At 43.5% G+C, this 144,179-nt stretch overlaps 1 protein-coding gene and 1 long non-coding RNA gene across 5 annotated transcripts; both read left to right on the top strand.

Moving 5' to 3' along the window:
- Window positions 1-8,435: 8,435 nt before the first annotated feature.
- LOC144673587 (uncharacterized) lies at window positions 8,436-12,942 on the top strand. The gene is made up of 3 exons (XR_013574390.1): window positions 8,436-8,506; window positions 9,385-9,420; window positions 11,348-12,942. It is a non-coding gene; the product is annotated as an uncharacterized LOC144673587 (long non-coding RNA).
- A 1,907-nt stretch (window positions 12,943-14,849) lies between these two features.
- LOC144679037 (E3 ubiquitin-protein ligase RNF144B-like) lies at window positions 14,850-96,437 on the top strand. 4 transcript variants are annotated; one of them, XM_078539292.1, is made up of 10 exons: window positions 14,850-15,202; window positions 41,161-41,280; window positions 41,509-41,622; window positions 44,245-44,449; window positions 45,968-46,072; window positions 73,974-74,034; window positions 79,879-80,089; window positions 83,973-84,117; window positions 85,512-85,601; window positions 86,475-89,250. In XM_078539292.1, the coding sequence occupies exons 4-10, from the start codon at window positions 44,282-44,284 to the stop codon at window positions 86,613-86,615; spliced, it is 921 nt and encodes a 306-aa protein (XP_078395418.1). In that variant the 5' UTR covers window positions 14,850-15,202; window positions 41,161-41,280; window positions 41,509-41,622; window positions 44,245-44,281; the 3' UTR covers window positions 86,616-89,250. The 4 variants fall into 4 exon arrangements, with proteins under 4 accessions (XP_078395418.1, XP_078395419.1, XP_078395417.1 ...); XM_078539293.1 differs by lacking the exons at window positions 41,161-41,280; window positions 41,509-41,622; window positions 86,475-89,250 and adding an exon at window positions 96,299-96,437; XM_078539291.1 differs by lacking the exons at window positions 41,161-41,280; window positions 41,509-41,622.
- Window positions 96,438-144,179: the final 47,742 nt, after the last annotated feature.

Below are 144,179 nucleotides of genomic sequence, written 5' to 3' on the forward strand. Positions count from 1 at the left end.
AAAATATTAAAAAAAACACCCATTTCTCACAACAGGCCCTCCCCCTCCTTGGACTGGACCAGGACAGGCATGCAAGGCACAGCCCTCTAAATTGTGGTGCTGATCCACTGGACTGACTATGCTTTGTGGCCCTGACTACCTGTTCCTCTATTACCCAGGACCGCCTATGCTCTCTGGCCCTGACTACTGGTGGCCTTGCCCGTGGCGGGCATCGTGGTGGGTGGGAGCGGAAAATATTGTGAGATCGGAAAGATCAGTTTACTGCCGTCATATAAGCAGTCCGGGATCGTCCGCTCTAGCCATCAATGGCGGGCCGTGTTTCCCACTGCGGCACGTCAGGAACTTCGTTTTAATACATTTGCATCTCAATATAAGGGCTGCTTGCCGGAATCATACCCGGACGCTGGATCAAGAGGGCACATCGGCGTCCAATTAGACCGACACATATAAGCAACATGCACCTGGCGACCTGCACTTCGCTCGTGACTTTGAGGTTTGTTCGCCTATCATGCATCACACAGCGCTCACAGCAACTCAGACTGAGCACCAGGCTTTTGCAGGCAGCACCAAATCGCTTTCAGTGGGGTATCAGAGGCAAGTCTCTACCAACCAGAGCAGTGGTAAGGCAGGAGAGGCTTTTAATGTGCTGCAGGGCAAGACCTCCACTGGGGATGTGGGGATTCTAGCCTGAAGCATGGGAATGTGCTGCAGGGCAAGGTCTCCACTAGGGGGTGAAAGTGGGGAAGTTTGCATTTAGACACATGACTAGGGGGGCTGGGGGTGTGGTGGGAAAGCGTCCTCAGTGCCAGAGCGGGGAGAGGATCAATTACAGAATGACACAAGTGACTTTGTGCCAGGATGGGAGGATCGCTGAGTAAATAAGTGCTTCAATATTGAGCTTATAAAGACTGTCCTTGTCCCAGTCCAGGCAGGGAGAAGGCATGTCAGTCAGTCTCAGTCAGGCCCAGGCATTGTTGTAACATTGTCACCATCGTTGTCATCAGTGGCAGTCCCTTGGAATCAAGGATGATGTCTGTCAGGCTTGGTGGGACTTCAGATGATTGAGAAGCCCAATTCTGGGTCCACATGTTCTTCCACAGTGGGGCATGTTGTTATGCAGAGGAGTGTAAATCGCAGCCCCGGGTTGGCTTCCTTCTCCTTCATCCCCTGCTGTCGTTCCGCCTCGCTGTCGAGTCGCTGAGTCTCAGAGTGGCTTGTGCCTTGATGGACCAGGTGATGCTCTGCTGAGTGAATCAGCAGCATTCTCTTCCCAATCAGTGGTGTTAATGCCTCTGTGCTTTAGGGTGACCTTGAGTATATCCTTATACCTTTTCCTTTGGCTGCCCTTTGAGTGTTGGCCAATGGAGAGCTGTGAGAACCTGCTGAGTGGGGCGGTTTTCAGGCATCCAGATGCAATGGCCCGTCCATCAGAGTTGGTTCTGCAGGAACAGGGCTTTAAAGCTGGTAGATGCAGCTTCATGGAGGATGCTCACGTTAGTCCAGCGGTCCTCTCATTTGACTCCCAGGATTCAACGCAAGCACAGCTGATGCAAGCTCTCAAGGATCTTAATATGACGTTGGTAGACAGTCTATGTTTTGCTGCAGTAGAGGAGGGTGGTCAACACAATGGCCTTATAAACCAGAATCTTTGTTGACTTCCAAAGGTCGCTGCTGTCAAAGGCATGTTGGCGCAGCTTGAAGAAGGCAGCGCTAGCACAGTTGACACAGTGTTGGACTTCCTCATTGATGGTAGTCCCTTGGGAGAAGTGGCTGCCGAGATAAGGGAAGTGCTGCACATACTCCAGAGCCAACCCATCTATGTGGATGGCGCTGGGGATGATCAACTGGCCCTGGGAAGGTTGGTGAAGGACCTCTGTCTTGGCAATATTTAAAGACATGCCAAGTCTCTTATACAAGGTGTTGAAGAGGTCAAGCATCCTTTGCATGTCCTGTACAGAGTGAGCCATCACACAGCAGTCATCCACAAACTGAAGATCATGGATGTCCACGGTGGTGAGTTATGTTTTTGCCTGAAAGTGACCGAGCTATAACATCACTGCGCATTGTTCCGAGGGGTTTCTGGCATCATACTGGGCTGCAGATGGCACACTTAATCAGGGGAGGCATCTGCAGCCTTTAGATGGGGAAAAGGTATCGTGGGGGCATTCAAAAGAGGGAGGTATGAATCAGGCTGTGCAAGCGTCCTCAAGATGGGGAGGGGTGAGGTCCACATGGGACATTAGCACATTCACCTCACCATGTTCAGGGGGTAACAAAAAGACATCCATCACAATCACGATGGGATCAAGGAATACAGGGGGAGAATTGAGAGGTATTGGAGGGAGGGAAACTTGAACATTAAGACCCTCTGGGACAATGGGAGCTGTTTCCACACTCACACAGGGAGGGTCCAAGCTGGTCTGGCAGTGAGAGCTCAGCATCTCCATCTTCCAACCTGCAGCAATGGCGCAGTACAAAATTAGAGTGGCAAGGGCTCTACAGGTGGATTGGAGGGCAGGTGCCTGCACTGGGTGTGGGGGGATGCGGTTAAAGGACATCCAACTGAACTGTGCATTCCCAAATGAGGAGAGATGCACAGCTGAGACATGTTAGGAACCTTTCAATGACAATACAGGGAATCAAGAAAGTGAAGCTACTATGTGCATTCATGTGAGACTAATCCCGCAAAGTGACACTAATCAATCTCCTTGTATTAACTCGTTGTTCACAGTGTGGAGATTCCTCAGAGTGGTATGAGGTGTCAGCTGTGGCTCAGTTCATAGCACCCTTGCCTTTGAATCAGAGGGTTGTGGGTTCATGTCCCACTCCCGGAAACCAAGAACTGTGATTGTACTCGAAAGAGTTGCAATCTGTGACTGTTGATAACTCGAAAGAGTTCCCCAGAGTGGTAACTCACTCCAAAGCAACTGAGTGATTGGCCCAGCTTCAGATCCATGTTCCAATCTTGGCCTTGGCAGCTTCACAGAAGAGAAACCTCAGGATGCCCTTAAATAATCTCAGTTCCTGACTAAACGTTTTCCCTCATGTGTATTCCGAAGAGTGTGTTATTAGAATGCAGTGAATGAGGATCCAAGCACCTGGGCTGAAAGCAGCACATCCAAATTCCTGGCCAAAGCAATGTCATAACAGTCAGTCATGTAAGGGGGTGACAGGGGGGGAGGGTGGTGGGTGGGGGAAGGCGCACCTTGAAATGAACCCTGCGCTGGCCTGGATTTTTGGGGCCATTAGTTTCCAACACTGGAACAAAACCCTTGAGCCCACATTCACTGACAAGTCATTGACAGAAATTGGACCATTGCAGGCTGATGCTGACTCATGTCAATGTTCCTCATTGAAGCTGCAGAGACGAGACCATAAGGAAGACGGAGCCTTGATTTATTGCTTAATCGCGTACAGGCAGGAGAGAAGAAGGAGATTGCGACAGAGGCACCAGGCTCGCCGAAGGGAGGAGCTAAACTCTCAAGAGCAAGGGGCAAAGGATAAGGCTCACAGGGACATCATGCATAGGTGCCTCGCAAGACCAAAGGTGTACAGAACTCGCATGTCTTACCTGCAGATGAATGAGAGACAATGTCGCCGATGTCCAAGGACCTGGTGACTGATTCTCCTGGAATTGGCACCACAGGGACTGGGAAGACATCCATTGCCACTGGTTGTGAAAGTAACTGTCGCACTGAACTTCTGCGTGAGTGGTTCTTTCCAGAGCTCCACTGGGTGCCTCTGCGGGATCTCTCAAACGTTGCCTCATGTGACCTTTTTGCTCTTTTTGCCAAGGCCCACAATTACATCAACTTTGACAGAAATCAAGCAAGCCAGGATGTCAGAGCAGTGGGCTTTGCAGTGATTTCTGGATTCCCACAGATGCAGGGTGCAATCAACTGCACTCTTGTAAAAGCTCCCTGGTAACAGGCACTGCAATACATTAACAGGAAAGGCTCCCATTTGCTCAATGTACAGCTGGTCTGCGACCACAAGAAGCTTATCATGAAGGTTTGCGCCAGATATCTTGGAAGCATCCGCAACTCATACATCTTGAGTAGATTGCAGATACCGGACATCTTTGTGGAACCACACAGGATCCAGGTTTGGCTCCTCGGTGACACGGGTACCAGAAAAGGACATGGCTGATGATGGCTGTGCGGTGGCCGCAGAATCCTGGAGAGAGAAGGTACAACAATGCTCATGTCTCTACCTGAGCATTGGTGGAGCAGACCATAAGCATCTTAAAGATGCGATTCTGATGCCTGGACAGATCTGGCGGTACATCCCAGTACAGTCCCCAGAGGGTCTCACAGATCATCATGGTTTGCTGCATGCTGCATGTCGACAATCCCCTGAGGAGGATATCGAAGGGGATCAGGGCATTCAGTTCGAGGAAGTGGAGGCTGCAGGGGAAGAGGCCATAGCATAGGCCAGATGAGGCAGGCATGTGCATGAGGCCCTCATAGCCTCCAGATTCCATGAGGAGGATGATGAATTGAAGTGAGTACCCTTTTGGACAACAGCCCTCCATCATGGGCCAACATTAACACAAGCATTGATATTCCTCTTGTTTCATCCATGCACTTCAATATGAGAGTGAATAGTTACACATTAGGCTCACATTGTCGTGATCCTTTGTAGGATGATGAAGCTGCAGGAGCATGTATCCCTGCTGAGATGAGGTGTTAACTGGAGGAGGGATTCCTGGCATCAGACGTCAGAAGGTGTTTCCTCTTCAAGTGTCACTCCAGCATCCCAGTCACAATTGCAGCCTACAAGAGCCAGGAGCTGTTCAATCATCCTCAGTAGGCTCGTAACTGTATGAATTTAATCTGATGAAGCTCATCATGGAGATCCATCTCCAGCAACAGAACAATGCATTCTGTATAACCTCGATGGTGAAACTGATCGGTGACATTTGGGCCAAGGCAGCTGAGGACGTTTCACAGGTGTGCATCTAATTAGAGATGACTCAATCCTCTGTGTCACCTTCTTCGCTATCACGTTAACATCTGGCACTCTCAGTTAGTAATGCTAGCCCGCTTTTATCTTCACCTTACTCTGCATGTGAACCACCTGAACATGACAACATTCAACCACTTGCATGCCAGATATTAAAATGCCTCCTCTTTAAGACACACATTGTGCTCTCATGGTCAGCCCTGGTCCTTGTGAACTCCAAAATGCTCAGACACCTCGAAGCCCTCAAAATGACGAGTCATTGCTAATAAAGAGCAAACTTCAGCTTCAGTACATCCTCACTCCTATCCCATTGCTCCCCTTAACATTGTCTAAAGCTATAATGTGCACTTCTAGAGCATGCTCAAAGGCTCTATTGACCGCCAGAAATCACCATGTGCAATTAGCAGCACACATCTTGGCAAGTGTTTAAGTGATGGGACGTGCAGTGCTGCATCCCGACATTGCACCATGAGCTTTGTGGTTGCAATAAAGACAGTTACAGGTTGAGAAATGCTCAAGGTTGTGGGTTCAAGTGCCAGGGCAATAATGTGGCTGAGAAGGGCAGAGCTTTGGCACCTTGAGGTTAGCTTAACAGATGTACACTTCAAAAGTCCGAAATGCGGTTGGCACATAGGAGTGCACACGAGCTCTGAGTATGGGCTCATAGCATGAAAACCCTGCCAAGAGACAGAGAGCACATGGAGCTGCACGATACATGACCCTTCTCCATGCATAAACACATCTCTCCTTGTATACTACACCTTCACCTTTCAAGAATGCAGACAAGATAGGAGGACACCTCTGCCTCAATCTTACACAGCCAAGAATAAACATGACATGACCCTGCAAAGCATGTGAATGTGGTTCCCTCCACAAGCACACTTAATATTAAGGTTGAGGTATCATTGATGTCAAGAATTATCTGAAAAAGAGGCACACACACTGTGGTGATATGGAAGCACACTACATAGAGGAGAGACCCATGATAGCAATACCTCTGATAAGTTGGGGGAGCCACCAAAGTATCACACCTGATTGACAGCAACATGGCTCATCATAAAAAGGAGGCATACATAAGAGATGTGAAATGGGTACGATTCTATTTACATTTGTAAACATAATATACATGTTATGAACACCCACGCCACCGGTGTGCTCCTAAATTTTTTTAACTTTCCTAATGCTACCACTATGCCTGGGTGCATCCATGACATCTACAATGGAAGTGGAGGCAGCCAGCTGACTGTTACACCCTGTTTTCTGTGTAACTTTGGCGGGCTTCCCTGCTGCCTTCAGTGATTGAAGTTAAGAGAACTCACTTTGAATTCGATTGTTCAGGGTATTGTTTACTTTACCTGGGTCTTTTAAAAATATGTGCCTTAATGAAAATGTAACTGGGAGTCAGATTAATAGGGGATTTAGAAGTTACCATAGTAGTAATTTATAGAGCTATGTATGTATTTAAAATCATTTCTTCTATTAATAAATGTTTAATCTAGTTTTGTAAAAACCTATAAGATTTGGTGGTCTCATTACTACTGAATTCATGGCACGCATCTCGAAATTTATACAAATTTCAAAACAAGTTGTGGCAGTTGATTCAAATTTCCCTTTGGGATTTGAACAACTCAGCATTTACCATCGGCTGTGTCATAACAGTTGAGTGCCTATTTTCTTTTTATCCCACTTGGTGGAATGCGACTATATATTGTAACCATCTGAGCAGTATCAATTGTCTTTAGTGGGTTCCGGTTTTTTAAAAAATCCGCCAGAAAAAGAAAAATTAGTAATTGTATCTATAAAAAAAAAGCACATCCCCATAACAGTACCAACCATGAGATACACTGCTGAAACTCATCAAGATTTATTTGACAGCACCTCCAAAAGCGGCAACCTCTACCACCTAGAAGGACAAAGGCAGCAAGAACATGAGAACACCGCCACCTACAAGTTCCACTCTAAGTCACACATCATCCCGAAGTTGGAAGTATATCATTGTTTCTTCATTGTCACTAGGTCAAAACCCTTCCTACCTAACAGGAATGTGGGAATGGACTACAGCAGTTCAAGAGTTGACTCTCCAGCACCTTTTGAAGGGCAAGTAGAGATAGGTAATACTGGCTTTGCCAGTGATGTCCACATCCCAAGACTGAATGAATTAAAAAAAATGGAGTCAGAAGGTGATAATTGTATGGATGATTTTTTCAGTGGTAGGTAGGTTGAGGCAGATGTGCAGGTGGAAGTGAAATTAATTTTGACGGAGAGGATGGTCAGAATAGCATCACAGGATTGAATAGAACACCTGAGATGCAAACGTTCTAATTCAAAGGGAAAAGGAGTCTGTGACAAGTGTATGGAGTTTGTAGTGGGGCCAAAGGCCATGGCATTGATCTTCCCAAAGTTTAACTGGAGATTGGGTGTTGAACTATCAATCTGATAACATGCAGGCATTGAAAGGTTCAGTGAAGTGGTGCAGAAGTAGTGCTATATCTCATTGGTGTGTGTTTGGCTGCTGGCTCCATGTCCGCAGGTGATATTGTCAAGGAACAGCATGTAGATGAGGAAGAGGAAGGAGACAAATAGATATTCTGAAGAGGTAAGGATGAGGGAGTGGAAATGCAGCCATGCTAGAATTGGCTTGGCTATGATTGGATAGATAATAGTAGAACCAAGCAAAGGCCGTCTTATGGAGCTGGGTAACAAAGGAGAGGCTTTAGAGGATGGCATGGTCAACTATGCTGAAGGCTGTAAGGAGCTTGAAAAGGACAAGGGAGTGATAGCGTAATGGCCACAGGCACAGAAAATGTAATTCACAAGTGGTGGGACAGACGGCCATGGATCTGGGAGGCAACAACATGTTCAAGAACTTTGGAATGGAAAAGGAGGTTGGAGATGGGGCGGTAGTTAATGTGGATAAATGGATAAGTTGTGTGTTATTTAAGTGCAAAGTGATAATTGTGGTTTGGAAAGGGAGGGGGAACAATGCTTGAGGAGAGTAAGCCACTTACAAACATCAGTTAATGTGGGAGCCAGGAAGGGCACTGAGCCATCAGGAGTTTATTGGGAATGGGGTAGAGGGAGAAGGAAGAAGTCTGAACTGTGGTACTGCTGTATTAGTATCTGCAACTCATGGAAGATTGTTTTTGGGAGGAAATCAAAATTACAGCACGTTGTTAAGAGAATGACAGATCTATCACTAGTAGGACTCGTGGTAGTAATAATTGCTTTTGACTGCATACCTGTTTTTAAAAGAAAACTTCCTATATTGTTTACATTAAATGATAATGCTGAGCAATGTGTGCTTGGAGCACTGAAACACTGAACACGTCTCACCTCAGAGTTATCTTTAGTGAAAGTAATTAGCCTCTTGGGGCCTCCCCTTAATTAGTCCCATTAATATGTAGGGTGTCTGTGGATGGTTTTGGATTGTGAAACTTGGCTTCAGCTGCTCTTTGCCTCCTTTGGAAATCTATCAATTTCAGGTTGCCATCTTCTTCTGATCATTTCCTACTTTCTGGAAAACTGCCCTGCTTAAAATAAGGTAAACATTCTGCTTCTGTGGTCCTGATGTGCAGCCTTAACCACCAGAAAATTGATGACAGAAAATCAAGGTCCGTGCCTACATGCTATTCTAGTATGTGCTCCTTGTGGGTGAAGCTTCATGCCAGAAGCAATGATTTTACGCTGGATTGACTGTTGTAACTTTTTAATTGGTGGATTTCAGGAAACATGATATTTTGTGATATATAATGTACAGAGCCATCTGCCTTGGAAAATGGACTAGGTAGAGTTTAAGTATAGTAAGTAGATAAATTTAAATGTATCAAAAAAAAAGCTTCGAAAATTGGTGTTACGGAAACAGCTTGACATAAAAATGTTACCAGGAGTAAGTGTGATACTTATAGGAAGTGTGCACTTTATGCAAAAATTTTTAATATGATAGCTAGACAGACAGATGGGTTGATAGACACATAGGTGAATAAACAGTCATAGACAGGCAGATAAATATAGTCCTTTCAAAGTGCACATTGTGCTCAGAATCTTGTGTGTTTTTCCTGAGAACTGCATCTACAGGGTGACTGGCTGTGATACTTGGAAGTTTTGAAGTTTGCTTCATGTATAAACATTTCTCATTCTTTATCAGAGAAAGGTTTTGCTGTTAGAGATATCATCTAATTTGTTAAACTGCAATCCAGCAGTTTTAGAAGATTTTAGTGTTAGGAAATGTCTCTATTGTATGTTAGAGGTGTTACCACTAAAATGGGCACTGTCTTGTTGGAAAATTGTTTGGACAACTTTTCATTTGTTAACAAAAACTAGATGAAAGGATATTAACCATAATGACATATACTGACCTATTCCTTACATGTGATGTTTTCATGAGAAAAGTAATACAATTCCTTTTTGTCTCTCCCTAAGCAAAATGATGGACACCAGATACTTTTCTCCATTCAGGTAATGCTCCTTTAAAAAAACTTTAAGAAACAATTCTTTTCTAAGTATCAGTTCTAAGATTAATTGACGCCTATAAAAATAAACAATAGATTCCGGACAGGAATCATCTGAGATATAAACAAGAGGACAATTTGCTGCAATGGTGACAGATTCCTGATAGGGTGAGACTTTCAACAACAACAACTTTCATTTATGTGGTATCTGTAGTGAAATGCCTCATGCTCATGGTTCTTCACAAGAGAGTTCTCAAACAAAATTTGACACTGTGCTACATAAGGAGATTTTAATGTGTCTTACAGAAGGAGAGATCGTTGGAGACATTTAGGGAAGGAATTTGAAAGCTTAGGGCCAAAACAGCTGAAGATATGGTCGCCAATGAAGAGGTGAAGGATATCAGGGTTGTGCAAGAGGCCAGAATTGGAGGAACACAGAGTTCTTGGAGGGCTATAGGGCTAAAGGAAATTACTGAGATAGGGAGGAGCAAGGCCATGGAGTGATTTGAGAGCAAAGATGAGAATTTTAAATTTGAGGCTTGCTGGATCTCAGATGGTGGTGGTTGGGCAGGGGCGGGGGGTAATGGAAAGTGTCACAACACCTTGTCAGTGGTGTCAATTGAAACATCAAAAAAATCGTCAAATTATAAAAATTTCCATCTTCACCTTTTGCTGAATTCAATCAATTGCACTGTGATCAACTGGACTAGGCAAACCTATCTTTCAAATAATATAACCTCAGTAATGTTGATTTGTTAGGGTGCAAAAGGCAGCAATGAAGTCCTATGATTTCATCCCCTCATTTGCATAATTATTTAGGCAGACGTATGATATCCCAGTCTCAGGCACAAAATTCTTAAAGTGGCATTTGATGATAGGAAGCCGGTGGAATTGCTCTCCTCCACTTCAACCTCCATAACCCCTCAATTTCTCTCCCTTATCTGCCCAGGCTACCAGTGTAACTGCATAGGAAAATTCTCCCCCTTGGTAATTTAAGACGACTAGGAGCGGAATTCATCATGCAAATAAATGGTTAAACTGTGCTTATGAGGTGCCTGAAAGAGGCAGATAGTCCACTGGAATACAATATAGGAATAGAGGGCTAAATCTTATGCGCTTAGAATCTGATGGAGCATCAGGATCATATGCAGATCGGCAATTCGGCCGTGTAACCGCCCTTCTGGATGAATGATCTGTGGGCCAGCCAATTAAGAGGGCACTCTCCAGGTTTAGTGTTCAATTAGGAGAAGCAGGCAGGAGGAGCAGTTAGAAGCTTAATTGAAGGCACTGTATTTAAAGGGGCAGGGGCAGCACACATAGCTGTACAACTGTGTGTTTGGACAGCGAATCTGCAGAAGCAAAAGGATAAGGAAGATGGATGCCAAAATGGGAAGGGCAACCCAATGATTTACAGAGGGGACACTTGAGTTAATGCTGGAAGATGTGAGTGCAAAGAGACTCTTTCCAGATGATGGCAGGAGGAGGCCAGCCAGCTTCAACAGACAGGCCATGGAGGAGGTGAGCAACAGAGCGTGGTGCAGAGGATCTGGATGCAGTGCAGGAAACCCTTCAATGATCTCAGCATGCTGCAGCTCCTCCTCAGTGGATCACCACACCTCAGAGTTAAGGGACTCCATGTCTCCTTAAAAGGACACAGCTGTCACAAAAACATGCTTTATGCCAAATATGATTTTTAATCCACCGGCTGGAAAACCAAATCGAGCTTGGCCTCAGAGGAATATGAGTGAGCCACATACCCTGTCCCCTTTAGCAATGCATCAAGGCAATCATCTGACATATTCAGCAGAGGATTCCCAGACATGAACATAAGTTACAAGGAAAAATACACTAGCCATGATCATGTTTGAATCACCGAGTGACAGTCATATGATAGGCCCACCTTTTGTGTATTTAAACTTCTGCTTCCTCTACAGTAAGAGGACAAGCAGCTGAGAAGCTGATGAGAGAAGACTCAAGTGGGGTCCTTCTCCCCTCTCTTTCCAACCTACTTTGCAAACTCTGAACCCTGTTTGCTGACTGTGACCATCCAGGGATGTCTCTGCTGCAGACAGAAACTTCTTAAAAGAATTCAACCCAGCACTACCGTCTCCAGGAGAACAGCCAAATCAGCCGTCTCCATCTCTAAGTCAGGAGCATTTGGACCATAGAAGGAAAGTTGCTTGGCCACTGATTTCAGCCTGAAGCCCACCAAGTCACCAGACTATATATTCCTTTTATTTCTCTGGACCCTACAGAGTGAGGAAGGATAGATTTCACAACTTAATCTATTGGTGTGCATGTGAAAGTATTTTATTAATTTACTTATGGGTTTAAGTTTTTTAAATTTATTCCTTCACGGGATGTGGGCTTTGTTGGCTGGGCCAACATTTGTTGCCCTTGAGAAGGTGGTGGTGAGCTACCTTCTTGAACCGCTGCAGTCCATGTGGTGTAAGTACACCCACAGTGCTGTTAGGAAGGGAGTTCCAGGATTTTGACCCAGCTATAATAAAGCTAACCCATTTCTTTGTTAAATTCCAAGAAAACCTGTCTGATTGGTCCTTTTATGATCAGTGTGTAAATAGTTAAACACTCACTGACTTGGCAAGTATGCCTTTTTCAAAAAAACCTGTTACGGTCAAACAAGGAGAGGGAAAAGAGGGGAGCCATTCGACCCCTTGTCACTTGGTCATATCACAGCTTTAAAGGTCAATGTAGTCCTTTATCTCTCCAACTGGCCTCAGTGCATCAAGTCCTTCTTACTGCCAAATACCAAAGGTACTCGCTTCAGGGAGCTGTTTCTGTTAACGCTAGCTTTACACTATAGTTGGACCAATTACTGTTGGTGTCCCACTTTACAGCATCCAATGATAGTAGTTAGATGTGTCAATGCCTTCCAACTATGCACTCAACTTCCTTAACTTGTCAGGTTGCCGACATGGTGTGTAAGCCTTGCAACATTGGGATAGAGCTGTTGCAACTGTAAAATGGCTCTTTATTTGCTCTTTAATTGCCATAATTGACCACGTTCTGCCCATGGGGGTCCTGGCTGCACTGTCAACCTGTCCCTGGGAAAACTAAGGGGAGGCAGAAAGATGCCGGATTACCGGCTCAATGTCCATTTCCGCTGTTTTTCAAGCCCACTGACACCGATCCTGTTAACAATTGCCTGGTAAAAATGCTCAGTCATGCCCAGTGAGGTACTAATCACTCAAAACCAGCTCCCCTGGACAGGACATTTGTGTGCCTGACACCAGACACCCGAAGCAACTGCTCTACTCAGAACTCGGTCACAGTAGGAGACTCCCAGGAGGACAGTGGAAAAGCTTTAGGGATGTCCTCAAAGAATCCCTGAAGAGATCAAACAGCCCCACTGACTGATGACCAAACAAAATGGAGGAAGTTCACTTGGGAAGGCACTGAACATATTGAGAAGCTTCATTGGGAACATGCAGAGGGGAAGTTGAGGCATCGGAGAGAGCGCACAAAGCTCTAAACACCTCATCTACCTGACCCTTTAAGCACCACCTGCAGAATGACCAATTCTGGGGGAAAACAAAATGCCGCACTCTGCTGGAGGAGTGGGGTGGGGAGGATAACAAGATCTGAAGAGGGGCAGGGTCTGGCAGGAACTTAACAGTGGGGGTTGGGGGGGGGAGAGTGAGTGGAGTAGAGGCCCAACTTCAAGGGAAGAATGTTCACAGCATCAATGGGGTTATGGGAAGTTCCACATGAATGGCTCAGATAAAAGACTTTGCCCATCACAACATAGACTGTAAGTAAATAATTTTTTATGTACTGCCTCCTTGAATCCATTGATGCTCTGCATGCTATTCCCTCATAGCTTCACGCAGATCCCCAGCTATGCCAGGCTGCACCCCAACACATAGACATCTCTCCCCAACCCTCCTCTTTCCACCCCCCCCCCCTTCCACACACTCAGAAGTCCGAATCCACAACACCTCAATTAAGATTCCCGGACCTCCCTTCCCCTCACCCCCTCCCCCCTGGGCCTGACCGGACAGCCACTTCCCTAGGCCAGCCCAGACACCTGCCCCCTTGCTCAGAGCTCTCCCACGCCCAACATCAAGCCAGCCTGGGCCCTCTACCTCTCAGACCTGACCCTGGACACCGCCCCCACCCCCCACCTCGCCCCGCCACCCCAAGTTGGGTCTGACCCTGAGTGCTGATGCTGCCACTGGCCCGGAACCCTCTGTACGTTGGACCCCTCCCCAAAGCTTGACCCATCCCCAGACACAAACCCCCCCAAACACAATCCTTGATTCTGAGTCTCCCCGCTGCTGGCCGGGACCCCTCTGCCACTGGACCCCTTCTGGGCACCCCCTGAACCACCTTCCCTGGACTGTCCCCAGATCCCCAACCCCAACCCCAACCACCCACCTGCCGAAGCCTACAAATCTAAATAGAAGAGTGCCAGCCAGTGCTCCTACGCCATTATGGCTGAGTGTGGGCTTGTGTCTGCACGTGAGCACCGTGGTCTACACATGTGCAGCAGCACAGTGTGGATGCTCAGACACCAAAGATGCTGAGTGGCGGCAAGAAGAGGCTCTGAGCAGTCTTCTCAGTTGCTGCCCAGAGGAATCCAGGACAAATGGGAGGCCCACATAACAGGCTGTGGGATGGGAAACTAAATTCCAGGACAATCCTAGAAAATCTGGGAGGGTTGGTCACCCTGGCTACCTGCCACACGTGGCAGAGTCAGCAGATTGCGCATCTCAGAACCCATCGAATTGGAGTGGAAGCAAGTCACCCTTGATCCCGAGGGGAGGTGTCAGCTGTGGCTCAGTTCATAGCACCCTCGCCTTTGAATCAGAGGGTTGTGGGTTCATGTCCCACTCCTGGAAAACCAAGAACTGTGATTGTACTCGAAAGAGTTGCAATCTGTGACTGTTGATAACTTGAAAGAGTTTGATCCCGAGGGACTGCTTAAGAAGGTGAGGGGTAGGAGAAGGAGAAAAAAAACCCAGGCAGAGAGTCTGTAAACACGCTTGAAGTTCCCTGTTCCAGAAGGGAAACTATTTGCCGCAGTAATATAGCTGTAAGAGAATTACTTTTATGTTAATTTGGGGAAATATGCATTCCTTCACTAAAATTTATTAATCACAATGTTTCACTTTGTCTTTGGCCGTTACTATTTTTGTTCTTCTATTTTTAATATGTATCTTTCATCAAGCTTTTTCTTTTTTGACTGGGCCATTAAACTTAATTTAGGATGGTGCTCGTCCCAAAGCAAGAATTATTGACCTATGTCTAGGGGGTTAACTCAATTATCCAGCAGTTGCTTAAAAAGGAAGTGAGCTCTTCTCTATTACTATTTAAATTACCCACAGAGAAAGGAGGAAGTTCTCTGCTCAGTTTCCTGTTTAATCACAAGCCTCCTATGGGTGGAGGCAGCTTATGACGTTGCAGTCTGTTGAGGTAACTTGTTTCAAAAAGAGCAAGCCGTGTTGTTTTTTTCAAATTAGCCTCTCAGAAACTTGGGGACATGCACACTTACTGTGAAGGGGAATCTGCCAGAGGCTGAAGTGTCTCGCTTGCGGTGTTGGGCTGCCTCTCGCTAGAACGTGTACGATTGTTCTGAAGCCTTTGGACCTCAGCAGAGCCACTGAGCAAGCGGCAGCAACTGAAAAGTAGCACTGTGTTGCCTGTGTGTTTGTTTTCCAAGGTCCAGGTCGGCTTTCATGCCAGACTGCACATTAACTTCAACAGGCGCATAGCTTCCACTGAGCTCAGTCTCTTTCCTCCAGGGCTGGACTTTTCCTTCCTCAGAGGTATGAAATGTGAAAATAACATACATGTTTAAAATTGACCAGTTTTCTTGGATACGGAAGGGTTCAAATCTTCTTGCGCCGTATTTACAAATAAATAGCAGGTTGTAAGGTCATAAAACCGTGATGGGGGGTTCTGTACATTTTTATCCATTCTTTGTGTCACACCCGATGCATTGAATTTATGAATGACAACATATTTATTTAGGAATCTCTTTTTCATAGAAGTCCATTACCCAAGCTTGTCTGCTGTAAACAGGAGCTCGATCCTTTGACAACATTCAAATCACACTACCTTATCACGTAACCACATTTGGAACACCAAGTGTTTTGGCAAAACTGAGGTGATTTTTCAAATACCTCTCAATGTTTTACTATCTGGTTGGTATGATTTATACTCTGTCATTACCTAACCACGCTCGTTACAAAACCAAAGATATTTTGCGAAGGCGGGTTAACCCATTGAGGACTATAGTTGAAAGCAAAACTAAAAGCAGAAGAGGACTATAGTTGGTTGTTCCTGCACCTGGGCCAAAATAATGGGTCAGAAACTCCAACTCTTCCTGTCACTTTTACGTCCCACCCGGCACTTGCGCCTTTTACGCTGTGTACTGATGTGTACCTGAGATGAATCATGTGTTCCTTGTGACAGTGGGTTTAAATGCTCTGCACTGAGATTTTAGTAATGATGTAATTTAGCCGTGACACCTGTTGCTGCCAGTGCTTTGAGGGTCTATTGGTGTTAGTGCATGCGTGTGATTTTAATAACTGGTTAGTCCTTAAGATGCCTGGGTCAAATGGATGATGTGGATCGTTATGTAGCTGTTTGGTTCTGTTTCCATTGCTGTGAATTTGGTGTGGAATTATGTCACAGAGAGAAAAATAGTCTCCTGGTTCTTCCACTGACGGATGATGGCACACTTTGCGCTGGTATAATTTGACTCCATCTACAAAATGTTACCCTCATGATAATAAGCATGAAATCTGCCCCATCCCTCAGCTGGCAAAATGGAGATTTGCTGGTGACAGGCTATGACTAATTCTCAGGGAGGGGCAGTACTCTGTATAAAGAGGTAGGATGATGGAGGTACTGACCCCATCATTGTAAACGTGGCCTGATTTCAATTTTAAAATAGTTAACAATTTTGGTGGTGGCCCCACTGTTTTTGAAATCAGAAAGCACAGATAGAGTTTCTGGTGCTTATGAGTTTTGAGCCACATCATAGAAGAGCACTAACTGATCCCTTAAAATGCTGTGCCCAGGAGATAATCATCCTGCATCTGGTCTTGTTGTCACAAGAGGAGGAGGACAGCCTGATGAGGCAGTAGCTTTACTCTTATGCTCCTTTCATCTAGGGCGAACTCCAATAGCTCCACCACCCTGCACCTGTCAGACAGGATGTTCCCTTTCCCCGAGCCCCAGAAAAATCCTGTCACCTGCAACAAAAGAGGAAGGAAAAAGCTTGAATGCTGTTACCATTTTTGATCTCATTGCTGCATAAAATAATCAAGAGAAAGACTTGCATTTATTTAGTGCTTTTCATGACCTTGGAATGTCCCAAAGCGCTTTACACTCAATTAAGTAGCTTTGAAATGTAGACACTGTTATCACAGGATCACAGAGCAGAAGAGGCCCTTCGGCCCATCGAGTCTGCACCAACATGTGAGAAACGCCTGACCTACCTACCTAATCCCATTTACCAGCACTTGTTCTAATGTAGGAGGGGAGAAAAGAGGAGATGAGAAATTTTTAGCGCAGTAATTTATGATCTGGAATGCACTGCCTGAAAAAGAGATGGTGGAAGCAGTTTCAGTAGTAACTTCCAAAAGGGAATTGGATAAATATTTGAAAACGAAAGACATGTGGAAAGAGCAGGGGAGTGCAACTAATAGGTAGTAGCTCTTTCAAAGCGCCACCACAGACATGATGAGCCAAATGGTCGTCTCCTATGATTCTATATTGCTGGATTACCCCCCAAAATGATGCTGTTTATTGACAGCACCAATATTCAGCCAATTTGCTATTAAATCTAAAACAAAAATCAAGGGCAATTGCATAAAAGTACAGTCCTGCTATTCTCAAACTGGTGGCCACCAAAACGCTTCCTTGGATGTTAGGTTCAAGGAAGAGTAATAATTATAATTTCATTGCTTAACCCAATGTATTACACTGTTCTATGTATAGATGGAGAATAACTGATAAAGTAGGAAAGATTTGCCAGGAGTAAAATTCAAGGGCTTCATTTAATGTCAGACCGGCATAGAAAAGTTCAAGTGGGTTACACAGAGTGGATGTAATGTTCCATAAGATAAGCAGAGTTAGGTTTCCATTGGTACAGGCAGTAAGGATATTAAAATGCCCCCCCCCCCCCCCCCCCCCCCCGCCCCTCTCTCTTTTATATATCGGGAAAGTTCAAAATATGAAAGTCTTTTCCCACTGAGAGGTTTACCTACAGGTGGGGCCAATTTAACTTTCAGATTTTTAATGAGGAAGAGAAGGTGGGGAAATGTGATTTGACTTGGATTTTCAACCCAGCTAAAACAGGAATTAAGATTATATTAGTAGAGAAATTTGACAGTTACCAAATTAATCAAAAGCAAAATACTGTGGATGCTGGAAATCTGAAACAAAAATTGCTGGAAAAACTCAGCAGGTCTGACAGCATCTGTGGAGAGAAAGACAGAGTTAACGTTTCAAGTCAGTATCTGATTCTGTCTTTCTCTCCACAGATGCTGTCAGACCTGCTGCGTTTTTCCAGCAATTTTTGTTTTTATCTTTGTACTTAATTAATTAATTAGCCAGAATCTAGCTTTTAACTGACCAAGTGGTTGATTTGGTCATATCTCTGTTAGATAGGGAAAATCAGCTGGCAGACTAGTGATTCTGCAGGATCTGCTCCCCTGACCTCCTTCCCAAGTCCTGACTTTGGCACATAAGAACAATTAGATTTTCAGAACCTTGGTGTTAGTGACGCATAGCCAGGAATATTGCTGGCAATGACACCACACCTAGTTACTGTTAGCCAACAGATGCAGAAACCTCAGAACGCCAAGGTGTGTTTTTTGTTGTCTCTTTTTTTTCACATCCAGTGTCCTCCCGTTAATCCCTTTTCATGTCTTGATTGGGGTTGGGCCACAGATGACCAGCCTTCTGCTATTTTCCACTGTATAGTTATTCTCTATATGTAAGCTTAGTCAGCAAATGTGGGGGGAAGATTTGCCTTTGGGATACTGTATAGCCATGCTCTGTCAAGTCCTCGTCTGAATCAAAACCAATTACTTCTAGTCAGGGTGACTGGATATTGATTAAGCAAGGGAATCCCAGGTGTTTCCATGACACCACTATTGTTGTTCCTTCTACAATTAACCAACTCGCACTCAGTAGGAATTGACATTTTAAATTCTTTCACCGGATGTGAGCGTTGCTGGTTAAGCCAACATTTATTCCCCATCCCTAATTAACCTTGAAGATGGTGGTGAGCTGCCTGCTTGAACCGCTGCAGTCCATCTGGTGTGGGTATAGACATAGTGCTGTTAGGAAGGGCGTTCCAGGATTTTGATCCAGTGACAACGAGAACTGGTAGTTAATGTATATTCTTATTCATGGTGTGTGTTTTCAGTGTTACATGACACGTTAGGTTGACTCAGGTGCTAGTGCTCTTGCTAATGAGTCAGAAGGTTGTGGGTTCAAGTTCCACTGCAGATTCAAGCATGTAAAGTTCATAGCACCCTCGCCTTTGAATCAGAGGGTTGTGGGTTCATGTCCCACTCCCGGAAACCAAGAACTGTGATTGTACTCGAAAAGAGTTGCAATCTGTGACTGTTGATAACTCGAAAGAGTTTCAAGCATGTAACGTAGATTGACAGATCAGTTCAGAACTGAGACAGTGCTGCATTTTTGGGAGTTATCCTTGTGTAATTCCTTAAACTGTAGCTTCATTGCCAGTTCAGCTAGATGTAAAAGATGAAAGATCCAGCAACACTTTTCATAAAAGTGCTAGTTGACATTTATTCTTCAAACAGCACCATCCAAAAAGATCAGTTTGGCTGATCATTCACTTGCTTCTTGTGGGATTGTGCTTTGTGCAAATTAGCTGTTGCATTTGCCTACCGAACAGCAATGACTGTGCTTCAGAAGTAATTAATTTTGGGATGGATGGATATGATAAGTTGCTATGCAAACCAGAATTCATTCTTCTCTGTATGTTATTTCTTTCAAAAAAGTCTAGGTGCCACTGCAGTGAAGCACTGAGGGAGTGCTGCACTGTATTAAGAGGTGCTGTCATTCGGATGGGACATTAAACCAAGGACCCAGCTGTCCCCTCAGTTGAATGCAAAAGATTCCGTGGCACTATTTTGAAGAGCAGGGGAATATCCCTGGTGTCCTGACCAATATTTATCATCCACTCAACATCAGATTACTGTATGTGGAAGCTTGCTGTATGTAAATTGGCTGCTCATTTCTCTCATTGCAACAGTGACTAGGCTTCAAAATTATTTAATTCGCTTAAGGTGCTTTGGGGCATCTTGAGAGGCACTGTGCGTGTGCATTTGTAGGTGCAAGCACATATAGGTGCACAAGTACATATATGTCTGTTCTTTCTTTCATTTCATCTTTTTAGTTTTCCTTGATAAATGTCTTCTGTAACTGGGATTTCCATTAGCTTACTGTGAACGAATTTGATTATATCATGATATATTAATAGCATAAATATGTAAACTACTCCAATTTGCATGTCCTATTAATACTGCACAAGCTGATTAATGCTGTTATGTATTTTAGAAGAGAGGTTAGAAAAAAATATAGCAGGAAGCAACTTCAGTTACTGGTAGAATAAAACCTAAGCAAGGTAATGTGCCTTGATATTGATGGGGAACCTCGGAGGTTGAGGCACCATTTTGTGTTCTTGCTCTGGAGCATGGATATCTGGAAGTAAAATGTGTTGCTTGAGTAAAGTGAAATAGGTGTGGATAAATTGGTTTGCTGTCAAGGGGCGGTTGCTGTCTGCACCACGAGTTGAATGGTGTCAGATCTTTTTAATTGAAGTAATTTTTACAGTGTTGATCTCAATAACAATGAAGATTCATTACGTGATCCGTACAATCCAAGTCCTGTTACTGCATGCTCAATATGTAAATTAGTCAGACACAGTGCTTCTCCACACCCTTGTGGTGGAATGTGTGCTACAGGAGTGCATGTGATAAGAATTTGAGTCATAGAAATTTCAGCATAGAAAGAGGTGTCCAACATCTTTTTGTCTGTTCTTCAGCTAGAACTGTCTATCATAATCCTATTTTATTTTCTATTTCCCCATATCTTTTACATTCCTCCAGTTCACATTTTCATAGCTTATTTTTAAATGATTTCATGGTACCTGCTTTGGTAGCCATTTATAGTAAAACATTGCTGTTCTCATAAACCTTTTGTATGGAAAATAATGCTTCTGACTACTTCTTTTGTCTTATTCCTTGGCCAGAATTTTATGTCTTGCTGGCGGGCACGCACCCGAGCCGAACGGATGCGAAGTAGCGCGAGATGACGTCGGGCGAGCATCCTGATGTCATCACGCACTTGTGCAATATTTCACTCGGCGGGCACATGCGGCAGTTGGAAGCACGCCAGCAACAGTCAAGTGGGTAAATAAGTCCATTACCAATGCAATCAACAACAATTTTTATGCGGCCTGTCCACATTTACAGTTGGTGGATGGGCCGTTCTCCCAGGCAGCATTCACATTTTTGCTCAAACCTCGATCCAGGGTGGGATGAAATCTCCAAGATAAAATGAAATAAAAAGCGATATCTGGGTACTGTTTTTTTTTTTGAGGTGTGCTTGGTTGTGCTGCAAGGACATATTTTGCAGCATTTTTGTCGTGTCCTTTAGTCTGTGGAGCCCTGCAGCTCCGTGGGGCAGCTGTCTGCCTTCAGGGAGCTCTCTAAAAGTGCTCACCAGCACCCTCGGTTACGTTGGCGCCCGCCACCTTCCCGCCCCCACCCCGGCATTTCAGCGTGCGTTTCACGCTGGCTGGCCTTTAATTGGTCAGCCAGCGTGAAATCGCGGTTGGGGGCTGATCACGGCTGGTGGCCCATTTCCTGTCCACTCCCAGGCCCACCGATCGCTCGCGCCCAACGACCGAAAAGTTCAGGCCTTTGAAACTATTACCCCCATGTTACTAATTCACCAGTCTTTTGCAGTTGGCCCTCTCAAATTCTTTCATTATTTTGATAAACTTTTATTGGATCCTTTTGTTAAATGGATCCAAGCCAGATGGTGAAGTATGAAACAAGACACAAATCCTTTACTTGATAGTGCATACAATGCAACATTACAGATCTCTGCCTCCTACTTACCAATCTGACCCAGTGTCTCAGCAGTCCCCCTTTTTTTTTAAAGCATGCAGCATCTGGTATTCATAGGCAGTATCCTAGCCAAGTACTAACCAGGCCAGAGTCTGCTTAGTTTCTGCGAATGGCCATTTTCAGCTGTGTATGGCTGAGGCTTATAAAGCTCAGTGCTTCATTCAAGTGTCAATTGGTACCTATCTTTATTTAGACATAAAAACAAAAAGCTAAAAGCTACTGCGGATGCTGGAAATCCAAAACAAAAACAGAATTACCTGGAAAAACTCAGCAGGTCTGGCAGCATCGGTGGTTTCTTCTCCACCGATGCTGCCAGACCTGCTGAGTTTTTCCAGGTAATTCTGTTTTTGTTTTTATTTAGACAGTTGACTTCAAATCACTGCCAGCCATTGTGGGATTTGAACTGACATCAGCTGAAAATATATGCAGGCCTTTACATTGTGGGCCCAATAGTATTACCACTATGCTATCATGTCCTGTAGAAGACCCCATTTATACTCTTTTTTTGATAACCAGAAAAAATAACTTGTTTGTTTGTTCATTAGTTTAACAGTCCCTTAAAGGGGCACTGTAACTAAAAAACAAAACCTTCAACAGAAACTTAAATTAAAATGCCATTTCCAGGACTGCTGATGCATTCTGGACCCTGTGGTGCCCACCAATAGCGGAAGGGTCCCTTTTATAGTTCTCTTTAGAATAAAACAAATGATCAATAAAATAAACTAATAAAAAAGGGAGGTGACAGCCCCTGGTGGAGTACTGTAACAAAAACCAAACTTTAAAAGGAAACGTAACTAATCAAATTGAGGCGTTGTTACTGGGGCTGATGATGCACTCCAGTCCCCGTGTGCCCACTGATCATGAAGAGTCCATTTTTATAGACGTTTTTTGAGAAACAAAATCAATAAATCAGAGGGGGGTGACAGCCCTTGGTGGGGCACTGTAACTAAAATAAAAACGTGAAAGGAAACTTACAAAATTAAATTGAAATGTAATTTCCAGGGGTGATGATGCACCCCAGCCCCCGTGAGAGTCACTTTTTTTATATGTGCTCAAAGACAATCAATCCAATCAATATCTTCCATCTGTTTATCCTTTAATCTTAACAATACAATTGAGATAACATTAACACCTTCTTTCATTTTGCCAATGAAAGAGATACCTATTTCATCAATTCTTATAAGTAGCCCTAGGGCAATCCACAACCGAGGTAAGAGGAAAATAAAATTTCCTGGCTTATCGTTTCCCCCTTTTAGCTTTGAACATGGTTAAAAAAAATTGCCTCCTTCCACTTGGGAACTATCCCCATTCCCAAAGATTTGGTGAAGACTTTGGGCTTACATCTTTGCTTTCTCCTTCCCACCTTCTTCAGTATTCTATGATGTATACCATCTGGACGTTTCCCAATGATCATTGCATTAATATTTTGTTTAAATGATGTCCTTTTGAATATTTATCTCTCAAAATGTCTCCCACACATCTTTGAGGTATTCCAGCAGCCCTACCTTTAACTCTCCCTGTAAAAACTGAAGCAAAGTCTTTATTTAACATCTCGATTATACCTTTTACTTATGTGCTCAAAAGGTTTTGTTATTTCCTTTTATGTTGACTACTACAACTTAAGTGGTTTAAATAAGTCCCTGGGACTTCCAGTCTTCTTTCATACTCTCCTATAGTCTTCCTAATTTCCCATTTGTTTCCCTTTGATACCTTTTACACTCAACATGCTTTTTTTCTGTATTTTTCTGCCCCCTCCTTCATGAGTGTCTTTTTTGTCAAAAATTTGACCTTCCACGGAGGTCCCTGTCTCTGAAGGATTCCCTTTGATAAAAATTTCTCTCTTTGAAAAAATTATGGCTGGTAATGTTTAGCTCCCAGTCTTGTCCTGACTGATGTCCAGTTTCTGTCAAATCTACAACATCGTCCTCCCGTTTCAATTTGTGTCACTAGTTTTCCACCTTTATTTGTAATGTTTTTCTCAACATTCACATTTAATATTGCCAACCTAACATCATTCTCCTCAGTATCCTATCAGATATTTTCCCTCTGAGTTTTTTTTTTACTGATTCCTCTTGCCTATCTGTTCTAAGATACATCTCCTGATACCTGCCCTCGTGCGTACTATTTTAGATTGCTTTATCCCTTTGCTATAATTAACAACAATTCCTCATATTTATGTAAAGCCTTTAAGGTAATAATATGCCCCAAGGTACTTCACACGAGCATTATAAAACAAAATACGACCTAGAGCCACATAAGGAGATGTTAGGTCAGATGACCAAAGGCTTGGTCAAAGAGGTAGGTTTAAGGAGTGTCTTAAAGGAGAAAAGTGAGGTAGGGAAGCAGAGCTGTGAAGTGAGGAATTTCTAGAATATAGGTTCTAGCAACTGAAGGTGATGTCACCAGTGATTGAGCGATTTTAAAACTGGGGATGTTCAAGAGGCTAGAAATAGATGAATATCTGAAAGTTGTGGGGTTGGGGGAAATTGCAGAGATAGGGAAGGGTGATGCCATAGAAGAATTTGAAATCAAGGATGAGAATTTTAAAAGCAAGATGTTGCTGGACCAGGACCAGGAGCCAATGTAGATCAGTGAGCACAGGGGTAACAAGTGAAGGGGACCTTGTGCGAGTTAAGATATAGACAGCAGAGTTTTGGATGACCTCCAGTTTAGAGGGTAGAATGTGAGATACCAGCAAAGAGTGCATTGGAATAGCCTAGAGGTTACAAAGGCATGAATAAGGGTTTCAGCAGCAAATGAGCTGAGATGGGTGAAGTCGGGTGATGGTAATAGGTGGTCTTAGATGGTGCAAATATGTAGTCAGAAGCTTATCTTGTGGTCAGATATGACATCAAGGTTGTGAACAGACTGCTTTAGTTTCGAACTGTTGCCAGGGAGAGAGATGGAGTCGATAGGTAAGAATGGAGTGTGGAGTGGAAACCGAAAACGATGCCATCATCTTCCCAATATTTAATTGGAAGAAATTTATGCTAATTTGGTACTGGATAATCAGTTTAATAACTTAGCAATGGTGGAGAAGTTGCAAGATGGTGATGAGGTAGAGCTGGGTGCTGTCGGTGTATATGTGAAAACTAACTTCCTTTGACAGCACCTTCCAAACCTGTGATCCTTACCACCTAGAAGGACAACGGCAGCAGACACATGGAGACACCACCTGCAAGTTCCCCTCCAAGCCACAGACCATCCTAACTTGGAACTAGATTGCCGTTCTTTCACTGTCACTGGGTCAAAATCCTGGAATTCCCTTCCTAACAGCACTGTGGGTGTTCCTACACCACATGGACTATAGCGGTTCAAGAAGGTGGCTCACCACCACCTTCTCAAGGGCAATTAGGGATGGGCAATAAATTCTGGTCTAGCCAGCAACACCCACATCCCATGAACAAATAAAAACAGTAACGCTGTGTTTTCGGACGATGTTGCCATTGGGCAGGTGGATGAGAAATACAAGAGGGCTAAGGTTGGATCCTCGGGAGACATCAGAGGTAATGGTGCAGGAGCAGATAAAGAAACCATTGTAAATGATACTCTGGCTATGATTAGATAGCTAAGAATGGAACCTGGTCGGTGCAGTTCTACCCAGCTGGATGTGGATAGAGAAGTGTTGGAGGAGGGTGGTGTAATCAATCGCATTAAATGCTGCAGACAGGTTAAAGAAGAAAGAAAAGGGGTAGTTTCCTTTTGTCACAGTCATGTAGGATGTCATTTTCTGATTTTGATAAGAGCTGTTTGGGTACTGTGGTGGGGACGGAAACCTGATTGGAGGGATTCAAACATGGAGTTTGGGAAGGATGGGCACAGATTTGGGAAGCAACAAAATGTTCATGAACATTGCAAAGAAAAGGGATGTTGAAGATATAGGTAGTTTGCAAGGATGATAGTGTCAAGGGTTGGTTTTTTGAGTGATGACAGCAGAGAGGTGAGAGGGACAACACGTGAAAAGAGAAAACTGTTAGCAATCACAGCTAAATATGGGACCAGGAGAAGTTGAATGGTCAGAAGTTAAGTGGGAATAGGGTTGATGGAGCAGGTAGAAGGTCTCGTGGACAAGCGTTTTGAGGGCATGAGGGGAGATAGGAGAGAAACTAGAGAAAGCTGTGGGGTTAGGGTGGAGGGTGCACTTTAGAGAAAATTAACTCAACACATTAGATTTATGCTGTCCACTTCATTCCTTAAAATCCTCCACTACCACCCGCACCCCCTCTCCCCACTCCTTTTATTTTCCCTCCTTTTTAAAAAATAAATTCTTTCATGGATGTGGGCTTTGCTGGCTAGGCCAGCATTTATTGCCCATCCTTAATTGCCCTTGAGAAAGTGCTGGTGATCCGCCTTGTTGAACTGCTCCAGTCCATGTGGTGTAGGTATACCCACAGTGCTTTTAGGGACGAAATTCCAGGATTTTGACCCAGCGACAGAGAACGAACGATGATATACTTCAAGTCAGGATGGTGTGTGGCTTGGAGGTGAACTTGAAGGTGGTGATGTTCCCATGCATCTGTTGTTCTTGTCCTCCTAGACAGTCAAGGTCTCAGGATTGGTAGGTGCTGTTGAAGGAACCTTAGTGAGTTGCTGCAGTGCATCTTGTAGATGGTATACACTGCTGCCACTATATGTCGGTGATGGAGGGAGTGGATGTTGGAAGGTGGTGGATGGGGTGCCAATCAAGTGGGCTGCTTTGTCCTGGATGTTGTTGAGCTTCTTGATTGTTGTTGGAGTTACACTCAACCAGGCAAGTGGAGAGTATTTCATCACACTCCATTCCTGTATGGAGCATATTGCCTCTGTATTTCAAGTTCAATGACTCTGACTTCCAGCCAGTCCATCTGGAAACCTACTACACATGTCCTGGTCCTGGAGATGTTTGTAGTTCCCAGCAGCTCCCACAACATGTGTTGCAAGCAAGTACAGAGAAATTAATGGGAGAGTGATAGAATAGTTGGTGTTTGGAGCATGATATCAGATTATTTGTTGTCTTGAATGGTATGTGTTAGAAGTCAGAGGCAGGATTTTCCCCACTGGCTTCATCCAGGTCAAATGCGGATCAGAAGTCCATACTGTGGGGAACAGAATCTGGCAGTGATTTTCCTCGAATTCGCCAGTTACTGACCAGAAGGCAGGGTTTTTGTCCAGTAGTCTCTCAAAACTAGAGGGCCAATAGGAGATCCTCCACCGCTGAGAAAACAGCAGACTTCCTTTTCAGTTAAGTGAGAGAGAGAGGGCACCTCCATTTTGAACTGCCTTTTTATTGGTTCTTAACACAAACATGCCAAACACTGACAATGATTGGTAATCTAAATGAAGCGTTCTTTGTTGAAGAATGACATGATTCAAAGAGAGCTCTTCATACACGTATTACCTGCTGACTGAAACTGCCCCAACTACTATATCACGTTAACTTGCATCACTTCCTGTGATGATGCAAATGAAACAATTTACATATTCAGTGGCATGTTAATCAATATGTTAGACTGTATGCCTTCACTATCACAGCACTCGCTTCCATACTTTAAACTTTTAAGATAGAAATGCCCTTAGCAGCTGGGCAGCCATGTTGGTGGGTGGCCAGAGGCGGCCAGAGGGTGGCCAGAGGCGGCATCTGGTCTGCTGCTGGGCGGCTGCTTTCAGGCAGCTGGCCTAGTCCCTGACATATCTGGGGAAAATTCCAGTCGGTCTCTGACATTAGGCCTTTAAAGAGCCTGAATTGGATACCCTCTGCTTGCAGACGGGTATCCCTGTTACCCAGCCATTTCGCCTCCAGGAAAATTGTCCAGGGACAGGATGCTGCTGGGAAAATGGCACGCTGACCTATGGCGCAAAATTCCGTGTGCATCTGCTTCTGTGTTCGTCCCTATCGGGGCCTAAAAATACAGCCCCAGTTGTGTTGTCTGCCTATCAAGGACTGCTGCAAGGCTTGGGTAATCAAGTACACTTGTGTCTGAGTGGATCTAAACCACCAAGTGTTTTGGAAACTAACAATAAAAAAAAATCTAAGTTTAACCTTTTAGCATATGCCAAATTTAGGCACTGCTAAATGCAAGTTAACAAGTGCTTGGTGAACCTGTTCAAATATTCTTATGTGAAGTGATTGTTTCGCAGGTACTATTCCTGGGGGGGATGGAAGGAGGGAGATAACATAATGGTGTGAGCTCAATCAGTGAGAACTTATCTTTTACTAATGTATGTATTTATTCCTGACACTTAGAAAATTATTAATTTACACGTTAAATGATAAAGGTGCATCAGTAGAGATTGAGCCCAGGTTTCACTGAGTGGTGCCAGAAAATTAGTACTTGCGTAAGATTTTTTGAGGGAGGAAGGTTCTGTTTAGTTTCTCTTTCCTCAAGGAGAATGGATCAAAACTGAGATTTTTACACTTAGAAGCCTTGACAACTGCATTGAAATATATAAGCTTTAAACTCATTGCTTAGGTCCCAGCTGGAATATTGTGCCCAATTATGGGCACCACACTTTTGGGGGATATTGAGGCCTTGGGGAGGATGCAGAGGATATTTACTGGAACGATACCAGGGATGAAGGACTTTTTCCTTCAGGGAGACTGGAGAATCTGATATTTGTCACCTTAGAGCAGAGAAAATTAATTAGAGATTTAATAGAGGTGTTCAAGATTATATAGAGTTTGATGGGGCAGAATTCCAAGAATTCCCCTTGGGTGGGGGTGGTTGGGAAGCCGGCTGCTGTCTGCGATCGGCACCGCACCGTGATTAATTCAATTGCAAAACTTTTATTTGATTTTTATTTGCTTTTGGAAACCTTAGCCCACCCGTGGATGAGGTTTCCAAAAAAGTGCAAAGGCACTTGGCCTTTTCGCCTGCCCGCCAACCGTTAGGTTGGAGGGACAGCAAAAAATTTAGTTTAACTGATTACTTAATTGTCTTAACAGGCCTTTTCATTGTTGATGGGCCCGCTGCCGACTCCGGCGCGTGCCCGCTGACTGAACTGTCGAGCGACTGTGCGTTGATGTCGGCACGCTTGGCCGACATCAACGCGCATCATTTCACGTTCGAGCGGGTCGGGCGCGTGCCCACCCGCCAAGCAAAAATTTCTGCCCATGGAATAGATGGGGAGAAAGTGTTTCCACTGGAGGGTTGATGACGACAAATTTAAGATAAGTGGCATATGAAGCAGGGGATTATGATCTGCAATGCACTGCCTGAGGGGGTGTTGGAAGCAGATAGTAACTTTTTACAGTTGGAAAACGGTATTTTTGCAGGGCCCTGGGGAAAGAGCAGGGGAGTGAGTCTAATTGGATAACTCTTTAAAGAGCCAGCATAGGCATGATGGTCAAAAGGCCTCCTGTTGTGCTGTAAGATTCTATAGTTCATAATAGCACATGTAGGATTTGACAAAGCCACTAATTCACCAAAAAAAACCACTAGAATTTCAAAGATAAAAACAAAAAGCTAAAAGCTACTGCGGATGCTGGAAATCCAAAACAAAAACAGAATTACCTGGAAAAACTCAGCAGGTCTGGCAGCATCGGCGGAGAAGAAATCAGTTAACGTTTCGAGCCTTCATGGCCCTTCGGCAGAACTGAAGCATAGTTAGAAGAAGGGGGAGAAATATAAATTGGTTTAAGGTGGGTGGGGTGGGGGGGGGGGTGGTGGGGGGAGAGAGAGACATTGAGGGTGTGGTGATTGTGGAGATGAGCAGATAATCAAAAGATGTCACAGACAAAAGGGTCAAAGAGGTGTTTTGTCTGAGAAAAGTGCTAATTAAGAATGGAAGACAGGATATTCTAAGTACAGCTCTAGTGGGGGTGGGGTGGAAAGGCTAACAAGGTTTTAGTTTTAGATTTAAAAATAATGGAAATAGGTGGGGAAAGAAGAATCTATATAAATATTGAAAAAAAAAAGCGGGGGGTGTGGGGGGGGGGGTGGAAGAAACGGGGTGGGGATGGGGGGAGGGGGAGTTTAAGATCTAAAGTTGTTGAATTCAATATTCAGCCCGGAAGGCTGTAAAGTGCCTAGTCGGAAGATGAGGTGCTGTTCCTCCAGTTTGCGTTGGGCTTCACTGGAACAATGCAGCAAGCCAAGGACAGACATGTGGGCAAGAGAACAGGGTGGAGTGTTAAAATGGCAAGCGACAGGGAGGTTTGGGTCTTTCTTGCGGACAGACCGCAGGTGTTCCGCAAAACGGTCGCCCAGTTTGCGTTTGGTCTCTCCAATGTAGAGGAACCGCATTGGGAGCAACGAATGCAGTAGACTAAGTTAGGGGAAATGCAAGTGAAATGCTGCTTCACTTGAAAGGAGTGTTTGGGCCCTTGGACGGTGAGGAGAGAGGAAGTGAAGGGGCAGGTGTTGCATCTTCTGCGTGGGCATGGGGAGGTGCCATAAGTGGGGGTTGAGGAGTAGGGGGTGATGGAGGAGTGGACCAGGGTGTCCCGGAGGGAACGATCCCTACGGAATGCCGTCAGGGGGGGTGAAGGGAAGATGTGTTTGGTGGTGGCATCATGCTGGAGTTGGCGGAAATGGCGGAGGATGATCCCCCACCCACCTTAAACCAATTTATATTTCTCCCTTCTTCTAACTATGCTTCAGTTCTGCCGAAGGGCCATGAAGGCTCGAAACGTTAACTGATTTCTTCTCCGCCGATGCTGCCAGACCTGCTGAGTTTTTCCAGGTAATTCTGTTTTTGCACTAGAATTTCAAGCCTGTTGTGCATCTGTGAGGTGATCTTGCATTTATGACTAAGTGCTCAATTTAAATCTTTCTCTTTGCCAAGTTCACTAATGCCACGTTTGCCCTTGATCAAAATATTTTTCGAGTTGACTGTTCAGCTGTGGAATGCTGCATGAGTTAATCCTAATAAGTGACTTTAACAGGGAACAATCACTATCTTTTTAAATTAGCATTTTGTTATCTTTTTCATTAACCCATATTTCTATGAAAATGTCAGAGCAGTGCTAACCTTGAATGATTATTAGTCAGCTTTTATAAATAACCTACCAAGTAAGTTTTAAAGCACGAGAAAGTGGCCATTTTGGCCCATTGTGTCTCTGTTGACCTTTACTTGAGTCGTGCAGAATGAATCACCCACCCACCCCCAGCCCTACCTTGCTGTCTCCCCATGGCTCTGTATGTTTCTTTGCTTCAAATGTTCATCCACTTCTTTAAAAATGCAGTCGTTTCAGCACTTCTCATTCATGCCTGCTTTTTTTTTTGTTAACATTGGAAAATAACCAATTTCTGCCCCTCAGTTGCGCGCTTCCACTGTTGACAACATGGAAACACAAATAACCATTTTCTTTTGAGAAGTCTCAATGTCAACAATTTTATGACCTTAAAGACTGAATAGCACAAAACAGCCCTCTGCCAAAAAAACAACATGATCAGTAATTAAGTTACTAAGGAAGTTACCCAACAAGAAATCTGTTGCTGGCCAATGAATTTGTATAAATGAGGTGCCTGTGAGTTGTACTTTGGTTATTGACAAAAGCTCACCTAACGAATGCCTTGGGACCTGACTTGCATAAACCTACTAAAACGGTTCCAGTAAATCTTGATGAAGGGATCACTACAGCCAGGTAAACATTATTTCACTGAGATGATACCAAAAGCAACATCAGTTTGGGTCACCAGTAGTCTAGCCTTAACAGGATTTTTAAAGTAGAGAGCATGTGTTTATATACCAATTTTCACAATCTCGGGATGCCCCAAAGCTCTTTACAGCCAATGAGATGCCTTTTAAATTGTAGTCACTGTTGCAATCTAGGGGACACAGCGGCCAATTTGTGCACAGCAAGGCCCTGCAGACAGCAACATGATAATGACCAGGTAATCTGATTTAATGGATGTTGGTTGAAGGCTAAATATTGGCCTGGGCACTGGGAGGATTTCCCCTGTTCTTAGAAATAGTGCCATGAGATTTTTTTTTATGCCCACCTGAATGGGCAATTGGGACCTTGGTTTAATGCATCATCTTTAAAGATGGCAGCTTCGACAACACACTACTCTCTCATTAATGCACTGGAGAGTTAGCCTAGATTTTGTGCTCTAGTCTTTAGAATGGGATTTGTTTCTATAGGTTTCCGACTCGGCTCCATGGTAGCACTCTTTCTATGGATAACTAAGTTTAAAATGACTGCAAAGGGGATAACAGCAGGATATGAAAGTTCATGCTGCAGCTTATATAATGGCTGCTACATTGAATACTCATCTATATTGCTAACAAGAGAATGAACTTTCAGTTAATTTTCCAATGGAAGCTCCTGTGGTAACTAATCCTTTGAAAATTTGACAATTCACTTATGGTGAACGCTTCTCATCTTAAGATGAGAATTGCGTGACTTATTTTTAAATACTCATAACAAAAAGCTTGGGAAGTATTTTCTCATTAATCAGCAAAGGCATGACATCATGCAGATTGTTTCAGTGTATCACTTATGCAACAACTAACTTAGCAAAATAACCCGGGGTGTTTCACGTTAGGAGTTGAAATGGAGCAGGTGTAGTAGGAAGGGAGGTTGCAGAAAGCACTGCTAGGAGGTGTTTTAAAGTGCTTTTGATGAAGGAAGGAGATGTAGCAAGGTGCAGGGATTTGGACAATGATTTGTATTGTATGGGACAACATGGGTGAAGGCTTGACCACCACTAGTAGGATTGAGGAAGTGAAGAACACGAAGCAGAGCAGAATAGCAAGAGAAGACGATATGAGCAGGATATGGGTCTGGAAGCAGTTGCTGCAATAGAGAGGTGTGAGGTGACTTGAACATACTAAAAGACAGGGAAATTCAAGCTAATGCTTCGAGCCTGCCCATTTCTGGCTTGGTGTAGCTAACACAGCATTATCCTTATTACTTTTCTGGAAAATTCTGGCAAATTTCTCACCTCCCGCAAAGTTGATCAAGCACACCCCAGTATCCCTAGAGAGTGCTCGTGGAGTGATTTGAAGATGTGGGCAAAGATGTTAAAACTAATGCAGTGAAGGATGGGATGCAGGAGTTCCTCAGGGTAGTGTCCCTGGCCCAACCACCTTGAACTGCTTCATTGCAAGGGCAGAAATGGGAATGTTTGCTGATGTTTGCACAGCGTTCAGTACCATATGTGCCTTCTCAAATATTAAAGCAGTTCCTGTTCATATGCAGCAAGACCTAAACAACATTCAGGCTTGGGCTAATAAGTGGCAAGTAACATTTGTACCACACAAGTGCCAGGTAATGACCATCTCTGATAAGAGAGAATCTAATCATTTCCCCTTGATGCTCAAAGCATTACTATTGCTGAATCTGCTTGCATCGACATCCTGGGTGTTACCATTGACCAGAAAGTTAACTGGACCAACCATATAAATACTGTGGTTGCAAGAGCAGGTCAGAGCCTGGGAATTCTGCAGAAAGTAACTCACCTCCTGACTCACCAAAGTTTGTCCACTATCTACAAACTCAAGTCATGACTGTAATGGAATACTCTGCACTTGCCTGGATGAGTGCAGCCCCAGTAACACTCAGAAACTCCATTGGCATTGGCACCCCAACCACCATCTTAGCACTCTCACTCCCTCCACCAGGCAGTGGCAGCAGTGTGTACCATCTATAAGATGCCCTACAGCAACTCTCCAAACTTCCTTTGGCAGCAGCTTCCAGACTTGTGACCTTCTCCACCCAGAACGACAAGGGCAGCAGGCTCATGGGAACACCACCACATGCAAGTTCTCCTCCAAGCCACACGCCATCCTGTCTTGGAACTATATTGCCATTTTTTCACTGTCGCTAGTCAAATTCCTGGAGCTCCTTCACTTAGGGTGTACCTACGTCCCAAGGACTGCAGCAGTTCAAGAAGATGGCTCACCACCACCTTTTCAAGGGCAATTAGGGATGGGCAACAAATGCTGGCAATGCCCGTGATGCCCACATCTTGTGAAAGAATAACAAAAATAATTGGGGTCGCCAAGGATCAGGATGATTTTTGAGCAGGATTGGATGCAGGTGACACATTGCTATACATAATAAAACTCAACTGAGAGTTTGCTAATCTTCCAATTTTAGTTTTGTGAAAGTGTATGCACCTTGGCCACAAGCAATTATTTGTCCAAGATTGGCATAATCGTTCTCTGACACATTTACCATCATGTGACAAACCCAACATCCTGACCAAATTGTTGCCTCAATGAGTTTGACATTACGCAAGTTAAAAGGTAAAGTTCTACTTCCCTGTTTGCAACAATGGTTTTGAATATCCTTTTGTAATTTAATTCAAAGCTTACTCACTATACCTATGTTGCTGGATTTCTCCCAGACATATGTCATCCAACATCTTAAGTTCAGCACTGTACATAAATAAAAAGAGTGCTGGAAAAAACCCAGCACGCCTGCCAGCAGTTGTTGAGAGAGAAACAGAGTTAATCTTACGAGTCCAATTTGATTCTGTACATATTTGTGTACCTAGTTCTTTACACTAATTGTGATTATGGAATTTTATAATACATAAGTATTGCCCATTACTCCTGTGCTGACTGTACAAGAGGTGGTCCCTTAGTCTAATTTCCCTATAGTTCTTTACATGTTGTTTTTTCCCAACATTTACTTTGCTATTAAAAGCTTATACGGATTCTGTCTCCACCACTACAAGGCTTCCATGAACTGATAACCCTCAAATGTGGGAAAAAAAACGCTCCATATCACATTGTTATTTTAATCATGTTAAATTTATAACTTTTGGTTGCCAACCAGAGAAATATGAAGCAAGGGAGTTAATTTTGGAAAAGGGTGCTTAGTGACAAACTGTAACAGTTTTGTGTTCATAACAAATACTTCATAATGTAATCCTCACTATGTCACTGCTAAGTGATTAAGGTGTTCCTGAAGTTTAGTATTCTATCTTTCTCTTCCTTTAACTTGTACGCTCACGCTTAAGTTGTTCTGTTTAAAAACGTAATAAGGATTGTTATAAAGTTTTTTTTATTGCTACTTAACAGGTCGTGCGAACCATGCTACGCCTTTCTTCAGAGTTGAACAGCTGCCACTTTTCAAAATCTGCTCAGTGGGAATAGAGGCTACATTTCAATCCAAAACTGAATCTATTAGAATTAGTATTAGAATCAATGTCAGCTAAAACTGTGCCTATGATGTTAAATGAAAAACAATGAATAAGGGGCATCATCTTTCGGATGAGACATTTAACCCTTAACCCCATCCTCTCAGGTTGATATTAAATCCTACGGTACTATTTTGAAGAATGTTGGGGAGATATTGCTAGTGGTCTGGCTAGTATTTATCCCTCAAATATCACTAAAACTGATTATCTAGCCATTATCCCATTGTTGTGTATGGTACCTTGCTGTGTGCAAATTGGCTCTTTGCATTACAACACTGGCAAATTGGCTCTTTGCATTACAAGTGAGTACACTTCAGAAGTATTTCATTTGCTGCCAAATATTTATGGGACATCTTGTGGCCAAGGAAAGCATTATGCGGCGGTGGTGTAGTGGTATTTTCACTGGGCTGGTAATCCAGTGACCCAGGGTAATGCTCTGGGGACCTGGGTTTGAATCCCACCATGACAGATGGTGGAATTTGAATTCAATAAAAATCTGGAAGTAAAAGGTCTAAAACACCATGAAACTGATTGTCGTAAAAACCCATCTGGATTACTGATGTTCTTTAGGGAAGGAAATCTGCCATCCTGACCTGGTCTGGCCTACATGTGACTCCAGATCTGCAGTACTGTGGTTGAGTCTTAAAATGCCCTCTGAAATGGCCTAGCAAGCCACTCAGCTGTATCGAACCACTAAAAAGGAAGGAAACTGGACGGTCCACCTGGCATCACCCTAGGCACCAGAAACGGCGCTGGCAAACTCAGCCCTGTTGCCCCTGCAAATTCCTCCTTACTAACATCTGGGGGCTAATGCCAAAATTGGGAGAGCTGTCTCACAGACTAGTCAAGCAACAGCCTGACGTAGTCACAGTCACGGAATCATACCTTACAGATCATATTCTAGATGCTACCATCACCATCCCTGGATATGTTGTGTCCCACAGGCAGGACAGACCCAGCAGAGTTGGCAGCACAGTGGTATACAGTTGGGAGGTAGTTGCCCTGGGAGTCCTCAAAATCGACTCCGGCCCCCATGACGTCTCATAGCATCAGGTCAAACATGGGCAATGAAACATCATGCTGATTATCATGTACTGGCCCCCCACCTGCTTGATTGATACCCTATCCACAAAGATTCACTCCTTCCACCACCGAACAGTGGTAGCAGTGTGTACCATCTACAAAATGCACTGCAGAAACTCACCAAGGCTCCTCAGGCAGCACCTTTCAAACCCATAACCACTACCATCTAGAAGGGCAAGGGCAGCAGATAGATGAGGACACCACCACCTGGAAGCTCCCCTCCAAATCACTCACAATCCTGGCTTGGAAATATATCACCGTTCCTTCACTGTCACTGGTCAAAATCCTGGAACTTCCTAACAGCACTGTGGATGTACCTACACCACGGACTGCAGCGGTTCAAGAAGGCGGCTCACCAACACCTTCTCGAGGGCTATTAGAGATGGGCAATAAATGCTGGCCTAGCCAGCGATGCCCACATCCCGTCAACGAATAATAAGAAAAATGTGCAAGTTCTTTTGGTTTTTCTTAAAACCAAGGACAGAATCTCATTAGCTGCGTGGGTGTGGCTTTAGAGGCAGGAGTGTAGAGAAATTTTTGAAATGTGCCACTGGGCCTTTGACCCAATGTGTTTCCACCTCTGAATGATCTTGCCGGAGTGGAGGTCAGACCAGCATCAGTTACCCACCTGGAAATGGCACGTAGTTAATTATCAGTAATTAAGTGCCCACTTAGGGGTAAATTGTTGACGCTGTTGGAATCTCAGCTGGGGCCTGTTCACCGCCGGTGAGGATGGAGCCCGGAAAATGCTAGGAGGCAACCTCCTGGTGGCAGGCAAGGGAGCCAGCAAGGCCTCTTTTCGTCCTCCGTCCTCTAGAGCTACGGTGGCCCGAGGGTTACAGCCCAATCTGTGCTTTATTTTAAGTATGCAAAAGTGTTCAGGGGGCACCTTCATCTTGAGGCATCCTCGTGGTAACCCATCTACAGCAGCAGCACCCACCTCTCGTGCTGCTGCTGGCTGTCCACAACTTCGGGTACTCCCCGTAGCCCTCCCACCTGTGCAGTGCTCGTGCTGTTCTTAGTTGGATGGGACTCTTGGAGGAGGCCAATTAACAGGCCAGAAATGGTTTCTTCCCTCATTTAACTAAGGCGGTAAGATTCTTCCCCAAATGAGCCATTTCTCCTTCAGTGCAGTATCATGTGCAAACTCCAACTCAAACAGTATATTTTAGCACAGCAAAGCTAAAGCTCAAGCCACAATTATGACTCAGCCATGGTAAAACATGATGCACCCAATAAGTCAGGGACATAAATTTAATCCTTTACTTGTTGGAAAAATGTGTCCAAAAATAGGCATGGAATTGGGACCATATGGTGCTGGATGGATTCCAGTAGCCAAATTTTGAAGTTCGAATAGATGTACTACCAGTCCTAATCATCATCACTGTTATTAAGGATATTTTAATACCTTACAACCTGCAGAGGCATGTGAATTGGAATAATGGATTTGTATAATTAGTAGCTAAATTTCTTACACCACTGGATGTGCAGCCAAGAACTAAGGATGGTGGAATGACTGATTTTAAACTATTGGTCGGATTCCACCTCTCATCATTTCAGTGTGGTGATGGTGTAGCTAATCTCCTTTGATATTACTTCAAAAATGGAGTTCCCTATCGAATTTCAAAATACCCAATCAATAAAGATCTTTTGCACTTCAAAATCTCATATTTGGTTAAAAACGTTGAAACTTGATTCCTGCTGTGGCCGTATTCAAGGCTTTGATCATTTGTGACACGCAAAGATCTCAAAGCTAAACTAGTTTGTTGACAACCAGTATAGTTCCAAACTTCAATAATTACTCAAGGTCCATAATCATTGATAGAGGTAGATTTGGTCCACTTCTTGACAATACAGATATCCTTCCCCTTTCCAGTTCCCTTCACAGCTCTGGGAACTGCCCTTTGCTTAACGTAATTTCTAATGTTCATGAACATTAAGGGAAACTCCAAATAACTTCAGGAGAATTATTCTGGCAAAACCTTTTCTGGGGGTAATAGAGAAAAGTCACAAGAGCATTATGTCATTTTTACCAAGTTGATGTCATAAAGGTAAAGCACTTTTTCCAGTCTGATATAAGCTGTGAAACACAACTTGTACAAAAACAGATAATTTTTCACACAAGGTCTGGAACAGCTCCCCCCAAATTATTATGCTGGCTGCTGATCCAACACACAGCTGTCCAACTCAAAAAAAAAGCAAATAAAACAAAAACAAGATATTTTTATGCTGGACTCTGCAATTTCCCAACTTGCTCTGGTGTTAATCATTGCATGATTGCAATGCTTTTCCTGCTTTTATGGTAATTATACCAAACTATGATTAACAGATCAATTCCAGAAATTCAATCCCTGACATGCTGGTTTACCACACTTGGTTTCATCGCAACTAGGACACATAACAGGTTTCTGACTTGTTTCCAAAGTATTTGGCTTCAGTACAGCTACAGTCTAGTTTCTTTGACATTGTCTAACTGAGTTTATGTTGCATTGCTGTTTGATACACATGTATACACTTTTTATTTTTAGTCACATTTATACAGCATCTTTCCACACAAGTTAGTTGAAACCAACGGCAGAATTTGATAGTCACAGTGGTGGGCGCTGTCCATGGAAAACCGGTGGCAGCCCTGCCATAGGGTGTTTTGGAGGCTCGATAGGATTAAGTCCCAGTTGGGCGCTTACCTGCCTGCTGTTGGGCTTCCCAGCTCCTTGGGAATTTCCCCCACCACCACACCCTAGACATCCTGCTGCAATCCTGCCCCCAACAGCTGGCCAATCAGAAGCTGACAGCTCTGCAATACCGTCAGTGCCATCGGCAGCGGTGGCCCCTGCAGTGCTGCCTGCACCAGGGAACAAAGATGGAGCCCCAGGATTCAGGTGAGTGGGGCAGATTCGCCAGCGACAGAAAGGGAGGGCCTGGTGAAGGAGACATGGGGGTCGATTTGAAGTGCAGGGTGGGGCCTTACTCCAGGTTCCTCTGTTCCACGGGTGGGGAGTCTCCTTGTCCTTCCTGCTGGCTGCTGACCTGCTTCCCCCCCCCCCCTTTGCTAATCAGTGTCCAACAATGTCATTTATACCAGAGTTTCCCACCTGGATTGTGTGAGTGTAGTGCTGCCAACCCTCTGGGATTGTCCTGGGCTTTCCAATAGTTAAAGATTAATCTCCAGGACACTGCTGTGAGCAACCTGGGAGAAAATCATTGGGGTATTAAAAATAGTTGTTTTTTCTTTTAATTGTTTTATTGGTTATCAAAGTATTGGAGATGCAGCGAAGTGGAAAAGGTTGTGTGACTGCGCAGGGCAGTTGGAGGCAGGAGGTCACGTGATTAAAATCTTCAGGGATACATCTGGCCATAGTCGGCAGCTTTGAATATGCCACCTCATCGGCAGCTAAAGCCACCGGCCTTTAATTAATTGCGTTTGAGCTGGAAATGGAACTGCTCCATTTTAATTGCTCACCACTCTGTTCCTCGTGTGGGGCTAGAGCTAAAATTCTCTCGAGAAAATGCAACAAAACTATGGGACTTTTCTTACTGATGCATAGCTTCAGATCCTCAGCAAATTGCTCCACAATGTATATGCAGCTTTAATTTTTGGCCTTCCTATACCTTTTTTCCTTACCAAGTGTTGTGAAAGCTGGAAAAATATGTTGTTTTCCAATTATAGAATATGATGTGAAGCCCCACCTACTCAGGTGCAGATTGAGAAATCACGCTTGCACAAATTTTCTGTCCATTATTTGGAAAATCATAGGCTGCACGTTTGTGACTTCCTGACTTGAGCTTCGATGGGTGAGGCTCTGGCAGGGATTCAGCTTAGCAAATGTTTACCTACACAGGTGTGCCTTCCAGTGATTGGATGCAAAGCCAGAACCTTGAGATTCTGACACCCTTTGTAATTTACTCCAACAGAGTTTTAAGAGAGGTTGGGCTGCTTTTTGTATTTGCACTGGTTACAATCTGTAAACCAAACCATGTTTATAGATGTTTGGGACATTATAATAATTACAAAAAAAACATTAAAAGGGGAACTAAGCAAAATGTTCTTCTCATTAGAATATGGCATTTTCTGCCAGAGAGCATTTTTGAAGAAGTTTTATTTTTGAAAGGGTATCAAATAGTGGCTTGATAAAGAGGAATATAAGTGGATGAAGATGCAGGTAACCAGTTGGTAGTTCATGGAACAAATCACCAGTGCAGATTTGATGCACCATTTTAAGATAATGGTAAGAAATTCAGATTGAATGTCTCATAGGTGTCCAATTCACTCTGCCCGATCTTCCTCTCTCTGCTCAGCTCTAGTCCCAGGTGGAAGAAAATGACTTGTCTTTTTGGGCTAATCGGCTCTGTAAGCTTCAGCTCATTTTATGCCGAAAAGAGCACTAAAATAACAGTACCAAAGGTACTTAGACACCAGTGGCATGTAGCTTTCTTTTCCTTAGTATATTAGTGACACTGACAGTCCAGTATTTATTGCCCATCCTTCGCTGCATTGAGGACATTAAGAGGCATCCACCCTATGTGAGACTGAAATCTTATGCAAGTCAAATCAGGTAGAGTGGCAATTTCCATCCCCTTGAAGACATTAGTGGAATCAGTTGGTATTTGATCTGGATGCTTCCATTGTCATTTTTCCTGGTGCCAACCCAGAAATTTGCTGCACTTGGCGATGCCTTGAATTTACCAGAGGAACATTCCAGGTGTCAGCAAGGATTCCCTTAGCGGAACAGAAACAAAATTTGTTGTTAGGGATTTTAAGAAATTGAATGGAAAATTATTTATGGTAATGCAGCTAAATCCATGAGATTTCTTTTTGATTGGAGGTTTCTCGAAGCAGCACATAGGTTTTAAAACTTCATAATTCATTTCCTTTTTTTATCCCCTGCTGAATACATGCTAGGAAATGCTGCCAAAAGCACCATTGACCTCTCTGATACCGCGTTCAAATCAAAATTTTTCAGTCGTGATGCTGGAGAGTGAACAAGCTTTTTAACTATGAGAAAAGGAGAATAGGACTGGGAGTGAAATTACAGCTGATTTTGATTCCTATCCTCTGTGACCCAATCAGGGATCATTAGCTATCGATCAGGAACCCTGGTTGTTTTTCTTCTGTTTTGGAGATGATTGTAGTGTCTAGACTGCCTACTTTCAGCTCTGTAACATTGCTAGTCTCTACCCTGCCTCAGCCCATCTGCTGCTGAAACCCTCATCCATGTATTTGTTATCATTAGACTTGACTATTCCAATGACCTTGTGGCTGGCATCCTATTTTGTACCCTCCTATTTTGTACCCTATGAAACTTGAACCCATAAGCGCCTTTGCCTGTATCCTAACTCGCATCAAGTCCTATTCATCCATCACTCTTGTGCTCACTGACCTACCTTACCTGGTCCAGCTTCGTGTTGCTTTTAAATCCCTCCATGGTTTTATCCTTCCCTATCTAGGTGATCTCCTCCAGATTGACAACCCTCCAAGATCTCTGTGCTCCTCCAATTCTGGGCCCCTGCACAAATCCGATTTTCATCACCGCAACATTGGCGGAAGTGTCTTCAGCTACCTAGGCCGTAAGTTTAGAGAGAGAATTCTAGAACTCTCAAATTCTCTACCCCTCTCTCCTCTAAGACACTCTCTTCAAACCCCAGGTCTTTGACCAAGCTTTTGGTTACCTGTCATAATTTCTCCATATGTAGCTCGGTATCTGCTTTTATTTGATAAAATCCTGTGAAGTGCCAATGGAATGCTTTATTATATTGCTGGCACTATATAAATAAAAGTTGTTTGTTTCTGCCTAGCTGAGATCAGCCAATTCTGATATAAAGGTTTGTGAAACTCCGTGAGGTCTGTGTGGCTCAATAGCACATCCCGTGATACAATTACCAATTGAACCACTGAGGAAGCCGTCTTCAGTAAGTTTGTTTTATAAAACTTTGAACAAAAGATGTCTTTTGGTACATATTTCTATTGTCAAGAAACTTGGCAAGAGACAGGAAATATATTGACAGTTGAAACTGGAGCTTTAAAATATAAACACTCTGGATGGTTGCCGGATGGTTGCCGGGGGGGGGGTGGGGGGGGGGTGGTGGGGTGGGGTGGGGGGGGGGGGGGGGGGGGGATGTGGGTAAGTGGGATTAAGAATTATTAGGATGAATAAGAATTCCGTTGGGGGAGGGGATGTGGGTAAGTGGGTTTGAGAATTATACATTAGAATGAATAAGCATTCCGTTGGGGGAGGGGATGTGGGTAAGTGGGTTTGCGAATTATACATTAGAATGAATAAGCATTCCGTTGTGATATTACCCTGCTGCTTAGAGGGGGAAAGGGCAGCACAAGTTAACACGTCATCTCTTCACCTCTGGGACCCAAGTCTAATATCTGGTTGGAAGGCTTGCATAAATAAATTTGGGCACAGTCTCAGCTGGCTGTCAAGTGAACTTAAGCACAGTAGAAAATTGTATTAATGTACAAATTGATACTAAACTGAAGGGGAAATAAAGCACTTGCAGTTAATTAATGCCTTTTGTGTGCTCAGGCTTTCGTGTCCTCAGGCTATCTCAAAATGCATCGCAGCCTCTGAAGTACTTTTAAAGCATTGTTGTTATAATGTTATAACGCAGCTGCCGATTTGCGCTCAGCAAGATTCTAGAAACAGCAACTGTTTGACAGTCAACCTGTTGGCATGGGAAACTCTTTCGAGTTATCAACAGTCACAGATTGCAACTCTTTCGAGTACAATCACAGTTCTTGGTTTCCGGGAGTGGGACATGAACCCACAACCCTCTGATTCAAAGGCGAGGGTGCTATGCACTGAGCCACAGCTGACACCAAGATTCTAGAAACAGCAATGCAATAAGCAATTCAGTGATTTGCTTTAGTGGTGTTGGTTGAGGGAAGAATGTTACCAAAAGAGCTTCCTGCAGAGTCACCTTTTGGTTGACTCGTTTCCTGGCTGCCAATCAAAATTCTTAAAACGTCATAGGGCACATTTTAGTTGGCTTCATTTGGGCACGGGTTTAATCACCATAGTTACAATCTATACTTAGCTATGCCCATTGCCCCGATTATCACTGTGCTTGAATAAGTGGCAGTACTAGGCTGGTATGCCAACATGTTACACCAGAGTAATTTACTTGGTTTCAGACCTGTGGTTTCCTATGTAGTGAATTTCTGATCTTAATTGGGGCTAGTTTGAAGATGAGGAACCATTAGCCACACAGAGAGGAGGGAAAAGGTGAAGAAATCTCTGCTTATATTTCACCTTTCTCCTAACTATACTCAGTTCTGCCGAAGGGTCATGAAGACTCGAAACGTTAACTGATTTCTTCTCCACCGATGCTGCCAGACCTGCTGAGTTTTTCCAGGTAATTCTGTTTTTGTTAAGAAATCTCTGGGTTCACTGACAAGTTTCCTAGTGATGTTGACTGGAGACTAGGTTGCCTTTCCAACTGCTAAACCTGCCAATGGTGTATGCTCTGGTGAGACCTCAAAGGTTATAGAGACGAGCTATAAAAATAAAGTTAAATCAAAGATAGGTTACTCAGAAGAAAACTTATGCGTTCACTAATAGAAAGAGAACCTTGCATCTGTATAACATATCTCATATTTGAGAAATATTTCAAAACACGTCATACCAATTACTTTTGAAGTGCGTTCACTGTTGGGCAAACACTGCAGAAATGTGTACATAGCAAGGCCCTACGATAACAAATAACACCGTTTGTGTGGCATTGATTGCATGAAGAATGATAGCACAGGATACTGGGACGACTCCCTGCTCTTATTGGAAAAATGTGATGGACCCCTTAACCTGAACAAGCAGATAGCAGACACAGTTTGAAGTTTCTTCAGGGCAGTACCTGTAACATTACTGGGCTGAAGTTGCTGACACCTTTTCAATTTTGTACAGAATGAAGTTACTCCAAGGAGACTAATGTATTGTAATTGTATGGTTTGACATTGGCAATAAACAAGTTAGATTTAAATTATTTTGCCTCTTACTTCCCCAAAGATAACATGAAATAGAGACAGGGCTCTCATACTTATGTGCTACCTCTTTTGTTGTTGCTGCAGCATGCGAGTTCAATTCGTAAATGAAGAGTCTTAACATAATTTTTAGCAATCATGAAGAGAATCATTCATATAGTTGCAGAGAAAGTCTTTTCTTGAGTGAGAGAAGAATTAAGAGATGGTTACAAAAAATCCTGAAGTTAAATGTGATTTTAAGGAGTGTCTATGTTATACCTTTGAGTTGTAAAGTAGGTTGCCAATTAGGAAAATGATGGATGACTGAAAATCCAGAAACCACAGATTTAGTAAAATATAAGTGACCTGGTGCAAAGGCAGAAGGAGCTGAAATGGGTGGGTCACAAACCTAAATGGATGCTCAAGCTTTGGCGTTCTGCCAAAACAGGTGTTCAATGTTCTAGCTTATACCTTGGCTTTCTGATGGTGCATGAGAGAAAAAACAATGGTGATTGAAGGAACTGTCATGTTATGGAAGTATCTTCATCAATTCTTGTGATTACTGACAGGTACAAGGGGGATCCAGTGGCCTAATTCAGCAGAAGGATGGAGTCTTCCAGTAAAACCCACCATCACCCAATGATTGCAACAGGTTTGTCAGTGGGTGGGGAGTTGGCTTTGGACCCACTGGTGATGTGCAAGCTCTGCCTTTGTGAATACTCTCTTGATGGAATGACCACTCTGGAGCAATGCAACTGCTTTTTCTGCACTGTGGTGAGTGTGCCCAGCAATGCATAATAACAGGAGAGTTTATCAAGATTAAAACTGATTGAATGGTGTTAATGAGCTCACTATCATTTTGATTGGGTTGGAAAGACTTGGTTTTCTTTTTAGTAGTGACTCCTTCAAAATATCATTTCATCCGCACCCTGCCTCAACCCATCTGCTGCTGAGACCCTCATCGTACTCTTGTTTCCTCCAGGCTTGAATATTTCAGTGCTCTCTTGGCTGACCTCCCTTTTCCAAACTCCATTAAGCACATCCAAAACTCTGCTCATATTCTAAATCACACCAAGATCTGCTCACCCATCATTGCTTGTTGACCTACGTTGGCTCCTGATACATTAAAGACTTTTTTTTTGAAAGAAATGCTCATTTATGTTCAAATCACTCTATGGCTTCGCACCTCCCTATCTCTAAACTTCCTACAACCATCCAAGGACTCTATCTTCCTCCAACTTGTGCAACCCCCCCTACACTTCCTTTATGTACTTTTGGTGATGATGCCATCTAGTTGCCAAGTTCTGAAATTCCCTTCCCAAACCCCTCCATCTCTCCTCTTAGACGTTGAATAAAACCTGTCTCTCTGAGCCAAAGTAGAGGACATTCGGATAGATGAGCAAACACTTGATCAGTGTTCTTTTTTGTTTTGTTTTATGTTCCTATGAAAAGCCTTGCTAAGTTTTACCTTTATTAAAGGTGTTTCATTGGTGCGGAACTAAAACAGCCCAGGATTTAAATCATGTACAGATATTTAATGGACTGGTGCTACATTGCAGTGTCTACAACTTTTGTGTCCATTTGAAAGAAGCCAGTTTATGCCTGAATGAAGACAGCAGACACTGGAGCATAGTATTAGAGTGATTTTGGATAATCTGAAATTCTGCCCCTTAACCTTTTGGTGTTGGACTTGAGGCTGAATTTGTCTGAAATTTATCAGACATTAGGAAGCCACCAATGTCTTGCTAGAAAAAAAAGCAGCAGGTTGAAAACCAGATTTACCCTGACTTTCACCTATTTAAGTTTGATGTCCTTTCCCTTTGGGCACTGGGACTCATCTTAAATATAGGCAGAAAATGCTAGAAATGCACAGTAATTCATTCAGCATCTGTGGTGAGAAGAGATCAGTGTCTGGACAATTTTTCAGAGCCCATATGGTGGTTATTTTATTCTATCTGGTGTTTGGAGGGGTGGGGGGCGGAGAAAAACGGGTCCTTCTCATACAATCTATTCACCGAGTCATGTGTTTTATTGCATGGCTGAATAAGTCGCAAGATGACATTCCTGATAACGAACTTTTTAAAGTTTTTTTTAAGTAAAGGTACTGTACAAATGTAGAGGAGCATGTACAATATCTTTAAGTATTGCATTCAGCTAATTTATTTCCTTAGAATGTCACACCAAATAATGAGGAGTGAAACCCAGGGTTTCACCGATGCAATAAACATGCTGATATTGTAACACCAAATAACTGACGTATTTTCTATTTTTCGTTATGTTTTGACTGATCAGTGCTTAACACGATATGTAGAACTGATGATCAGAGAAGGTTGTGGATCTCCTATCACATGCCCAGAGCTTGGATGCCCTAAAAATGGGGTCTTGCAGGATGCAGAGGTAAAAATGTTTTGTGTATTATAATGTTTAATGGGGTCCATCTTCTTAACAACCTGATGTTTGATACAAATGCTTGTAGTTTTTGATGATTTGGTTTTTAATGTTGCAAAATTTATAGTTTTATGAACTTTCACATTTAAAATCCACAGCTAGCTGCTAATGTCATTATAACACACACAATTCTGATGTTTGAGCCAATCAATCTGTAACAGTTTATTTTCTTTTAATCTGTCAGTTATTCTCTTTCCCCTCACACCTCTTAACTGGGCCATTCGTCACTCTCTAGATAGGCGGTGTCGCACCCTTCTCATTTCTAAGCTTTTTGGCAATGCTGCTCTGTCACTGCCAGCAAGGAAAATCTTGCAGAAGTGATTCCAGAGGGAAAATAGAACAAAGCACCCATTTGAACTCGTACCCACCTCTTAGAGACCTGGGGCTGGATTTCCCCATTGGAGATGGGAATCGGGTGGCAGGTTCGATCCCAGGTTGTGAACCTGCCCTTGATGTCAGCGTGCTGTGAAGCCTGATTTTCATGGGATCGACATGTTATTGACCCTAGAAATGGGTCTGCTACCCAATTAGCAGGAATGGAGGTGGGACACCAGGGGAGTGGACCACATTCTGGTCCAAATCAGCAGCCATTGCAGTGGTTGACTTTTGTGTGTGTTTTTTTTTGAAAAAGTGAGAATCTTCATGTTCAATGTGGCCAGGGCAAATAGAGTGCTGGGACCTGAGATAGGCTAGGGAAAGGTTAGCTATTAAAACTTTATTGCTTAGCACTTTTTTTGTCCAAACTTTCACTTTTTCTTTTGCATTAAATGAAACTGTTTCTCCGCTGCCACACCTGTTTCTGCCTGGTTGTTGCTGGTCATTTCTCAGATCTCTGATGGCTGCCCATACTCATGAGATGCATGTATTGAATTCAGTAGTAATAAGTCCACCAAGTCTTAGATTTTTTTTACAAAGCTAAATTAAACATTTATTAATATAAGAAAAGATTTTAAGCACATACATAGGTCTACAAATTACTACTATTATAACTCCTATTTCCCCTAATTAATCTGATTCCCAGTTACACATCTGTTAAGACATCAGTAAAATCAAATAGGATTAAATAGACACAGGCAAAGCACACACAACCCTGGGCAGTGAAATTCAAAATCAGTTTTCTTAGCTTTGATGCCTGTGTACAGCAGCTTGATGCATAGAGGCTGGAGGCTTTTCACACTTGTTAGATCTTAGAATGCCCTCCCCCTTACACATAACCTCATCTCCTTTTATACATGTTTCTCCCTTTTTAATGTAAATTCCATTGTTCCAATATGTCTTTTCAACTTTACTTTTCTCATAATATATGAGTACTATGAAAGATTTATATTATCCCCCCTTTGGGGAAAAATAAACATACTGTTTGACTTAGCTCCTTATGGCTAGGTGTAACATCTCATCATCTCTTTGAAATATCTAAAAATGCAAATGTTCCTCACACCTCACATTCTAAAACTTCAGCTATGTTTACCTATTTAGCATTTCAAGCCTAGCTTCCCTTTTGATAACTCAAGATCTCCAGACTCGCTATCTCTAATTCAATTGAATCCCCCCCACACACATCTATACAGAGAAACTAATCCAAACCCCATCATTAACTACCTTTACAGTAAATCACAATAATATTATGAAAATGATTGTATTTTCATCTCGCCCCACCCTCCCCGGTCCTCTGGAAATTCGTCAGTTGGGAATGGAGGTGACAGATTGGCATGCAGATCGCTGGCACCAATCTTTTTGTCGCCTGCCTCCGTTCTATCTTGATTCGGGACGGGAAAATTCCAGCCCTGGACACACCCTGCCTGTTGTAGTGACTTTGCTTTGCAACACACAGCACTTCTTCATCAAAAAAGAATTGGATTGGAAAGAGCAAGCCAAGGATTGAAATACTATGTGATTTCCATAGGGGTTTGACTATCGAAAGGCCTACATGAGTAGTGAGGTGTCATCAGGTGGTAGTGCTTCATCTGTACCATGTTGTTGTGAGATGAACTTTTGTCTACCATTGCCAATTTATGTTGGCAAGTAGAAAACATGATATCAAAGTGAGTGGACGTCAGAGTTTTTTTTTCCCCCCACACACAAGGAAATTTGGGGACAGAATCATCTGGACCCAGTCTTGTGCTTCCTACTGGTGTGCTTATGGCTGATTTTTGCTAGCTGTCTGGAAGTTGGTTACTTGTTTGACTACTCCTAGGGTGATATGAGATCAAAAAAGAGAAAGAATAGGCATAGAATCATAGGGTTACAGTCATAGAGTTATACAGCACAGAAACAGGCCCTTTGGCCCATCGTGTCCGTGCCGGCCATCAAGCACCTATCTATTCTAATCCCATCTTCCAGCATTTGGCCCGTAGCCCTGTATGCTATGGCGTTTCAAATGCGCATCTAAATACCTAAATATTGTGTATGTTCCAGATTCCAACCACCCTCTGGATGAAAAAATTTTTCCTCAAATCCCCTCTAAACCTCCAGTCCCTACCTTAAATCTAGGCCCCCTGGTTATTGACGCCTCCGCTAAGGGGAAAAGTTTCGTCCTATCTATGCCGCTCATAATTTTGTATATCTCTATCAGGTTCCCCCCCCTCAGCCTTCTCTGCTCTAAGGAAAACAGCCCTAGTCTATCCAGTCTATCTTTGTAGCTGAAACGCTCCAGCCCCAGCAACATCCTGGTGAATCTCCTCTGCACCCTCTCCACTGCTCCACCTAACAATGTAACATTTGTTACTAGGGTCTGAAAAGAGGTGCCTGTAAACTACTTGGTTTGTTCCTGGATTGAGACAGGAGTCTTGAGACGAGTGGAATGTCCCATATCAGAAAGCGTCTTCAGTGTATTCAGTTGGGGTTATGAAAGTGCCATATGACTTGCAGACATTTGACAGCTTGATAGTCATTTCCTTTCTGCCCGCTGAAATACCTAATGAAATCAATGCATGCATTTTGAACCAAGGCGGCTGCCATGGATTATTTGTCTGGCTTTTGAGTAGCCACCGACCCTGCCATTTTAATTTTTTTGGCTACTTTGATGGCCAACCTTTTTGCATTATGTCAGATTATTCGTATCAAGCAATGTCTGTATCAAAATCAAATTAAAATTGGTTGGGTGCCCAATCGGTCATGTGCCTACAACAGAATTACACCAAAAACTTGCTTCATATTGAAGTGTAGGGGGCATTTTTGCAACACTGGGCTGACTGTTTGGTAACTTCCATAGGTTACCTCTTGAGTCTTAATTTCCTGTCATAAAAAGAAATGTGTTTTGGTTTTTGTATTCAGCAAAGTAAAGAATATCCAGATAAAAAAAATAAAGAAAATGCAGTTGATTATTCAGCATCTGAAAATTTAAGAGAGTCACATCCGTTTGTCAGCTTATCAGAACTGAGGCATATTGGTGCTGAAACATGGATTTTCCCACACTGTTTCAGCATAAAGTATTTCTAGTTTTATTATAACAGACAGATAGTGTAAAGCTCCTTCCAACTCTGCCCCAACAGTATGGTGTAATTCCAAACTCTGACCAGCATCTCATCCTGCACCAGTGTAATACTTCTGTTAATTGTTACAGCATAGGAGATGGCCATTCGGTTGATGGAAGGGGTCATCAACAGCGCTCTCAAGTGGCACTTGTTTAGCAATAACCTGCTCACTCACGCTCAGTTTGGGTTCCGCCAGGGCCATTCAGCTCCTGGCCTCATTAAAGCTTTGGTTCAAGCATGGACAAAACAGCTGAACTCCAGAGGTGAGGTGAGAGTGACTGCCCTTGAATCAAAGCAGCATTTGACCGAATGTGGCATCAAGGAGCCCTATCAAAACTGAAGTCAGTGGGAATCGGGGGGAAATCTCTCCGCTGGTTGGGTTCATACCTAGCACAAAGGAAGATGGTTGTGGTTGTTGGAGGTCAGTCATCTCAGTTCCAGGACATCACTGCAGGAATTCCTCAGGGTAGGTCCTAGGCCCAACCATTTCAGCTGCTTCACCAATGACACTCCTCCCATCATAATGATGATTGTGCAAATGTTCAGCACCATTCATGACTCCTCAGATGCTGAAGCAGTCCATGTCCAAGTGCAGCAACATCTGGACAACATTCAGGCTTGGGCTGACAAGTGGCAAGTAACATTTGTGCCAGACAGGCGCCAGGAAATGACCATCTTCAGCAAGAGAGAAACTAACCATCGCCTCTCAAGATTCAATGGCATTACCATCGCTGAATCCTATCAACATCCTGAGAGTTACCATTGACCAGAAACTGATCTGAACAAGCCATTTAAACACTGGCTACAAAAGCAGGTTAGAGGCTAGGAATCCTACTGCAAGTCACTCACCTCCTGACTCCCCAGAGCTTGTCCACCATCTACAAGGCACAAGTCAGGAGTGAGTGAATACTCCCCACTTGCCTGGATGAGTGCAGCTCCAAAAGCACTCTAGAAGCTTGACACCATCCGGGACAAAGCAGCTTGCTTGATTGGCTCCACATACATGTACTCTCTCAACCACTGGCAGCAGTGTGTACCAGCTATCAGATGTACTGCATGAGCTCACCAAGGCTCCTTAGACAGCACCTTCCAAACCCAGGACCATTACCATCTTTAAGGACAAGGTGAGCAGATGCATGGGAACACCACCACCTGGAAGTTCCCCTCTAAGCCACTCACCATCCTGACTTGGAAATATATCGCTGTTCCTTCACTGTCGCTGGGCCAAAATCCTGGAACTCCCTCCCTGACCGCACTGTGGGTGTATCTACACCACATGGACTGCAGTGGTTCAAGAAGGTAGCTCACCACCACCTTCTCAAGAGCAACTAGGGATGGGCAATAAATGTTGGCCCAGCCAGCGACACCCATATCCCATGAGTGAATAATAAAAAAAAATTCGGTCCTTCATGCCCTTTTGGAGCAATTTACCTAGTCCGTTTCCCGCCTTCTCCCTTTAACCCTGCACATTTTTTTCTTTTCTGATAACAATCCAATCCCCTCTTGAATGCCTTGATTGAACCTGCCTCCACCACGAGGCAGTGCGTTCCAGATCCTAATCACTCGCTGTGTGAAAAAAGCTTTTCCTCATGTTGGTCATAGCTTCTTTTGCCAATTACCTAAATCTGTGCCCTCATGTTCTTGATCCTTCCACCAAAGGCAACAGTTTTTCCTTATCTACTCTGTCCGGAACCTTCATGAGTTTAAATTCCTCCATCAAATCTCTTTTTCAACCTTTTCTTTTTCTCAGTCTTACAAACTTCCTGAGTGTGAGTGACAGTTTAGCATTATCAGTGCTGAGGTGTAGACTGAATTACTGTGCTGTGGACTCTGGATTGTGTTGAGGCTGTCTAAACTCATTTGATGAGCATGAAGTAGTCCAGTCCTAGCTACCAGAGGCAAAGAAGCTATATTCTCATTTTATACATAATGACATTCTCCAAGTGGTCCTTGTCTTCACAAAAATTGTTGACAAGCTTTTACTCTTTGGGAAGAGTTGTGATGGGTGGGTGGATTAGACGAGAAGCTTTAGTCACAATAAAATCAACTATAAGTGATGAATGGTTGTTATGATCCCCAGCTGAGGTTACCCCTGGTCTGGCCTGATCCCAGGGTGGATCCCAGCTTGATAGGTCATAACCTTTATTTGTTTGTTTAGATACGTGGCAAGTAGCCACTGAACAGCGGCACAGGGGTCAGCTGATGAACTTTTAACAAACGAGTAAAACATTTATTCAACAAAAGAAAAGATGAGCCATGTTACAATACTTCTTCACCCACAACTATACCTTTACAGATGTGTACAGATTTGTACACAATTTACAAAAGCTATCTTATACTCTAATGTACACAGTAAGTACCCAGTCTCGCTGAATTCCACCCTTCACATGAGGGTTTCCAATCTCCATTCTCCAAGAACTCCCTTTGGAATCTTCTCCCAAACCGATGCTTTCTCTCAGACGCTTTCCACAAGGGTTCACTTCCAGGGTTTCAAACTCTCCTCCTGATGTTCCTCTTCCCTGGGTCACCACTTGCATTCAAGCTGTCTTCCACACACTCTGTCTCTCTGACTCAGCTATCAATAGTACACCACTGCTTCACATGCCCAAGGCAAAGAGTTACAGACCTTCAGTTGTCTCTTTGGACCTTCTTGCCTCTTACAAGCAGTTCTCACTTTAAATCTGCTTTCTGCAGCTTTTGTCTCCTTCAATCTGAAGCATCGAGACTTTCTTTCTGCCCCTCACTCTTAACTTCACTTAACAGGGCCTTTTCCAGGTTCCTGTCTGTTCTTTGACTAGAAGGTCATCTTTGGACTCTTCTTCCACTCCCCTGGATTTTTGGGGTTTTTAGAAACATAGAACCTAGGAGCAGGAATAGGCCATTCGGCCATTTGAGCCTGTTCCACCATTCAATAAGATCATGGCTGATCCTCTGTCTCAATGTAATATTCCCGCTTTCTCTCCATACTCCTTGATGCCCCTAATATCTTAAAATTTATCAATTTCTTTCTTGAATGTAGTCAGTAAATAACTGCCTTTCTGTTTTTCACACCGAAGCGTGTAACTTCACATTTATCCACATTATACTGCATCTGCCATGTGTTTGCCCAGACACGCAAATAGCTGGGGCCCAAGCACTGATCCCTGCGGTATACCACTAGTCACTGCCTGCCACCCGGAAAAAGACCCATTTATTCCCACTCTCTTGTTTCCGGTCTATCAGCCAATTCTCAATCCATGCCAGTATATTACCCCCAATCCCATGTGCTTTAATTTTTCCCACTAGCCCCTAATGTTGGACCTTTTCAAAGGCCTTCCTGAAATCCAAATACACCACATCCACTGGCTCTCCCTTATGTATTCTACTAGTTACATCCTTTAAAAAAAACTCCAGTAGATTAGTTAAGCAGAACTTCCCTTTCATAAACCTATGCTGACTTTGTGTAATCCCGTTAATGCTTTCCATGTGTTCTGTTACCTCTTCTTTTATAACAGACTCTAGCATTTTCCCCACTACTGATGTTAGGCTAACTGGTCTGTAATTCTCTGTTTTTTCTCTCCCTCATTTTTTAGACAGTAGGGTTACATTTGCCACCTTCCAATCTAAAGGAACTGCTCCAGAGTCTATAGAATTTTGGAAGATGATCATCAAAGCATCCAATATTTTCAGGCACTTCCATTAGTACTCTGGGATGTAGAATATCAGGCCCTGGGGATTTTTCAGCCTTAAGTCCCATTAATTTCTCTAGCACCATTTTTTTTAACTAATACTGATTTTCTTCAATTCCTCCCTCTCACTAAACCCTTGGTTCCCTAACATTTTTAGGAAATTATTTGTGTCCTCTTTTGTGAAGACAGAGCCAAAATATTGTTCAATTCTTCTGCCATTACTTTATTCTCCATTTATAATTTCTCCGTTTTCTGACTGTAAGGGACCTATGTTTGTCTTTGCTAATCTTTTTCTCTTCACGTATTTATAGAAGCTTTTACAGTCAGGTTTTTATCCTTGCATACTCCATTTTCCCTTCTTGATCAATCTTTTTGTCCGCTTTTGCTGAATTCTAAACTGCTCCCAATCCTCAGGCTTGCTGCTTTTTCAGGCAATTTTATATGTCTCCTCTTTGAATCTGATACTATCCCTAATTTCTTTTGTAATCCATGGTTGAGCCACCTTTCCTGTTTTATTTTTGCACCAGACAGGAATGGATAATAGTTGTAATTCATGCATATGTTCCTTAAATATTAGCCATTGCCTATCCATTGTCAACCTTTTCACTAAGGTTCCCCAATCCATGGTTGCCAACTCATGCTTCATACCCTTGTAGTTCCCTTTATTTAGATTCAGGACCCTAGTTTTGGATTCAACTTCTTCACTCTCCATTCTATCATTTTATGGTCACTCTTCCCCAAGTGATCCTGCACAACAAGATTGTTAATTGATCCTTTCTCATTGCTCAATACCCAGTCTAGGATAGCCTGCTCTTTAGTTGGTTCCTCAACATATTGGTCTAAAAAAACATCATGTACACACTCCAGGAAATCCTCCTCCACAGTGTTATTGCTAGTTTGGTTTGTCCAATCTGTATGTAGATTAAAGCCATCCATGATTCCAGTTGTACCCTTATTGCATGTGTCTCTAATTTCCTGTTTAATGCCTTTCCTTTCTTCTCCATTACTGTTTGGGGGCCTATAGACAACCCCCACCAACATTTTCTGCCCCTTGGTGTTTCTTATCTCCACCCAAACAGATTCCGCATCATGATTTTCCAAGCCAATATCCTTCCTCACTATTGAATTGACTTCCTCCCTTACTAACGATGCTACCCCACCTCCTTTCCTTATTTGTCTGACCTTCCTAAATATTAAATACCCCTGGATGTTCAATTCCCATCCTTGGCCACCTTGCAGCTATGTCTCTGTAAATGCAACTATAGCATAACCGTTTATATCCAACTGCGCTGTTAATTCATCTACCTTACTGCGAATGCTCCAAGAATGAAGATACAATGCCTTTTGACTTGTCTTTTTAGCCTTGTTAGTCATTTTAGCTTTATTTTGCACTGACCCCATTTGTTTTTTGCCCTTGTTTTTCTGCCTTCCACTTTTGCTGTCTTTTGTTTCTATCCTTGTTTCTCCCTCCTCTATCTCCCTGCTCAGGTTCCCACCCCCCTGCCATTCTAGTTTAAACCCTCCCTGACCGCACTAGCAAACAGCAGCCCCCCACCCCCCCGCCCCCCACTCCCGGCCCGGCCCTGCCTAGATGCAACCTGTCCTGTTTGTACTGGTCCCACCTTCCCCAGAACCAGTCCCAGGAATCTGAATCTCTCCCCTCTACACCATTTCTTCAGCCATGTATTCATCCAGTATATCCTGTTGTTTCTACTCTCGCTAGCACATGGCACTGGTAGTAATCCTGAGATTACTACCTTTGAGGCCCTACTTTTTAATTTACGTCCTAACTCCCTATATTCAGCTTGTAGGACCTCATCATTTTTTTTCACCTGTGTCGTTGGTACCAATATGTACCACGACCACTGGCTGTTCACCCTCCCCCTTCAGAATGCCCTGCAGCCTCTCGGAGACATCCTTGACCCTGGCACCAGGGAGGGAACATACCATCCTGTAGTCTCTTTTGCGGCCACAGAAACGCCTGTCTGTTCCCCTTACCATTGAATCCCCTATAACTATAGCCTTGCCACTCTTCTTCCTCCCCTCTTGTGCAGCAGAGCCACCCATGGTGCCATGGACTTGGCTTCTGCTGCTTTCCCCTGAGAAGTCGTCTCCCCCAACAACATCCAATACGGTATATCTGTTAAAGAGGGGACGGCTGCAGGAGACTCCTGTACTACCTGCCTTCCTCTACACTGTCTGGTGGTCACCTAAACCCTTTCAGCCTGTTCAAGACTTTACCTGTGGTATGACCACCTCACTGAACGTGCTGGTCATGGTAATCTCAGCATCACAAATGCTCCACAGTGTATCCACCCGCAGCTCCAGCTCTGAAATGCGCTCTTTTTAAATCTCCGCTCTCTCAGCTCCCGCTCTTTTTAAATCTTACCAAGGCTGCTGCTCCTCTCACACTGCCTCCTGATCTTTAGCTTGTGACTGGCTATATGTCCCCTATCTGTCCCCTTTGCTCCAGTCTCTCCTGGCAGCAACTTTCAGAATGAACTGCACTCAAACAGCTTCCAAAAGAACTGCTGTTTCGCTTCTGTGTGTATGTGTGTGTCTGTGGGAGGGATCTGCCCCTCTAGCCTCCTGTTGCTAGGCAACAGCCAGTTTTCTGTTATTTTCTTTCACACAATGCAACCCTTGATCTGCTATTATCACATTCTGATTTCTTACCTTTACACCATTATCAGCATCTTTTTTAGCCCTTACCACTACCATTAACACTCCCTTTGTCCTTTAGTTCATGACATCTTTGTCATTCTCTTCTTTGCCCCCACCTATCGCTGGCCTTCTGTCCAACTTTACCTGCTCCACCCTCCCTTAAACAGTATAAATGTCACCACATTTCCACTTCTCTTCAGCTCTGAAGAAGGGTCATATGGATTCCACAGATACTATAAGACCTGCTGAGTTTTTCCAGCATTTTCTGTTTTTGTTTCAGATTTCCAGCTTCCGCAGTATTTTGCTTGTATCTTAGTTTTCGACTGTTGTTTGTTTAACTTCTCCTTAGGGATCGTAAAACTCCTCATTAGAAATGCAAGCACCTTTTCTTAAAGCGAAACTAAAACTCCATTTGACCTTTCTTAACATACAGACACAGAAATACAAATCAGACTTAAACTTTAAAGCTGAAACATGTTCCTAACACCTACAAATACCAATATAACTTACTTATACCATTATTAGGAAATAGAGATAGTTTACCTAATTTATAGCAAACTCTGTTTATCCAAACAATTGTTTTAATTAGACACCTCTCCAGGGGTTAGCTCTGGTAACACATGCCTTTGAAGGTTGATGTTTCGCACCAGGGACTGGAACACAACAATCTAGGCTGACATTGCAGTGCAGTACTGTAGGAATGCAACACTGTCTAAAGTGCTGCATCTTTTGAATGAGATGTTAAGGTGGACAGGGCCTCGGATCATCAGGTGGATGTAAAAGATTCCAGAGCATTAGTGAAAAAGAAAGGAGTTCTCCCCAGTGTCCTGGCCAATCTATCCTTCAACCAATATCAGTTAAATAAAACAGATTATCTGGTTATCAACCCATTTGCTGTTCATGGGAGCTTACTGTGTTCAAATTGACTGTAGCATTTCCCATATTACAACAGTGACTGCACTTCATTGGTTGGAATGTGCTATGGGGTATCCTGATGCTGTGTAAGGTGCTTTTTAAATGCAAGTCTTTCTGATTATTGATTTATTTAGGCAAACCCCCAGCCTCTCTTGCATCTGTGTAGTATTAGCTTTTTATACTGTACTGTACTCTGTCCTTTTGGGTTCCATGGCTATCTCTCCCAGCTTTTCTCCAAGGCTGGGAACAATTTCCTGCTTTGCACTTAGTCATCCAGCTCTCCCAAGCTTCTGTCTTTCTGTTTCCTGGGATTCATGTTCAACTTTTCCTGTCTTTCCCTCCTCCCACCAGCAGCCCACACACAATCTCTACTGCTTTGGGCTTCAGCATCCTGCTTGCTCTCTGCAATCTGATCATCCAAGTAAGAGTTCACAAATGGAGAGAGGTACATGCTAGAAGCGTTGGTCAAGAAATCTGCATCTGATATTAAATTAATTTAAATTGCCATGTTAGGGCTGCTCTTTTGCAGCTGAATTGGGAATTATCCCTTTGAATCTTCAGACTGTCCCTCTCTTTCTTCTCTTCCCTGTCTTGAGCCTGATCTCCTGTCCACACTCTGACTCAGATTAAAACCAATTCTACTTCTCATCCTTTTATCTCATCACGTTTACTTTCACTTTGTGGGCCTGAAAATACAATGTGGGGAGAGGGCGGGGGTTGGGGGCTGGGGGAGGGTGGAAATGTGAAAGTACGACCGCCACCACAAACTGTTTTGAGAACTAACTTTTTTATTTTTGTACATGTGCAGCGAATCCTTACTGTGGCCAGATAACCTTTTATTTCTTATATTCCAATAAATCAATGTGTGAAGTTTAGATCAGTACAAAACAACTTCATTAATTGAGAAAATGCAGTTGTTATTGTGAAGATTGAATTTTTTTTGGAGTTTTTTTAATTCATGGGAAAAACCCCCAAACATGAGGACAATTGTTTGTCTCTGTTTAAAATTAACTTTGGCCTTAAACTTCCCCTAGATGTTTTTTGATAAGCAAGTGTCAAGCTGGAAATCCCCTCCCGCTGCCTGTACGGTGACAATGTGAAGAATGTGGCCTGGTAACTTACTCTGACGTAGCAGTTCTCGGCCCACATTAATCTCAAACCTGAAACTGATTACAATGGATGTAATGTTGTCTTGAGGACATTCTTTAAGTGTTATCTGGTCACTGAGCACTAAGTTATTATCCAACCCACTTATCAGTACCATGAACTTTAATAAGTGGGAAGATTAGCGAAGCTGCTATTGTTCTCAGCAGCCACAATGTGCATTTATATAGTGGCTTTCATATTGTAGACCATCCCATGGTACTCCACAGGAGCATTGTCAAACAAAATTTGACACTCTGCCACATAAGGAGATGTTAGGTCAGGTGACAAAAGCCTTAGTCAAAGAGGTAGCTTTTAAGGAAAAGGAGAAAGGTAGAGGGACCGACCAGTTTAGGGAGTGAATTCCAGATCTTGGGGCCCACGCAACTGAAGGCATGGCCATCAATGGTCAAATAGTAAAAATTGGGGATATGCAAGAAGCCATAATTGGAGGAGTGCAGAGATCTTAGGCTTGAAGAGGATACAGAGATAGGGATGGCCGAGGCCAAGGAATGATTTAAAGACGAAGATGAGAATTTCAAAATCAAGATGGTACAGGACCAAGAGCCAATGTAGGTCAGCAAGCTCAAATGATTGTTGAATTGGACTTAGTGAGGGTTAGGATATACACAGCAGAGGTTTGGATAAATTCAACTTTATGAAAAATGGGAGGCTAGCCAGGACAGTATTGGAGTGGTTAAGTCTCAAGATGACAATGCTTCTAGAGCAGAGAAGGTCAAAGGAAAATTTAATAAAGTTTCTCAAAATTAAGAGTGGTTTTGGTGGGTCTGTAAGCAGAGGACACTGGTTTAAGTAATTGTTAAAAGAATCAGAAGGGAGATGAAAGGATTTACTTTTGTTAACTCAGCAAATTGAGGATTGGTTAACGGACAGAAAATAGAGAATTACAAATAAATGGGACGTTTTCTTGTTTGCTAATGAAACATCTCCAGGATTAGTGCTTGTGTGTCAGCTATTTACAGTCTATATCAATGTCTTAGATGAGGGGACCGAATGTACTGTATCCAGGTTTTCTGGCAATACAAAGCTAGGTGGGATAGTAAGTAAGAGGAGGATGCAGAGACTACAAAAGGATTTAGATGATTTAAGTGAGTGGACCAGAATGTGACAGATGGTAGGAAAATAGGAAAGCAGAATTTTTTTTAAATTGAGTGATTGGGAGGTGTTGGTATTCAAAGGGGTTTAGGGTACCCTTGCATGAGATTCACAAAGTTAACATGCAGGTAGAGCAATTAATTGGGAAAGCAAATGGTATGTTAGTCTTTATTGCAAAAAAAAGTCTTACTGCAATCATGTAGAACCTTGATAAGATCACATCTGCAGCAGAATTTAATGGGGGGCAGGATTTGCTGCCCCACCAACCTATGAGTTGGTAGGGAACGCATCCCTGCTGACACTGGCTGTCCTGCAGCTATTTAATGCTGGGAACAGCATTAATTGGCTGGAGGTGAGCCTTCTGCCCCTCAGTCAGGAGGAAGCCCTGCCTCTCAGGACTGCCAGCCAATCTAATTGGCCGGCAGCTCTGTAGTTGCAGTAGGATGGTCGCTGCTGGTTCTAGAAGCAGTACCGAGAATCTAAACCCTGGAGCCAGGATAGAGGTCAGTGTGGGGCTGTCATGACGGGGACAGGAAGGGAGGTCCGGTGGCGGGAGATGGATGATCTTGATGGAGAGGCCAGTGGGAGAGGGAGACCTCGCAGGGACGGGGCAGACCTTGGATGGATACCCAATGTGGAAATGCGGTACATGAGTGAAGCGCCCACCTCCTTCCCAGCAGAGACTTGAACAGGGTGATCTGCTGGGCTTCTCTCCCCACCTGACCACCGCCTGCCTGCCTCAAAATTGAGGCTGGGAAGGAAGCAGCCCTAAAGGGGCCATTCCTGCCAGCCATAAAATTTTATTCAAGTTGGGGGTGAGTGACAGGGTGGTGGGATGGCTGCCCAGGTAACTTAACAGACCCTCCAACTCTTGCAAACCCACCAGCAGGGAGCTGTTAAATTCTGCCCCTGGAGTATTGTGTATGGCTTTGATCTCATTACCTAAGGAAGAATATAATTGTCTTAGAATATAATTGTCTTAGAGGGAGTACAATGAATGTTACACCAGACTAATTCCTGGGATGAGGGTTTTATCCTATATGGAAAGATTGAGTCGACTAGACCTATATTTCCTAGGCTTCAGAAGAATGAGAGGTGATCTCATGAAACATATAAAATTCTTAAGGGGCCTGAGAAGGTAGATACTGAGAAGAAGTTTCCCCTGGCTGACAAATCTAGAACGAGGAGTCATAGTTTCAGAATAAGGGTGAGATGAGGAGAAATTTCTTTACTCAAAGGATTGCGAGCCTTTAGAATTCTGTTTAGTTTTTGAGTATATTCAATATAGAGATTGATATATTTTTGGATACTAAGGGAATCGAGGGATATGGGAATAGTGCAGGAAGGTGTGGCTGAGGGAGATCATTAGCATAATCTTATTGAAAGGTGAAAGAAGCTCAAGGGAGCAAATGGCCTACTCCTGCTCCAATTTCTTATGTAACACACAGACCTAGGCACCGGAAACAACAACGGCAATCTCAGCCCTGTCAACCCTGCAAAGTCCTCCTTACTAACATCTGGGGGCTAGTGCCAAAATTGGGAGAGCTGTCTCACAGACCAGTCAAGCTACAGCCTGACAGAGTCATACTCACGGAATCATACCTATGGAATCATACCTTACAGACGATGTACCAGACACCACCATCACCATCCCTGGGTATGTCCTGTCCTATGGCAGGACAGGCTAGGCAGAGGTGGCAGCACAGCGGTATGCAGTTGGGAGGGAGTTGCCCTAGGAGTCCTCAACATCAACTCCAGACCCAAGAAATTTCATGACATCAGGTCAAACATGGGCAACAAAACCTCCTGCTGATTACCACATGCTGCCCTCCCTCAGCTGATGAATCAGTGCTCCTCCATGTTGAACACCACTTGGAAGAAGCACTAAGGGTGGCAAGGGTGCATTGTGCACTCTGGTTGGGGACTTCAATGTCCATCACCAACAGTGGCTTGGTAGCGCCACTACTGACTGAGCTGATCGAGCCCTAAATGACATAGCTGCTAGACTGGGTCTGCGGCAGATGGTGAGGGAAAAACATACTTGACCTTATGTTCACCAACCTGCCTGCCGCAGATGCATCTGTCCATAATGGCATCAGTAGGAGTGAGTGACCAGCACACAGTCATTGTGGAGGTGAAGTCCCGCCTTCACAATGAGGATACCCTCCATCGTGTTGTGTGGCACTACCACCGTGCTAAATGGGATAGATTTTGAACAGACCTAGCAACTCAAGACTGGGCATCCATGAGGCGCTGTGGGCCATTCGCAATAGCAGAATTGTACTCAAACACAATCTGTAACCTCATGGCCCAGCATATCCCCCACTCTACCATTACTACCAAGCCAGGGGATCAACCCTGGTTCAATGAAGAGTGCAGGAGGGCATGTCAGGAGCAGCACCAGCCATACCTAAAAATGAGGTCTGCAATCCTGCCTCTTCCAGTCATGAATGGTGGTGGACAATTAAACAATTCACTGGAGGAGGATGCTCAATGATGGGGGAGCCCAGCACATTAGTGCAAAAGATAAGGCTGAAGCATTTGCTACAATCTTCAGCCAGAAGTGCAGAGTGGATGATCCATCTTGGCCTCCTCCAGAGTTCCCCAACATGTCAGCCAATTCGATTCACTCCACATGATATCAAGAAATGGCTGAAGGCACTGGATACTGCAAAGGCTATGAGTCCTGACAATATTCCAGCAATAAATGTGCTCCAGAACTTGTCGTGCCTCTAGCCAAGCTGTTCCAGTACAGCTACAGCATAAGCATCTACCCGGCTATGTGGAAAATTGCCCAGGTATGTCCTGTACACACAAAGCAGGACAAATCCAACCCGGCCAATTACCGCCCCATCAGTCTACTCTCGATCATCAGTAGAGTGATGGAAGGGGTCATGAACAGTGCTATCAAGTGGCACTTACTTAGCATTAACCTACTCACTGACAACCAGTTTGGGTTCCACCAGGGCCACTCAGCTCCTGACCTCATTACAGCCTTGGTTCAAACATGGACAAAAGAGCTGAACTTCAGAGGTGAGGTGAGAGTGACTGCCCTTGACATCACAGCAGCATTTGACCGAGTGCAGCATCAAGGAGCCCCAGCAAAACTGGAGTTGATGGGAATCGGGGGAAAACTCTCCGCTGGTTGGAGTCATACCAAGCACAAAGGAAGATGGTTGTGGAGGTCAGTCATCTCAGCTCCAGGACATCATTGCAGGAGTTCCTCAGGGTAGTGTCCTCAACCCAAACATCTTCAGCTGCTTCATCAATGACCTTCCTTCCATCATAATGTCAGAAGTGGGGATGTTCGCTGATGATTGCACAATGTTCAGCACCATTCGCGACTCCTCAGATACTGAAGCAGTCCATGTCCAATGCAGCAAGACTTGGACAATATCTAGGCTTGGGCTGACAAGTGGCAAGTAACATTCGTGCCATACAAGTGTCAGGCAATGACCATCTCCAACAAGAGAGAATCCAATTATCACCCCTTGATGTTCAATGGCATTACCATCACTGAATCCCCCATTACGAACATCCTGGGGGTTACCATTGTCCAGAAACTGAACTGCACTAGCCATATAAATATTGTGGCTACAAGAGCAGGTCAGAGGCTAGGAATCCTGTGACGAGTAACTCACCTCTTGACTCCCCAAAGCCTGTCCAACATCTACAAGTCACAAGTCAGGAGTGTGATAGAATACTCCCCACTTGCCTGGATGAGTGCAGCTCCCACAACACTCTAAGCTTGCCACCGTCCCGGACAAAGCAGCCTGCTTGATTGGCAAAACATCCACAAACATTCACTCCCTCCACCACCAATGCACAGTAGCAGCAGTGTGTACCATCTACAAGATGCACTGCAGGAATTCACCAAGGCTCCTTCGACAGCATCTTCCAAACCCATGACCACTACCGTCTAGACGGTCAAGGGCAGCAGATAGATGGGAACACCACCACCTGGAAGTTCCTCTCCAAGGAACTCACCATCCTTGCTTAAAAATATATCACCGTTCCTTCACTGTTGTCGGGTCAAAATCCTGGAACTCCCTTCCTAATAGCACTGTGGGTGTACCTACACCACATGGACTGCAGCAGTTCAAGAAGGCAGCTCACCACCACCTTCTCAAGGGCAACTAGGGATGGGCAATAAATGCTGGCTCAGTCAGCGAAGCCCACATCCCAGAATGAATTAAGAAAAAAAAGTGGTTAATATTTGGAAGGCTTCTGTCAGGGTCACTGTTGGCAATTGGTTGCTGAGAAATGAACCAGAGTGCCCCTATTGACCTAATACCCTCTAATATTCAACTTAAAATCTCTTCATTGCACCCCAGCCAAGAGAAGGAACTCAACAGCTAAGAAGCACGGAGAGAACCTATGTTGTTATCCGTCTGTGGCTTAGCATGTCACTACACCAATGTATCACAACTCGTGGCACTTTTGCATATTGACATCGTTTGAGTAATATTTTTTCATGTAGGAATGTTTTGTATGGCTGATGCTCTTTTGGACAGTATTTGGACAACACAATTCATCAAGGCCATTTTTTTATCACAGCTGGAAATAGTGCATCCACAACCCATGATTTTTCCATCCAATAATTGCAGCGAGTGAAAAATCTTGGACGATCACAATATGCTTTGGGAATGGTCAATGGAAAGAAAGGAACAGACTAATTGCATATGTTTTAACTCAGAATGACAGAAGGGTGTAAAAGGAATGTGGAACTAAGACGAATGGAGTTAAGATGCAGATCAGCCACAAGCTCAATGAATGGTGGAACAGGTTTCAGAGGCTGAATGGCCTACTTCTGTTCCTTCTTTTCTTTCTATGTTTATAATACCATTACTGAAATAATACCCTGAGTAGTTATTGCCTACATAAAGTTGATCCTGATCTTTTGTTGGATGACTGTCTATCTGAGTTATGACCTTGGCTGAGTCCACTTGGGGCCCTTGGATTGCTGTGGTTTAACACTGTGGTTGTCTCCACAAGATTCTACCCGTAAACTCTTCTATGGCAGGGAATGAAGTCCATTTTTTGCATTGGAACATTAAATATTTCAGCTCTTTTATTTCCAGTATGTTTCTTAAAACTGGCTAATTCTGTTACAGCGTGGCAGGGCATTTGTTGTTTGCCTCAATTTCGTTGGGGTTTACTTTGTGCAATCCAGACTTAGGCTGGAAATGCATTCACAGACAAATAGCTTGTGATACTTTTGGAGTCATTAAAGTCATGAGGCAAGACAACTATTTCCTCTGCAAACTGTGCATTGATAACATGAACACATGGAATAGAGGATTTAGGCTCAAATTTCACATCCCATACTTGGGACAAAGGTGGCTTTGATCAACTCCTGTAAGGTGAAAGTATAAAACAAAAATCCTGGTTGTATGAAAGTTTACACTTTTATGAATCATGCCATAACTGAGCATAATTGGTTATAATTTTTCAAAGTTTTACAAGTGAGAAATGTAATATTGAGGAGTCTCTTTTATGTTGTCATTTGGGTTTATCCCAACACTACTTTTCAGTGCTCACACCAGAGAGACTGTTTCTACAAGTAGGCTGAGTATTCCATGATCTAAAACCTAGATGTGATATGGCTGGGACAGGATAGCACCAGACTAACCAGTTGCTCCTTAGACTTCACAGACCAAATGGTATGGCCACTCCTTTCTATTCTGAAAGCTAGGGTAAATACCACACTGTCAAAACATAACATTCAGGTGTCAAATTTATTTATAAGCAAGATATATAAAAGCAGGAAAACATAGTAAGATGCTGATGGTATAAACATTTAGGAAACAATAAAAATATAATTAACCCAAAAGGAGTTAAAAAAATCTTTAGCATGTTTCTTACACCACCAGTAATTTGCAACATTTTTGGATGCAATGGACTTCAGTAAACTTCTCAATGCAATGTTCGAATGTGATTAGGACCCTTTCTTTCAAATTCACTGAAATACAAATGACCTCAAGTTGAACAGCTTGGACAATAACTTTAGGCAAAAACAAGCCCTTTATATCACACATGTCAAGATGGAGACATTAACTACCTTAATATCCCCTAATAGGCCAGTCATTAAGAAATCTCATCTGAATTCCCCAGTATGTGGACTTACATATTTCATCATTTCAAGGAAAGAGAGCATAACTATCAAGCACACGTTGGCTTAACTAGTTTCTGAATACAGGAAGTACCACCATAAAATTGCTGGCTGCCTCTCATGGATCCAACGGGACTGTGTTGTATAATGGCTAGTCCCATTATATGGAGCCAAAGGAATTCTGAAGTTCTTGGTCTGTACACTGTAATGGTGTAAGACTTACTGCCTCTTCTGTCTGCAGGTGCAGGTGTTTGGACTTTTGCCTGCTCTGCCTTCTCTTCTAGTCACATTAATTGGCTAGTGTGCAAGAGGTTTACCAGAAGCTCTGGTTAAAATTCCACCGTAGACTCAGCCATGTAATATTTCGGAGAGTTTAATGTCTGTTCCAAAAGAATCAAAAGCAGTGCACAAGTGATCACCATGAATAAACTAGTGATAAAACTGAAATGAGTTGATCCCTCTAAAAATCAACTGGAAATGGTATCCTCCTATCCATAATTCCTCTGTCTATTGTAGAACTGATCAGTGGGATAATAGAGAAATTGAAATAAATGCAGAACCTTCATTTGGCAATATTAAATAGTTGCCTGATGATTTTGGACAGGTATATTGGGTACCAAATGACCTGACTTGAAACAGGACTGGGTGTACCTCTGGTGTAGAACAGGAGGGTGAGATGGTGATTTAATTTTCCTGGTCCTAGTGCATATTTTAGAGATTTTAAAGCAGACTTGCACCCATTGAAAACCGTTTGCTATATTTTCAGCTACTATGAGTTGAAGCCCATTTCTAATTCCTATTTATTCCAGAGTATAAAAAACATGTAATACCAGAAGTCTTTTAATTCCTAACAGTCTCCCCTGACTTGCTTCCTTAATACTTGATCAGACATTAGTGGAGTTGGAAACAGAAAATGCTGTAACTACTCAGCAGGTCAGGCAGATTTGCACGAGAGGAATGGGTGTTCCTGACTTGAATATTTCCAGCATTTTATGTTTTTATTTTGGATTTCCAGTCTGCAGTATTTTACTTTTGTATTACTGGAGATAGTATGACTCAGTGCTGCCATAGCTTTTTGCCAAGTTCTGTACTGTATCAGACCCACCCTGCTATTCTGTTCCCAAGCTCATCATGTAAGCAGTCAACTAGGAAACAGACTTAAACAAATATGGGATGAATTCCTTAAACAGTGGAAAACATAATGACTGTTCATATGACCTCAGATCTTTATTCTGATTTTTTAAATTGGTAAGGGGTCATTGTGCTGTTTCTGGATGAACTCCCAATATGTGCAGAACTTCTGGATATGGAATCGCTTGGAAGCAGAGACTGTTGAGGAGCACGTGTGTAAAATGAAAGGTCAATTTATGTTGGGCAGCAGCTGATAAAGAAAGCTGCATTTACTGCAAACATTTTACTTCTCTGAAATCAGCAACTTTCTTTCATCTTCAGTATCTATTGACAATCATACCCAGTCTTTCAACTAGTCAGGAATGTAGGGCAGGATTTTGCATCCCACGGGCGGGCGCCCAACCCATTCGGGAGTAAAATAGCGTGCGATGGCGTTGGCGAGCGTCCTGACATCATCGCACACTCACGCGATATTTCGGTTGGCGGGTGCCCGCTGACAATTAGGAGACCTATTGAGGCCCTAAATCAATTAATTAAATGCAGTTTTTCACAGCTGTTCAACCTTATGGTTGGCAGGTGGGCGAATCAGCCAGGGGACCTTTTAGAGTTTTTATGAAACCTCATCCACAGGCAGCATAAGGTTTCCAATTGTAATTTGAAAAAAAGTAAAAATTTTTAGACACCATTCTTAGTATTTCCCTGTTCATGTGACTGAGTTATATGAGGGGTCATGTTTCTCTCATTTTTAAAATCTTTATTTCAGTTTCTACAAGTTTTCAGCTCCCTGAAGCAGCTCCCGGCGCATGCGCTGCTCTCGCCCCCACCCCGGCAGTGCTGAGGTTCTCAGCACGCGTTTCACTGGCCAGCCAGCGTGAAATCACAGTCAGGAGCTGATGCGGGTGGCGGACTGTTTCCCGGCCGCTCCCGGGTCCGCCTGCAACACCCCCCCCCCCCCCCCCCCCCCGACGACTAGAAAATACTGCCAATAAGATAACAACGCACTGAGGTTAAGATCGTACAATACTGAGCAATTTGGCCTGTTGAGCAGTCCAGTTAGCCCCATTCTCTTGTACTTTCTCCATATTTCGCCAATTATTTTTTTTCCTTCCGGTGTTTATCCAATTCCTTTTTTTCTGAAGGTTACTATTGAATAACATCCACCAGGCATGTATTCCAAATGCTAAACGCTTATTACATAAAAGTTCTTTTTTCTTTGTCACCTCTGGCTCTTTTGCTAATCACCTTTAAATCTATACTATCTGGTTATTGACCCTTTAGCCATTGGAAGCAGAGTAAATAAAGAGAGACTATCTAAACCCTTCATGATTTTGAACATCTTTATCATATCTCCTCTTAGCCATTTCTACTTTAAGGAGACCAACACCAGCTTTTCCTGTCTATCCACATAACTCTAATCTCTGATCCCTGGAACTATTCTAGTAATTTTTTTATGAACCCTCCCTTAAAGCTTCACGCTCTTCCTGAAGTGTGGTGCCCAGGATTGAGCACATTGCTCTAACTGAGGCCATACCGGTGTTTTACATGGGTTCAATAAAACTTCCTGGCTTTTGTGCCCTAAGTCTCAGGATAAATATCAGAATTCCATATATTTTATTAATTGTTTTGTTAACCTGCCCTGTCATCTTCAAAGATTTGTGCAAAAACACCTCCAGGTCCCTGGTATCCCCATTAAAATTAGCATGAATTGCCTTTTTTCCTAACAAAATGCTTTGCATTTCATCTGCCTTTTGTCCACCTATTCCACCAGCCAGTTTCTGTCCTACTGAAGTCTATTACTATCTTGCTCACTGTTTGCCATGGGCAGAATGTTGTGCCCTCCCTCATGGTGAACTTAGTGGTGGGGGCATTTAATCAGGTGGCAGGTGGGCACCCCGCTGCCTTGCTGTCTCTTCCCTAATAGGTCTGTGGTGGATGGCCTTCTCGCCCCACTGCCAACTGAGGCCCTTAAGTGGGCATTAATTGCCACTGCTGGTATTAATCTCTACCACCTAAAAGGACAAGGTCAGCAGATGCATGGAAACACCACCACTGCATGTTTCCCTCCCAGCCACACCCCATCCTGACTTGGAAATATATCGGCTATTCCTTCACTGTTGCTGGGTCAAAATCCTGGAATCCCCTCCCTAACAGCACTGTGGGTGTACCTACCTCACGTGGGCTGCAGCAGTTCAAGAAGGCAGCTCACCATCACCTCAAGGGCAATTGGGGATGGGCAATAAAAATGCTGGCCTGGCCAGCGAAGCCCACATCCCATGAAAGAATTTTAAAAAAAAATTGCCCAGCAGCGGGCTCACCGTGCGGAGAGCATCACAAGCAAACTCTGGCAAGCTAGAAGTGTAATAGGTTGGAGGAGAATGGAAAAAGACTGAAAGCGAAGGTCTGTGATAGGACAGAAGCAAGGAGAGTTTAAGTGACAAGAAGAGTTGGTAGGACAGAGCCATGTGGAGTGGTAATGTGACAAGTAAAGAAACAAAAGATGTGTCCTGGGGAGGCGTGAATGACAATGATGAACAGCTGCCCTGCAAAAGCAGGAGAAAAACAAGATTAAAGCTGAAATCAGCAAAATTAAGGAAACAAAATGGGGGAGTAGAGATTATGGTCTGAAATTCTTGAACTCAACATTGAGCCCAGAAAGCTGTAAAGTGCCCAATCAAAAAATGATGTGCTGGTCTTTGAGCTTGTATTGAGCTTCATTGGACCCCTGCAGTAGGCCAAGGAAAAAGATGGCAGCATGACAGCAAGATGGAGAATTAAAATGGCAGTCCATCAGAAGCTCAGGGTCATGCTTATGGATTGAAGGGAGGTGTTCTGCAAAGCACTTAGCCCAATATAGAGGAGAAAGCATTGTGAGCAGTGAATACAGTACACCTAATTGAAAGAAATACATTTAAATTGATGGTCACCTGTAAGGAGTGTTTGAGCCTTGCACAGTGAAGAGAGAGGAGGTAAAAACACAGGAGGTGCAACACCTGCCCCTTTAATATTTTAATATTTTAAAAGTTTGCAATAAGTAGTAAAGTTCAACACATGTTCTTGTCCTTTGATGCCATGTGCTCCACAGCTGCAGTTAGTTGTTGCCTGTGAGTCATTCCTTAACAACTTGACACCAGAATCTCATGCGTGTTATATGGATGTTAGGTTCCCCATCTGAATGGAAGTTGAACTTTTTTTTCCTCAGCTCCAGCATAACATATACCACAAACCATTTTTAAAAGGGATTGGAAAGCTCATAGAACTATAGAATGACACAATGCAGGAGGCCATTTGGCCCATTGTGCTTGTGCTGGCACTTTGAAAGAACTATTCAGTTAGCCCCAAGCCCTCACTCTTTCCCCATATTCCTTGCTCATTTTTTTTCCTTTTTTACATACTTGTTAGACCTAACAACTACAGACCAATCAGTTTAACCTCAAGTGTGAGAAGACTTTTAGAATGGATTAATTTGGGACAAAATTAACAGTTAATTGGGTAAGGGTGGATTAATTAAGGAAAACAAGCATAGATTTATGAAAGAGAAATTGTGTTTAACTAACCTGCTTGAGTTTGTTGATGAGGGAACAGAGGGTTGATGAGGGTAATGTGGTTAATGTAGTGTACCTGGACTTCCAAATGGTATTTGATACATTACCACATTTAACAGGGGTCTGAACAGAGTTGATAGAGAGAAACTATTCCCATTGGCAGAAGGATTGAGAAACAGAGTCCACGGATTTAAGGCAATTGACAAAAGAAGCAAAACGACATGAGGAAAAACCTTTCTTATGCAGCAGATGGTTAGGATCTTGAATTCACTGCCTGTGAGTGTGGTGGGGGCAGATTCAATCGTCCCCCAAAACAAAATTGGATAATTCTGAAGAGAAAAAGTTTGCAGGGCCACGTGTGGGGGAGGTGGAAAGTTGATGGTCTTGGACTAGGTAAGTTGCTCTTGCAGAGAATCAGCATAAACATGATGGGCTAAATGTCGTCTTCTGTGCAGTAACAATTCTATGATTCTAAGTATATCTCCAATTTCCTTTTGAAAGTTACTTTTGAATCTGCTTCCCACCACTCTCTCAGGTAGTGCATTTAGATCATTTTTTTGTTATAATGAAGTCCTCTCATCTCTTTTTTCCAAGGTTCTTTTCCAATTATCTTAAATCTGTGTCCTCTGGTTACCAACCATTTTGCCAGTTAAGACAGTTTCTCCTTTTGTACTTTATCAAAATGTTTCCTGGTTGTTACTCATAATTATAGCCAATGCAGGAAGTTTTTTCTTTTCAATTAACTTTTTCACCCTGCTTCTCCACTGCCCTCCCCTCCTTGTCTGAAGGAATTGAATGTTGCCGGGATGTGGTTCCAAGGGCGTCCTTCAGTGCTGCACTCGGGAAGCTGATTTAAGCTTAGTTAGCCTACTTAATGGAGCAGAATATACCAAAATACTTCACAAGGAGGGAGTGGACACTGAGCAGAAGTTGGAAGGAAGTTACAGGAATTGATGGACGGTACGGTTGAAGAAGTAAATTTTGGGGAGGCAATGGAAGGTGAAGAGCGATGTATCAAGAGAGAATGTGTTTCAGAAGAGGATGAGCTTGGATGTAGGGTTGGAGGAGGTTGTAGAGGTTTGTTGGAACAAGGCCTTGGAAGACATGTACTTTTTTTTCATTTGTTCATGGGATTTTAGTGTCATTAGCAAAGCCAAAACTATTGCCCATCCCTAACTGCCCTTGAAGGTAACGGTGAGCAAGGTTTTGAAATGAATACATTGAGGGCCAGACAGCCAATAGTTGGCAGTGAAGGCAGTGGTGGTGGATCACTAGAGGAGTTGAAGTTTCTGTAGGGTGGGGTTGAGAGGCTGGAAAGGAGTACATTGGAGATATGGAGGATGAAGGTGTGAAAGGTAGAGAGAAGGCTTTCAGTAGTGGTAGGGATGAGGTAAGTTCAGCAACAGGGAACATCAGAGGTTTCTTATTGCAGCAGGTACGCATGCACACACGCAGTCACTGAGTAAAAGTAGGAATCTGGGCAGTTTGTTTTGTTTCCTCCTCCCTATGTATGCTATAATTAAGAAGTTAATTTGGCAGTTACTTGTGTGATGTTTTATCAGTTTATAACCAACCCATTCAGACCTGATGTCTCACGGCGAAGGAGGGAATTCTATGTCCTATCATGCCCTGTCTCAAAAAAAATCCATAAATTGGAACAATTGGCATAATAATACATTGTGATTTGAAAATACATTAATTTCAACTATTTTAAAGCCTTCTAGTGCATTAATTGGTGCAAGTTTTAGCTTTTACAAGAGAAGCACAGCTTTTGCAGATTGAAAGGTATTGCATTGATATAGTACCTTCCACAACTGCAGGATGTCACAAAGTAGCTCAGTCAATGAAGCACTATTTGAAGTGTCATCACTTGTTGTTTAAGGAGCAGCTAATTTCAGGAAATGGGGCAGCTGATTTACACACAGGAAGATCCCACGAACAGCAGTGTGTGTGCAAAATTTCATGACCTGGACTTTTGGTGATTTGAGGGCTGCAATCGTGGGTTACCACTCCACAAGCTCCATTCAGTTCCACGATACCTTGTGGATGTACCAGTTCTTCATACTGGAGACTGAACAAGTGCAAGCTCCTTGCATTCCTTACTTTCTACCAACAGATCCACACATTTTGGCTGGGAACTTTTAGTTTCTTGTTCTTAGCCCAAGGATACTGAGGCCAATGCTAATGCTACACCTGCTACCCTAGCTGAAATCAGCAAACTCAGTACAAGCCAGCAATTGAACTCAAGGCCTCTTGCCTTGCATAACTTAGCACACCAGCTGTTGTGTTCTTCAGCTATTTCCATATCGAAGAAAAATTATCAGAAGTATTTTTTTTTGATTTGAGGATGTAAATCCATCCTCTTCTTAGCTTTTTTTTTGTTGTTTAAAAACGCTAGACAGCAGGGTTTGTAGTTAATCTGCCATGTGCCTTGGAGTCAATTCTCAGGATAGCTATGCATCTCCACCTGCCTCTCCTTGGTTAATTAATGGCTTAGAATGCAACTCTGGAGCGGGTATAAACATGGTAAACTCTTATCTGGTGGCCAGTGGGGAAAAAAATCAGGTTCATCTTCCATACACTTGATCCTTGCAAGCAAATTAAGCATATATTTTGAAGGAATATGCGAGGGTAAGGCTACTTGTTGACTTTTTAATATTCCTTGTTGGGATGTGACTGTAACTGGCAAAGCCTGTGTTTATTGCCCATCCCTAGTTACCCTCGAAGGTGGCAGTGAGCTGCCGCCTTGCGCTGTTGCAGTAGGTATGGTGAAGGTATTTCCACTAGGTTGGGAGTTCCACTACATGTCCAAGTTGAGCGGTGTGTAACACAGAGGGTAACTTGGACCTTTCCCTGCATCTGCTCTCTTGTCGTTCTGGGTGGTGAAGGTCACAAGTTTATATCTGGGAGTATTCACTTAATGGAAGTGAACAAAATGTGTGTTTGTGTAAAAAAAAAAAAAAAATAAAATAAAATGCATTCTGATTATTAAGTTTGATTTACTACAGTCCATTCCAGTTAGTGAGTGAGTAATTTGTAACTGTAACATGATTTCCTAAATAATGGAAGATGATTCAGAGCATGTATTATGCAATTTTTCCTTTTTATTGGAAGAGTTGGGATTACCGGAAGGAATATAGGTACTGGCCAAAAGTCAGATTTTCCCATCAATGGAAATGTGTACAGCATCAGGAGTTTTTGCCAAACTGTCTTAGTCCCAGCAGCCACAGAACTACCTGTCTAGTGGCAGGGACAATTCAACGGAACAGCATGTGGCATTGTCATCTGAGATAAGTGGCCTTATTTCATTAATTTAATGATTGTAAAATAAAACATTTATGTACTCTGCACAGCTAAGGTACCCTGCTGAATACTCGAATATAAGCTACAATTGTGGCCCAAAGAGTTGTTTACGGTGACACTGAGTTTCTAGCTGGCCTTAACTTTGCCAGCACTAAATGCAAATAAAATATTTAAAAATGGTAGCTCAGTGAGGTAATTCAGTGAGTAGCCAAACCACAAAGGTCTCAGGTATGATCTCTGGGTTGCGCTGAACTGATTGGTTTCAGCCAGGGTGATGTTGCAGCCAGGGTGATGTTGGGTTTGGATAGGATATTGGTCTGTATTTGGAATACGCTGCTGGCAAATGGGTGCTGCTGTTCACCAACCCCTCTCTCCGCACATGTCGAACAGCCCATCGAGGCTTACTTTTATGGCTCACACATGAGCATTTGGTACTTGGATGAGGAATAACAGGGCAACCAACGTCTATGGAACCATATGTCAGCGAGAGGGCAGATGAAAAATGCAGATACTCAGAAAAGAACATCTATAGATCATTATATGATGTGCTGATCTGTGCCCCTTCTCAGAGACCCAGTGGTATCTCCCTACTGCAGGTACTCGGAGATAGCAACAACAGCTACATTACTAGGTAGTGGACCTGCGCACTGGTGGCAGCTGATGGAAAGAAGAGTGTTTAAGGCATGTTTTGAGTTGCATGTGTGTCTAATTATTTATAATTTTTGTTTACAAAAAATACATTTCAGGTCTTGTTTAACTTGTTTTGTTTTGTATTTGTTTCAGATTGCATGTTTGGTTCCAACTGGTGTGCTTCAGCTGTACCAGCAATTGAAATTTGAACGAGGTATGCAACCTTTTTATATGCAACAGCACAATGTCATGGGTTTCTCCACTGGGGATGCTATTGCTTCTGATTCAACTATTGCAAAGCAACATTCGCCTAATTAGTGCATCAGCTGGGGATGTCAATGGGCTATTTTTTACATTGCTACAGATACAAATCTTTCACATCTTTAAAACCTTCAATAGCTGGTTGAGATGGCTTGTTTGTGCTTTTGCTTACCTTGCATTCAAATTTTGCTTTACTTTTCTCTGATTCTTCAGATGTTTTTCTGCACTTATTTTGTTAGCTTCATGAATGCATTGTACACTGTTCAATGTGATATGTCAGACAAGAGGTTCCTCTTCAGACCCAGATGCAAGGTAAAATGTGGGCTGATCACTTGTGCGTTAAGTCGTGATTAACATGCAGTGAGACCGGCCAAAAAAAATCATGAAATTCTTGCCAAGTTTCTACTTTGATCACAAGAATGAAAGGAAGCATAGAATGAGAAAAGCCAATCCAGCTCACTTCTTCCAGTTTTATGTACAACTGCTCCTATCAACAACCCCAGCTACTTAATCTCCTTCCGCAGTCCATGTGTAAATGGTGCTATAATGGAGTCTATCCTGACCACACAATTTTCCCAGTCTATTTACAACCAGCCATATCACAGGATCTGCACCAGCTGTTTAATCTGCTGAGGGAAAGTTCTGTGCAATTGCTCCCTGGCCCCCAAAAGGTAATCAAGTGAAACTGCAGCATATCCATCCATCCATCAAACCCCTACATTTCCACCATTCAACAATGGTTGTTTGCCTTCTATATACATTTCCTCTGTCCAAGAAGCTGTTATAGAGATCAATGTTGGCACTCACAGGAAGCCCAACTTGGGAAATTGCAGGCATACAGGACTGTGATTTTTAATAAACTAAAATTGCGATTAATAGATGGAAAAAGTAATGGGCTGTGTTCGTGTGATTCCTCCTTTGAGCAATTCCGGATCATGGAATCACTCCTCGTGTTCCATTAAGCCTTTGACATCTCTGTTTTATAGAGCTTCCTATGACCTTCAATCCCATTCTTGACCAGGGGAACCTAACCTCAAGCTCACAAGCCATTACTCTGTGAGGGGGAAAAATGGTCGTGGAAGCTTATTCTCACTTGTGGCAAACATTCTGACCTGTCTGTGGTAAATGATTGCCTTACATAAACTAGGTAGTGAAAAACTAGGTGATGAACATTTCAATGAATAGCCTAGTTCTCCTTACAGCTAAAATAGTTAAGCTAGGGAGTAGATGGGCTGACAGCTGAGGGATTTACCACTGTCCTTGGACAGTATTAAATTTGCCTGGGATGAGTGCTGTAATTGGCCTCAGTGCCCTTGCATTATAGAAGGAGAAAATCAGCCATGGTGTCTGCTCCTGGTCATTATCCAGCAACTGTTGCTGGAAGTTTGTATGAGATTGTTGGGTGAGGACAGATTTGGTTGACTGGTGATATTCTACAATTAAAACCCTGCTGAAATGTACAGTCTTCTTAAATTTGAATAGTGGTCAATTCAGCAAGATGCCAGAGCCCAAAGAAACAATTTCCATTGTGGGTGGTCAGTGCTTTCAGTAATCCAACCATTTTTGGGGTGGGGTGGTCACTGCTTTCAATAGTCCAGTGGAGAGGGGACTCACTGCTTTCAGTAGTCCGGTGGAGGGGGGACTCACTGCTTTCAATAGTCCAGTGGAGAGGGGACTCACTGCTTTCAGTAGTCCGGTGGAGGGGGGACTCACTGCTTTCAATAGTCCAATGGAGGGGGACTCACTGCTTTCAATAGTCCAGTGGAGAGGGGACTCACTGCTTTCAATAGTCCAGTGGAGAGGGGACTCACTGCTTTCAGTAGTCCAGTGGAGGGGGACTCACTGCTTTCAATAGTCCAGTGGAGGGGGGACTCACTGCTTTCAGTAATCCAATGGAGGGGGACTCATTGCTTTCAGTAGTCCAGTGGAGGGGGGGACTCACTGCTTTCAGTAGTCCAGTGGAGGGGGGACTCACTGCTTTCAGTAGTCCAGTGGAGGGGGGACTCACTGCTTTCAGTAGTCCAGTGGAGGGGGGACTCACTGCTTTCAGTAGTCCAGTGGAGGGGGGACTCACTGCTTTCAGTAGTCCAGTGGAGGGGGGACTCACTGCTTTCAGTAGTCCAGTGGAGGGGGGACTCACTGCTTTCAGTAGTCCAGTGGTTGGAGGGGGGACTCACTGCTTTCAGTAGTCCAGTGGTTGGAGGGGGGACTCACTGCTTTCAGTAGTCCAGTGGTTGGAGGGGGGACTCACTGCTTTCAGTAGTCCAGTGGTTGGAGGGGGGACTCACTGCTTTCAGTAGTCCAGTGGTTGGAGGGGGGACTCACTGCTTTCAGTAGTCCAGTGGTTGGAGGGGGGACTCACTGCTTTCAGTAGTCCAGTGGTTGGAGGGGGGACTCACTGCTTTCAGTAGTCCAGTGGTTGGAGGGGGGACTCACTGCTTTCAGTAGTCCAGTGGTTGGAGGGGGACTCACTGCTTTCAGTAGTCCAGTGGTTGGAGGGGGGGCTCACTGCTTTCAGTAGTCCAGTGGCTGGAGGGGGGGCTCACTGCTTTCAGTAGTCCAGTGGCTGGAGGGGGTGGGTGGTGGGGAGTAGGGTTGCTGCTTTCAATGCGCCAATGAGGGATGAGGGGGTCAGTGCTTTCTATAATCCAGTGAGAGGAGGTTCGCGCTTTCAATAGTGCAGTGAGGAGGGGGTTGGCTCAATGCTTTCAATAGTCCACCAAGGGGTGGGGGATTACTATTTTCAGTAGTCCTATGAGGCATGGTGAGTGCTTCCAATAGACCAATGAGGAGGATTGTCACTGTTTTCAGTGGAGGGAGAAAAAGAGTGATATAATGGATGCTGGAGGAGTTATAAGCTAGTCTGTGTTAGGAAATAGGGAAGCAATAAGCTACCTTTCACTTGAATATAATTGGCCTTTTTTTTGCAGTATTGTACTAGTTAATTCACCTTAGTAAATATCAGCTATATTTCTCTAACTCCTCTGGGTAATTTTTCTTTACATGTCCTCCATCAAATACTCCTGAGACATCTTTGAGATATATCACTAGCCGAACAGAATCCCCTAGATGCTGGTTGTCACAGTGCTCTTTCTAATTTATTTCATTGGAGCTCAAGCGAGTGCTCCTTTTCAATGGATTAAAAATTTCTTATGTTATTTCCCTCAAATCAGCTGTTGCCTGTGATGCCATAAACTGCAAAATTCCCACCCCAACCATTATTCTGTCAGTATGGGCTGTCACATGCCAATGACATGGAGCATACTGGTTGTTGATGTGGCATCTGCTATTATCACAAAAAAAAACAAAGGCTCAAAATGACTGGCGAGGAACCCTCTAAAATATTGGTAAAGTCTTGCATTCATTTCCTGTTAAGTGTCACGTTTTCTGTCTCGTCCTCCCTTTAACACTTTACAGATAGATGACACACACTCGTATATCATGATTGGAAAAAGCTCATCACATTAAATGAAACATGTAACAAGTTCATTACCCTTCATGTATTCCCTTGACAATAGCTTATACTTGGGAAGAATAGCAGGTTCTCTTTCAATGCCAGAGCTTCTAATGATTGTATAAAGCACTCTAACTTCATTTTGTGTTGTGATTGACTCTTCCAAATGAATTACAGTGCAGCTGTAAAATACCCTCCTAGGTTTTGGGGTTATTTAGCATTGAAGTTTTCTACACTTTCAACTGTTTGCATTCACTACCCTCAAAATAGCATACATTACAGAGAAACTGGAAACCTGGGGAAGTCCCGTTTAGAATTTTGGAAACACCAACAAAAATCATTCAGAAAATTGAAATGACTGGCCCAAAAACACATCATAAATTCCTAGAACATAGAACATGGAAAAAGACATTTAGTCCATGTTGGTGTTTATGCTCCATGTGAACAGATGGTTCTAATCCACTGTCTGACGTGTTTCCTTATCCCTTTTCCTATAACCACTTTTCTACCCTAAACATAAGTGTTGACAATTTAATAATCTGACAAGCCGATGTCTGTTCTACATTCCGATGTTCACCTGTAAGAATAGAAAATATTTTAATTGATATCTATATATTCTACACTGATTTATCACTTGTGAAGTGTAAGGCCGTTTACAAAAAAAAATACATATATATAATCCAAAGGCATAAGAGAATAGGGTTTACTTAGTGCACCAGGAGTGCAAATCAGGATTCCAGCTCTGGAGGAAAATCCTGTGGGGACCCACAGATCTCTCCATCTGAATCCCTGATGAGCGCTCTAGGTGAGTGCAAGTTGGTAAAAGTTATCCTGTGATAATGGATATGTTAAATGAGTTTTGCTATTAATGAATCCTCTCATCTCCACAAGGCTGGCCTAGTAGAAGTATGTAGATTGGGTTTGAACAGGAAGCCCTTGTCTGTTGTCCTTTTGAATGTTGCCTTCTCCATTTTACATGAATGTTTTTTTTTTAAGGTTGCTTGTGTCCTTTAGTCAGGTCTGCTATCCTATTCCACTCCAGTTAAACATGGATGTCAAAATGTACAGCGTACCCCTGTTGGTTGAGTGTTTTCCCAGTGTCGTGCGACTGTGGGTCAGTTCTCAGGGAATCCCCATTAAAATGAATGGAATGTTACTGGAATGTGGGTGGCTACATCTTACCAGCGAGAGATTATGGGGGAAGATGTGTAAATATCAAAAATTGAACTGAACAACATGGAGCTTTTTTCTCTCTCAGCGGTGACCTGATAGAGCTCTTTAAGATGATGATAATAATGATGAGGCTCGATAGGGTAGACATGGAGAAAATGTTTCTACTTGTGGGGAGTCCAGAATTAGGGGCCATCAATATAAGATGGTCGTTAACAAATAAGGAATTGAGAAACCACTTTACACAGAAAATGGTTAGAATGCATTAGAATAGTTGGGGTAAATAGCATGGATGCATTTAAGGGAAGCTAGATAAGTAAGTGAGGAAGAAAGGCATAGAAGGATAGGCTGATAAAGTTAGATTCAGTAGGTTGGGAGGAGGCTTGTGTTGAGCATAAATGTCAGCATAGACTAGTTGGGCTGAATGGCCAATTTGTGCTGTAATTTATGTGTAATTGGCCTCTCTTTAGGCAGCAATTTTATTTTTAAAGAAAGCAACAAATAACTTTATAAATATATAATATCTAACTTTTTCCCTAAACTGCTTTGAGAGTCTTTAAAAGTGAAAGCACTCCCTGTTCAATTTTCCTTGCCGCCTGAGGTCATTGGTATATCAAAAAATTGCCAAACAAATTGGCCCACAGCAAAGTGGGATCTGAAGTACTTTACAGATTATGAAGTGATGATGGAGTAAAAGAAGTAACTCAAGTATTTAGTAAAAGATTAGTGGCACATTTGATTTTTTTTTTTAGGTATAGAGGGTAGATTTTTCTGGTCCCGCACTCAAATGTGCAGGAACGCCTCAGCACAGCAGGTGCTGGAAATCATGTGGACTCCTTCACAGAAATGCGTCCCTCTGAACCTGACTTTCTCTTTACCCAGGAAATCCAGGGAACGAGAACCAGGAGAATCTCTACCAATAAAATGCACGGCAGTTGATTTAAAACCAAACATTTTGCAATTGTTTCACTAAGGTTGACATTCAATGTTCATGTCTAAACCCTTGGGAAGAGGGTTATCCATTTCACAGCAGTGAAAATTTAAAAAAAGCCCCATTAGGTGAGCGAGAGAAACTGAAATTTTTGTAAAATCAGTGGTTAGGATTGAAAATATTTAGCGCTCAATAACCATTGGTATTGAGAATTTGCATGACAGTTCTCTTTTTATTTTTAGAAGTCCATCTGGACCCCTCCAGGACGTGGTGCCCCAGAGTTCAATGTCAGGCTGTGTGCCAGATTGATGTGGCTGATTCTCATCAGGCTGTACAAGTACAATGCCCCTCCTGCCGCATACAGTTTTGCTCCGTTTGTAAGGCCAGCTGGCATCCAGGGCAAGCATGTCAGGAGAATCAGCCCTTTATGTCCTCGAAAGCAGATGATGCTGGGTAAGAATTATGAAGCATGAAACAGTAACCTTTCAGTTCTCAGAATGAGCAACACTTTTGTGTGTACATTGTACCCTTTTAATTGTGAGCAAAAGGGGTTTAAAAAGTGCCTAACATGAGAGATACCCATGGAAGCCATTGCAAAATGGGTACAACAGTGTTTTATTACAGTGCTGCAGCCAATGATTTTGGGTGTCTAACGTGGGCTTTTTTGACATGTTTATTGGAATATAAAAGGCAAGTAGGTAACCGTAGCAAGCACTGAATTAACTGACAAAGTACTTAAATCATCAGAACTAAACATAACATTTTCAGAAGATACAGAGAAACAATATCCAGAATTTTTAGCTCGTCGGGCAGGTGCGTGCCTGATCCAACCGAGTGTAAAGTGACTGGCGATGATGTCGGGTGAGCATCCCGACGTCACCGAGGACTCGTGCAATATTTTCGGACTCGGCAGCGTGCCCGTTGACAATTAAAAGGCCTAGTAAGGCCATTAAAGTTATAATTGAAAAAGATTTTTCGCTGCCCGTCTAACCTTACGGTTGGCAGGCAGGCGAAAAGGCCAAGCGGCCTTTGTATATTTTTTAGGAAACCTCATGCACAGGCGGGATGAGGTTTCCAACAGCAAATGAAAATAAAATACAAATTTTAACATTTTATTTATAACACGACCCTGCTTATGTGGCAGAGTCACATGAGGGGACATGTCTTATGACATTTTAAAAATCTTTATTTTTAATGTTTTGAACTGTTCATCTCCCTGAGGCAGCTCTGTGCACGCGCTCGCGTGAATGCGCGAACTTGCACTCTTGCCCTCCTCACACCCCGACCCCACCCCCCCCCAACTCAGGCAGCGCTGAACACTGCCGCTCGTGTTTTATGCTGGGCGGGCCTTAATTGGCCCGCTGGCGTGAAATTGCGATCCGGTCCTGATTGCGGGCAGTGGTCGGCTTCCCGACTGCCCCCGCCGAGCCCGTCCGACAAGGGAAAATCCTCCCCAATGACCCAAAGAGCTTCAAATGCGAAGAATTAAATAGAAATTGCCCAGTTCATGTTGGTGTTAATCCTCCACATGAGAATTAGTCTCTATCGGATGTGCCCATGTCCCTTTTTAATCCTTTCTGAAGGATGGTCACTATTCTCACATAGGGAAGAGCAGTCGCCATTTTATTCATGGTAAGATCCCACAAACCATAGAGATATAATGACAAGTTAAACTATTCTTTGGTTGTGTTGGTTGAGATAGAAATATTGGTTGGGACAAGATAAAAGATCTGCTCTTTTACTAGTGTCACGGGGTTTTTATTATCTACTCTGTTAGCCAGAGGGAGCATGGTTTAGTGTTTCATCTGAAGTCAAGCATTTTTTCAATACTAATGTTTTAGTGCAGGTCTTGAAGTGTTTGAGTTGGGCTCAAATTTAGATTATCGGAATTTAGATTTGCCTTTCCCTTAAAAGGTGGAAGCAATTGTATGTACTACATTGTTTTAGTAGATTTTATTAATATAATTTTGAAATTCATCTCCATATTTGTAGTGTCACTTGCTACAATCCCAGCTGAGGTTACCCCTGGACAAGCCTAATCCCAGGGTGGAACCCAGCTTGATAGATCTTAACTTTTTTTGTTTAGACACGTGGAGAGTGGCTACTGAACAGAGTCATAGAAGTCAGCTGATGAACTATTAACAAAAGAATAAAACATTTATTCAACAAGAAAAGATGAACTATATTACAATACTCCTTCACCCACAACTATACCTTTACAGATGTATACAGATTTGTAAGGATAACACAAGTTACAAAAGCTATCTTATACTCTAATGTACACTGTAAGTACACAATCCATGGAAATCTATGGCACCCTGTGGTCAGATACACCACACTCTGAAACCAAGTGACAGATGTCACCTCAAACAGATGCTATGAATCTCTATATTGCACTGAATTACGTCCTTCACATGGGGGTTTCCGATCTCCACTTTCCAAGACCTCGCTGTGGAATCTTCTCCCAAGCTGACGCTTTCTCTTGGATGCCTCCCAGAAGGGTTCACCTCCAGGGTTTCAAACTCTCCTTCTGATGTTCCTCTTTCCTGGTCACCACCTGCATTCAAACTGTCTTCCACACACTCTGTCTCCCAGACTTGGCTGTCAACAGTACATCACTGCTTCACATGCCCACAGCAAAGAGTTACAGACGTTCAGTTGTCTCTTTGGACCTTCTTGCCTCTTGCAAGCTGTTCTTGCTTTAAATCTGCTTTCTACAGCTTTTGTCTCTTTAAATCTGAAGCGTGGAGCCTTTCTCTCTGTCCCTCACTCTTAACTTCACTTAACAGGACCTTTTCCCAGGTTCCTGTCATTCCTTTGACTAGAAGATCTTCTTTGGATTTTCCCCTCTTCCACTCCCCTGGATTTTTGGGGTTTTTCTTTCTCTTGGGACTGGCTATCTGTCCCCATAGCTCCAGTCTCTCCTGGAAGCAACTTTCAGAACCAACTGCACTGAACCGCTTCTAAAGCAACTGCTCCTAACAATTCCTCCTAACATCTTAACCCCATTTGCAATTGGAGAAATAAGTGACCACATTCTCTACAGCGAGTCACCCCCTCAGCCCTCCATCCATCCTCCATGACCTCTTATACCCTCCTTGCCAATTCTTCTGATATGCAGAATGTGCAGGCCTCAGGAGCCATGTTGGGATGAAATAAAGTTAAGCTCTAAAAATCTAATACAACCAACACTATCTTTAGAAAAAAAAAATTATTGAAAACCCATACAAAGCTTTTAAGTCTCAAGTGGTTAACCCCAGGAAAACAAATCTACTTCTGTTCAAACCACATCAAAGGCAGCCAAACCCTTAATGGGTTCTTTAAGCTGTCAATCAAACTGTGTACTCAGAACTCTGGCTGAGATAATTGTGGCTTTTGGACGTCAGCCAAGCAATCATAAACGGCCTTTGGGGCAATGTCAACAAATAATTTTTGAAACTGTTTGGACAGACGTTACACCGTGGTCAGAATATTATGCCCGATGTTCCCCGCTCACCCCAACCCCCACAGGCAGCACTGAGCGCTGCAAGGCCCGCTCGCATGAAATCGTGGTCTGGCCCCGATCACGGGCGGCGGTTGGCTTCCCGACTGCGCCTGCCCGCACCCGCCAATCCCGCCTGACGAGGGCAAAACCCATGCCCATGTGTCTAGATGACTTTTTAAAAACTCTCATTGATAGCTGGAGCCAGTTTTTTTTAAAACTTATAGAGCAAGGAATTTAAAAACCTTCAGATGATGACAGTTAAAGAAGCCTTATCCACCCTTCAAGAGCCTATACGTCTACCCCATAAATTTGTAATTCCTACAGTGCAGGTTAAGTCCCTTGCAGCAGCCAAAATGGGGTCTGTTTGCACTGGGCACTGAGTTCAAATGGCCCTGCTGGGCTCAAGTTTCCCTCCTGTGTGAATAACCTGCTGCTGACTTTCCCCTCCCGGCAAAAATTGGATCTTTCGGAAATTGGAGCGGGACTTCCTCATATGAGTCCTGCCCACCATTTTGGAAGCTTCATTCTGGGCCATGGAGTCCACAGATATGAACCAGCGATCAATTAATCAGATTTCATGTGAATCAGACTATAGTCAATAGCTTTTGATATTTGTGTATTTGAAAATTCCAAAATGCGATGATATTCAGAGGTTGACTTTTTTTTTAATGACAACTTGTGTTTATTTCTCAGGTATTGATTATGAAATCATCTGAATTATATTGCAGAATAATTGTGATAACCTTTAGTGTACATTGAGATTGTTTTGAGATTGGCTTTAGTCTATTTTTTCCAAGTTGTAAGATTAAATGAAATTCAACTAATTATCTTTGTCTTTGTCTCTTTCTGTAGTGTTTCCACCAGCCTGGACACCGATACGGCCATCAAACAGTGTCCAGTGTGTCATATCTTCATAGAACGAAATGAAGGTTGCGCCCAAATGATGTGTAAAAACTGCAAGCACACCTTTTGCTGGTACTGTCTTCATAATCTGGATGTAAGTGGCTTCCTCAAAAAGCTGTTAGCTACTCAAGGGTTACTTGAATTCATATTCTTCTAATTTGTTCAAAAGTTATGATCTGGGCAGAGGTATTCATCTGTAGAGTGACCGATCTTATGCATCAGTCATGGTGCATCTGCCTCCCTCCCTTGATCCCACCATTGGCAGTTGTGCCTTCAACTACCTAGAATCAGAAAATGACATTGCACAGAAGGAGGCCATTCAGCCTATTGTGAACTGTGCTTTTACCTATAATCTGCTCCACACAAAACCTGATTAATTTGTTGACTGGCTCTTATTGGTGGACTCCATGTAAAAGCAAAAAAAATCAGTGAGAGGTTCATTAAATCACCTTCAGAACTTGATAATAAACCCTTGCAGGTTTCCCAGCAGATTATGAGGTCAGTTAGCTCCGTTGCCTAGCTGGCTATGTTTCTCTTGCTAATTATCTTTAATCTGTCTCCTTTGGTTATTGACTCTCCTGCCAGCGGGAATAGCTTTTGCATATTTACTCTACCAAAGTTCCTCATAATTTTGAGCGTTTCTATCAAATATCTTTAATTTTCTTTTCTCTTAGGAGAACAATTCCAACTTCTCGAGGTCCCATGCTCTAGAAACCCCTCTACCCTTTTTTTCATTCATGGGCTGTGGGCATCACTGGCTGGGCCAGCATTTATTGCCAATCCCTAATTGCCCTTGAGAAGGCGGTGGTGAGCTGCCTTCTTGAACTGCTGCAGTCCATGTGGTGTAGGTACACCCACAGTGCTATTAGGGAGGGAGCACCAGGATTTTGACCCAGTGACAGTGAAGGAACGGCGATATATTTTCAAGTCAGGATGGTGAGTGACTTGGAGGGGAGCTTCTAGGTGGTGATGTTTCCATCTATCTGCTGCCCTTGTCCTTCTAGATGGTAGTGGTCGTGAATTTGGAAGGTGCTGTCTAAGGAGCCTTGGTGAATTTCTGCATCATCCTGCCATCATCCTTTCCTCCTTTAAGTTCCCCCTTCAAACTCGAACTCACCTATTTAACCAATCCTTTGACCACTCTTCCTGGTATCTCCATGTTTGTTTGGCTTTCTTTGACATCTTTTCTTTTTATGAAACCTCTGTGAAGCACCTTGGGAAATTTTCAATGTTAAAGGTACTATGGAAATTCAAGTTGTTGTGGTGGCAGTAGTAAATGTTGTTCTAAGAGTGCTGTGCTTCAGACATCATTTGAATTAATCTCTGTAAAACAGCAAATGGAACTGCATACTATTGCATTCTAATCTTCACACACAGTATGATTTGTTATGACAAAGGAATGTTGAACGAACAAATTGTTGACGACACACAATAGAATGTGGCAGTTCAATATGATTTATTCAAACGCAGACTATTTTTATCTTTCAGAATGACATCTTCCTGAGACATTATGACAAAGGTCCATGTCGCAATAAACTTGGCCACTCCAGGGCCTCAGTTATTTGGAACAGAACCCAGGTGAGTCTCTCAACAGGGAAGGTGGAACCACTTGAATTCTGCATTGATGTGTTATGTGGAGTTAATGGCCTAGAAATTCAGGCATGAAGTACTCTGAAGGATATCTGGAACAGGATATGTGACTTTGTAGCTAGTGTAGACAGAATTAGGTCTATACAGCTTGAATTATTCCCCACCTTCTAACTCTCCTTCACCTGGAATCGCACTTGATCCTTGACCCCATGTGAGCAACACCACAGGAGATTGACACATGTGGGGCTTTGTGTACATTAATGAGAGAAACTAAAGTTAGCATGATATATGGGGCAGAATTGTACATCCTGTGGGTGGGCGTGCACCCGACCCGATTGGGCGTAAAATTAGTGCACGCTGATGTCGGGTGAGCGTCCCGCCAGTTGGGGACCGCTCGCAGGTGGTGGACTGTTTCCCAGCCACTTCCGGGCTCGCCCACCGCGCCCGCCCGACGATCTCAAAACCCTGCCCATGATGATGCCACAAATGATTAACGGTAATATATAAATCCCAAGCTCTTTAATTTTCTTTTTGTAGAGCATAATGGTGTTACTTTCTGGTGCAAACTTCTAGATTCAATTTAGATGTTTAAATCCCTTTTTTTTTAAAAAGAAAAGGATATTGGGGAAGATAGCAAATGGGCTCACAATCTTCCTCCCCTGGGAGGCAATGCTGAGAGTGGTTCTTTTCACTAAAATATTCTTTAGTTAGAAATTCCTAGTGGTAATGTACTTTAACAATTGCAGGAGTAAGCACTTGGGGTTGGAACCTGAGTCTTGATACCTGTACAGCTTGATTAATGATCCTGTGCATGATGGAAACACTAAGGCCAATGCCTTTTCTTCTTCCCCTTCTTTGCAGGTTGTCGGGATCCTCTTTGGATTGGGCCTTATTGTACTAGTCACATCTCCACTTCTCCTCCTGGCCTCCCCCTGCATTATCTGCTGCGCCTGTAAGTCCTTTAGGAGTAAGAGGAAACACCATGGCCCGCCATCTACTTAAACTGAGGAAAGCCCCGATCCAATGTCCTTCTGGTGCCAAGACTACTTCACTCACCTGGTCATTCTTTCAGATGAAGTGCCTATTGGATCAATGCTGTGGAAGCGCACACAATATAGATTATGGAGGGGAGGGGAGTTGGGGGAAGCTTAGATTTTGGATTTATCATTGTAGTAACTGCAGGAAACATGTCACACCAAAGTGAAATTGGTGGATACTTTGACATTGCCTAACTGTCATTATAATGCACACTGCTGCAGTCTACATTTCTTAATAATCTGAGGATAACTGTATGCTTTCAGCTAGTTGTTCTACCCTCACCCCCTCACTACCCCTCCCTTTTCCTGCTAGCCCCCACAGACCCATTGTGCTTCAGCAAGGTCTGTTATTACCATGATCTGTTTTGGCCATCTTGGGACAGGATAAGATTCTCAATTCCAACTTCCTCCACCCCCTGGACAATACAGTGTTTGGACTCCATAAAAATGCTACATCTAGTAACATTTAGAGAAACAGTAGGATTCACATGAAAGGGGCAATTTGAGGCTGGAACTCCAAAGCCACCTGTTCCCTTTGGATGAGAAACTGCATTGTTTTACCACTAGACCTACACTCTGATGTTTGGACTATGGTTATTGTTTCCTTAGTGCGTTGCTAGACTTTTCTTTTCCCGTAAAACACTAACTTATTTGTCATTACAAGCTATGTGTGTTATGCGCTTGTTATGCGCAAAAGCACCAGTCGTGCAATTGAGTGATAAATCTTAGGCAGCCTATTTCCCTTCACCAAGGCTGCAGGAATCTAATAAAAGGGTAACTGCTCATGACATCCTCCTTCCTTAAAGCATTGGGGTCTATAACAAATGGAAGGAGGGGTATAACAGTTAATATAGACATGATAAAGGAAAAAAACATGCCTGTAGTGAATTCTTAAATAGTACATGCACACATTTACATATACCATTGGCACTAAATTGAGCCAAACAAGTACTATATACAGATTTTGCTATGTATTGGGAATAGCAGTTTCAGAGAAAGCAGATAATTTTTGGGAGCTGAAGTAATAACCAGAAAATTCCTTTCAAAGGGCTGAATTTTCCTGATCAGGTGACAAGGTTGGGAGCAAAGTTGCAAAATAGTGCATCAGTTTTGCTACCTAATGCGTTCTTGTCTCCGACAAATCTTGCTGGAGGCGAGTTAATGTAGCAGAGGTTATGGGCCCAGCAGCTATGGGTAGCTAATTAGGCCAATTAGTGGGCCAGTTGGAGGAAGGCTGATGGTGTCGCTGTAATCTTCTCAATGGCGGATGGACCCCCTAACTGAGGCCAGCGCCCGGCAGGCTATTAGAGATGGCCTCCTGACGGTAGACTGGGGGTCCATGGAATTGTCTATTCGATCATCTCAGCAAGGACCCGTTGGGGTGCGATGGACACAACCGTGGCCGCAAACCATCGTATAGAGGTGCCCCCACCCACAATGGTGGCCTAATAGCTGTGGCCATGCATGATTTATAATTATTTGAAATGGTCCACAGAGCACCTCCATATTGAGGTGCCCTCATGGTATCCAGATTGCCTCAGCAGCACCTGCCTCTCCCAGTGGATATCGCTGTGGGCCCATGGTTTGCCCAGCATTCTTAATTGGATGGGGTTCCTGGAGGCAGCATCTTGATTACCTCCAGGAACGTCGCAACCGACATCTTACAATTAGCTACTTCCAGGTTCCTGACCCAGATTTGAGGCTGACATTGGCATGGTTTTTGTTATTATTTGTTCATGGGATGTAGGCATCACTGGCTAGGCCAGCATTTATTGCCCATCCCTAACTGCCCTTGTACAGAGGGCATTTAAGAGTCAACCACATTTGTGTGTCTGGAGTCACATGTAGGCCAGACCTGGTAAGGACAGCAGATTTCTCTCTCTAAAGACATTAGTGAACCAGATGGGTTTTTGTGACAATGGCAATAGTTTTGTGGTCATCATTAGACTTCTAATTCCAGATTTCTAAAATTGAATTCCATATCCCATTGTGGGATTTGAACCCGGGTCCCCGGGCATTACCCAGGTCTCTGGAATACTAGTCCAGTGACAATACCACTACCGCCACTGCCTCCACCAACCAGGAAAATTCAGCCCAAGTGTTCAGTTACCTGTCCTCATGTCTCCTCCTTTGGTTCAGTGCCAAATTGTTTGTCTGATTATTTTCCTGACCTTGGGAAGTTTGACTGTTAAAAGCACTATATAGATACAAGTTGTTGTCATTGTCAGGACCTAATGAAAAGAGTCCCATTTTCTCTAATATCACTTCATAACTAAAGTTCTCATCCCTGATATCATAATTAATCCCTTCTGCACCTTTTCTGTGGCCTGACACCTTCCTAAAAGAAGGTGCCCTAAACTAGATACAGCATTCGATCTGTGCTCTAATGATTTAATTAGATTTTCAACTAGTCACTGACAGTTCCTGATAAACAATTCCAGAGAGTTTAGCTTGTCTCCCTACAGGAAGATATATGTTTCTGACTGCAATGTTCCAGCAGTTGTGAAGGAATCTCTGGTGTCTCTTATTTATTGACCTGTTTGTAACACCAGAGTCCTATATGTGAGACAGTGAAGCGAAAACAGATGAAAATAGTTGGTGTATATTATTGGAATCTTATAACCTGCAGTTTGGACCAATGTGACTTGAGAGAAAATTATCCCAATTTGGAAACGTTGGCTTGGCTAGACCTGAATCCACTAATGTTCTGCCTTCTGCAGTGGAATATCTTTCTAATGGCAGCTGCACTGAATTTAGCTTTTCCAGAATAGATAGTGAGATCAGTCGTATGAAGGGGACAACGCACAAGAAAGAGTTCTCAAAGGCCATTTCTCAGGGAGAACAAATCGTACTGACAAATATGGGAATACTTTTTACACTTAATAGTTATAAATCATTTCTATTAGTAATAACCTAGAGTGTTTTATATTGACAAATTTCAGCGACCCGAATATACGGGTCGGGTATTCTTTATCCGCAACCATTGGGGCTGATTGTGTTTTGGATTTCAGATCATTTTGATTTTCGGATGCCGCATATGGGCCTAGGCCTACTTGCATCACAATGGCTGAAGCCTTGGTAAAGTAAATAAAATAGCTAGAAAAGTAAGTACCACTGAATAATAAATACAGGGTACCTGTAATAAGTTTCCACCCATGACGCCTTCTGCGATTTTGCTTGTAGGAGAGGATTCGGAAGGTAAACAGTGCAGACAAATGACTAGGCTTCCCACATTAAAAGTTGGGTGCGGCTGGTGAGGTTCATGTCGGCTTGGGTGAGAGAATTCCTGCGCTAAAGGTCGATGCGGTTCAAAGTGCGGTTTTTTGGTTGTGTTCAGTTTTTTGGATTTATGGATAAAGGATACTCGACCTGTAATTCTTCAGTGTTAAATGTTAAAATCAGCCAATTATGTGTATGAAAAAAAGACAAAAAAAATCCGATTGTGATTGGTAAAATATGATCAAATTTACATTGGTAAATTATATAAGGGGTAGATTTTAAGTAATGGTGCTTCTGATGCAGAGATTTGTCTGATGGGAGCATATATTAGGAATTTGGGTGTGGTGGTCAGTGGGCTGTGCAGGATTTGGGGATCATTATCCCCATCTGTGCCTCAGTAGCCAAAATATTGTGTAGGAATTCAAAATTACCTCTGTAGTGTTTAATTAATGGTTGTAATACTGCAAGTACCTGACGACAATAATTCCATCAAAGAAACATTTTTTTTTAAACAGGAGGACAATTTCCTGGGCAATGATTTTTTTTTTTTTGTCGTCTACATCTTGCTGTTGAGGCAGTGAACACATAAATTCCCTCTGAACTTACCTCCCTCCTTGAGTGTATGGGATAGTGCCGTAGGTGGTTCTTTAATCATCTGAGGGGACAGACAGGGCCTTGGTTTAACGTCTCAAATGAAATATGGCACATCCAACGGTGCAGTGCTCCCTCAGTACCTGCATTGGTGTGTTTATGTCCTCAAGTCCCTGAGGTGTTGTTGAACCCATGACCTTCTGATTCAGGCAAAAGTGGTACCACTGAACCATGGCTGAAGGTGTTATGGCCTTCCATCTACATCCTGGCCCCTTGACTTGGCTAAAATTGGGAAAGGAGGAGTACAGGGCCTGAGCCATATTTGCTTGGCAAGTGGTAGCTTTGGATGCCAAAAAGACTAGAAACCCCTTTTGAAAAGTAAATGTATTCCTCCAGAGTGACACAAAGGAAGGATTTTACTAATGTACAAATTTAATTAGAACCAGTCCCATGATTTCCCAATTTTTGCTCCTAGCAAGCATGGGATTGGCCCTATAATCAGACTTTGCAGTTTGCTCTTACTGGCAGCCCAAATTTCCCTTTATTATTGAGCCTCTGTCCTCTGTGATGGGAGGCTGCCCTCCAGTAAAATCACCCAGAAGGGATAGGATTGGTGGGCAACATTGTCAACTTGTGATGCCACTGGGAGCCAGCTGAAGATGAGATTTGACACAAACTGTCTGCACATAGGCTACCTCTGACCAGCAGTTATTTGACTCAAAGCATTAGAAAGGAGAGGCCTGAGAAACATTTTGTAAATGACAAGGGAGTCGAGGGTTATGGGGGACAAGACTGGAAAGTGGAGTTGAGCCACAGTCAGATCAGCCATGATCATGTTGAATGGCGGAGCAGGCTTGAGCAGGCCTACTCCTGCTCCTAGTTCTTGTGTAGAGAAATCTCTGTTCATAAGATCTTAGATGATTTGCTTTGTATGTATGATGTTGTGCTTTCAGCGAGGAACAGTGTAGATCTATTTCTGAACTACCTCTGAACTCCCTCTTTAAGTACTCATATCACAATATCACAAGCATTTACAAACAAGTAGGAGGTCAGGGCCTAGGATTTGTCCCGACTCTTCCAGTTGAGGTTTTAATGTTGTTTTAGTTGGACTTGCGAATATGCACATGTTTTTGCTTCATGTGCTCAGCTGCCTTGGTGACATTTTACATCTTTTATATTAAAATCTTGCATATCAGCTATTTTTCTTTGTAAGGTTATTAACATTGGAGTATTTTTAGCATATTTAGAAGTGAATAAAGGGAATTATAGAATTTTACAGCACAGAAAGAGACCATTCAACCCATTGTACCTATGCCGGCTCTTTGAAAGCTATAGACCCACCCCTGTTCTCTTTTCTCATAGCCCTGCAAATTTTCCTTTTCAAGTATATTTCCCCTTTGAAAGTTATGACTGAATCTCCTTCGCCATCCTTTCCAGGCAGTCCATTCTAGCTCATAACAATGTATGGTGCACTAAAATGTTTCCTCATCTCCCCTCTGGTTCTTTGATGCCACAGGGATATGCAGTGCAGTTTTAGTTCAAAGCCTAAGCAAGGGAACAGCGATGGTTTCCCCAGAAGAGGCCCAGCCAATTAAGTAATTACATTGTGGTTCAGAGGAGTAGGAATCCGTAAGCAGAAAGTTATCTGAAATTGCTCTGTGCATGACTCTGTTTGGAGCCCCCTCATATTGTGGTCTGTGGTCTGCTGCCATCCAAATTCCCATTCCCGTCCAATTTGGTTGGTCAGTGAAAAAACTTAGGGTGACGATGCTGGCCTTTTAAGATCAAGCACCTTTTAGGACAGGTTCAGACTGGAGGTGACTGCTGGTGACAGCTCTTTTGGAGACTTCTAGTCTCTCAGCTGTATTAAAGTTAGAACGTGCACTGGGAAATGGGAATTACATAAAACCACCACTTGAAAATTAACATTTCTTCCCTTTCATTAAAAAAACAAATTTGATTTGTTTTTATTTTATTGTTGCCGTGAGAAACTGGTGCCAGTTTCGATCTCCAGGAGCTGGTGTAACTTGCACTGCTACAAAACCCCTGTTGTTACTGTTGCCGATAATGGGGAGGGAAGTGCCTGTCATGTTTGAGATTTGATTTCCCATGAAGTGTCAGTGCTATGAATCATGGAAAGCAGGGCCTTTCGAAAGTGGCTCTGAAGAAGGGTCATACAGACTCAAAACAGATTCTCTTTCCACAGATGCTGTCAGACCTGCTGAATTTTCCCAGCGTTTTCTGCTTTTATTCCTTTAGAAAGTGTGCTGAGGTACCTGACATTGGCCCAAAACATCCTGGTCTCTAAATGTGCATCTTATTTCACCGCTATGGCTATTAACTGGACTTTAGCACACTGATCAGCTTAACTTGAGTTGTGAGGTAAACCTTAAGCCTGTTCCCATGAAGCTGAGCATCACACTTGACACTTGATTATCCCCATGGAATAGAGTCTCAGAGAACTTTAAACAGTTGTCTTTCAAGCAGTTGTGATTTTCTTACCACTTGCACTTACCTCAATCAACTGTGCAAATTTTGAATGGGTAGGATTAAACTTCAGGACAACTGAGCTTTTTTTGCAAATCATTCTTGGGATATAGGCAAGCTCACCCCTGAATGTCCTTGAGAAGGTACGGTGAGGAATTGTTGCAGTCCTAGTGAAGGCACCTCCATAAGTATGTTAGGTATGGAGTTCCAGGATTTTGAAGGAAAGGCGATACATGCCGAAAACCAGGATGGCGTATGATTTGTTCGGGAACTTGGAAATGAGGGTGTTCCCATGTTGGCCTTGTTCTTCTCAGTGTGGCATGTCATAGGTCAAGCTATTTATCCATTATGACTGAATGGCAAAAGTCTTAAATTTGGTGTGGATTTAAAGAAGCTTTTATATGCCTGCATGTTTGGTGTAACTGGCCGGGGATCGGAATCTTCATGTACTGGTCTTACCCTTCCTTTCCTTTCCACCCCCCACCACAGTTAATACTGCGCTTTGTTCTGTTTTACTGTTTAGTATCCATTGGGGGGAGTGGTACAAGAGTGGTGGGGAGTTGGGGGTGGTCTGGAAGAATGTCTGTATTTGAATAGTCTCAAGTACTTTGTGAATCATGGGACATTGTTGCACAGGTACGTGGAGAAGCAGTTCCATAGCCAGGCAGGTGTTAAGATGCAGTGGGATTCATGCATCTTTTTTGGGAAGATCTTATTATATACTTTGATAATTTATTGAAAATCTTTAATTTCACTCCTAAGGTAAGAGAGTCACATAGCGGGAACTTACAAACCATTCTGACAAGGGTACAAGTTGTGGGTCTGCCTCCCCATACTTACCTTGCTGAAACAGGCAGACTTCACCCAAGAAAGTTCACCAGGCGCACTATGCTGAAGAATGCAGCTAGCATCTTGAGCACAATGCAGTTGCAATAGAGTTGCCAACACTGGTTGGAGGTCTGTATGGAGGTTTCATCGCATCACCTCTTGCTTCCAACAGGCCAGTCAAGTAGTCTTTATCCCCCCACTTTCCCAATATTTTCAGAACTTAATAGAAAAACTAGTGTAAAAGAAAATTGGGGTGGGGGTGGGGAAACATAATATTTTTTCAAAGTTTCAATTACTTCTTTTCCTGGACACAACATTGTCCAAAATGTTACTCTTCAAATTCTGAAGACTCCAGGACAATCCTGGAGGATTGGCAACTTTTAAGCTGTAGTCAGCTCCATTCCAGTAATGGAGGGGCCACTTACAACTGATTTGAGTTTCATTTGCAGTCCTAGTTATTAACCTTCATATCAAGCCTATGTCTCATTGTCATAAAATCATAAGAACAACATTGTAAATCCATGCACTTTATGTCTGTGTGTATATACATAATATATATATATATATATATATATATAGAGAGAGAGAGAGCTCTCAATATAACTGTGCCATATTGCTGAATAATGTTAAAAGTTTGTAAGAAAATAATAGTTTGGAAGCTTATGTATATTTTTGTTTGATATTAAAATAAGTCATATTACTTATCCTTGTACAATGCTTTTTATTGACATTGGCTGCTAGCCTATGTTGGTTGCACATCACAATATCATTGGAAATGTTTGCTATGACAATTCCTTCAGTCTCAGTTAAGTTTTTGGCATTGATATTCGTAGTCTGGCCTGTTGCAGGCTGCCTTCCCCTCATCTGTGACTTACAGTAGATTTACTGCTTCATTCTTTTCCGGGCCTCAGTTCACAGCAGTCTGATGCTGATCCGAGCTGGGATTCGGACCTCTCTCCCTTTGCCTACAAGAAAGCAAGGGAAGGCTAGTCGGAAGTGAGGGCTGTTCCATTTGTCATAGAGCACAATCCCACCTTCTGTACAAATGAAGCACTTGCCTTGGGAGACAAATGTCAGCATTGGGATGACTGCACCCATGAACCTAGTGTGTGGGGTTTGGCAGGCAAGGTGATGGCTCTCACCATTCCATGTTGAGGACCTCTATTGAGGAATTGGTTGGGAATTGAGATGCCCAGCAAGTGGTTTGAGAGATATTGGAAGATGAAGCACTGTTGTTCCTTGAAATTAGTGGATGGAAAATCAGGTGTTTTGTCTCTGATTTCCTGGTGAACGCACACCCATTGGACAAGTGTGCTTGAGTTTCCAAAACAGTGATGTGGTCTCTTGATTAACATGTCAGTAGTTAACAAACAAGATCTTGAAAATGGTGGGGTGCAGTAGAGTAAGGGGATACAACACCAAACTAATGAGGCATGTTGTGCCACACATGTTCAGTAATGACCACTAAAGCTGGGAGTTTACCCTAAGAACCAATTGTTCTTCAGGAAAATAAATCCAATAACTTTTCCTGTTTTCTTTTTGTTTGGTTAACATTTTGCTGCTATCACACGTAAGAAAGGGAACTTGTTTTTCCTATCTGGTCATCTACATGGTTGACTGTTAATGCCCCCTAGCAAGCTGCTTAGATGTATCGACAATCACCTTTGTCCAGAGCCTGAAAATAAAACCAAACAAATGTAAGCATATGGCTGGGGCCTGAACTGGTCATGTTTAATTTTACTTTGATGGGGAGGCTGATCTACTTTTCTTACTTTTTTTTTTTCTTCCCCTATCTTCTCTTTTGTAGGCATTGAGTGCCTTCCTGGAGAATGTCCATCTCTCGGCTGGCCTCCCATCTTCTATCCTCCATAATCTCGAGCTAATCCAAAATTTTGCCATCCCTATCCTGACTGTCTCCAACTCTCATTCACCCATCATCCATATCCATGCTGACCTATGTTGGCTCCTGGTCGACTAATAATTTTAAAATGTTGAACCCTATATTAAAATCCTTCTATAGCCTCGCTCTTCCCTTTTCCTGGAACCTTCTCCAACTCTACAATCTTCTGCGAGCTCTGTGTTCCTCCAATTCAAGGCTTGTGCACCTCCATTCCTGTTGCCCCATCATTGATTGCTGTACCTATAGGTGTCTAGGCCTAACGTTCTGGAATCCCTTCCCTGTCTGACCCTTCACCTTTCTCTGCTCCCATAAGATGCCACTTAAAATCAACCCTTTTGACTGAACTTTTAGTCAACTGTCCTAATGTTTCCTTCTTTGGTTCAGTGTCAGCTTTTGTTTGATTATGCTCCTCTGCAACATCTTGAGACATTTTACAATGTTAAATGCAAGTTTTTGGTGGTGTGTGCTTATAGGTGGCAGCTTCATTCCAATCCCTCACCCAAGTGACCAATTTGCATTCATGTGTCTTGATGGCAAGTATTGGCTGACTATTTGAATATAGTGAGCATTACAACCAAACTTGATCCTACATCTGTTTTATGTTCACTCTTTCATATATCAAGGATGAACTGCTTGACTGCAATCAAGAGCAGGAGTCCTCGCTGATTGAGACGAATTGTGACAGCTCTGGCTCTACCTCTTCCTGTGCTGAGAGTAGCTAACACAGCAAGGCCCCAGGATTGAACCTAGGAGCTTCCAGATCTGTACAGCTCAATTATTCACTGATAAAAGCCTCATGGGTCCAGATATTTACTTGAGATAGTTGACTCGAGATCATTTTCAAAACAGCTTTCCATTATTACTGATTGCATTGGGATCCCAAGATATCAAATCCTTCTGTTTTTTTTTTAAGAAATTGGGAATCAGTTGAGGCTAGTAAATATTTTATGTGGTGGACTATATTCTGACTCAAACCAAAAAAAATGCATGTGGGAATATGGAAGTGCATGACCCCCCAACTCCTTGAGTTCAAAAACCAAATACACAGCTTATTTCCCAAATCTTCAAGTTTTCTGTCCAAATACCTGTCCAGCCTGTGCTTAAAATGATCAATATCATGAGCTTCTTGTACAAGGCACTAGTTAGATCACACCTAGAATACTGTGAACAGTTTTGACCCCCTTATCTAAGGAAAAAAATACTGGCGTTGGAGGCAATCCAGAGAAGGTTCACTAGGTGGATTTGGGGGATGGAGGGATTTTCTTATGAGGAGAGGTTGAGTCGATTAGGCCTGTGCTTACTGGAGTTTAGAAGAATGAGACTCGACCTTATTGAAAGATATAAGATTCTTAAGGGACTTGATGGGGAGATGCTGAGAGGTTGTTTCCCCTTGTGGGAGAGTCTAGGACCAGAGGGCCTAGAGTAAGGGGGTGCCCACTTAAAACAGAGATGAGGAGGAACTTCTTTTCTGAGGGTAGTTGATCTGTGGAATTCTTTACTGTAGAGGCTGGGTCATTAAGTATATTCAAGGCTGAAACAGACAGGATTTTTGATCAGTAAGGGAGTCTAGGGTTATGGGGAAAAGGCAGGAAAGTGGATTTGAGGATGGTCAGATCATCCATGATCTCATTGAATGATGGATCAGACTCGATGGGCTGAATGGCCTACTTCTGCTCCTACGTCTTATGGTCTTTGATCAGGCAGTCCATTCAAAACTCGCCACCTCAATGTGAAGTCATTATATTTACTCTGTCTATTAAATTTCCCTCTCCTGAGCCTCATTCCATGTTCACAGGGCTTCAGAGGCTCAATTTGTTGATAGCCTTAATGGTCTTGTCTGACTAAGATCCCCTCACCATAATCTCCAGTGTAATTTTAGCTTCTGTAGTCCTCAGTTATTGTTCAGGTAACCGTTTGCTGGATATATAACCTAACTGTACTAGTTGATCATCTGATAATATGATATGGTCTTTAAAAATAATTAAATATATTTTGAATTTTATTCTCCATACCTTCTTTGGCCTAGGAGCAGGAATAGGCCACTCAGCCCTTTGAACCTGTTCTGCCATTGTTAGATTTTTGCTGAGCTATAGCTCAATCACATTTGGCCACTATTTCTCCAAATTCTTTGATACACTAACCTAACAAAGATCTATCACTGCCTGTCTCGAAAGATCCAATTTTCCTGCAGCATCCACAGATTTTTGAGAGTGAGTGTTCCACATTTTACTACCCTTTTGTGAAGCAGCACTTCATGATTTTACTTCTGAATATTCTAGGCTCAAATTTCAAGATTATGTCCCCTTGGCATGCACTGTCTATAACTGAGAAGGTTAGAACACAACCTGAATGCAAGTCTCTTCCAAATGTTACTCTGTTTGGATGTTTGTGCAAAGGGCCCAACTTCTCTGATGTCCTCTGCTGCTTAAAAATTCTTAGCCCCCTGGTCTTTGTTGATTTACTGTCTCCCTTGACACACAGGTCAGGTACCCAAAAACTACCACCCTTTTGGCATTAACCCACTCTGACATCCCCTCTCAAAGAAAAGGACTCTACACATCAGAAAATTGCAAAGCTTCACGCCGCTTCCAAAGGCGGCGCCCAGTTTTCCACCGTGATATTTTGGATCCTTCGCCTGCCATCAGCACATCTTCAGGGTCCTTTGTTGCTAGTACCAATTCGAAAACTGCTCCAATAGCATCTCCACACCATCCCGCCCCCTGGCCCCCTGCAAACCATGGGCCTGAGTTTTCAACTCGTTGGGCGGGCGGGATTGGTGGCCCGGGAGTGGTCGGGAAACGGACCGCCGACTGTGATCGGCCCCTGGCCGTGATTTCACGCTGGCTGACCAATTATCAGCCAGCCAGTCAGCGTGGAGCGCCGCTGAAAGCTCAGTGCTACCGGGGTGGGGGTGGGAAGAGGGTGGATGATGGCGCGGGTGGGCACTGACAGGAAGCTCCCAGAAGGCAGAGGGCTGCCTCAGGGAGCTGAAGACCCGAAACCCAGGAAATAAAATTTTTAAAATCAGGAAAGAAATGTCCAAGCATCAATATCAGGCACCTGAACATATGGATTTTAAAAATGCTATCCATGGATTTCTAATTTTATTTTATTTAATAATGGAAACCTCATTCCGCCCTTAGATGAGCTTTAATGAAAAATGTAAAGGCCGCCTGGCCGATTCACCTGTCCGCCAACTGTAAGGTTGGACGGGCCGTGAAAAATAACAGACAATTGCACCGTTAATGGGCTTAATTGCTCTCTTAATGGTTGGTGGGCACGCTTCTGGCCTTTGTGTGTGCCCGCTGACTGAAATAACTCATGAGTGCGGGATGACGTTGGGATGCTTGACCGATTTCACATGATTTCATGCCCGATTGGGTCGGGGGCAATTCCGCCGGATCAGCGTAAAATTCAGCCCCGGATCCAAATTGCTCTCAAATTGAATCACGTAGATTTGGTAAGATGTTTTCTTTGTAGATCCTCCCTCCTTCAAATCCAAGACACGCAGAGTTGAGCATATCTTTTGCACAACTAATTTAGCCAAACCATCAGGTCTGACTGGGTCACATTAAAGGTTACCGCACTTCACCTTCATTTGCCAAAACTGTCCTACTCCAGAATCGTCCTGGAGAATGAAGAAAACCCCTAACTTTTCTCCACTACGAAAAGTCCCCTTAAACCTTTCTGTCCCGTTCCCTCCGATCTCATCTACAGCAAGTGTGAGGAGTTCACTGTATTTCTTTGCCATCATATTTGAGACTGCGCTCAGCTCTTTTCACTCTTTCTACTCCTTTCCTAGCCCATTGAGCCTTCCCATGAGTTCTTCCTTGCACTTGCATTTGTTACCTCGAGTCCACTAGCAATCAATTCTTGCCCTCCTCTTTTTCCTTGCCTACACACCAATCCTTGGTGACACCATTCGCGGACATGGGGTCAGCTTCCGCATGTACACTGAGGACACTCAATCCTAGCTCTCCACAGACACTCTCAACTCCTTCAATGGGTTACCGTTTCAAAATGAAGCCATCTAAAAGGATCTGAGGTTTTTGTGATGAGATGTTGAACGATTCAAATCTCTTTTTGTTAGTTTGTGAGGCCCTTTCTCTTATCATCTGAAAATTTCATGATTAGCAGTTCAACTACCTCTGTTTTATGAATCACATGCATTGTCAGCTTACATCAAACTTCCCCTAGACACACTAAACCCACCCAGGAGCAGACTTTTACCAGGAGCTTAAGTTACTGAAGCATTTGTGCACAGGATTCAAGAAATGTGAGAAATAAGAGCAAGAGTAGGTCATACGAACTTGACCCTACGCCACCTTTCACTAAGATCATGGCTGAACTTCTCCATCAACTGCACTTTCCCACTCTATCCATATTCTTGATTCCCTTAATGCCCAAGAATTTATTGATCTCTGTCTTGAATATACTCATCGACTGAGCATCTACAGTCCTCTTGGGTAGAGAATTCCAAAGTTCACAACCCTCTGAGTAAAGGAATTTCTCCTCATCTCAGTCCTTAAAAGGCCAGCACCTTATCCTGAAACTATGACCCTTAGTTCTAGACTCTCTAGCCCGTCTCTCAACATCTACCTTGTCAAGAATCCTCTACATATCAATGAGGTCACCTCTCATTCTTCTAAACTCCAGAGAATATGACAACCCCATTAATATTAACTAAACTTAAAAACACAAACTTAAATCCATTTTAAATCCACTTATCCATTAATTCACTACAACGCAAACGGGAAAACCACCCTCTGAAGAGGTTTCATGTACTTTCCTGTGTACCAACAACACATGACATCAGATGGCCACAGTCTGTGGGTATGGAGTCCTCTAATTAGCCAATGGATTTGACCACCAAACATGTGAAACCACTTGTGTCTGTGGCCAGGTCTACAGATCACCAATCAGCTCATCAAATAGAGAGCTCTCAAATCTAGGGATGTTTCTCATGTGGAATTTCCTGACAAGTTTTAAACACAAAGGAACTAGGTCTGGGTTTGTAAGGTTCTTGATGATTTATAGGCTCAAGTGCCAAATGCATAGCAAACTCTTCTGTATTACTTGAACTGTTAGGTCAATTTTCTGATTGCAAACTTTCTGCATGCTTTCAGCCCAGGGAGAGCAAGGCAGGAAATCATGGGTGTGCAATCTGTGAAAGTCATTGGCTATGGGTGCACAATTTCACACTGGAGAACTCAGAGTGTGTAACTGGAAAATGCACCTTTTATGGAAGCATCGAAATTCACCTTTTTTTTATGTTGAATGCTTACTGTGCGGGTGGGATGGGGAAATCCAGTGAATGAAAGAAGAAAGTCTCAGGATTTGTAGACTGGGACTATTGGCTTATCAATGAGGTTCCATTGTGGCACACTGTGTTGTTGAGATGTCCATTCTCAAAAAATTTAGAACATGCATTTCTATTTGCCTTTCACAACCTCAGGATGTACCAAAGCACTTTACAGCTAATGAAGGACTTCCAAAGTATAGTCATTGTTGTAATGAAGGAAGGAACTTCATTTTATAAAAAAAACATGAGCCACATAAGCCTAGGAATGACACTGGCTGCTATTAGGATATGGACACTATGAAATAACTGCAACTGCTGTTTTAAAAGAGGTACTAATCATCTATTTCTGAAGGGTTAATGCCACCGTTAAATTAGTGGATGAGGTAATTTCATAAAAATGCATTGAGTGTATGGATGCCATTTTGGAAATTGAGTCTGAGAATTTGAATTCAGTTTAAAAACTCTGGAAATGAAAAGCTGGTATCATTAAAAGTGACCATGAAGCTATTGGATTGTTGTGAAAACCCATCTGGTTCATTCATGTCCTTCAGGAAAGGAAACCCGCTATCTTTTCCCGGGTTGGGCCTATATGTGACTCCAGTCCCTCCTCAACATGTCTCTTAACTGTTCCCTGATATGGCCTACCAAGCCACTCAGTTGTGCTAAGGTTAGACAACCAAAGCTGGCCTTGCCAGCAAATCCCACATCCCAAGGGTCAGTAAAGAAAACATCCTGATTTTTTAATAAGCAAGGCACACACCATTCAACCTGTTCACTCCTTTTGTGGATATAATACCCTTGATTTTTTTCCCCCTCTTTTTATGTCAATGTAACTAATGGAATTTATCTTTCAGTTCCAATTAGAGGCTCTGTACCCAAAATGTCTTTACAGTTGATAATCTTGATGTATGTTTCCTGCACTTCAAAATTAGTGATCCAGTTGTGATCTTAAGCATTGATTTATAAATAATAGATCTGTACATGTGACATGATTTGTGTGATATTATATTGCAATGACTGACTGACCATCTGTGCTGTACCGACTGCAGCATTAATTTGCTTTTGATATATAAATGGACACTGCACACCCTCTAGTGGCCAATCAACAACTCCAGCCAAACCAAATAGTTTGCTGCAAATTACATTAACCCTTGTTCTTGAGTTTACAAAAAGACATCATTTAGGAACTTTTAAATGATTTTTGAAAACTGAAATGTTTAAATACATAACTTTAAGAAACGATGTGTTAAGGATACACCATAATTATTCCAGGATGTAAAATGATTAAATTAGGTTAAACGTGACTTGTTGGGTTTAGAAAGTGGAGGAGTGATATATTTGAGGTTATTAAAATGACTAAAGGATTTGATGGGATGGATGTAGATAAACTATTTCCCCTGGTGAAGGAATCCAGAACAAGGGGATACAATCTTAAAATTAGAGATGGGCCATTCAGGAGTGAATCAGTAAGAACTCCTACATACACAGGGTAGTGGAAATCTGTAACTCTTCGAACCTGCTCCACCATTGAATAAGATCATGGCTGATCTGATTGTGACCTCAATTCCATATTCCTGCCTACCTCCAATAACTTTTCACCCCCTTGTTAATCAAGAATCTATCTAGCTCTGCCCTAAAAATATTCGAAGACTTTGCTTCCACCGCCTTTTGAGGAAGAGAGTTCCAAAGGTTCACGACCTTCTGAGAAAATAAATTCTCCTCATCTCTGTCTTAAATGAATGACCCCTTATTTTTTAAACCGTGACCCCTAGTTCTAGATTCTCCCACAAGAGGAAACATCCTCTCCACATCTACCGTGTCAAGACCTCTCAGGATCTTATATGTTTCAATCAAGTCGCCTCCTACTCTTCTAAACTCCAGCGGATACAAGCCCAACCTTTCCTCATAAGACAATCTGCCCATTCCAGGTATTAGTCTAGTAAACCTTCTCTGAGCTGCTTCCAATGCATTTATATCCTTCCTTAAATAAGGTGACCAGTACTATATGCAATACTCCAGATGTAGCCTCAGCAATGCCCTGTACAACTGAAGCATAACTTTCATATTTTTGTATTCAATTCCCCTCACAATAAACAATAACATTCTATTAGCTTTCCTAATTACTAGCTGTACCTGCATACTAACCTTTTGTGATTCATGCACTTGGACACCCAGATCCCTCTACATCTCAGAACTCTGCAATCTCTCACCATTTAGATCATATCCTTTTTTATTTTTACTGCCAAAATGGACAATTTCACATTTTCTCACATTATACTCCATTTGCCAGATCTTTGCCCACTCACCTAACCTATCTATATCCCTTTGCAGTCTGTGTCCTCTTACATCTTACTTTCCTACCTATCCTTGTGTCATCAGCGAATTTAGCAACCATGCCTTTGGTTCCCCCACCCAAGTTATTTATATAAATTGTGAAAAGCTGAGGCCTCAGCACTGATCCCTATTGCACACCACTCATTACGTCTGCCAACCAGAAAAAGACCCATTTATGCCGACCCACTGCTTCCTGTTAGCTAGCCAATCTTCTCTCCATGCCAATATGTTACCACCTACACCATGAGCTTTTATTTTACGCAATAACCTTTGACGTGGCATCTTGTCAAGTGCCTTCTGGAAATCCAGGTACTGTACATCTACATGATGCACTGCAGAAACTCACCAAGGCTCCTCAGACAGCATCTTCAAAACCCATGACCACTACCATCTAGAAGGACAAGGGCAACAGATACATTGGAACACCACCACCTGGAAGTTGCCCTCCAAGCCACTCACCATCCTGACTTGGAAATATATCACTATTCCTTTACTGTCACTGGGTTCAAATCCTGGAACTCCCTCCCTAACAGCACTGTGGGTGTACCTACACAGTTCAAGAAGGCAGCTCACCACCACCCTCTCAAGGGCAATTAGGGATGGGCAATAAATGCTGGCCTAGCCAGTGACGTCCACATCCCGTAAATGAATAAAACAAAAGGTGCATCCACCAGTTCTCCTTTATCCACAGCACATGACTCCTTCAAAGAACTCCAATAAATTGGTTTCTCTTTCACAAAACCATGTTGACTCTGCCTAATTACCCAGAATTTTTCCAAGTGCCTGACTACAATGCCTTTAATAATAGCTTCTAACATTTTCCCTATGACAGATATCAAACTAACTGGCCTGCTTTCTGTCTCCATCCCTTTTTGAATAAAGGAGTTACATTCGCTATTTCCCAATCTAATGGAATCTTCCCGAATTTAAGGAATTTTCAAAAATTAAAACCAACGCATTATCTCTCTCACTAACCATTTCTTTTAAGACCCTGGGATGAAGTCCGTCAGGACCTGGGGACTTGTCAACCTGCAGTTCCATCAATTTGCTAAGTACCACTTCTCTGGTGATTGTAATTTTCTTGAGTTCCTCCCTCCCTTCCATTTCCTCATTTACAGCTATTTCTGGGATGTTACTTCTATCCCCTATAACGAAAAACAATGCAAAATACCTGTTAAATTCATCTGCCATCTCCTTATTTTCCATTATTAATTCCCCAGATTCACTTTCTATAGGATCAATGTTCACTTTGTTAACTCTTCTAAATATCTATAGAAACTCTCACTATTTGTCTTTATGTTTCTAGCTGGCATAGTGGTATTGTCACTGGACTAGTACTCCAGGTACCCAGGGTAATGGTCTGGGGACCTGGGTTCAGGTTCCACCATAGCAGATGCTGAAATTTGAATTCAATTCCAAAATAAATCTAGAATTAAAAGTCTAATGATGACCATGAAACCATTGCCGATTGTTGTAAAACCCCATCTGGTTCAGTAGTGTCCTTTAGGGAAGGAAATCTGCAGTCCTTACCTGGTCTGGCTTACATGTGACTCCAGATCCACCGCAATGTGGTTGACTCTGAAATGCCTAGCAAGCCACTCAATTCTCAAGGGAAATCAGGGATAAGCAATAAATGCTGGCCCAGCTAGTGACGCTCACATCCCATAAACAAATAAATACAGCCTTTCATACTCTAATCTTTCCCTCCTTATCAACCTTTTAGTTGTTCTTTGCTGTTTTATTATATTCTGTCTGATCTTCTAATCTGCCACCCATCTTTGCGCAGTTATATGCTTTTTCTTTAAGTTTGATAATATAATCTTTCTAGTTAACCACAGATGGTGGGTCCTGCTCTTTCTCATTGGAATGTATCTATTCTGCATATTCTGAAATATCCCCTTAAATGTCTGCCACTGCATCTCTATTGACCTATCTGTTAACCTAATTTGCCAGTTCACATTAGCTACCAATGCTTTCATGTCTTCATAATTGCTCTTTTTTAAGTTTAAAATACTAGTCTTGGACCCACCTATCTCCCCCTCAAACTGAATGTAAAATTCAATCATATTATGATCACTGCTACCTAGGGGGCGCCTTCACGGTGAGCTCATTAATTAATCCTAACGTGGTTTAGTTGCCGCTTGCTTCAGTGTTGAAAGCTTGTGAACTTCAATCCACAATGGGTCACATCATCTCAGTTAACACCAAAGTGTTCTGGGGAGGTTCAACACTTGGAAGTCAAACTGAAGCCCTGCCTGCTTTGGAACTGGTTAAAAAGATATCCATACAACAGAATGCAAAATACTTTGCATTGCTATAGAGTCTTCTGCTCCCTAGTGTTTCACATACAATAAATTAAACTGTGAGGTTATGGCAGTAAAACAGCAGTTACTTTGCAGGTAGCAAGGCCCCACAAACATGAAATGAAATGAGGAACTCTTGTTTGGTGAGGTAGGTCATGGGAGGAAAATGACAGCCCTGTTTGAATAGTGCCATTGGATTGTTAGTGATCATTCCAAAAGACAGACTTGGAACATTCACCCGAAGATATAACTTTCAGTAAAATGAGCAGACCCTGGCATGTAATTGTTGCTCTAATGAAGGAGACCTCGAGTGTTCAACCAAAAATATGCAAGTACATCATGTATCACTTGCCCACTTCCCTTTCAGAATTTTGAGATGAAAGTAGCCATTTGCAAGAATGAACCTGGTTAACAGTAAAACAACATGAACTAAAGAAATTCAGCTACTAAACAAACCGTAGTATTTGTAACTATATACAAGCTCAAACAATTTACAGGTTTCCCTGACCTTTGATGATCTCAAGGAGTAGGGTTGACAATAAGTGAACTGGCACTAATAACTAAAGCAGTAGATGCTAAATTCTGAAGTTTAGTTTCAACGCTGGCTCCACAGCTTCCTTTGAAATAACTTGTGCTTTTGTTTAGTAATTCAGCATTATCAAGAACTCCTTCTCATTCACTTTGTGACTAATGTCAAACTCTACATAGGATGGTATGCGTTGTAAGGGTATGTGCTGTGTCTCACAAAGAGGCCTGGATACTTGTGATTGAACATGAAGTGTTTATTGGTAACACATAACCATATACATCTCCAGGGTATAGCCTTAACTAGGTATTATCTCTATGCTGTCATCTACTGGACTTTACTGTACTCAGTCCACTATCATGTGACTCTCTGCATCATTCTGTTCTGGTTTCTGGACACTGGTTTTGCATGAACTGCTTGGGATCCAAGACAATATTCCTGGTCATATTATATCTTGCCCTCTGAGTAATTACCACTGGTCCTTCTTCATAGTGTCATCAGGGCTTGCTTTGGCGCTGGTCTCAGTGCTTTCATTTTAAGAAATGGTTTCCAAATTATTTTGTTCAGGTTTTACCATAGGCACGATCAGGCTAGCCCGGCCTCCATGGGTGATTGTATCAAATATGCCCACTCACTCTGTATAGTCTAATTCCACTAATAACCTTTCCTTTAAAGCATAGCTTTAAATCTAGGGCTTGAGCTATTTGGTCTTGGCACCTCCTTTACACCTGGACATTCTTTGCATCACTAATTGGACTTGTACTCTTCATGAGCCTGTTTGCAGGTTCTAGGGTGATGGACTTCTTAATATCGGACCTGTTTAACTTCAGGCTAAAAGCCAATCTCTGCTCATCAATGAGGGACCATTGTCATAAACTACAATTACAGGCAACTGTTTCACCTGATTTTCATGTTTTACTTGAGCATTTATTTTTCCAAGAACTAGGAGTTGGTGTCTTAAAATAAATTTTCAGTAAAATGTTTATTTTTAGGACAATTTTCTGGGATTTGTTCTCATATATTTTTGTTAATGTCTCCATGGAGACCCAGTCTCCAATTTACATTCACATTTGACATCAAGGCAGGGGCAATTTCATGCTTCCCCATTCCTGTTACAGAATATATCAGCAACCTGCTTCATCTTGTGGCAAGGGTTTATCCTTAGATTTTTCATAGGAGTCGACATCACAGACGCTGGGTTTTTGTCTTTTTTTTGATTTCTTGTAGCGCCGCAGTATGACTTGGGATCGTCTTCTCCTTGCCTCCAATCTAGTACCTACTGGTTTCTGACATGAGCGATTGAGTGGTCTGAATGATGATTACTTTTACCACAATGTCAAACATGGCTGATCCAATTTTGTCTACTCTGAAGTTGTTGAATTCTGTAGCCTGTAGTTCATGGGCGAGCCTGACAACAATATTCATCCTATGTGCCATTTTAAGGCCTCTAGCAGATAGGAGTTTGTCTTCTTTCAACAATTTCCTTGATATGGACGTATCTTTCAAACCTGAAACTACTTACTGCATCATCAAGAAACCCGCCAAAGTCTTGTATTTTGGACAGTTTTTCCTCAGTTCTGCCACAAACTGAGAACCATTTTCACTATCCCTTAAACTCAAACCATTCAGCAATGAGTGGCTATAGATTTAAATGTTCTTTTAGAGAACTTGGACCAACTCCTGTCATGTTTTGCCTTTAGACTGGGCCATTTGATTCTTGTGCAATAGATATCAGACAGCTCATTCAAATGATGGCACCTCTGCAATGCAGCACCTTTCAGTGCTGAACTGAGATGTAAGGCTAGATTAAGCCTCACTATAGAATTACAGCACGCAGAGACGGTAGCAGACCTACCTGAAGCACAAGGTCACTTAGCCTCCAATAACAAGCACATTCTCAGAAGCCAATACCGCAGACAAAACATTGAATACCTGGGAGGAAAGCATTGAGGTATTTTTATCCTTCTCATACTTGTTTTTAAATCCCCCCGTGGTCTTGCCCCTCTGTAATCTTCTCCAATACCACAACCCACTGAGAATTGAAGATGTTGGACAGGTTATGGGGCATCAGGAGATGAGTCACTGCAGGACTCCCAGCCTCTGACCTACTCTTATAGTACAGTGTTTATATGGCTAGTCCAATTAAGTTTCTGCTCAGCGGTGACTCCCAGGTGTTGATGATGGGGCATTCAGCAATGGCATTGCCATTGAATGTCATGGGGAGATGGTGAGATTCTCTCTTGCTGGAGATGGTCAGATGCCTGGCAGTTTTGTGGCATGAATGTTGCTTGCCATTTATCAACCAAAGGCCTGAATATTGTCCAGATCTTGTTGCATGTGGCCATTACTTCATTATCTGAGGAGTTGGGAATGGAACTGACCGCTGTGCAATCATCCCCACTTCTGACCTTATGGTGGAAGCTGCTGAAGATGCTGGTCCCAAGACACTATCCTGAGCAACCCCTGCACCAATGTCCTGGCCTCCAACAACCAGAACTGAAGGACATCCCAAAGAAGGATATCCCAATACAGCCAATGAAGTACTTTTGTTTTGTAGGAAATGTGGCAGCCAATTTTCACACCACAAGATACCACAAATTGCAAACAGATTATGACCAAATAATCTATTTTTAAATGTTGTTTGAGGGATTAAAATTAGTCAGGATAGCTCTTCTTGTTGCACTAGGATATATTATGTCCACCTGAGAGGGCAGTTTGGCATCAATTTAATATCTCATCTGAAAAACTCCATCTCTGACAGTGCAACACTCCTGCAGAACTCTGGAAGTCGTTGGAATGTGGTTGACCCCATGATTTTCTGATTTAAATGTCAGAGAGCCACTAACTGAACATAGACTGACAGGGTCCTGATGTTTATTCAGTGGGAAGAGTGGGGTTTGGGGGGGAGGATTTGTTCCATCTAGCCCACAAGCAGCGCTGTAAAGACACATACCTTGTGGATCTGGCCCTTCTTAGCTCCTTTAACCCACAGAGTTTCCCGAGCTTCGGGGAACTTGGCCAACATTAGTTAAAAATAAAAATTATGTTAAAATGGAGGTATATGCCTCCTTAAAAGATTTCAATGATTGACCCACCTCCTGAGAATTGATCAGTCACTCATTACCGCATTTGCCTCCTGAGAGCGGATCATCCTCCCTCTCGATTTGCACCCAATCCATTGCCTCTACCATCTCTGCTTCTACCGATATTTTGTCAGATTCCTCTTCCTTAGTAAACACAGATACAAAGTATTCATTAAGTATTGCCTTGCCCTATACCTCTAAGCATATGTCACCCTCTTTGTCCCTAATAGGACCCACTCCACCTCTTACTACTAACATGCCAGCAGAAGATTTTTGTGTTCTCTTTTATATTGACTGCCATTCTGTTCTCATAGTCTCTCTTTGCCAGTATTACTTTCCTCTTCACTCCTCCTCTCACTGAACTGGTTCTCACTTAAAGAATTTACCTGACATGCATCATACACCCTCCTTTTTGTTTCAGTATATTCTCTGTCTTCCTCATCATCCAAGGAGACCCTGGTTTTGGTTCCCTTACCTTTCGCCCTTGTTGGAATGTACCTATGCTGTAGCTGTGCCTGTTGATCTCAAAGCTGTTTGTTCCTGCCACATAATGCACTGTCATAGCTGCCTACATATGGTGGTCAATACACTCCAAGCTAAGTCCTTAGGACATTTCAGGCATTTAAATGTAATCATAAAGTGACTTGCCTAGGTAGTAGTGCAGTGGTATTGTCAGTGGACTAATAATCCAGAAACCCAAGGATAGTGCTCTGGAGGACCCAGGTTCAAATCCCACCATGGTAGATGGTGGAATTTGAATCCAATAAAAATCTGGAATTAAATTGACAATTGTCATAATAAACCCATATGGTTCACTAATGTTCATTAGGGAAAGAATCTGCTGTCCTTACCCACTCTGGCCTACATGTGACTCCAGACTGGGAAAGGATTGACTCTTACACACCCTCTGAACAAGGGTAATTGGGGATAGGCAATAAATGCTGGCCAAGCCAGTGATGCCCACATCCCATGAACGAATAAAACAAATATAGTGCTTTTTGCAATGTCAGGTTTTCCCAAAGTGCTTTACAACCAATCATATGCTTAGGAAATGTGCTATAGAGATGCCAGTGTTATTTATTATTATTCTATATTCTACTTCTTTCTTGTTGTTGTAGACCTGACCCTGGCTCCAAAGTGATGTTTAAAATAGAATGTGCTGTAATACCACTTACTCTCTACTACCACACTCTACCACTAGGTGGAGAGCTTGCTACCCTTGTGAAAACTGTTAAAGTGTGTGTTCGGAGTGATCCCAGGATAAATTAAACAGTTGAAAAAAAGACTTGCATTAATATGGCACCTTTCACATTCTAAGGACACTCCAAACTGTTTCATAGCCAATTAAGTACTCTTGAATTGTAGCCACTGTTGTTATTTCCTGCACTAGCTGTGAAGCATTTAGACCATTTGGAGGCCACGAAAGATGCTAAATACAAATCTTTCTTTTGTTTTTTGCAGGGAAATGCAGTAGTTTGGCCTCACAAACAGAAATGAGATAAATAAATATATCATCTGTTTTTTTGGAGTTGGCTGAGGCATAAATATAGACCAGGACAATGGGAGAACTCCCCTGCTGTTCTGCTATTAGAACAACAGAATCTTTTACATTAACTTGAGAAAAAATGCATTGCAGACATTCAAAATACTTTAGCAAAATGGCTTCCAGCTCCAAAATGGAGGAAGAAGATATTGAAAGGTCTCAAAGCTGGTTTACCTCAAGAAAACAAATATAGAAAAGAAGCATTATGTAGAAAAAAAATTAAAGCATTCAATGCTGCAAGAGCAAATAGAAATTTCCCTCTGCTCTGATCACAGATTATCTTCAGTTATGTGGAGAATCTAGAGAAGCTAAGATTATTTGCCTTAGAGCAGGGGAGATTAAGGGGAAATTTAATAGAGGTATTCAAAATTATGAGTAAGAGAAACAGGGAGAAACTGTTTCCACTGGCAGGAGTTAGGGTCGGTGATCAGTGGACACAAATTCAAGATAATTAGCAGTGGGTGATGAGAAGGATTTTACTTAATGCAGCATATGGTTATAATCTGGAATGCAGTGCCAGAAAGGGTGGTGTGAGCAGATTCAACAATAGCTTTTAGAATGGAATTGAATATACAGCTCTTCCAAAGAGCCAGCACAAATACAATGGACTGAATGGCCTCCTTCAGTGCTGTAAGATTCTATGATGCTACTATACACCCTAACCCCAAGTTTTGACCAGCATCCTTTGCTGTACCAGTAGAGAGTGACATCTCTGTCTCGCGATGCCACCTGGGTGGACTCTTGTGGAAGGACTGTGACATTAGGCTTGAATTCTAATCGCTGCTGTACTATGGAACTGTGCCAACAAGCATATGTATTGTGACTGCCCAGACTCACTTTACCTGGTGCTGTTAGCAGCTGCCAGTGAGAGGGACTCTGACGAAAGGTTACAGACCTGAAACGTTAACCCTGGCCGGGATTTTCTAGCCCTGCCATGGCGGGACCCATTGCGGCGAATGCGGCAGGTCAGCCAAAGGTTCATTGGCCTTTGTCGGTACCGGGAGATCTCGGTGGCGGGCGGGGCTGTAAAATCCCAGCCCTGTTTCTCTCTCCACAGATGCTGCCAGACCTTGCAGCAATTTCTCCTTTCATGCCATTGAGAAGATCTTTTCATTCCCAAGTTGTCTGTGGTGGATTTTAAATACTGGCTGTGGAGTTGAAGGGTTAGAGATTAGAGTTCTATTCTATTGCACTAAACTTTCTTTTCTTCAAATTGCAAATGGACCTTTCTACTCAGCGTCTGTTAATTATTTCCCACAGTTCCAGTCAGGAATGATATCATTCCCTCCATGCCTTTTGGAAGTATTGATATGTTAAACTTTCTGAAAAACTGACTCTCAGACAAGCACGTACTTATTAATGAGCGGCGCTGCCCTCCATATTTGGTGCAGTCAGTAGGCGGTCAGGTCTGCACTTCAACTCGGAGAAACGGAAACAATTTTAGTAAAAGAATGAATTGAATTGAAACAAAAAAGTCAAATTACAAGAGGGAGAAAGAAAAGGGCGGACTTCAAACAGGAGCTCAACAACAACTGCAGCTTGTTGCAATGAAAGAACTTCTCAATGAGTACAATGTGTTGTGAGGGGCTAGTGAACAACAGTCTGCCACTCTATCCTGTCTGCCATTGTATCACTGAAAATAAAATGAAGTACTTTCACTTAACAATGGCACTTCTGTGGCTAACTACTAACTACGCTATTAACAGGCCATCAGATAACAAGCAGAGATGGCTGAAGTTTGAGTTTTAAGGAAAAAATTTAACATTAGATGAAACAGATTTATAAAAAAAATCTAATCTGAATGACAGAATTCCTCCCCACTTTCCTGCCCACCCACCCAATACTAAATACCAAGGCACAAATCTACATCAAATGACATTACATTTGGCATGGGAGGGGGGGTGGGTGGGGGTGGGGGCAATCTCGGTCCTTTCCCTCACACTGGAACTAACGGTGCCAACACCTGGCATTTGGCTACTCCCCAGCATTAATAACGCATGGCACTGCCCCAAAGACTGGCGGCAGCTGCAAGTCATTAGTGATTGACGTGGGAGAGTGTGGCACTGTTGCCAGCTGTGAGGAGGGTGAAGAGAGGGAGGGGGGTGGGGGGGGAGGGGAGGGGAGCTGGGGGGGTGGAGGATGGGGAGGAGGAAATCATACAATACTGCAGGGCACCTGTGAAAGGCAAGCAACCACTCTGCCAACATCCTGCTTCATTCCCAGCAGTAACCAAATCACCAGATAAAATTACAAGTATTAAACAGGCTTCACAACTGAAGCGGAGGTGAACAACATTAAAATGAAAAGGGAGAAATAGGTTTATTTTTAAACAAAGGAGTGAGCATTGATGCCACTGTGACGAGCAATGAGTTAGAGGTTATGCGAGACTTTTGGCAGGAACTGTAACAAATGGAGCCCATTTAAACAGAGTTTCCATATGAACTGCACCAAACAATGCTTCTCGATAGAAGTAGGGCTATCTCTTCAGCAAAATGCAAGATGTGGCGAGGGAAGGCGGGAGGTGGGCTGCCAGTCACCTTCCCCCTGCCATGCCATTTTACCAGCGCTAGGGAAGGTGGGGGATGGCCTTCCTGCCCAGAGATCAATTGTGCTACTTATGTGGCCATTTAAGGGCCCTTTCCCGCTGCTGCTGACATTTTGCCAGCGGCAGGTGGGCTCTCTGCTGCTTGGGGAGGTTGTCAGGTGGACTAGGGCAGCCTCTTTGTGGACTTGGTGGAGGGTCCTCTTAATTAGGCACTCTCTGGACCATGAAGCACCCCCCCCCCCCCCCCCCCCCCACCCCCTGAAGTAGCACTGGCCACCCCAGCCCCAACACCTGCCCCTGCCCTCAGCAACCATATCCACACCCCTTTGCTGGGATCTGCTTGACTGGTCCCAGTGACCTCTGATCCCATTTACCTTGTTGTGAGGGTGGAATGAGTGCAGTCCCAGCAGTGGCCACCAGTCCAGTAGCGCTGCTGAGACTGAAGAGCTGTTGGCCCTCTGATTGGCTGACAGCACTTGGGGCCCATTCCCATCTTTTAAAGGGATGGGGTGGGGGGGGGGCTACCAATTAGTTGTGGGATGGGCCTAAATTGTGGCTGGGAGGGTCACCAAAATGGCTGAGATGGTTTTGACCCTAGCTTCTCGGTTGGTCGTTGGGGCCCCTGCTGCCCTGACTAAATTCAGCCCTATGTGTGTATAATTAATCCCAATGGGCATGATTGACAGGAGAATTACCCAATCATCCCCATTCTAGCGTCACTATATGTAACCTTTGACAAATACAGACCGGTTTCCTGAGTGCATGGTGCCAATGATACCAATTCTTGCACCCATTTGTCAACCTGACGATAAGCAGCACAGAGCAGGGATTAAGACAAGGACCTTGCTCATCGATTCACCAGAATGATACTGGGGTTTAGAGGGTAGGTTATGAACACAGGTGCTTTTGAATATAAAAGATTGAGGGGTGGCCTAATCAAGATGTTTTAAATGTTAAAAGGATTCAACAATGTAGATAAAGAGAAACTGTTTTCTCTTGGGGCAAGCAAGAAAAAAGGAAACATAATCTTTAATTTAAAGCCAGGCCATTCACAAGGACAAAATCAGGAAGCATGTTTTCACACAAAAAGCAGTGGAAAACTAGAACTTCCTCTCCCAAAAGGCCATGGATGCTGAGACAATTGGAGCTTTCAAGATGGAGATTTTTGTTTGGTACAAAGGGATATGGAGCTAAGGCTGTTAAATACAGCTACACATCAAACACGATCGAATTGAATGGTGGAATTACAGACTCAAGGGCTGAATGGCCTGCTCATGTTTCGAAGTTCCTACGTTCAGTTTGTGGTGGTCCCAATTTTTGAGCTATTTATTTTACTTGCATGCAAAAGAAGTGGAAAATGGCTGCTTGGGATCAGTTCAGTCAGATCCAGGGCCTAACATTTGAACTTAATTAGTGGTTTAGTCACTGCTTGGCTGAATTCAGTATGGAGAGTACAGAACTTTCTTTGAAATACACCTGCAGGATCTTTTATGTCCACCCTAGAGGATGGTTCTACATCTCATCTAAAAGACAGCATCTCTGACAGTGCAACCCTCCCTCAGTACTGCACTAAAGTGTCAGCCTAGATTTCTGTGCTCAAGTCACTGGGAGGAACTTGAATCCACAACTTTCCATCTCAAGGCAAGAGGGCTGCTGCTGACACCTATTATACCTTTACATAACATGAAATTTTGTGTTGAGAGGTTAGGAAAAGAAATTTTATGCAGATTTTTGGAGCTTGGAATAATTTGCCACAGGGAGTAGTTGAAGCATCTTTTAAGGGAAAATGTAGATGAATATTGGGAGCAAAGAAAGATATGGTTCTATAGGGAGTACAGTCTAGAGCAGTGGGGGTTAGTTTCAGATTGCTCCAGGAAAGAAACAACACAGATGGATGGGCCTTTTTGCCTCCTTCTGTGCTCGAAATGCTATGGTTCTCTGTAGTTTGTGTCCTGTTGTAGGATACAGCTTTGTTTGATTGGTGGAACTGGAATTGGTGCACTGGTGAGCACACTTGTGAGCCTATCAGCAGCAAATGTAGGAGAGGAGCTGTCTCTGATTGGAGGAGCAGCAAACACCAGTATCGCTGAGTGTTGTGAGAAAAAGAGTGGATTTCAGGGAGTGCGAGCACGAGATTGGCTGCAGGGCCCACAGGGGAACAGACTGGCTTTGGGCCCCCCGTTGAAGAGACTTGTGGCTGGTGGGTGTGTGAGACAGAGTGTGTGTGAAAGTCAGAGAGTGTATGTGAGAGAGCGAAAGAGAGAGAAAGAATGAATGAGTCAGGGAGAGAGAGAGTATGTGAGGGAGAGAGAGTGTATGTGTAGATGAGAGAATGTGTGAGCGAGACAGATTATATGTGTGAGGGAGAGTGAGAGAGAGAGCGTATGTGAGATGGAGAGAGAGTGTACGAGAGGGAGAGTGAGAGTGTATATGTGAGGGAGAGAGTTTATGTATAAGGAAGAGGTGGGTGTGTAGGTGTGAGGGAGAGAGAGAGTGTGTAGGTGTGAGGAAGAGAGAGAGAGTGTGTAGGTGTGAGGGAGAGAGAGTGCGTGTATGTGTGAGGGAGAGAGAATGTGTGTATGTGTGAGGGAGAGAGGTGCGTGTATGTGTGCGGGAGAGACAGTGTATGTGTGAGGGAGAGAGGTGCATGTATGTGTGCGGGAGAGGCAGTGTATGTGTGAGGGAGAGAGAGTGCGAGTATGTGTGCTGGAGAGACAGTGTATGTGTGAGGACACCCAGAGGGTGGTGGGAATCTGGAAGTCATTGCCTGAAAGGGTGGCGGAGTCAGAAACCCTCATAACATTTAAGAAGTATTTGGATGTGCACTTGCGATGCCATGGCATACAAGGCTATGGGCCTAGTGCTGGAAAATGGGATTAGAATAGTTAGGTACTTGTTTGACCGGCGCAGACTTGATGGGCTGAAGGGCCTTTTTCTGTGCTGTAGACCTCTATGACTCTGAGAGTGAGAGTCAATGCGTGAGAAAGAGAGAGAGAGAGAGGAGAGAGAGAGAGAAGTGGCTACTGAACTGATGAACTTATAACAAACGGGTAAAACATTTATTCAACAAGAAAAGATTAACTATATTATAATACTCCTTTATCCATAACTATACCTTTACAGATATATACAGATTTGTAGGGATAACATAATGTACAAAAGCTATCTTATACTCTATTATACATAATAAATGCACAGTCCATGTAAAACTATGGCACCCTGTGGCCAGACACAGCACAATCTGAAATCAAGTGACAGATGTCACCTCAACCAGATGCTATGGATCTCTCCTCAACTACCCCCAGACACTTGCACACTGTGATCAACCAGTCTTACTGAACTCTATCCTTCACACAAGGGTTTCCAATCTCCACCCTCCAAGACCTCACCTTGGAATCTTCTCCCAAACTGACGCTTTCTCTCAGACACTTTCCACAAGGGTTCACTTCCAGGGTTTCAAACTCTCCTCCTGATGTTCCTCTTCCCTGGGTCACCACATGCATTCAAACTGTCTTCCACACACTCTGTCTCTCTGACTCAGCCATCAACAGTACACCACTGCTTCACATGCCCATAGTAAAGAGTTACAGATCTTCAGTTGTCTCTTTGGACCTTCTTGCCTCTTGCAAGCTGTTCTTGCTTTAAATCTGCTTTCTGCAGCTTTTGTCTCTTTAAATCTGAAGCTTGGAGTCTTTCTCTCTGTCCCTCACTCTTTACTTCACTTAACAGGACCTTTTCCCAGGTTTCTGTCCTTCCTTTGACTAGAAGGTCATCTTTGGACTTTCGCCTCTTCCACTCCCCTGGATTTTTGGGGGTTTTCTCTAGCTTGGGCTGGATGTTGTTGAGATGCTTTTTATGTTCACACGATAGTGTTTTGTATTCCTGCTTGGTTTGATCTTTAAACTTTTCATGATCTTTTTGTTTCTCTAGATCCCATTTTGAACCAATCTTTTCCACTTCTTTTTGAGCAGTGTCAATTATATTCTCCCTGTGGAGCTTCATAGTTTGTCCAACCCTTCAGTTCTTTTACATAATCCACAAACTATATCATTCCACTCCTGCACTCAAACAGCTTCCGAAATTGTTGTTTCTCCTCTTCTGTGTGTGTGTCTGTGGGAGGGACCTGCCTAACTGGTCCCCTGTTGCTAGGCAACAGTCCAATCCCTCTACCCTTGTATGTTTACCTTCTCTTTAGGGGTCGTAAAACTCCTCATTAGAAATGCAAGCACATTTTTAAAGTGAAACTAAAACTCCATTTGATCTTTTTTAACATACAGACACAGAAATACAAATAAACTTTATAACTAAAACCCATTCCTAACACCCACAAATACAAATATTACTTACTTAAACTAACTCTATTTTGTAATAGGGAGAGAGGGAGTGTGTGAGGGGGAGAGAGAGAGAGAGAGCGTGTGGGAGAGAGAGAGAGTGTGGAGCAGAGAGTGTGTGTCGGGGAGAGAGAGAGTGTGTGGGGGAGAGTGAGGGTATGTGGGGGAGAGAGACAGTGTGGGGGAAAGAAAGAGTGTGGGGTAAAGAGAGTGTGTGGGGGAGAGAGAGAGAGTGTGGGGGAGAGAGAGAGTGTGGGGGAGAAAGCTTCCATTAGGCCTCCAAAGTCAAGACTCCAAATCAATGCAAAGAACCAGTCACTATATTGCTCAGAGCTCATGAAGCTCTCCTGACACCCTCTTTCTCTTGTGCCTCCTCCTGAAATACACTATCCAGCACAATGCAGGCCTCCTATCTTACTATCACATAAAGCACAATAAGGGTATTTGACATGAAGTTACATTTTAGTAGTGATGTGTGACTGCAAGATACAACATGAAACAAGTGACAATGAGAAGGATTTAATCCGTGAATGCCCTCCTGTAATTATAGTAATTTAGCGATCTGCTTGTGACTGTTGCGCTCAGGTGCTTCCCCCTCGCTGGCAGTTGCATTGGAGGCAGGCTGCTGACTCTGATGCCCCTTTGGCCTGGATGACTTTGACAGCCGTCCTCTTGTCGCCAGGGCCTGTGAGGGCCCCAATTGGGTGGACATTCCTCGGTCATCGTGGCCTCCTCAGATGCTATGGTCACTGGCAGAGGGGTGGAGGAGCTGCTGTCATCATCAGGAGCACCCTGAAAGGAGCCCCCAGGTGCATGGAACTGCAGGTTATCCACCAACAAGGTTTGCTTGTACCTCCCTGCTCACCAAAGATGGACAAGTGCCGAGCAGAGGCATTAGGTGCCTCATCCATCTCTCACATTGGCAATGTCCTGCTGTGGTCACTGCCAGTGTGTGGGCTTGTAGGTCTGAACACAACCTCAGAAGCCCTTGATTGAGCTCCTGGAGCTGGTGCTCCATGAGGGTCACCAATCTCTCTATGGAGGATGCTATGCGTTCAGAGCTAAGGGTCAACACAGTGCTCATACTCCGCATGGACTCTTCCATTACATGGACGTTGGCATGCAAACCCTCAAGAATCTCTGCCAGACCTCCACGTGCATTCCTCTGGACATCCAGCACTTGCCATCTAATGGACGACTCCAGAGGCTCATCATCTGCCTGGGGCTCAGCATCGTCCTGGTCTCCAGCACTCCTCCAACTATCAGAGGCCTGGGGACTCCATGTCTCCAACAGCTCCTCAGCCGAGTGTGGCCTGCCTTCCCCAGTGTGTTCAACCATCTGTGCTGGCATACTCAAACCAACTGAAGCGCCTGGTATCTGAGGGGGTACAAGGTGCAGAGAGAGGATGTAACTAAGGTGCATCTGGCTGTTCATCCTCCTCTGATGTTAATGGAGGGTCTCCCGGATCATTCGGGAGTCTTGAAGATGATCCCACTGATAGAGGAAAAACAAGTGGAAGTATCCATGAGCATTTAAGGTTCAATGTAGGTGCATTTTGCTAGAATCTGAAATTGGTAATCTAGCTCAGCAAAGACTTCAGAATGGATGGGTGTAAAGGATTAGTGGATATCCCTGTCAGTTTTACACCCATTACTCTCCATTTCTCATGCCGTCCCCCAATCTATTCTGTAACCACTTCACTCTTACCCTCCTCCAAGACCCCTGCCTCTCCATGACCTGTGGATCTTGCTCCACGCTCATGCACCAGCTCCAGGATCTCCTCCCCCATCGGAGTTAGCAATGCTAGATTTGGTACTCCCCCCACCAATTTGACTTTGCTTCAGGGCATTGTGACTCCTCTTTCCCTGTGAAGACAATAGTGCTTTCATAAGCCCCCCTCTATATGCCAGAACATTGCAAAATGCCCAGCACATTGCAGGGCTTCCCGCTTCCAGACATGCTTGCCATCTTGTCTAGTCCCAGGCAGTCATCAAGGGCACAGGAAGATGTGCCAACTTTAGCTCACATCTTTGCACCCTCAAGCCCCATCAATGCAAGCCAACACATACACATTTATTCAAGGTGAAATGGGGCCTTATTACTCATCCTCACAGAGTGGAGGAGGTCATTCACCCTCCTCTGGCCTACTGACTTTGCTGCTACCTCAGACCAAGCCTTCTTGGTGAGATGTGGAGGCCTCCTCTTGCCATCATGTGGCAGCAATATCTCCTGGCGATCACTAACAGCATTGATGAGTACCTGCAGGTAGGCATCAGAGAAGTGAGGGGGCTGCTTGGCTTCGGGCATTTCCACGCCTTCTTCCAGCTCCTGAGGACATTGCAATCTTCCTTACACAGTTTCCTCCTAACTTTCCCTCTTCAGATGAAACTTTAATGTTCAAGTTCCTCACCACTCTATTCCAGAGTTGTTCCCCATCTACTTCCCTTCATTCCTCTGTTTTTAAATCCCCCGGCCTCAGCTGACTGCATTCAGGCACCCGCCCTCTTCCTGCCCCCCCTCCACCACCCACCCCCTCTCCCCCCATCAGCACTGGCCCTCTCTCCGAGCGAGTTTCGTGCTGGCCGGCTGTTAATTAGCTGCCGATTTCGGGCAGGAGCGGAGTTTGCATCCGCTTCCGGTCCCATCAATCATGCTCGCATGTCGACCTAAAAATTCAGGCTAGAGTGTGTGTGTCTGTCTCATTCCCAGTCTCAGGGTTCTCACTCACCCTCACCCCCACCCACCAACGCATACTCACACCCACTCATACAGTGGGTGTGTGTGAGTGAGTGAGAACCCTGAGACTGGGAGTGAACTGGACACACATACTCTCACCCTTTCATGATCCTCTTTATTAATTACTCTTTTAAAAAAAACCAAATGTCAAATTATTGCTTTGACATTGTTTTATTTTTGCTCGGCAAGATGTTTCCTTTCTTCCTGTTTAACGTTGTGCCAAATCTTATCTTGATGAAATTTGCTCGTTGGCCCCTTGAGAGGGAGAAAAAAAAGAAATGTGGCCCCCCTCCTGTGACAAGGTTGGACAAGCCTGCTGTGGATTGTACAGCCAAGGTATGCTCATGATGGAGTCAATGATGTTTATGTTGGTGGATTAGGTGTCAATCAAGTGGACTGTTTTGGCCTGGATGACGTTGGCTTCGGGACTCATGTTGCAGCTGCTCCCATCCAGGCAAGTGGAAAATATTACATCACATTCCTGACTTATGTCTTAAAGTTGGTTGAGAGAATCTGTGAGCCACTCTGACCTGCTCTAGTAGCTGTGGCATATATTTATTGGCTGGTCCAGTTGAGTTTCTGGTCAATGGTGACCTCCGGGTGTTGATTTAAGAAGTGCACGTGAGGGCATGTATGAAAGACAAGGGGGAAGAATCTGAACATCTTTGCAACCATTTCTTGAGCATTAAATCGCCGTTTTAAGTTCAATGCAATTACAAATTGGGAGATTTATAAAATGGGCTGCCAATTTGCTGACATTTAAGTGCCATCAACGCAATTGTGCATTTTGATACAATGAATGCAGCCACATTGTGTTTTTTGGAAACAAATGCGAAGATGCTTGTGTACTGCACCCCGGCTTTAACTTGGGCCTGGCAATCTTATGGGTGAGGGGGTTGCCAAGGGTGCAAATTGCCAGCCCTCAGCTGTATAGTGAATCTTCTGGTAGGAGGGGACAGCTGGTCAGCAGTTGGGAGCAAATGTTGGGTCTGGGACTGAAGATCATAGTCGCCCACCACTCAGTTAAATAACTGAAAAGGGCTTGGACAAGGCCTTGTGATCGGGGGAGTTGGCACTCTCCAATGAGCTAGGGGAGGCCTAACTATTCCTTATGGGTCCTAGATGAACACTCCCGCTCTTCCTGTCTCCAAAAGAAAAGTAAAACTAAACTAAAAGGACCTGCTTTTTAAAAAATAAATCACTTTTGAATCTGGCTCTGCTCCTGGTAGTTTGGCCTGGCAGGAAATTCACAACTGCTCCTGTAAGCAGGTCTAGCAGTTGGGCCTGAATAATGTCATCAGAGCCGGACCTGCATATTTAAAGGGCCTCACCATTTTCCAATAGGTGTCCTCACGTGCTGGATGAACAGGTTAAACTTGGAACCTGTGGAATGAGAATGGGACTTTTGCTGGTAAGTTCCATGGCAATTTTAACTCCCTGATATCCACTGCTAGATTGAGTTAAAATGCCCCTCTCCTGTGAAAATTGGAAACAAGTTGTCTACATTGGTGTTTGTCCTCCACAAAAGCAGTAACCCCAATCCCATGTGCCCACACTGTTTCCATATCCCTTTATTCCCTTTTTCTTCAACCACTAATCTAACCAGTAGTTTAATGTTGACATGGTCTCTGCTCCAATCACTAACTCTTACTGTGAAATCCACAGCCTCACAAGCCTCTGTATGAAATAAGAATGTTCCTGCTGCTCTCTGAACTCAATTTCTTACAATTTATCTCCTAACTATGCCACTTGGTTCTATTCTTCTCAATCACTGGAACCATTCTCTTTCTATCTATTCTACCCCATTCCCTTATAATACTAAACACCTCTATCAAGTGGTTGCATACCTACCTCTGAAGGTATATGGTTCGAATCCTGCTCTAGACAGTCCCGATGAATGGATCCTGTGTGGGTGGCATTCCCCTCCCCTATTCAACACGTGGGCTGTGAGAACTCATGAAACCTTCAAACTGTAAGAGACTAACCACACTATGGGCTATGATAAAGATGGTTACAACCATGAAAGGAATCGCCCAGACTGTTGCTCATCATGTGAACCTTTCCACTCGTTGACACTATTCTCCACAGTGCAAAGTATGCAAAGGAAAGCACTGCAGCTGTGCGGAGAGATTAGCAAATCAACAACTTAATCAGTGGAAAGGATTATTTCATAAACTGCCTCTCTATTCAGCTCACCCGAAGCTTTTTTAAAAAATAAATCAGAAGTTTTTAAAATAGTTTAGGCAGTTTCCTAGTCAGCTAAAGGTGCAGGTTATTTTGTGCCGAGGACCTGGCTCCTTCCCAGGCTGTTACTAAATCAACTGGGGTTTGAGTTTTCATTTTAGTTGCAGTTGACAATCTGGATGCAAATTGCGCTGGTTTTCTGATATGAAATTATGGTTCAAGTTTACAGCCAAACTCATTTACATAATTACAAATGTAAAATCTTCCATAAACCAGCACAATCAGGCTGCGTAATAGAAGGGAATTGTTTCTTTCTTCTTGCATTAAAAGTATCCGTTGATGTACGTATTTAACAGTTGTAACCCAGTGAGGTTTTATTAATACAGTTAAAATGGGTTATCACCAAAAATAAACATTTTTAATAAGAGTGTCTAGTCCACCACCTGTGAGTAACCTGATTCTAAATAGTTGAAAATGACTTTAGTAAACAATGATAAACCATTTACCAGCTTTACTGGTCTACACTACTCAGTTTCTTAGTAAATTAAATAACCAGTAATATTTTAAAACTTTTAACATATGCTCACTAATGCCTACGCGCTTTAAAATACAAGCTAAATCTGATGAACCTCCTTGAACAATTGCAAATGAGAGCAATCATTGGAGACTTGCCATGCACATCAGTTCGATCTGGGAGCAAGCTTTGTGGGTGAGGCTGTCTTCTGGTGCAATGTTATTTTCAAACTATTGTTATAGATCACAGAAACTTGATTTAACACTTGATGGAAAATGAGTTTATAATTCCACCATCGTTTTCGCTGTTTGATTTCATGAAACAATGTAAACTTGAGGAAATTCTAAGCTGTTACTCTCCCCGTTCAACTGATCCTTTTACGCGGCTCCAATATTCTCCCTCCACCTGGACCCTCCCTCTGGATTCTTACCTGCTCTTGATCTTTTCATTGAGAACTGTCAACGTGACATCAGTCGTCTCAATTTCTCTGCTCCTCTCACCCACTCTGACCTGTCTCTCTCTGAACTTGCCGCACTCTGTTCTCTCAGGTCCAACCTTGACTTTGTCATCAAACCTGCTGACAAGGGTGGTGCTGTTGTTGTCTGGCGCACTGACCTTTACCTCGCAGAGGCTGAGCGTCAACTTGCAGACACTTCCTCCTACCTCCCCCTGGACCATGACTCCACCACTGAACATCAAGCCATTGTTTCCAGGTCTGTCACTGACCTTATCTCCTCTGGAGATCTTCCCTCCACAGCTTCCAACCTCATGGTCTCCCAACCTCGGAAGGCCCGCTTCTACCTCCTACCCAAAATCCACAAACAGGACTGTCCTGGCAGACCGATCATGTCAGCCTGTTCCTGCCCTACGGAACTCATTTCTTGCTATCTTGACTCCATTCTCTCTCCCCTTGTCCAGTCTCTTCCCACCGACATCCATGATTCCTCTGATGCCCTACATCATATCAACAATTTCCAGTTCCCTGGCCCCAACCGCCTTCCCTTCACCATGGACGTCCAATCCCTCTACATCTCCATCCCCCACCAGGATGGCCTTAGGGCTCTCCACTTCTTCCTCGAACAGAGGCCTGAACAATCCCCATCCACCACCGCTCTCTGTTTGGCTGAACTTGTTCTCTCACTGAACAATTTCTCCTTAAACACATCTCACTTCCTCCAAATAAAAGGTGTGGCTATGGGTACCCGCATGGGCCCCAGTTATGCCTGTCTCTTTATGGGGTATGTGGAACATTCCTTGTTCCAGTCCTACTCAGGCCCCCTCCCACAACTCTTTCTCCGGTACATCGATGACTGCTTTGGTGCTGCTTCATGCTCTCATCTGGACCTGGAAAAATTTATTAATTTTGCTTCCAATTTCCACCTCTCCATCATTTTCACATGGTCCATCACTGACACTTTCCTTCCCTTTCTTGACCTCTCTGTCTCAATGTCTGGTGATAGACTGTCCACCAATATTCATACAAGCCTACTGACTCCCACAGCTACCTCGACTACAGCTCCTCACACCCCACTTCGTGTAAGGACTCCATCCCATTCTCTCAGTTCCTTTGCCTCCGTCGCATCGTTCTGATGATGCCACTTTCCAAAACAGTTCCTCTGACATGTCTTCCTTCTTCCTTAACCGAGGTTTCCCACCCACGGTGGTTGACAGGGCCCTCAACCCTGTCCATCCCATCTCCCGTGCATCCGCCCTCACACCTTTCTCTCCCTCCTAGAACCATGATAGGGTCCCCCTTGTCCTCACTTATCATTCCACCAGCCTCCGCATTCAAAGGATCATCCTCCACCATTTCCACCAACTCCAGCGTAATGCCACCACCAAACACATCTTCCCTTCACCCCCCGGCGGCATTCCGCAGGGATCGTTCCCTCTGGGACACCCTGGTCCACTCCTCCATCACCCCCTACCCCTCAGCCCAATCCCACGGCACCTTCCCATGCAACCGCAGAAGGTGCAACACCTGCCCCTTTACTTCCCCTCTCCTCACCGTCCAAGGGCCCAAACACTCCTTTCAAGTGAAGCAGCATTTCACTTGCATTTCCCTCAATTTAGTCTACTGCATTCGCTGCTCCCAATGTGGTTTCCTCTACATTGGAGAGACCAAACGCAGAATGGGTGACCGCTTTGCGGAACACCTTCGGACTGTCTGCAAGCATGACCCGGACCTCCCTGTCACTTGCCATTTCAACACATCACCCTGCTCTCATGCCCACATGTCCGTCCTTGGTCTGCTGCAATGTTCCAGTGAAGCTCAACGCAAACTGGAGGAACAGCACTTCATCTTCCGATTAGGCACTTTGCAGCCTTCCGGACTTAACATTGAGTTCAACAACTTCAGATCATGAACTCTCTCCTCGATCCCCACCCACTTTCCGATCCCCCTTTTTCCAATAATTTATATATTTTTTATATATATATATAAATTTTTTTACATATTTTTCTTTTCCCACATATTTCTATTATTTTTAAATGAATTTCCATTCATTGTTTTATCTCCACCTTTTAGCCCATTTCGATCCCTTCCCCCCACCCCACCCCCACTAGGGCTATCTGTCATTTGCCCGTCCTGCTTTCTACCCTTAATGTCACCATTAGCAGATTCCATAGTTAATATCACCACCATCAATACCCCTTTGTCCTTTTGTCTATGACATCTTTGGCAATTTCTCCTTTGCCTCCACCTATCACTGGCCCTCTATCTAGCTCTACTTGTCCCACCCCCCTCAACCAGCTTATATTTCATCTCATTTCTGTTTTTCCTTAGTTCCGATGAAGAGTCATTCGTACTTGAAACGTTGCCTGTATTCCTCTCCGCAGATGCTGTCAGACCTGCTGAGTTTTTCCAGGTATTTTTGTTTTTGTTTCAGATTTCCAGCATCCGCAGTATTTTGCTTTTTTAAAATTATTAATTGCTTCTCAGCAAGATCGCCTGTTGTTACCTCGAAGATATCAGCACGTTGGCCCACAGTTCAGCCCCAATTACTTATGAACTGAAGATCCATGTCTTCCGGAGCTGAGCTTTCCCCAACGCCCTTGGCCAGTCTGCCGAGCAACAACGAATGGCCCGGATCTTCCGAGGAGCAGCAATCATCATTGGGTTGCCACTCCGCTTGAACTTTCTCCCGCCACGGGGTGCAGCACCTGTCGCAGCGCAGTAACATTGGAGGGAAGACAGGACGCGCCCCCCTTTTTGCGGCACTAGCTGCTGTTTGGTCAGTTCAAATGTCCAGTGTGAATGGCAGTGAGCGGATTAGTGAATGAATGAGTGAATGGGTAGGGTGGTTGGGTCGGTGGGGGAAGTTAGTGGGTAAGTGGTGGGGTGGCAGGTGCATGAGGTGGCAGATGGGTCGGGTAGCAAGTGGGTGAGGTAGAAAGTGGGCAGATTGGCAGGTGGGTAGGTTCGTAGTTGGGTGGGGTGGCAGGTGGGTATGTGGGTGGGAGTAGGGTGGTGGCAGGTGAGTAGATTCATAGTTGGGGAGGGTGGCAGGTGGGTAGGTTGGCACATGGCTAGGGTGGCAGGTGGGTGAGGTGACAGATGGGTGAGGGTGGTAGGTGGGTCAGGGGTAGTTGGTTTGGATCAGGGAGTAGTTCGATGATTGGGGGCTATTAAGGTCTAGGGGGTAATTGGGAGGTCGGGTTGCATAGTCAGGTTGGTTCAGGTTGTGGGTTAGTCAGGCGGTTGGGGGTTTGGGGAGCATTTGGGTAATCGGGGGTAGTCGGGGGCTAGTCAGGGGCTCAGGGTGGTAGTTGGTGGATCAAGGAGGGTGGTCAGGAGGGGTCAAGGGGTGAGTTGGGAGTCAGTGTGAGTGATTTGGGTGTCAGTTCTGTAGTTACCCAGGAGTTAGACTAGGATTTTCATGTCCAACATTTCCTGATTAACTATTAAGGTAAATACGTCAGAACTGTCCCAAGTCTCCAAATCTAACTCCGAGTTAAAGACACTCACGGAAGGCCCCAGGGTGTAGTGAAATTGCCCATTGGAAGTTGAAACTTCCTGGGCAATTCTCATGGAGGTCTGCGCGTCAGGACTTCCACAGGGTCCCGACGCACATCTTGGGTCATACGTCCGGTCTCATACGATCCGGACGCCAAAAGATCTGGGCCTGTATAATCTCCAACTCATCTGAAACACTACCTTGTATTCTATCTCACACCCATCACCCTGTCCATTTATCTCACTTGTTCCCCATCCATTGGCAGTGGGCAGTTGGCAACTCTTCATCTCCTGTGCTGTGTTTCCCTCAGTCCATTTTCAGTGGTAAAGCGTCCAGCCACCAAGATCTTATGAACATACGAACAAGGAGCAGGTGTAGGCCATTTGGCCCTGTGAGCCTGCTCCGCCACTTAATAATATCATGGCTGATCTGACAGTAACCTCAATCTGCATCCTGCCTACCCCCGATAACCTATCACCCCCTTGCTTACCAAGAATCCATCCTCCTCTGCCTTAAAAATATTCAAAGACTCTGCTTCCACCACCTTTTCAGGAAGAGAGTTCAAAAGTTTCACGACCCTCTGAGAGAAAAACATCTCGCCTCATCTCCATTTTAAATGGGCGACCCCTTATTTTTAAACAGTGATCCTGTTGGATCCAGTGCCCCTGGTTTGTTGGGGCTTAAAGATCTGGGTTGCACACTTGTTTCAGGGTGACTGAGTTGGTACAGAGACAGAGAACATCCGGAGGTTGTTGTTAGAATAAACCCCATATGCTATTTATTTACAAACTAAGCTCTGCAGCTACACTTGTGTGCTCACAACTTAAAACTCTGTCTTCACTCATCAGTGACTAACTCAAGACTCTCACATAGAGGTAGCCTGTGTTACTCTGCTATTGGATATTAAGATCATATGACCTTATATTACAACACTTGTCTTAAAGGTATATTACATATCAGATTACTACAGGTCCCTAGTTCTAGATTCTCCCAAAAGAGGAAACATCTTCTCCACATCCGCTCTGTCAAGACCCCTCAGGATCTTAAATAAAAACAGAAAATGCAGGAAAAACTCAGCAGGTCTGACAGCACCTGTGGAGAGAGGAACAGAGTTAACTTTTTGAGCCTGTATGACCCTTCTTCAGAGCTAAAGAGAAGTAGAAATGTCAGAAATGTCAGCAGAAAAATCTCAGGATCTTATATGTTTCAATCAATTCACTTCTTACTCTTCTAAACTCCAGCAGATACAAGCCTAGTCTGTCCAACCTTTCCTCATAAGACAACCCACCTATTCCATGTATTCGTCTGGTAAACCTTCTCTGAACTGCTTCCAATGCATTTACACCCTTCCTTAAATAAGATGACCAATACTTTACACAATCCTCCATATGTGGTCCCACTAATGCTCTGTATAACTGAAGCATAACCTCTTTATTTTTGTATTCAATTCCCCTTGCAATAAATGATAACATTCTATTAGCTTTCCTAATTACTTGCTGTAACTGCATACTAGCCTTACTCTTTGCAATGCCCTCTTTGAACCCTCCATCTCTGTTAACGCTCTCCACTATCAAAAGTCTTCTCAAAATTAGTCTCCTTTATGATGCATTTGGTTGACTATCCCAAATTAATGTCCATTTTTTCCTTTGTGAAACATCTTGGGACAGTCACTATCTTTAAGATACTGAAGTGCGCTAAGGTAATACCGATACGTAATATCAATTCCTTAGGCACAACATCTGTAGTGCATGCACATTTCTGAGGGGAAGGGCAGGACCATCAACCTGGTAAAAGGGTGTACCTAACAATCAGTGGCAATGTAGATTAGATCAGTCCATCAGTGTGCAACATTAATTTGATATCAGTCTGCCATTTTCAAATGTTATACTCCAGCCCACATTTTATTTTACATTCATTCATGTAGGCATCACTAGCTGGGCCAGCATTTATTGTCCATCCCTAATTGCCCTTGTTCAGAGGGCATTTGAGAGTCAACCACATTGCTGTGAGTCTGGAGTCACATGGGCTAGACCAGGTAAGGATGGCAGATTTCCTTCCCTAAAGGGCATTAGTGAACCAGATGGGGTTTTACAACAATTTGCAATGATTTTAGTGTCATCATCAGACTTTTGATTCCAAATTTTTTATTGAATTCAAATTCCACCATGTGCTGTGGTGGGATTCAAACCCAGGACCCCAGACTATTGCCCTGGGATTACTGGTCCAGTGACAAAACCACTACACCACCACCTCCCCACTTCTGTCTTAACCTTGTACAACTGGACATGCCATGAAGGATCCCCCACTAGCTCTATTTAAAGGAATCAGCAACTACTTGCAGGTTAGTTGCAGGAATCTTTCTTCTAGCATCTTATACAGTTGTAATCATTTTTGAAGCTTTCCTCTACTTGCCTGAAGTTTCAAAAATTTACATAGAGCGGACTGGCTGATGCTGAAATACTTTTATGTTGCTTTGGAATGTTGTGCAGAAATAAGTAGCTTCCAGACATGGGTCTTCCTCTGGGAATTGAACAAGACTAGGAAAAGTAAGAGATGCTACAGTGAGCAGCACAAACTGCTAGAAGAGGGAGGAGGGGAGAGGGAATTGCAGCATAGGACCATGTCCACCAAGGGTCTTTAGGGCCTTCCAGTGCAAAGAGTTGTCCATGACCAAATCTTGCAGACTGGCAGATTCCAAATTCCAGGACTACATGCTGAGGGATGCACAAAAGCTTGGGGCAACTGCCACAGAGGCAAAATGGGGAAAGGCCAATGTCTAAGGCCTTTCAGCATTACTATACCAAGAGGCTGGAAACTGGGTAAAACTCCTCCGCTGTATGTCTGACACATATTGAATATTGTAAAGATGAATTGTGTTTGTAAATTTAATGAGTAACATATAGTGTTGGCAGAAACTGATTTGGTTTTGCATCTTATGTAATGTCAACTTTGAACGGTCATGTAATGTAGTTTTATAAATCTTATGAATAAAGCATACTTTTGGAAAAATAACATTAGGGAGAATTTTTTTACCTCAACTTCAGCGATGGCCAATGTTTGAGACAAAAGAGTTTGTGAGTGAAATCTGCCAACTGCTGGAGCCACATCCACAGCCTCAAAGCATGGCAAAGACATCAATGCCTGTGGCTGTCAAGTTGCCCATGGTGCTTAACTTTTATGCACTTGGTCTTTTCCAGGCGATGCTGGAAGATATTAGCAATATCTCACTATTTGCAACATAAAGGAGTTCACTGAAGCTCTCCATACACAGAAAGACATTCATCTCATTCCCCTTGTCAGAGACAAGCAGGTGGAGTGAACACAAGGGTTTGCATGGATTGCAGGCTTCCCAATTGTGCAAAGTGCCATTAACTGCACACAAATTGCTCTGTATGCAACTCATGTGAACTCTACCATATCCCTGAACAGAAAGGGTTTCAGATCCCTCAGTATGCAGCTGGTATGTGATCACAGACAGTGCATCATACAAATGAATGCCCATTATCCTGGCAATGGTCACAATTCCTTCATTGTGTGGCAGATCTCTGTGCCGGCTGTATCTGACCTACCATGGCAAGTCAAAGGTTGGCTGTTGGGCCACAAGAGTTATCTACTTATGATATGGTTCGTGATTCTGGTCTGAAACTCATGCACACATGCACACATGCACAGCAGGTTACAATAAGAGCCATGCTATGGCAAGAAACACCCTAAGGTGTGAGTATCACTGGGAAGGCCAACATTTGTTGCTCATCCCTTAATTGCCTTTGAGAAGATGGTGGTGAATCTGCAATGTGTTTGGGTGATGTGGCTGTCATGAATGAATAACTTGCCAGTGTGTGAAAGCTGTGAGTTGTGTGAGTGAGGATTTTTTTGTTCTTTCACAGGCTGTGGACATCCCTGGCTAGATGAGTGTTTATTGCCCGTGCAATTTGCAACCATGCAAAGTGGGTGAGGCAAAGCAGATCATTGTTCAGGTTAGCATTGATTGATGCAGATTGTTGGTAGCTGGGTCATGAGGGTATAATGAATTGAGCAGTGGATGGGGCCAGTGATGCACTAGGTGGGACATGCCATTTGAAGATGAACTTGTTGATCTTGACAACTCGTGAGATTATTAAACCTCTTCCTTCACTGCATCTGGGTTCTTGGAGTAACACTTGTAGAATTGACCTCCGTTGCACCTTGTTCCTGCTATTTCCTGTGCATGTGCCTGGTGGGCTTCCTCCCTCCTGCAGATATCAGATACCTCTCCTCCTTTCCATCTCTCCTGCCAAGGCTTGCAGTGCATTCTTGGAAAACACTGGCGCATGCTCTCCTGCATGTTCAGCCATTCTTCAATATTTTACAGCACTGATTTAGCTTACAAACAACTCCCGTCATTTCTTGCAGCCATAGTACACCACCCTTGTTAAGAGCTCAAGGACTACAGTTTTTCTAGTGTAATGTCTTTATTGAACTAAATGTAACATGGCTGCCCATAGACATTCTCTCATGGCAGAGGTCATATGACGATGGAAAGCATGGGAGGACACTTAGTAATGATTACATTTCAAAACCCAAACATCCCTTTTCCATAATGAACAATAGACAACTTTGCATGCACTATCATATTAACTGTGAGTTATCCAAGTTACCCACTACACTACAACTGTTTTCATAAATTGTTTGTTATTGTCATCAGTCTCTGCACATGCATTGCATACATAGTCATTAAATCATACAGGCCTCCTAATGGCACACATGCGTGTTGTCATTGGCTGTGCACCTGGATGATGTTCCTTGTCCGGGGAGTGTCGTTTCCCCTGGCACTTGTTACTGTGGTGACCATTGTTGTTCCATTTCTGTTGTTGTGTACGGGTGGACCTCTGGGAGTGATGATTGTCCTGTACTCTGTGCAGCTGGTGAGATCCCATCTTCCTGATTGCCGCCTGCAGTGAAGGAACAGATGTTCCTTCTAGATGTTTGTATATGCCTGTGGTTGCACTGGTATATTTGGTTGTTCACTTCCATGGTGTACGATCGATGTGACAATTGCTCTACGTATGTCCCAAGTTGCCACGTGGACTGACTTCTGTTGAGAGCATTGGAGGTTTGCACCCTGACTGGCTCTCCAATGCTCACCTCTGGCAATGGTTTGGCAGTCTTGTCTGCCATTTCACCTTGATTTTTTCACTCACACCTGTTACTACCTCTGGCTTCATTAACTTTTTTTGCTATTAGAAGAGTAGTTTGGCTGTGATATGACATTAGTCTTTGGACTGGATTACTTTCTACTCCTTCAGTTGGTGAGTTTCTCCACTCGAGGATTGCCTTATATACCTCTGTGCTAGATTTGTTTGATTTCTTGATGATTCCTTTGGCAATTTTCACTGCTGCCTCAGCCTTCCTGGGGATAGGTGTATAGTGTTGAATGTCCCAATCCTTCATGAAGCGGCTGGATTCTTTGCTTGTGAACTGAGGGCCATTGTCACCCATCACAATATCTGGAATGCTGTAACATCTGAAGTGTGATTTCAGGCATTGTACTATCTCTCCTGTCATCGTTGAGGTCAGCTGGTCTAATTCCCACTAGTCAGAATAGTGGTGAACAATGATAAGATAATCAGTTCCTACTACATGAAAAGGTCTACTCCTAGCTTCATCCATGGTCTGTCTGTGATGTCATGCATCATCAAAGACTCTCTAGCTTGCTTAGCTTGGTACTCGTTACAAGCGCCGCACTGGCCGATGTGGTCTTTAATTTCATTGCTCATGTTTGGCCAGTAGAGCACTTCTCTTGCCTTCTTCAGAATTGATTCAACTCCTTGATGGCTTGCATGGGTGTGCTCCAGTATCTCTCTACTCATCTTCTTAGGGATGATGACTCTATTTCCTTTGTACAAGATGCCATCTTGGGTTGTCAATTTATCTCGGTATGCCCAATATGCTCTTGTGACCACAGGTGTGTCCTTGATGCTCTCAGGGCATCCTTTCATCACTACTTCTTGCAGCACTTGGAGAGTTGCATCTTGTTGGATAGTTCGTTCGATTTGAGCAGATTTGAACAAGGCGCTGGTGCTTCAGATTCAATGTCTCTGCTGGGTTCATGACTTCCAGAGCATGTTGAGCTGCTGCTTCATGTTGAATCTGGAAGATTTCACATTCTGTTGTGGCATCCTCAATTTTCTTCATGGGAAGCATTGCTCTCGACAGCATGTCAGCGATGTACATCTGTTTCCCTTGCTTGTGTGGTTTGTGATCGGGCTCCATTGTTATTTAGTCTCTCCCAAGTAGGTATTGATGAAAATGCTCACAGGCAAGAACAATAGCCAGACACTCTTTCTCGATCTGAGCGCAGCGTCTTTCAGTTTGCGTTAATGCCCCAGATGCAAATCCAGGCCATCCTTTCTGCATTAGGGTTGCTCCAAGACCTGTCTCGCTGGTGTCACACTGCAAGGTGACTTCATCATTGATGTCATAGTATTTCAGAACTGACATTGTCGTCACTAGCTGTTTGATTTTCGTGAACGCTGCTTCTTGTTCTGTGCCCCAATACCATTGCACATCCTTGGCAGTGAGCTTGCAAAATGGTTCGCACTCAGGCAACAAATTAAGCAAAAATTTTGGTAAGTAGTTTATAAATCCAACAAATTGTTGCACTGCATTCACATCTGTTGGTCGCTGTATCACTGCTATAGCTCTCACCGTGTCAGGATACAGGTGAAAACTTTTGCTGTCAAAACACGACCTATGGACTTGACTTCAGGCATGTTCAATTGCAATTTTTTCTTATTCAACTTCAGATTTATCTGGCGAACCCTCTCCAGCAGCTATATTAAATTCTGATCATGGTCAGCTATGGCTTCTTCCATTGTGTCTCCACATCCATAGACTAGTAGATCATCCACTATGGCTCACATTCCAGGAAAATCACTGACTATCTCATGCTGTCTGCATTGATGCCCTTCTGAAGCCATGGAAATTCCAAACGGCAGGCGCAACTATTTGTATCTCTCAAACCGCGTCCAGAATGTAGTTAGAATGCTGTTGCTTTCATCCAGCTTCACTTGGCTAGTAATTATCTTTTGCATCTAGGGTAACAAAGATCTTTGCCTTGGCTAGTTGTGGCAAAATTCCTTCAATTCCAGCACTTTATTTAGATCCTTTGGGTCTAAGCATACTCACAGCTTTCCAGGTTGTTTCACTGCTACCATGCTGCGAATCCAGTCTGTAGGAGTTGTCATTTACTTGATTACTCCCTTCTTTTCCAGCTTTTCAATCTTCTCTTTTAGGCTTGACTTGAGGGCAGCTGGATCTCTTCTCAGCAGATGCTGAATTGGTCTTACACCAAGTCTACAGATGATAAATGGTTTGTGACTGCTAGAATGATGACTCTTATCTACTTCTAAATGATATTCTCCAGGTGGACTTCTGAACCCTGTAAACACATCTTTGTACTCCTTTAGGATCTGTTCAGCAGTCAATGGGTTTGTGTGCTGTGACACATTGTAAATCTCTGTTGGCAAGTTCAGGTTTACTGGTCCAAGCTTTAGACTTGCTCCAGCTTAGATGCTTGGCTGTTGTGTAACGTCTATGATCTGAAACTCCAGACCTTCAACTTTGCCATTGCATTGGGCTGTCAGACTAATTTCTCCTCTCGGTATGAATATCATACCATCATATAGCCTCAACCTTACTTTCAAGGGCTTCATTTTGGATCGTCATGTTGAGCCAATTTGCACAGGTCTGTGAAGGTCATGATGTTGTATGGCGCACCAGTGTCTATGTGATACTTCTTGTTCACGGTACTCTCTTTCTGCAGTCATCATTCTAGCAGTCACAAACCATTTATCATCTGTAGACTTGGTGGAACCAACCTGTTTTATGGTGTATAGTTCTTCATCAGAATCTTCAGCTGATATCTCTCCAGTGGCCATCTATATAGGATTGCTTTGCTTCTTTCTAGCCAAACACTTGTGTGCAAAATGATTCAACTTCTTACAGTTAAAACACTGCTTTCCCCACACTGGACAATCCTTCTTTTCCTTTGCAAGATATCCTCTGCAATATTTGCATCTTGCTCTTTGTCAACGATTGGCCTGGAATGTCTCTCAGTGTAATGTATCTCCTGGTTTGTTCTGCCACAAATGTATTCTGACTGACGTTTTACAACCTCCATGTTTCTGCACATGTCTATTGCTATCTTGAGAGTAAGTTTCTCCTCTCTCAGTAGACTTGGTCTCACTGTCAGATCTCTTATGCCTAAGACAATTCTATCTTTAATGAGATCATCTTTTAGTTGCCCAAATTCATATGTTTCTGCAAGCTGTGTTACTGTAGTCACATACTCCTCAATGGACTCTTTTTCACCTTGAGCCCTAATATTGAACACACACTATTCATAAGTTACATTCACTTGGGGTTCAAAGTGTACCTTCAAGGTTTTCAAAATATTTACAATTGTTGTTTTTTCTGTTCTTTGGATAGATTTAGGGTGGAATACAATTTGAAGCAGTCTCCCCCAGCAGTGTTAAAAGTGTTGCTATTCGTATCAGCTCTGGCTTGTTAATTAAATCTGTTGCAATTTCATAGTTTTGCCATTGCAAGTGGAATATTTGCCAGTACTGTCACATATCTCCTTTTATTTTGACAGGAGCTGGGAGTGGAAAATTTACAGCCATTTTTGTCTGACCCAGTATTTTACTTGTAGCCTTCAGCTTGTGTTAGCTTTTACTTGTCTGTGTTTTTTTTCAGCAGCTTTTAGCAGTTTGGAACTTTAAGTATTCTTCTTTCAGTAATTGTGACACTCTTCCAGCTTTTCAAAACTCAATCTCGGCTCCACTTCTGACCCCATGTTACAAACTCAAAGACTCAAGTCTTTCTAGTGTAATGTCGTTATCGAACTGAATGTAACATGGCTGTCCCCAGATATTCCCTCATGGCAGAGGCCACATGACTATGGCAAGCTAGGCAGGACACAGTAATGATTACATTTCAAAATCCAAACAACCCCTTTAAGAAAAGCAGCTGATTTTAAGTAGCACTAGGCACTCATGATATCAGGCCCCATGCTGCTGCCTGCAGCCAATGAACAGCCTGGATTGTACTGGTTTCACAAGAGCAATCATTCAAAACAGCAGGCATTACAAATTTAACAAACTGCTGCAATGCAATGAATGGGCGCCTGTTAATCGTGCATCGTAATCCCCAAGCCTCCTTTTGGGTCGTATCCAATTTAACCCCCACTGTCTGTAAATTTGTTCCATTCAAAAATTATCCCTCTAAAATAATTAGATCCATTGGAAATGAAAAGAACTTCTGCTTCTAAACTCTTTATTAAGTTTGGCTTTAATCCCAAACACTTTCTTGATCAAGTCACCACAGCACGTAGCTGTGCACCTGCAGCACAACATGAAATAGCTGAAGAGTGTTCTACAAATTTTGCGCTTGTCCATCCTCAAACCTCAAATACAACTGAGTCTTGTAAATAAAAAGATTTGCATTTATCTTGCACATTTCATAACCTCACCTCAGGAGATCTCAAGGCTCTTTACAGCCAATGAAGTATTTTTGAAGTGAAGTCACCATTGTAATGCAGGAAACATGACAATCAATTTGCACACAGCAAGGTCCCACAGACCGCAATGAGATAACTTTGTCTTAGTGATTTTGGCTGCAGGATAAATATTGACCGTGATACTCGGTATTATGCTCCTGCCCATCTTCAAAATAATGCGATGGGATCTTTTACATCTACCTAGGCAAGAGCGCTACCACTGAACTAGGTTGACATTTGTTACCTCTGATGCTGGCAGTAATTGACAATAGCGAATTCTTACTCATCGTACTCACACAGAGGACTGTGTGAGACATCTGACCAAATGCAATTAATAATACTGTGTACTGATAATATTTGCAGTTCAATAATAAAATAAAAATTACTGATCAAGCAGAACAAAATATTAGGGAGTGGATCTGTTTTGCTTACAGCCTAATTTTCATTTTCAATGACATAAAAAAAATCCCACCCACTGAAGAGGGCAAGCTCAAAGAGTTTTTGGGATTCGATGGGAATAGACGCAACGTCAGATGCGCAAACAATAGAGTCTCTGCCATTGAAACATATCTGCTGGCAGTAAAATTAACAAGAAAAGTTGCACAAGAGGATTCTTTTGGCACCCTTCTTGACACGCTATTAAATCATTTTCTGTATTTCTGTTGAAAGTGCAGGGAAGAACTGGATGTGACAGATTCCTGTTCTTGCCCACATGTGTGATAACAGGCATTTATCATGCGGGCCTCAGGGTGCCTGGAGCTGCTGTCAGGACTACCTTTCCCAGCAACAGCTGCATCGCTTCCCACTGGCCCCTATGCTATTCCAAACTGTCGACAGCAGCTGGAGGAAGTCTCGCAGGATCTACGCACTAAACCTAAATGCCAGCACCAATTTTGGGCTCTCGCAGATCACAGCGTACAGGCCCCACTCCACAAAACATCTCTCAGTGACATTAACATTTCCGGCACTGCCCTAATATACCGAATGAATACAGACTGCAAACATCAACAACAGGAACTTTCAATTATATAACGCCTTTAAATTAGTAAATCATTCCAAGCTGCTTCAGAGGAGCATTGACCAACAAAATTTGACATGGAGCCATGTAAGGAGACACTGCATTAAACCAAAAACTTAGTCTAAGAGTTAGGTGTTAAGGAACGTCTTAGGAGGAGAGAGAGGTGGAAAGGTGTAGAAGTTTGGGGTGGGAATTCCAGAGCTTAAAGTTGAAGGTATGGCTGCCAATGGGGCAAAGGATGTGGGCAATGCACAAGAGGCCATGAAAGGAATAACACAGAGTTCTTAGATGGTTGTGGAGGGGGTTGCAATATCAGAGATGGGACACAGCAAATGGTTTGAACACAATGATTACAATCTTGGTTGGCTGGACAAGAGCAAATGTAGGTCAGTGAGCACAGGAGTGATGGAACTTGGGGCAAGTTAGGATACGGGCAAGCAGAGCTTTCCTCAGGCAACCCTTGTGCCAAGCTATATCAAGGATCCTCCTCTAAATATTAAACTTTTTGTTACAGGGACACAGTATAATGCCAAGCTACCAGTTCCCAGCAAGGATGAGAATTTGATTTTCTTTCGTGATTCAGAGGCTGGGATCCTAAAGTTGCAGCCTTTCAAAATGAAGATTTAAGCATCTGGTGAATAGCTGTTGAAGGTTCACTGGCTGCCACTGCACCACTGATTAAAGGTGGCCATATTAAGGCAAGTTTGCAGATCCTCTGCTCTCAGTGGGGATTTATGTAGGGAGTGAGTGTGGGTCGGAAAATCTTCACCAATATGTTGTAAGAAGGAAAAGAGCTTTCATTTATACAGTGTCTTTCATGAACTCAGTACACCCTAAAGAACTTCGTAGTTATTGAAATCCACATCCCATAAACGAATAAAACAAGTACAGTTACTGTTGTAGTGTAGGAAACAGAGTAGTTAAATTGCACATGACAAGCTCCCACAAATAGTAATATGATAATAACCAGAGTAGTTGTCTTTTCTTTAAGAGCGATGTTTAGACATCTCCCCTGCCCTTCTTTGAAATAATGCCATGGGATCGTCCATGCCCTCCTGAGAGCACAGGTAGCCTTTGCTTTACTGTCTCGGCTGAAAGATGGCACCTCCTACGGAGCAGCATTCCCTCAGTGCTGTACTGGAGTGTACACGTACTGGATTACATACTGGAGTGTGCCACACAACCTTTTGGTTCAGTGGTCGGAGTGATGCCACTGACACCAATGACTCCTGTTATTGTAGCTCTACCTCTAACCCACACTGTCTTTGAGTGCGACTCCCAGTTGCAAGCTCGTTGTTGGTGAATTTAATCTATAGTTACACCAATAATACCAACAACTTGAATTCATAGTGTATTTAATGTAAAGAATTGTTCCAAGGTGTCTCATGACTTGATATAATGAAAATGGACATAAAGTCAGGAAGGGAGACATTAGAGTGTTTTATTTTATTTATTCATTCATGGGATGTGGGTGTTGCTGGCTAAGCCAGCATTTATTGCCTATCCCTATTAGCCCTTGAGAATGTGGTGGTGAGCTGCCTTCTTGAACTGCTGCAGTCCGTGTGCTGTAGGCACAGTCACGGTGCTGGTAGGGAGGGAGTTCCAGGATTTTTACCCATAACAATGAAGGAACTGTAATATATTTCCAAGTCAGGATGGTGAGTGGCTTGGAGGGAAACTTGCAGGTAGTGGTGTTCCCATGTGTCTGCTGCCCTTGTCTTTATAGGTGGTAGAGGTCGTGGGTTTGGAAGGTAATGTCGAAGGAACTTGGTGAATTGCTGCACTGCGTCTTGTAGAATGGTACACACTGCTGCCACAGTGAATGTTTAAAGTGGTGGATGGGGTGCTGATCAAGCCGGCTGCTTTGTCCAGGATGGTGTCGAGCTTCTTGAGTGTTGTTGGAACTGCACTCATCCAGGCAAGGGGAGAGTATTCCATCATACTCCTGGCTTGTGCCTTGTAGATGAGGGACAGACTTTGGGGAGTCAAGAGGTGAACTCACTGTTCAATTTCCAGACTCTGACTTGCTCTTTTAGCCACAGTATTCATATGACTAGTCCAGTTCAGCTTCTAGTCATTGGCAACTCCCAGGGTGTTGATAATGGGAGATTCAGTGATGGTAATGTCATTGAACGTCATGGGGAGATGGATGCTCTCTCGCTGGAAATGGTCACTGCTTGGCATTTATGTGGCATGAATGTTTCTTTCCACTTGTCAGCCTATGCTTGAATGTTGCCCAGGTCTTGCTGTATATGGACTGCTTCAGTATCTGAGGAGTCATGAGTGATGCTGATCATTGTGCAATCATCAGCAAACATCCCCACTTCTGACCTTATGATGGAGGGAAGGTCATTGATGAAGCAGCTGAAGGCTGAGGACACCACCCTGAGGAACACCATTGCCTCCATTGCTATTGTTTTTTGTTTGGTCATCTCCATGTCTGATACTGACAGAAACCTTTCACCATATCTTCAAATTTCACTACTGAGAAACTGGTAAAGCTAATGTGAAGAAACATTGGGGAAGAGCAGGGAAGTGGGACTAATTGGATAGCTCTTTCAAAGAGCAGTACAGTATGATGGGCCAAATGGCCTCTATCTATCATGTATGATTCTATACTTGGCTATAATTAATAAATGGCCAAAGGATAAAGTACTGTAGATGCTGGAGATTTTGATCATAGCAGGTGAGGCAGCATCTGTTGAAAATATACAAGTCAATTAATGTTTCAGGTTTAAAACCTCAGATTACTATTGGGCAGTTTGACTTAATTTGCACCCCTCTTCCCTTTAAGACAGAGGTCGTAGGTACAGGCCACAATATGGATTTGAGCCCATAATCTAGGCTGACGTTTCAGTACAGCGCTGAGGGATTACTTAACTATAAACAGGCATTGTCTTTTGGGTGAGACGTTAAACTGAGGCCCTATCTACTTCCTGAGGTATATGTGAAAGATCCCATATGGCACTATTTGAAGAAGAACAGTGATTCTCCTATCATTCTGGCCAATACCAACAGCAGAAAGCAAACACTTTATCAATTGGCGGCCATGCCTTCAGCTGTCTAGGCCCTAAGCATTGGAGTTTCATTGGGTGCCCAACGCCTCCCTGCTGCCATGCCATTTTGCCTGGGGTGGGAAAGTTGGCAGATTGGTCACACTCCAGGAGGCCAATTAAAGGCCACCTCCCACATCCTTGGGCATTTTGTCTGCGTCAGGGGGGTCGGGGGGGTGGTGGGGGGATGGTTGGCATCATGTGGGGAGACCGCACAGTAAGACCTGGTGACCTCCCAGTGTGATCTGGGAGGAGGGCCCCTTTGGGCACTCTATGACCCAGGGAGGGGCTCCCCGGTGACAGTGCTCACCAAACCAGCGATGGCGTCGCCAGTGCACCATGATCTCCTCCCCGCTGATCACCGAGGCCTGCCTTGGGCCTGGCAACCCCACCCAATTAACCCTCTTCGAGAGTGCCCGGCTATTGAGGCACCCTCTCCTTGCAAGTGTAGTCTCAGCAGTGGCCACTACTATTAATTAGGTTGACAGGGTTTTAGGGGTTGATCGCTGTCTTTAATTGGACACAGTTATATGCCTCTCGGGTCCCACTGCTGGCCATGGCAGGGTCGCCTCATACTTTTGGCCTTGGTGGCGGGACTTTTGTCATCCCAGTGAAGCTCAGTCCTAAATTTCATTAGTTTTTTTGTAACAAATGAAAAAAGTCTATTGGGAAATAAGGGTTCCAAATTCCACATCACCAGGTGATCAACTATCAGTCCGCTATCCAGAGCACCAGAACCCAGGCTGACACTTCTGTGCAGTACTGAGGGAGTGCGGCACTGCTGGAGGCACTGGCTTTTGGAAAACACATTTAACTGAGAATCCACTCAGGTTGACATAAAAGAGTTCATGGCAATATTTCTAAGCAGTGCAGGGGCATTCTCCCTGGCCTCAGACCAAACCAAATCCTGTTCTGTCAAATGAACTAACTTGTACAAGAGGTAAGTTGGATACGCCTGGACAATCAGAAAAGCCTCAGTTTAATGTCTCATCTGAACATTGACACCTCCAGCAATGGGACACTTGTTTAGTTATAATAAAACACTTGTTTAAAATAAAATACAGCACCTATCAGAACTTCAAGAGGGCCCTGTGCTGCACTGAAGTGTCAGGCCGGATTCATGTGCTCAAGTGTCAGGAATAGGGCTTGAATCCCCAACTTTCTGAAAAATGCTGCTACTAAATCACAGCTGCTACTTGTAGTTCATGTTATGACTGACTCATTTTGAGCAACACCAGGAGAGATCTGTAATGTTAGTAACAAGAATATTATGAGTTAGATATATAATTGAAAAAATAATTTTGCATGGCAATGGGGTGTGGGGCTAATTGGAAAACTCTTTCAAAGTGGAAACATTACGGGTGGAATCTTTCTGCCTTCATTTGTTTTGGACGCTGGGGTCATTTTCAGGTCACAAATCCAGTCACTGAAGCTGCGGATCTTCCACTTGCTCCTTGCAAGAGCAAACCACCTCCTGGCTTCTCGGCCAATGAGCGAGGTCGGGTGGGACGACACAGATGTATTTTCTCAAAGGAATGATTTCTGCTTAAAGGGACTACATCATGTTTCGTCAGGACTGGGATTTTTTTAGGCTGCAGCACCCACAGGAATGGTGAGGAGACCAGACAAGGCTGCGTCCCGGATTTCTCGCTCTTACCTGAAGGTCCACCTGAGGGGCTGCAGTGAGGTGAGCTCGGCTAAGGGGAGGGGAAAGAGGATACCTTCCTCATCCAAGCAGGCATGGGTGGAAGCAGCTGAGGGAGTGAGCAGCAGCAATGTGTCCCCTCTCGTCGGAGGGATCCAGAACATCAAGAAGGCATGACAGGTGAATGGTGTAACACTCAGTGCCAAGCCCCACACTATGTCTTGCATATATCTTGCTGCCCTGCACATCTCAGTTCAACACACCTTGCAGATCCACTCATCCCTCTGTTTCCTCACATTCCTATCAGAGTCGCCAACACTCACAGTGACCCTCACCCTATTGTGCTCTCCCACCTGTGCCTCACAGTTACAACACACAAATGTTATCCTTCAGCCCTCTGAACACAAGCCATTCCTAATACTCCCATCTCCCTGCTTTCTCTCCTTGCAGGGGGAGATATCACACAAGTTGGAACGAGTCAGAGACATGGGCCTGTAGGAGGTAGAGGGGCGATGAACACCTTGTCGGGCACAGACAATGGTTGACTGGGAAGGCCACCTTCCAGCATGTGGATTTAGACCTGTCATGAGAGCCTGAGCCTCCTGAGGCATTGCTGCTCTCGGGTGATGTTGGCATAGTGCTAATGTCACCAGGCTAGTAACCCAGAGACCCAGGTTAATACTCTGGGGACGTTGGTTCAAATCCCACCAAGGCAGCTGGTGGAATTTAAATTCAATTAATAAATGTGGAATTTAAAGTGATTTTGAAGATATCAGATTATTATAAAATCCCATCTGATTAACCTATGGATTCTAGGGAAGCAAATCTACCCTCCTTACCTGGTTGGGCCTACATGTGACTCCAGACCCACACAATGTTGTTGACTCTTAATGGCTCTAGCAAGTCACTTGGTTCAAGGGAAATTAGGGATGGGCAACAAATGCTGGCCTTGCCCACGTCCCATCAAAGAATTGAAAAAACATGTTGGGATAGCTGGCCCTCTGTCTGTTGGAGGTGTCACCTCCTTTTGCTTGTACCTCAGTGGCCATCCTCCCTTCCCTGTGGAAGGGTGTGTGGCTGTGGAGAAAGAAAGCAGTAGGTGCTGCTGTTGATGTTACTGCAGATGCAATGAGCTGGATCATATTGCAGTGTAAAAGCCCCCGCTCTAGACCTTTAGCAGAGGGGCCAATGCAACTGCATAAGCCCCGCCCCCCCAAATGCTGTGGTGAAGGCTGCCAGGAGGGAGATGCAGCTGCAAGTGCTGGATAGGTGAAGCACCTGTCACACGGTGATAGCATTCTCTGAGGGGGGAGTGCTTCAATCAGCAGACTCTCACCTGGCCATGTCTGCAGCTCTTCAATGTAGCTGATCAAAGCCTTCACAGCTTCACTAAGGCAGACCCTCCCTCTGTGCCCTCGTCTTCTTCAGCCTGCTGGGCAGGAGACTACTTGGAAAATCCCTCTTCATTGTCCCCTTGGTGAGTTGATTTGCCTTCCTGCCTCAGCCAAGAGGGCTCCTGACTTCTCCACCAATACCCTCCAACCCAGGAAAGACAGGAGGAGATGGGAACACTTTGGGATACTGGTCCAATGGCATTTTATTTCCTCAGTACTTTTGTGCCCCCTACCTCCAAACCTGCCTCCTACGGCCTGGGAAAATACCCCCTCCCATGAATCTGAAATCGCAAGAAACTTATAGAAAACCAGATAAGACTCTTTCATTCATAATGTATTTGAAATTTTAGAGAAGTTTCATCATACAAAATAGTTTTTGTGGGATTGGTGCAATTGTCCATCTTATTTCCCTCACGAGTTTATCACCCCATCACACCAAATCAAAGCCATAAGTTTACTATATGCAATTCACTAAACAACCACCTGGGGTCAGCCCAC

This window comes from Cetorhinus maximus, chromosome 3, assembly GCF_964194155.1.
Source record: "Cetorhinus maximus chromosome 3, sCetMax3.hap1.1, whole genome shotgun sequence".
Classification (NCBI taxonomy): Eukaryota; Metazoa; Chordata; class Chondrichthyes; order Lamniformes; family Cetorhinidae; genus Cetorhinus; species Cetorhinus maximus.

Excerpts from the sequence above, each read along its gene's own strand:
- LOC144679037 (XM_078539292.1), top strand. The coding sequence starts at position 44,282 with ATGGAGTCTTCCAGTAAAACCCACCATCACCCAATGATTGCAACAGGT. Across the intron at positions 44,450-45,967 it reads ACTGCTTTTTCTGCACTGTG|TGCTTAACACGATATGTAGA; the intron begins GTGAGTGTGCCC and ends TTGACTGATCAG. Across the intron at positions 85,602-86,474 it reads TTATTTGGAACAGAACCCAG|GTTGTCGGGATCCTCTTTGG; the intron begins GTGAGTCTCTCA and ends CCTTCTTTGCAG.